The 144,179-nt window shown below is 42.7% G+C and overlaps 4 protein-coding genes across 5 annotated transcripts; 2 read left to right on the top strand and 2 right to left on the bottom strand.

Annotated features, from left to right (window-relative positions):
- Window positions 1-6,293: 6,293 nt before the first annotated feature.
- SGK1 (serum/glucocorticoid regulated kinase 1) lies at window positions 6,294-13,018 on the top strand. Of its 2 annotated transcripts, none has more exons than XM_032185045.1 (12): window positions 6,294-6,403; window positions 7,811-7,886; window positions 8,324-8,399; window positions 8,853-8,957; window positions 9,406-9,489; window positions 9,597-9,728; window positions 10,007-10,119; window positions 10,269-10,392; window positions 10,692-10,787; window positions 10,905-11,060; window positions 11,171-11,260; window positions 11,814-13,018. In XM_032185045.1, the coding sequence occupies exons 1-12, from the start codon at window positions 6,370-6,372 to the stop codon at window positions 11,979-11,981; spliced, it is 1,254 nt and encodes a 417-aa protein (XP_032040936.1). In that variant the 5' UTR covers window positions 6,294-6,369; the 3' UTR covers window positions 11,982-13,018. The 2 variants fall into 2 exon arrangements, with proteins under 2 accessions (XP_032040936.1, XP_032040935.1); XM_032185044.1 differs by lacking the exon at window positions 6,294-6,403 and adding an exon at window positions 7,538-7,681.
- Window positions 13,019-40,839: 27,821 nt separating this feature from the next.
- On the top strand, window positions 40,840-68,494 carry SLC2A12 (solute carrier family 2 member 12). Its single transcript, XM_032184862.1, has 5 exons — window positions 40,840-41,121; window positions 47,820-49,142; window positions 64,520-64,642; window positions 66,924-67,056; window positions 68,207-68,494. Exons 1-5 carry the CDS (start codon window positions 41,004-41,006, stop codon window positions 68,301-68,303), a joined length of 1,794 nt encoding a protein of 597 aa, XP_032040753.1. The 5' UTR covers window positions 40,840-41,003; the 3' UTR covers window positions 68,304-68,494.
- A 6,044-nt stretch (window positions 68,495-74,538) lies between these two features.
- TBPL1 (TATA-box binding protein like 1) lies at window positions 74,539-89,339 on the bottom strand. The gene is made up of 7 exons (XM_032185011.1): window positions 89,187-89,339; window positions 83,180-83,366; window positions 82,488-82,570; window positions 80,591-80,654; window positions 78,778-78,881; window positions 78,581-78,675; window positions 74,539-75,787 (listed from the first exon to the last, which is right to left on the bottom strand). The coding sequence occupies exons 2-7, from the start codon at window positions 83,312-83,314 to the stop codon at window positions 75,717-75,719; spliced, it is 552 nt and encodes a 183-aa protein (XP_032040902.1). The 5' UTR covers window positions 83,315-83,366; window positions 89,187-89,339; the 3' UTR covers window positions 74,539-75,716.
- Window positions 89,340-100,156: 10,817 nt separating this feature from the next.
- TCF21 (transcription factor 21) lies at window positions 100,157-102,097 on the bottom strand. Its single transcript, XM_032183661.1, has 2 exons — window positions 101,648-102,097; window positions 100,157-100,246 (listed from the first exon to the last, which is right to left on the bottom strand). Exons 1-2 carry the CDS (start codon window positions 102,095-102,097, stop codon window positions 100,157-100,159), a joined length of 540 nt encoding a protein of 179 aa, XP_032039552.1.
- Window positions 102,098-144,179: the final 42,082 nt, after the last annotated feature.

Here is a 144,179-nt window from a genome sequence, read left to right as displayed (position 1 = left end):
CATGCTGGCCAAGCAGGCTGGGACCTGGGCCTGCCTCCGGCTCCAGCTGTGCCAGCTGCAGAGACCATGCCCAGGTGCTCATCACCTGGCTGACTGATGCAGGCAGTGGGAGCTCCCTATGGAGACCTGCCAGCCGACCCACAGGCTGGTAACACCCACCCTGCAGGTGCTGACGAGCAGCTGCAGATGCGCTGGGGCGAGGAAGCCCTTGCTGAAGGCTGGAAAGGTCATGTACGCACAGCCTGTGGTCAGCTGCATGATTAGGCATGGGTGGGTGTCTGTGCTTGTCAAAACCTCCTGATGATTATCCTTGAACTGGATGAAAATGTTGAGATAGTCAAGCTTGCATTAAGAGAAAGAGACAAGAAACTTTAGAGGTAAAGTTGCTGGACCTGAGATATGTAGGAACAAATGCAAGCCCATGTTATGCAGAGAGCCAGGACATGTGTCCTAGTAGCTCCTTTTGGCCCTGAAGTCTAGTAAACTTATGGCCAAAACATTTGAGCTTGGTTGTCTGAAATTAAGCACTTATCAAAAAAAAAAAAAAAAAAGACAGCTTCTATCAAAGTAAACAAAGCCCATATCAAAGCTTCCCAAATTACTTTAGGGCTTAAGGTGTTAAAAAGATTTGGGTTAATTGGAGTACTACAAAGAGATTCACAGTGTAGTGAATGACTGCATAGGTTTGAAAATAGTATCTGGAAGTGAAAAAAAGAAATTCACGCTGCAGATGTTTGTGGCTGGTTCTTTCTGTATGTGCCTGTGAAACAGCTGTGGGACTTTTTTGTCTTACAGTAATATTCTCTGTGGTGATCCTGTGCTGTGGGAAAAGCACTTTCCTGGCATTTCTGAGACAGGTGATGTTCCCAGTTCCCAGTTAAATGCAGATACAGATATGGATCCTTCTCTTCCCCACAGATCTGGATTCAGGTCCTTTCCTGAATCATAAGAATAGTTTTTAGTTGTCAGTGTTTCTAAGTCCCACATATTTCTTTGTGGGCGGTTGTTGCTGTTGGGAAGGGGACCAGGGCTACAGTAATGCTGGATATCTAGGTGGGATCCACCAAGGTACAGCAGGTGCCTGCAGTGCCTGCTCTGGTTGAAAGTGATCTTGCGATCCTAAATTGTCTACTTACAATGCATGTAACAACTCACATGATGTTGGCAGATAAGGAATATATAGTTGGGAGATATGGAGTACACAATGCTGCAGAGCAATCACAGAATCACAGAATGGTTTAGGATGGAAGGGACCTCTGGAGATCATCTGTCCTAATCTTAATCCCCTTAATAGAGTGGGGGAAAGTTTACTCTGCATTTAATTTTCAGTTCTGCCGCAGACTTCCCGTGGATGAGACACATTGTCTACCCTGTGGTTTAATTCCCACTTGTATAAAATAGAAGTAATTCTTCTAGATCTCACTGAGATGCTATCAGGCACAGCACAAGGCAAGGTACATCAGATAATTTCAAGAAAGCTGGTATGTCTTGTCTGTCCAGCACAACACAGAACCACGCAGGGATACCAATGTGAAACCAAGACGTATAACTGATCCTTGAGGAGCACAATGGAGCATTATACTAATGTTACAAGTCTTCTTCCACGTCCATAGCTAGACTGAACTGAGGCATGCCAGGAATCTCTGCATACCATGTACAGTATTTAAACTTGCCCTAAGATTTTATCTTTTTATATAAACATATATAAATCAGGGAAAAAATGGCTAGAGTGTCAGCTCTCTCCAGGTATGTTGAAGACATGATCCTCTAAAGTAATTCCACATCTCTTATCTGTGAAGCTTCAGAAATAACAAAAATAATCACCTGAGATTCAAAAGAGCCGCTACCTATCTGTGGGTTTCAGGCCCCAATTCCTTCAACTACATATTAGGCACTGCCTGATTTAGGCCATAGATTCACCGAGTGGCCTCCGGGGTGCTTATTTCTCTCTTCTGACCAAGGTGGGTACCCTTGGTGACTATATGCCTACCACAAATGCCCAAACTTAAGAAGGGTAAATGTATAGAGTATGAATACAAAAATGCATATTTGGACCCTGCTTTGGACCACTTGCCTAGGGCAAAATTAACACTTCTCTCCTCACCCTCTAGGTTAGACTAATTATTCTACCCTGAGAAATAGGTAATAACCACACTGAAAACAACCAGATAACTAAATAGTAAATACATCCTAAAACTGGATGAATGTGTTCCCATTGCTGAAGATAAATCCCCACAAATAAAGCCTGGTTTAACATGCATGGTGAGCATCCTTCTGCCCAGAGAGCCTCCTGAAAGAAAACCTCATAGAAATAGTGAGGAATATTAAAGCAGTTGATGCGATGGCAAGAGACGGGGTGATGAGCCTGCCTTTAGCACACCTCTGTTTGCATATCCAATTCACCTCAGGGAATTTGCTGTTTTGAGTTAGCAGCCAACTGAACCTCTCTCTAGTAAAAAATCCTCAATTTGACTAATTTGCTCACTATTTATGGCATTTAGTACCTTAACTCAAGGTTGCTGCAGGGCTTACAGGCTTAAAGAGATCTTCCTTTTAAGATAACGAACTACAATGATGATGGGGGCTTTGTAAATACATAAAAGGCACTGCGATATCATGGTAGGAAACACCTTGTGGAACACTAGATGAAGCGATAGGGGAAAGACAGGTGATCTGATTGCTAGGTTAGATCAGTTATCATTTGTATTAGCACATATATTTAAGCAAGAGGTATAAGGAAAGTTGTTCAAGTTGTACTCTCAACAGAAAATGCCTAAATCCATCTCTGCTATTATCCTTCAACAGCTAAAGTTTTCAAGGGAAGTCCGAGTGCTAGAGTCAGCAGACAGTGCTTGTTACACTCTTCCTTCTGGAGCACATACCCACTGCTCACATTAGGCTGCCTTGTGGCCGAAGGAGAGCAGCAGAGAGACTTTACAGCATGATGAAGAATCATCTTTCTCACGAGCCCTTTTTATCATCTTGGCATCTGATGTTTTCACCTCATTTACCATACTAGCATTATTCGATTCTGATAAGACCAAACTCTACTCAGTCACAGTGCATTATTTTAAGTTCATAACAACAATAATGAATTCAAGTATCTGTCATCTAACCTGTTTTTATGAGGACCCTAAACTAGAGAGGCTGTTCAATAATGCAAGGATTTATATTATTTTTTTTTTTTTGATGGGGGGCACACTCAGAGCAAGACATGCAAATGCAGCATCATTTGCTCAAAGTTGCAGGGACAACTACGTTTGACTCAAGTCAGTGTGCTGGAGTTAAAATGGAAGTTAGAGCCATCACTTATCAGCTCTTTTAACTAGAGGTCAGTGCATCTAAAGGATGCTGTAATTTTCCACTGCTTTCTACAAGGACAGGAATTACTTTTTTTTTTTTTTTTCTCAGTACAGCCCTGCATCACTCTGTGATCCTGTGAGCGTAATCCCTTGGCACTAAAGCCTCTTATTGACGATGCAGTAAACCTGCTCTGTACACACCAGAAAAGTAAAATAAAAGATGTTCCAAATTTGTGTTTGGCAAAATAAGAGACTGAAATCAATTAGATGTTTCCAGATCAATAGGGGTTTCAGTCAATACCCTTCTGTCAGAACAACATCTAGCAGACCTGTTGACAGCACTCAAAATCTCATGATTTAAAATCTCTGTTTGGGTTGTTATTAAAGCTGTTATTCAGTCCTTATCTGTTTGCTGCTACTTGTAGAGACTGTTTGTGGGGACAGCCTGAAGGTCTTGACTGAAAGTTTTGGCTGTCGCACACGAAACTTAATTACAAGGTCAGAGGCAAGAACTTGTTTGTTGGGGATGTAGGGGAGGAAAATAAAAGCTTTCGAGATTTCGCTTCAGAGCAATCTCCTTTTGCATTTGGGGGCAGTGTCACTGTTGCAGTCCAAGGCTTGAATTCCATCTTTGTTTAATTAACCCGAACCCAAATATTGCTGAAAATATTTGCAGAATTTGGGGAAGCTTCCGTCCAGAGTCAGCCAAGCAATTCTAGGAATAGTTCAACCTGCCACATCCTAACATCTATATTCAGCAAGATAAGTAAGCAGGAATTCTTTCCTTTAGCACTGAATTCATTGCCAAAATGAAGTTCAGAAGCTATCTGAGAATCTAATTCCTCAAGGATGGAGGCACTGAAGGACATGCGTAAATCTTGCCCCGCAGCGGACAATGAGTACCAGTACAATGAGAATCAGAGGAAGAGAGCTCACAAATTATGATTACCATGCGGGCTGTGGGAGCCTTTGACCTTCCTGAAGGGCAAGAGGGGAAAGTTTCTATGCACCCAGCAAGCACTGCTAGGCGGGACTAACACCCATCCCCTGCAGATGAAGAATCCCCCCAAACTGCAAGCCTTCTTGAGGGAAACAAATTTCCATAGGCCAGCAGCTGCTGAAAGTGCTTCAAACAGCACAGGCCCACGCTGGTGATGTGCCTGTTTGTTGAAGATGAACTGAATCACATCCCTATAGGCTTTACACTGGACACATCCCTATAGGACCCTAAGGTTACTCATACCTGCCTCATACAGGCAAGCCAGCCCACTCTGCCCTTATGCCTGCATCACCTAAGGGTCTGTCAGTCTGTGTCTTTCTGCATTTCTCACCTCCCCACAGCAGGACCCTGGTCTGAATGCTGGCACGGTGAGGAGGCTGATGAGAGCCTGCTCACCTGGTGCTACTTTTACGTGGAGCCGAGCCATTTGGCAGCGTCACGCTTCATATTACATTACAAAATCCAATCGTCTCTCTCTCTTCTTTTCTTCTTGCCAGCAAGCAGCAGGTCCTGGGGCTTTGTGAGTTGGTTAAATTCTGTGAGCACAGACCCAGCACCATGCCACTCAGACAGGTAATATCAGAACGAATGCCTCAGCCCCGGGTCCATGTAGCTCAGCATACGGGGCTACCAGCACCAGCTAACAGTCCCCTGCTAAGGTTGACAGCAGGAACAGGCAACTGTTCAGTGATTCGCCCCCAAAACACCCTTGGCTTGCGGGCGTTCGTTCGCGGTTCAGGAACATTCTGGGTCAGGCACACTGCCTTTGTACTCCACTGCCCTCAAGTATTCTTTTGTCACTCATTCACCCAGCCATTACCCAACCCACCCACACCTCGGTGTGCGCACATCCTGCAGCGAGCTGTTCCGCAACTGTTCCTACTGCCGCTGTGGAGTCTCCATTTACTTTTGCGTTTTGCATGTCCACCTTTTACTTCATTCATTTTTCTTTGAAAAAGCATAACATTTTTATTTGAAAATTTTAGAAGCTCGGGACAATTTGTCAGAATTGTAATCTCGGGGAGAAACGTAATGGGAGTGAGAAATATTATTGCAGTTATTTTGGCTCTCCTCTTGCCTTTACTTATCAGCGACTATGCAAACTCCCGATGCAAACCCTTGCAGTTTGGCGACATTTGCACAATGCCCGACCCTTTTCCAGAACAGCCTGCCCTCGAGTAACGGGATGCCTCTTGGCCACCTTTCCTTTGCTTGAGCTCCGTCTTCCGTTCCAACTGGAGCCGTCACCGTCGGGAAAAGCTTTAAAACGCAATTTTGGGGGGCTTGCTAAGCGCATCCCGGGCTCCTGAGACCCGGCTTTGGGAGCTGACAACCTCCCACCGTACCGAGCCGCCGAGTACCCGCTGCGGAGGCGGACAAGTGCGTGTGTGTAGGGGGGGGGCGAACCGACTGCCGGACAGACGGCCGGACAGACGGCCGGACAGCGGTGTCCCGAGCCGGGCGGCGGCCGGGGGGGCGCCGCCGGGGCGCTGCCGGCGGAAGGCGCTGGGGGCCGTGCCCGGCCCGGCGCTATCCGGCCGGCGGGGAAGCGCTGCCGGCAGCCGCGGCTCGGCGCCCGGGGGCGGGAGCGGAGCCGGGGCCGCCTCCTCCGCCCGCCTTGGCTCGGGGCCCGGCCGGGGAAAGGAGGGGGAGAAGGGGACGGGGAAGGGGACGGGGACGGGGGAGGGGGGGGGTCCCGGTGCGCGGCGGCTCGCAGCGGGTGCGGGCAGCGCCTCCTGGCGCCGCCGCGGGGCCGGGGCGGGTGTCGGAGGGCAGGGCAGGGCCGGCCCCCCCGCGGCGGGGTGTGCGCGGCTGCCGCTGATGACAGTAATTTTGAGGGCGATGTTGCAACGGGGCAGAGTGTGCGGGGCGGCCCGTGCCCGCGTTTATAACGCTCCCGGAGCGCCCTCGGCACCGCGATCCTAAGCGGGGCAGCGGCAGCGGCGCCCGGCCCCTCCGCCCCCCCACCCCCTACCCCCGCCGCCTCCCCCTGCCCCCGGGCCGGGCACTTGGCCGGCCTCAGCCCGCCCCCGGCTGCTGAGCGCAGAGCACGGCCCCGCGGCGGAGATGAGGGGCAAGGAGGAGAAGTCGTCGCTCAAAGGTGATGATGGGGGGCACCGGGGGACACGGGGGAGGGGGGGGGCACCGACTGGGAGGGAGGAGGGGGCGTGAGGGACGCCGCGACCCGCGGCAGGTTGCGCGGGGCACCGGGGGCTGTGGCAGAGCCTGGGGTTTCTTTTTCTTTTCGCCTTTCTTTTCTCTTTTTTCTCTTTAATTTCTGCCTCCGCTGCTAGCGGCAGTTTTGGCGACAGGCGCGAGGAAAGCGACAAGTGGGAGCAGGCAGAGCCCCAGCAGCCGCTCCCCTCGCCCCTGCCCTCCCCGGCGCCGCTGCGCCCGCACTGGGGCGCCAGGGATCCCCCCCCCCCCTCCCCATCTCCCGGCGGGACCCCGACCCCTTTCCCTCCTTCTTCCCTCGGTGTAAGGCGCTTTTGGAGAGCTGCGCCCACCTCGCTGGGTGCCCCTGCTGCTGTCACCCCCCGAGGTGCGGCCGGCTGCCAAGGGATGCCGCCCAGCGGCCGGCTGGTGTTGGGCACGGGGGGGGCACGGCAGCGGTGCCCCACGCACCGTGATCCCGAGTGGTCGTGGATAGGGGAAGCAAAAGGGAAAGCAATTCCTCTCCCCCCCCCCCTTTTCTTTTTTTTTTTTCTCCCTTTTTTTTTTTTTTATTTTCTCCTTTTTTTTTTGACGTTTGCACTGGTGCACTTGTCATCTCCCCACCGCTTCCAGCAGCAGACCTCTCAGCCCTTTCCTCCCCCCGCCTCCAAGTTCAGGGAACCGGGACTTATTTATTTATTTTCCCTTACGTTTTCCCCTTTTTTGGCATTAAAAAAAAAAAAAAAGGAAAAAAAATTTTTTTTTTTTTTTGGTTCGCTTTTGTGCTTTTGTTTGTTTTCCTTTTCCCTTTCGGTAACGGCCCGGCCGGGATCAGGGCAGCGCACAGAAGGGACATTTGTTTGTTTTAATGCAAACCGGGCAGGAAATCTTGTTCTCCGGAGCGGGGAGCAGGGAGGGGGGGGAATCAGTCTCCCGGGGCCGGCAGCGGGGCGGCGCCGTTCATCCCCCCCCCCGACGGCCCCGGAGGCGGCCCCCGGGGGGGGGACGATCGGCGCCGCCCCTCTCCGGTCCCGCCCCGCTCCGCCGCCACTTAAGCGCTGTCGGGGGCCGCTCCGGGGCAGTGCGGTGCTGGTCGCAGTCGGCTCCTTTTCGCGGCATCTTTTTTCCCCTTCCAATCCCAGCGCAATGACAGTGAAGGCAGCCGAGGCGTCGGGTCCCACCTTGACCTACGCCAAGATGAGGGGCATGGTGGCCATCCTCATCGGTGAGGCGGGCAGCGGGGATGCTGTTGGGTGGTGTGCTTTTTTTTTTTTTTTTTAACAAGACAGGCAGATGGCTTCGCGATTTTTTTATTTTTTATTTTTTTTAACACTCCTGTCCTTTTATTTTATAGCTTTCATGAAGCAGAGAAGAATGGGGCTGAATGACTTCATTCAGAAGATAGCCACCAACTCCTATGCATGCAAACAGTAAGTATCAGACACTTCGGCCGGGTTTCAGTAATAAATACCATTACGTTTTATGAGACCGAGGGAAAAAAATTGTTTACTCTAATGCCTCTGGCATGACTGTTACTGAAGAGTTAATTGCTCTTCTTGAGGTATTATTACTCACCTTGCACCAGTTCTTCATGAGCTGGGTTTGGGCGAGATGAGTCGGATGGGATTTCTAGAGCCCTGTCCCTATTTTGATTTGTACTTACGGCACAAAGACATTTCTTCTTATGGCCGATTTTACTTTCTCTAGATGGATTTTATTTCTCAAGCCGAATAGGTTGTTTCAGTTGCTTTCTTTAACAGTCTAAGCCAAAACTGAACTCTCGCCAGCGCGGTACTTGCTTGCCCTCTGGCGGAAAAATCTGCCTGACACTTACGGTGACTGATTATGCATGCTTTTCTCCTTACAGCCCTGAAGTTCAGTCTATTCTGAAAATCTCCCAGCCTCAAGAGCCTGAACTTATGAACGCTAATCCTTCTCCTCCGGTAAGCAGATTTAATGCTCTGTGAAGCATTTTTAGAACATCAACTGAGCTGGTAATAGAAGCGTAGCAAAATTAGCATCACGAGTGTAACTTCAGTTTATAGCACTGATGTAGCTGGGAAAAAGAGTAATTAAGTTAGACTGAAACATTTTCCTAAAGTGGAGAAGAAGATTTTAAAAATAAAGCTTATTAGTTGAAACTTCACTGTGGAATGTAGCTAAGACCTCAAAGAATTCTTAAGTAAACCACTGCTGTTACACTTCTATTGCGTAGTACCAAATAGTTTAACTTAATGACAGATGTCTAGATTCCTTTCCTTTTAGTGATAAGGAGAGGGCTGATCCTTTCTTTTGTGATCACTTTATCTATACTTTAAAAAAAAGAGAAGCACTGTTGAGCCTCTCACCACCAAGCTGTTTTAATAAATGTGGTTTCTATGTGTTTATTTTTCTAGCCCAGTCCTTCGCAGCAGATCAATCTTGGTCCATCATCCAACCCACATGCCAAACCGTCAGACTTCCATTTCTTAAAAGTGATTGGAAAAGGCAGTTTTGGGAAGGTAAGCTCAACTTCTTTTTACTGTAATTGATTATTCTTCAGCTCTTTTATGTAATGTCTGAGGGTTGTGCCTATACCGGCTTTGGGGAAAGGTGGTCATTTAAAACAGACCCGGGCATGTGCTGCTGCCCTGTGCCTGGCCCACTGCTGAGCTGTGGGAAGCAGGAGCGGGGTGCTGCATTTAAAAGTCACAGAAGAGCAAGGGAGTGAGGAGGCAGGAGTGCTTTAGCTTGGGGGAATTACTCTTGGAAAGAACGCTAGCTGTAAAAGCTGGATTTGTTTATCTGTGGGAGTGGTGATAGCTTTAGGCATTGCCAGCAAAGAGCTTGCAAGGTGAACTGGAGGAGTGTAGGAGTGCTCAGCATTTATCAGAAAGCGTTGTTTCTCATTGCTTGCAATTTGTTCTGTATTTCAGTATTGCTCAGTTCTGGGAATTTGTTCTGTTTCAGGTTCTCCTTGCACGGCATAAGGCAGAAGAGCAGTTTTACGCTGTCAAAGTCCTGCAGAAAAAAGCAATCCTGAAAAAGAAGGAGGTAAGCTGCTTCTTAGTGATGCTGTTGTGATGTCAGTCAAATACATTTTTACTGCTATTGCTCAGCAAATCCTGTTGCTAAACATTGATGGTTTCTCATGTTTTCAGGAAAAGCACATTATGTCAGAACGCAATGTCCTGCTGAAAAATGTGAAACACCCCTTCCTAGTCGGACTTCACTTCTCCTTCCAAACTGCAGACAAATTGTATTTTGTCCTAGACTACATCAATGGTGGAGAGGTAAGCAGCAAGAAAATTAAATACCGTTTCCTATCATGTGACAGTGGTAGGGTAGGCTTTTACCCCTTCCTTTTAAATAAGAGTTCCAGGGGGAAAAGCCATGAGGGAAAAGTTACTAGAGTTAATGTTTCCAGCCTGCCAAGTTTTGAACTACCAAAGGATCGTTAGGCCATTTCCTGCCATTGTTCTCCCTAGCTATATATGTTGAGTCTAATTAAGTGCATTGTTAACAGGCTTTGGCGCCGTTTACAGAACTTTGTTCTTTCTGTCTCCTGCAGTTGTTCTACCATCTCCAGAGGGAGCGTTGCTTCCTGGAACCAAGAGCCCGATTTTATGCTGCTGAAATTGCCAGTGCATTGGGCTACCTGCACTCCCTGAACATAGTTTATCGGTAAGCAGCGTTGTTCTGCTTGTTAGACTAAAAAAAATACAGGTCCTGTGTTTAATAAGCATTAAAAAGTTTACCTCAGTATTAGCTCAAAATAGCTAAACAGTCTTCTTGCTCTAATGAGTGCTTTTGTTCTTTCATCTTTCCTACAGTGACTTGAAGCCAGAGAATATTCTGCTTGATTCTCAAGGGCACATTGTCTTGACGGACTTCGGACTCTGCAAAGAAAACATAGAGCACAACGGCACAACCTCCACCTTCTGCGGCACACCTGAGGTACGTCCAGTCCTCAGCCTGCAGTGAGAATTGACACTTCTTGTGCATTTTTACAGTGGGTTAGACAAGTGGGAGGCAGTATGGGTCTTGTAATATCAGGCTGTGGTGAGGACATGGGGGACACAGCTTGTTGATTAGGGAGAGAACGGCTTTTAAGCTGTCTCCCTGTTTATAAAGTACTTGCATCTTTCCAGTAGCTTAGATGTTGCTGGGATTCAGTAAGCTACTTTCACTCAACAGCAAGGGGGTTTCTTAACTGCAAGGATCGCTTTGGCTAACAAGGCTCTTTTCTTCCACAGTATCTTGCTCCTGAAGTTCTGCACAAGCAGCCCTATGACAGGACTGTGGACTGGTGGTGCCTTGGAGCAGTCTTGTATGAGATGCTTTATGGCCTGGTAAGTCCTTGGTGTCAGATCAAACGAGCTTGCTCTTGAGCTTTCCCTGTGCTCTCGGCACAGACTCGCATGTTGTCAGCCTCATTAACTTTGGTCTCTCCATTGCTGTTTCCACAGCCGCCCTTCTACAGCAGGAACACAGCAGAAATGTATGATAACATCTTGAACAAACCCTTGCAGCTGAAGCCAAATATTACCAACTCTGCTAGACATCTCCTGGAAGGCCTTCTGCAGAAGGATAGGACAAAGAGGCTTGGCGCCAAGGAGGACTTCGTAAGTGCCAAGTGGCCAGTTCTTCCCTGTGTGCAGCACAGGAAGATGACTAGGTCATATTACTTACATTAGCTGGGGTCTGAATTAATCTATTTTTCTCTCCCTAACAGATGGAGATTAAGAGTCACATCTTCTTCTCCCCAATTAACTGGGATGATCTCATTAATAAGAAGATTACTCCCCCTTTTAACCCAAATGTGGTACGTATCACTTCTAATTATAGAATGTATAAAGTGTCTTTGCTTCCTACATGTCTATGTGGGGCGCCCAGAAGCCAGAGGGAACTAATCAGGTAGCTGTGTTTGGGAAACACAGCTTTTCCTTTCCTTGTGGCTGTCTAGACAAGGTTAAAAATAAGCTGTAGCTGACTTTTTGCTGATGGACAGTCTAAATTTAGCTGGCTTTTTTTTTTTTTTTTTTTTTTTGGCCTCTGACAAATGATTCATTTGCGTGGCTATTTAAAAATAATCCCCCTTATCCCCATGTTACTAAAGGGTAAGGTAAGGTGCAGAAAGGAAGTAGCTTCACAAGCACAGAGTAACATTTGGCTTGTCAGATATTAGCATCTAAGAATAGGGTTGTGGTAGTTCTTCTACTGTCTGAGCACTTCTCCAGCTCAGTTTAATAACTTGTCCAGAGATGGTAGTCTCAGATTAAGGGTGCTTGTCCCATTCTGAATTGAACTGTGCACTTAGAGAAAATAGAAAGACTTGTTCTAAATGTTGTGCCTTTCCATTTCTCTCTTTTCAACAGAGTGGCCCCAGTGACCTGCGGCACTTCGATCCTGAGTTTACAGATGAGCCAGTCCCCAACTCCATCGGCCAGTCTCCAGACAGCATCCTCATCACCGCCAGTGTCAAAGAAGCTGCTGAGGCTTTTTTGGGCTTCTCGTATGCCCCACCCGTGGATTCTTTCTTATGAACATTTTTCTTTCTTTCCCTTTTTAATAATAATAATTATTATTTTTGGTTTTGTTTGGCCTGCTGGTGGAATTGCCAGTTGACCAGTCATCTTGAAACAGAATTTGCACATTTCCACCATGGCAGCTTTGCAGCCTTAATTTCAACTACACTGTTCGCTGGAAGCTTTTTTGAAGAGCACATCACTCTCTGAATGAGCGTTACAGGCTTTTCATTTCCATTCGTTCTTCCCCCAAAGTGGTGCTGTCTCCTTGGGAAAGAAAAATAAAAGTGACTGCTGCCATAGGCTGCTACAGCAGACTGTAGGAATAAGAACAAGCAGTTTTGAAATCATGCTCTGAAAAGCCTTGCCTGAAGATCTATCCGCACGTGATGAGGATTTTATGAAATGTGCCTTTTTCTGATGAGATCTTGTTAGCTCCAAAGCTTTCCCTGTTGCAGAGTGTGTTTCTTAGTTCATTTATGTGGGTTTACTATGTGAACAAATGGTATGCGTGTGGTCTGCGTACTACAGATGGACTTAGTGTAAAGCATCAATGTGACACTTGCAGGATACCACAATGTGGGGCATTGTTTGTTTCTTCCATATTTGGAAGATAAATTAAGTGTAATTTTGAAATTTTTTTTGTAAATCTATACAGTCAACTAAAATTATTGAAATGGGCTCACAATTACTTGTATCCAAATGCTTGAAGAAAGCATTGCTGCTATGAAAAGATTTCTATTTTTAGAAAGGGTTTTTATGGACCAAAATGCCCCAGCTGCAGTCAGTCAAAGCTGTTGGTTTCTTTTTTTCTTTTTCCTTTTTTTTCCCTTTCTTTTTGTTTAAAAGATGTCATCTGTAAAATGGGCATTATTTATGGTTTTGGGGGTTTTTCATTCCTAATTGTATGTATTGTAAAAAAGATCTGTACATTCAGTTGTAACTCTAGATGTATATTTAAACTTACAGACTTACTTGTAATGTATACTATCATTGTAATGTAATATAATTAACATGGTTATATGTATCATATTTTTTTGTGACCAAACCCATTGGTTTGCAGTAAAATCTTGAAAAATACATCCATGAAGTCTCATTTCTCTTTTAAAACAAAGGTTTTATCCCTAAAAAAAAAAAAAAATAGCTTCTTTAAACAAATAAAAATAAAAAAAAAAATCAGCTGCCAATTAGCAAGGATACCTGTATAACTTTGCTTAGGTGTGTGATGATTATTTTGTCAAGCTGCACATATACATGCTGTTTGCCAAAATACTTGTTTTCCAAATGTGGGTGGGTATACATCAGTTTGGGCTCCCTTGTGTGGGAGCATCATAGGTCCTCAAGGACTTTATCTACCTCTAGCAAAGTGATGGTACTGCTCCCTGATGTAGACAAAGCTTAACTACACTTAAAGAATTAACTCATTAGGACAGTTGTATAACAAAGACTTGAGCTATTTTACTACTATGCTGCAGACATGCTAAAAGTAGGTTTTTCTAAGGCTAGTGGAAGCTCCCTATTTGGGCATCTGTCTGGGAGCATTGAACATTGCTGCTATAACGTGTACAATGCACCCTGAAATCTGCCCTCCTACCCTATAGCAAGAGGGCAGATTTCACCAACTCATTAAATGCTTACTTGGATGGGGTATGCATTTTGTGAAAAAATGAGCTGTTAAATACAGGTTTTTATTACTGACTACAGCTGGGTGGATTGCAAGAGGGAGTTGCTGTCTTGTTTCAGTCAAGAATTAAGCTTCTGGGGTGATCCCATTCAATTTCTTTTTCTGCATGGTGATGGATGGTTTCCTTCTATTAGGGACTGCGTGCCTGCACCTTATTTACAGCTCCCATTGTCCGCTGGTTATTGCAGTTGGTGGTCTTAGCAATTTGGAGAATCAAAATGAGCAGTTGCTCAGAATAACCTGGACAGACTCTGCTGTAGCTCATGTCACTGCAATAATGGAAGTGTAAGCAAAGCTCTCATAGGGATGGTATTTCTGTTCATTATGTTTCTGAGATAAAAACATTCAGTAATTTTCCATCTTTTATTATCTGCTGGATGAAGGAACAACAACAACAACAAAGTGTTTTCACCTATAAATCGTGTCTCTGGGAAACTACTCTCACAGCTGAAAATGCTAAGTTATAGCAGCCAAGAAACCCGTCTCCTTTCAGATCATGTTAGGATATGAAAGAAATGTAGCTGCCTCCCCCTCAGACTTCAGCAACCTTCAAATTCATAAGTTCAGTAACTCTTTGAATAGCATGCTGACAGGCCTTGCAAAGTTTTCCACTGCTATAATGTGCCTGAAACATCTTTTGTGTTGATGCCTTCTGGGACAGAGGTGTTAAAATATAAAGTACTAATTTGCTTCTATAGAAAATGAAACTGCACTTGCTACGCCACACAGTTTTGTGATATGCATTATCTTTGCCTTACATTTCCCACTCATTAGCAAGGTGCTGCATGTAGATATGCAAACAGAAAAGTGCAGCCTTAACGTAACAAAATGTTAAATGCTTTCTACCAATTTTAATAAAAAACCACTGGAGGTATTAATAATGAAGAAACGTGGAACTTCAGTGACTCAGAGCTGTACCGTGAGTGCATTTTGTCTTTGCCAAGTACATAGTAAAATTTTAATGGGTTACTTTTAAAAAAACAATCAGTCTGATTGTAATTTTAACTGTTTTACTGTGCATAGGCTCATTATGTTGCTGCTGCTTTGTGCAAAAGTCTGCAACTGTTAGCAATGCATATTCAACACAACGCCTCCATTTTCAGTGTAGCAAAGGTGAATAATTTGCCTGTGTTTTTATATGCCTGGTGTTAACATACTACAGGCATGCCTAAAGGGAGACAGTCTGTGGTAGTCAGCTGTGCTATAACTGCCACTGGCTTGGGTAGCTTTAGGTAGCAGAACAGTTGACCCAATGAGCCTTAAATCAAACATTATATTGTATCCTGTCCAGTAAGTGCCATAGGGCCCTCTTACATTCCTTGGACGGAGTGTATTGATGGTACATACAAACATACACAAATTCAGACATTTCACATAGTTCATTCTGTATCACTTATCTTTATGCACCATAAGTCACATATCACTTCATGAACCTTAGGAAGTTAATTGAAGCTTCCTGGTGATTACGGTATACTTCTTATGCTCCATGTATAATCAAGAAAGTGTCAGGTACTTTCTGGAGGGTGGTGTCTACCTTAAGAGAGTCAGGCAGGAAATGCCATTTTCTCCTCCAAAAGGTTTTCACAATGTATTCTATGACCATCTTCCATACACTTCTCATAAAGAGTCTGCAGAAATTAATTAAGAAGAAAAAAGACTCTTCTAATGCTTTGCAAGTAGAGTGAAAAATTTCTACTGGCAGATACCAGAAAATAATAATAATAATAAATAAATAATAAAAAAAAGAGGGGACATGGCTCAGAAAAGAGCTTTGTGTGGTGGGTCTAATTAGGCATCTTACCTAGGGTACCTAAAATGAGGTGAGATGAATCCTGGCCCATCTGCACTCTTCTATGAAGTGAAATAAAATATTTAACATTACTCTCCTATTTTACTGTAGCTCTACAGATGTTCATGTGATACCATATGGCTATAGTTGTCCCTGGTAGATCTAGCAAAATGGCTTATAGTAATGATGGTTTCTGATACCTCCCACATTCACTGTTTCTGATGTCAAGACCAACATATAAAGACTGAGATAAAATTTTCCATGCTGGCTGGAACTGCCTCTGGAAAGTTTCTGTAAAAATGCTTCCAAAACTGCTTTCCAAAAATGAGAGTAAACAAAGAAAAAAAAAAAAAAAAAGTGTGTCCTTTGAAAAAGAAAACTTTAAACAGATAGTGCAGATACGTGCTGCATTTATTTTTTGAATCAGAGACAATCTGGCCAGCAGATTGCTTTATTGTCAGGTAAGGCATGAGATGAAAGTTTTCTTTGGGAGACTGAAGTTCATCAGTTTTTTCTGTAGAGGTATGGGTACTGCAATAATGTTGTATAACTGCTACACATTTCCATTTGGTCACCTGCAGTCATGACATAAATTTTACAACCTTCAGTGTTTGGGAGCCCTGAAGACCTCAGGGGTCTATTGTTTATTCAGGAGTTTCCTCCTACTCCCATGTGCCTGAATAATAATAAAGAAAGATAAAAAATAAAAAATAAAAAATAAAATAAAATAAATAAAGGTGTAGTCATGGGGGAAAGGGGACCTCTGTGCTTCCCTACAGATTTAGTATAGCATGAAGAGCCCGACTGTGAGCTCGCCTGGTGCTGTGCTGCCAATCTGATATCAGGACCATAGTCAGGGCTGAAGGCAGTCAATGTCCATGTCCTTGCGGTCCCTGGTCTTTGTACATGGTACCACTGACTGATAGCAGCGGCGGTGGCACTTTCCTGTGTGGCTTGCCTGGACCTGGCTGGGAAATCCCTTGAACCTTTTTCACTGCTTGTGCCAGTATTTGGTTCTGTGAGATCCTCAAACAATAGTTGCCCACAGCTGAAGGCCCCCCCTTCAGCCACGCTGCCCAGCTGGAGCCCTCTGCTCCCCGGCTTTACCCCCTTCCGGGTCCCATGGCAGCAGGTGTCCTGGCTCTCAAAGTCCACCTGGACCAAGAGTGACACCGTGTGGTCATGGCCGTGCAGCGCTCCCGAGGAGAAGGAAGCCTGAGCGACCATGAACACTCAATAGCAAAAGGGGCCTGTAGCTTCTGGAGATAGGAAATGGTGTCCTTCTACACCTGGGTTATCAATTGCTTTATCCTACTGTTAAGTAAGGCACAGGAGTGATCTCATAACTCCCGTTCCTGTTCCTCACAGGCTTCGCCTCCTGGTGACAGGTTGCTTCCTTTCTCCAAGCTATATAGGCCTCAGCCAGCCTCAACAAACTCTTCATTTGGTCAGATGCAGTCTCCTCTGCAAGATCCCTCTCTCTGGATCCACCAGCTTTTGAGATGCATCCCGCTGACACAAGAGTTTCCTCCATTTCATTAAACACAAGAGTTCCCTACATTTTAGTGTTTTGGTGCACAGACTGCCAACTGCTTACACAGCCAGTGTTCAGTCCTTCCCTGTCCTCTAGTGTATAGGCCTAAGCTGCAATGGGCAAGAGCAACATGCACCATGCCCATGGGCTCCTTCAGTAGCTCCTGATTTTGGAAGAACAAACAGTAAGAAAATGGGCTACAGCCTGGGCCAATTTGTTCGGTCAGGATCTGTTCACTGAATCAGCTTTCCCCACCATGCTGGAGGATGTGAGGCATGCAGTGGTTTGTGAAAGGTCCTTCATTTATGCAGAAAAGATATCCCACACTTCAGGCCATCTCTTATGAATGTAGTATGTGAAGCACACAAATAAGTGGTTTAAAGGATAAGGCTTAAGCCTTCTTAGACTTCATTCCTCTTTCAGTAATTGTAAACATCTCTCCCATTCTTTAGAGTCTGTCCTAATGCCTGTTCCCTGGTGGCTTGATACTGAGAATTTCTACACTGGTATTTTTTTAAGTTAGAAAACAAACTTCATTTTGGTATACTGAAGTAGAGATATAGTAGAGAGACCAAACAGGTTCAAAAATATATTGTAAGTCAATTATCATTTTTTTTGCTGTTCCCAGGGAAATCATTTCATTAATTCAGGTAAATGAAAACACCGCTCCAAAGACAGCTGTGCAGCTAGCCTCTCTCCAAATACAAAGCAAATACCATTCAGTGAAGTTTCCTGCTAAGAACCATGCTGTAGCAATTCAGCTATATATGCTCAATATAGCCTTTATGTGGATTTGAATGAAATTAATAGACGTCATATAACATACTGCAGTTTGTTGACTGAGCTGAGCTGATTGACTGAGCTGATTGACTGAGCTGAGGTACACCAAAATAAGAAATAGAGATGATGTGTGTGTATACAGGGGCCTAGCTTTTCTGAAGGCACAAAATAACGCATTGATTACTTTTAAGTGACAACCACACAACAACCTATAGGCAAGACGTCACTGGATTATGGTAAAGGGGGTCTCAGATGTGACTTTTATTTCCAGATTTGGGTCCAAATTTTCTTAGTGCTCCAGGCCACTTGGCTTCAGGATTGGGATCACACTACATATCCTAGGCTAGATGCCATTCTTAAACTCAAGATCCAGAGGGTGGTGGTGTAGGTACAAGCAATTTGTCCACCAAGGTGGACAAATAAAGTTGTAATTTATTGATGTATTTTCATAGTTTGGTTGTAAAGTTATAATTTACCAAGCTATTTTAAAAATATATGTGTAGACTTGGACAAAACCTTATTAAGAAACATTTCTGTTTGATAAGTAGTTATCCAACTATTATTTTATTCAACCCTGAATACAGAATATTATCTCACTGAGGCATTGAGCCACGCTTCAGTTAACAGTGTATGGCTACATTAATTAAATCATATCACTTTGTGAGTCAGACATGAGCCAGTTGCCCAGTCTCCCTTTACAGAGAGAAACAGGCAACCAGGGAGATCAACTGTTCTCTGACTTATAAATGCAGTCAGAGAAAACAGATAACCTTCCCCACCTCCCCAAATGATCATTCAGTATGTAAACACCTTGTTCAACATACATGTATATTTAGCGAGTCACATCTTAGGCACGTGGGACTGATATCAAAAGGATGTAGAACTAACTAGAAATGCTGCTCACTAGGCAGTTGAAGTATTTCACCTTTGCAGATGCAGATCCATCTTGCAAACAATTAAAACTTAAATAAATAAAATAAATGAAGAAAAATTAAGTAAATAAATAAATAAAATCTGTATTTGTTTCAACTATCACTGCAAGCTAGTAGAAGGCTTATCAGATGTGACTATTAATACACTTACAAAGCATGGATTTCAAAATTTTCATTTACAGATAACTAGTGATATATTACTCCTTATTTTGTGGTCACTAAAAAGAAATAGCAACAATTGAGAATAAGGAGAAAACAAGAACATGCATCCTATAAAACGAAAAGTGCTTGAGAACAAGAAATATGAAAAAATATATATATATAAATTTTAAATTTCTAAAGCACCTATAACCTTGGCTGCCTGCCTTGAAATATACATGATATATTAAAAAATAATAACATGACATTGCATCTCTTGGCATATTGCCATCATACAAAATATTGTGATAGATAATGGTGGAGACCTGGAACTAGATAAGGTGCTGGAAATAAATAAGATGCTGGGGCACTACATTAGGAAATCATTTGCAGCATTTTCCACAGAGAAGTAATTCTTGTATGAAATAATGTCAAAATCTGCATAGAGTTATACTAAGTCATGTAAATTTTTAAACCTCATCCTGGCACCCATTTATAGATGCACTATCCTATAGATGCCCAACTTTAAGAAGGGTCATAAGGAGGACCCAGGGAACTACAGGCCTGTAAGCCTGACCTTGGTGCTGGGGGAGATTATTGAACAGATCATCTCATGTGCAATCGCAAAACGTGTGCAAGACAACCAGGGAACCAGGGGATCAGGCCTAGCCAGCATGGGTTCATGAAAGGCAAGTCCTGCCTGACCAACCTCATCTCCTTCTATGACTGGGTGACCTGCCTGGTAGATGAGGGAAAGGCTGTTGATGTAGTCTACCTAGACTTCAGCAAGGCCTTTGACATGGTCTCCCACAGTATTCTCCTGGAGAAGCTGGCAGCCCATGGCTTGGACAGGTTCACTCTTTGCTGGATTAAAAATTGGCTGGATGGCCAGGCCCAGAGAGTGGTGGTGAACAGAGTGAAATCCAGCTGGCAACTGGTCACCAGTGGTGTTCCCCAGGCGTCAGTGTTGGGGCCCATGCTCTTTAATATCTTCATTGATGATTGGAATGAGGAAATTGAGTGCACCCTCAGTACGTTTGCAGATAACACCAAGTTGGGGACAATTGTCGATCTGCCAGAGGGTAGGAAGGCCCTGCAGAGGGACCTGGACAAGTTGGGTCAATGGGCAGAGGCCAATGGGATGAGGTGCAACATGGCTAAGTGTCAGGTCCTGCCCTTTGGTCACAACCCAATGCAATTCTACAGGCTTGGGGCAGAGTGGCTGGAAAGCTGTCCAGAGGAAAAGGATCTGGGAGTGTTGATCGATGCTTGCCTGCGCATGAGTCGGCAGCATGCCCAGGTGGCCAAGAAGGTCAACAGCATCCTGGCCTGTATCAGGAATAGTGCAGCCAGCATGACCAGGGGGGTGATCATCCCTCTGTACTCGGCTCTGGTGAGGCTGCACCTTGAGTGCTGTGTTCAGCCTTGGGCCCCTCACTACAAGAAGGACATCGAGGCCCTGGAGCATGTCCAGAGAAGGGCTACAAAGCTGATGAGGGGCTTGGAACACAAGTCCTATGAGGAGCATCTGAGGGAATTGGGATTGTTTAGTCTGGAGAAGAGGAGGCTCAGAGGAGACCTTATTGCTCTCTACAGCTACCTGAAAGGAAGGTGTGGGGAGCTGGGGGTCGGCCTCTGCTCACAGATAACTAGTGATGGGACTAGAGGGAATGGCCTCAAGTTGTACCAGGAGAGGTCAGGAGAGGTTGGAGATTAGGAGAAATTTCTTCTCAGAGAGAGCAGTCAGATATTGGGATGAGTTGCCCAGGGAGATGGTGGAGTCACTGTCCCTGAAGATGTTTAATAAAAGGTTGGACATGGCACTTAAGGACATGATTTAGTGGGCAATATTGGTGGTAGGGGGATAGTTGGACCAAATGATCTTGGAGGTCTTTTCCAACTTTAATGACTGTATGATTGCATGATTCAATGATTCTGGCATTTTTTCATACAACATAAGAGCACTGTTAGTGAAGCCAAACAGCTGACACAAATCAAACCAAACATTTGATGACGGTGTGTTACCATCTGGGTCAAAAAATAATTCACCAACTGTTCATAATAGAATGCTTTGGTTAATCACTGTGAGCCAGACTATAGAGGCTTCCAATATACCACACACACAGAGCAGTCACTCTGATACAGTAATTGTGATAGCTCTTGCTGATGCATTCAGATGAGCATTTTTTATATGATTCACTCTTCTCCTTCAGTTTGCTTCAGCTATGCAAGATGCATGGCAATGGATAGGCCAGACAGCTGTTGGTTTTCATGTCACCTTGGCTGGAGCTGCCTAATAAGAAACTGGTGACAGAGTTTGCAATTACTTTGCCTTAATAAGCCATTGCCCATCAGCTCAGCAGTGGTGACATACCCTCTATCCTTGCCAGAAGCTGCACAGTACAACTTACAGGTTTTGTGAGCAGTTCATTTAACTAAAATGAGGGTTACCATTCTCATGGTCGTGCCAAAGCCACTGATGGTCACTCAGTTGTGCTATAGAAAATTGATCCCTTTGAGCTAAATGACTGTAACTAAAGATTATAACTGGTGACCAGAGGCTGCAGGTGGCTGTTAGCTGTGGACAACTGGCCCATCCTTGATTTGCCTTTGTGTAACCCTGTGTACTGGAGCCCAGGGCTGTGGACCACAATAGCAGTGTTGCAGAACATTCTTGTGATGTTCACAAAATCTGCTCCATTTCTAAAAGGTTCCTGTGTTTGAGGTGTAGTGCTCACAAGAAGGTTCAGAGGGAAACGGTGCGATCTTCCAAATAAGCAGAAATCGAATCTAGATAATCTTAAGTATGTTCATGCATCATGGTTTTTCTTCTTCCCATTATGTAGTCAAGTCTGAAGTCACTTCAGAAATTTAGGAACGCTCAAAATAAGCATTTGAATGCACCTCCTGCATTTTAATATGATAAATTTAATTTGCTAAGATTATTTTGTGAATATTGTTAATTTTGAAGCAAGAAAAAAAAAAAAAAGAAAAAAAAAAAAGAGAGAGAGTGAGCTTGATTCTCCCCTCTCTCTGTCAGTTTGATTCTGGCACAGCAAGGTTGACTGTACTGAAACTAATCTGAGATTCTGCTGTGCAATTAAAAAAAAAAATTAGGCCTGCAACTCTTTTAATATTACATGCCAGTTGTTACGGTGAGAATAATTTTTGACAATATATGCTTACCTTTTTCTGCTGGGGGCAGTTTTATGTGACTAATGATAGTTTTCAATGAGACAAAACCTGAACATCTACAAACTGTGAGGAATTGTAAACAAACTATTTGTATCTATCCCCTGATATTTTATGAGTGCATAAGAACCAAGAAATAGATATTTTTCTCACATGTAGCCAAGTGTATATTCCCTATCCATTTCTTCACTTCACTTAAGCTCTTTCATCTGTTGCAGCAAATACACCTTTAGAGTACCATGTCATCTTGTAAGTTCTCTTCAAGTAAAAAAAAAAAAAAAAAAAAGTCTGCATAGGTCCCAGAATTGCCTTTCTGAAGAGGCCATTTAAAAATACAGATCAATACCTTACCCTGGATGAGACTTCAAGAACTCAATTTTCAGTGCTCTTGTACTGCTGGCACAGTGCTCATTGCTGATGGATGACACTTACGTATACTGTATTAGTCACCCAGGCACCTGCAGTACCCAAAGCCATTACACGTGGAGATAAAATACACATTGCTTATAGTTTAAAACCCAACAGCAATCTATGTAATCACATAATAAAAATAGGACCTATTTTACCTTTCTATTTATCCATCACTGAGCAGCATGCAATTCTATGATTCTATGAGATTGCAATTGCAATTTGGTTTCACAAAGATTACAACTACAAACCCATTGTCCCAGTTGCCCGTGACCCTCTCTATATAATCTGCTGTTTGTCACATCCCTGTCTCTGTGTCCCTCTCAGATTCAGACATGGATATTTTCTGTGGTGCCGGGAAATCTCATGTCTTCTCTTTTCCTACCATAGTGTCTTATACAAGGCACTGAAGTGTACTGCAAGCAGCTTTGTTTCTGATTCTTCTGATTCAGGTACTGCACTGATCATGGCACAGCAAGCCCTAACATCCTGCCCATTTTTTTTTTTTAATTGCAGACATTTCTAACAATATGCTATCAGATGTAAAAAGTAGGGACCCATACATCCCATATTAGCTTTCCTACATCCATCTTCTTTTTTTTTTTTTTTTATAGGAAAGCTTTTATCCTATCTGAAATTTGGATTTCACAGACTCACAAGATACACACTGCAGAATCATTATGTTCCACATTTGTCCTGGAGACTCTAAATCAAAACAGGAATTTATTCCTATTTGAAAGACTGCAAACTTTGTTTCAGTCATTCTTAAAATAGCCAGTTTTCAAAAAGGGTAAGATTGCCAAAAAAAAAAAAAAAAAAAAAAAAAAAAAAAAAAAAAACTTCAGTTTTTTATGTTCACATAAATTACAGTGACTCCACAGAGTCATCAGAGCTTACCTGGGTTCACATAGTTAAAACTGAAAGCAAAATTTGGCCATCATGGTTATTACTACTTAATAGGCGAGCCCTGCTAAAGAGCAAAATAGATTGACGGTAATCTCTTCCCACGATGCTGTCTGTTTTTGTTTTTAGCTCTAAGCACAATGCTTTCCATTATCCTTCCTAAATTTAGAATATCTGCCTTTACAGGTTCAGAGTCTCCTCTTACGTTTGCTGTAGATTGGGAGTCTTGCAACAGCCCTAAATACAGTGAGGCGCTAATGCTAAATTACTCAGTGGCTAAAGACAAAAATACATGGATTACATGATCAGGATATAAAAAGGATGTTAAGAATCTTGTGAGTGCAAATGTGGTGCTTCAAGAAGCTTAGCTGTCTACAGTGTGCTTTGGTTTTGATTTATTACCGTAAACTGCACTCAAAGGCAGCTGGAAAAGGACAGTTCCTGAACTGAAGAGTCACTTCAGAAGCTACCTGATTACATCAAATGCAAAGCTTGCTCCATCCTTGCTTTGCATATAGTTTCAGCTTGCAAATATATTTCAGTGAGGACTATAGTTTTTTTACACTATAAATTCTTCATCAGAAAAGAATTTTAAATCAATTTCTTTTAAATACAAATTTTATGATTAAATAAACTGTTAAATTATTAAATAAATTATATAAACTATTGAATTATATTAATTAAATACTGATTTTACCAAATCTAAGTCCATTAATGACATCTCCATAATGATTTATGTGATAATTTATGCTCATAGTAGAATAAAAGAGATTTTGTAGACACAAAACCAAACCAAACCAAAAAACAAAAACAAAAACAAGCAAGCAAGCAAACATCGAATGAACACCAAACACTGATTGCAGGTGCATCTTGAAATTAGCAGAGGTGTACTCTGGTATTTTCTCACTCTGAGCATAGTACTCTTGTCTTTTTACCTCAACCATGCTAGAGCTGCAGAACTGGACAGCTTTTCTTCACTCCAGGTAACTGATATAAGAAGCTCTTACCTTGTGGATTCATGCAAAGCCACATGACAGAACTACCAGCTATTAATTTAGGAGGAGGCATGGTATTACATTTTAGAAGTAAAAAATCCTATTTCCTAACCCCTAATTTGAGCCTGACCCTAGGAGGATGTGTACTCTGCAGCTGGAATGTGACTTTATGAGTGCACAGGCATCCTTGAGCTAGATTTAAGGTACCTGCAGGCCGCTCTCTCTGAAAAAGCTGATGGGAACATCCCCAGCCCTCCACAGGGGGCTGCTACCAGGCTGCATGGCTGGTCAAATACATGTTCTGTTTCTGAGCTGGGTTTGGCAATCTACACTAAATTTTGCTGCAGGAACATCACTAGCTTGATCAATGCTTATCCTAGTTAACTCTGACAGCAGCAGCAAGCAAGGCGTGACAGCCTGGCTTTCAGTCTAGGCTCAGCAAACCCCCAGGGGATGTGGGGTGCTCACTTCAGCAGTGAGCCTATGCAGAAACAACACACGTGAACAGTGTTCTTCACTACTTACTGCTTATATTCCAGCTCGCTAGATGAAGTATTGACCAAGTGCATTTCTCTGGCCTGTCATCATGCCTTCTGCTGGCAACAGACTTCTCACCTTCTTTACTAATTCACAAGAAAAATGGGTGCCAGGTCACACGCCACAGGCTATGTCTTCCTGCCAGGGGAGGATGGCATGGGTGTTTAGCTACGGCCACAGACTCTCTGCTCCTGGATCTCCCTTCTGTCTCTCCTGTTGATGACCTTAGAATTACTGTATTAAGGCAACAGTGAGTGATTGCTCCCTGCTCCCTGCTCACCCTCTCCATGACACTTGTGATTTATAGGCAAGCAGGTAAAGGTGAGCAAAAACAATTACCAAGAGGGTGAACATCCACAGTTTAGTGAACAGGCAATTTTTCTCCATCCCAGAGTCTTACTTAAGCCACGTACTTTTTTTTTTTTTTTTTTTTTTTTTTTTTTTTTTTTTTTTTTGCCTCTGAACAAGAGCAAAAATGATGCTGACAAGGACTGAGAGAACTGGAGGAGCACCATGCTCTTTAGCAGGTTCTTCCTAAACTACATAGACTTCATTGCAGTGATCCTGCTGCTGAGAGGTGCTAGCTGCCACGGATTAAAGGCAACTGATACGTGTCAAGTGCTGTGAAGAATAAAATTATTCACATATCCAGTGGCTTAGCTCTTCCTTTTGAAAATGTGGTGCATAGTGGAGCACTGGGAAGAGTCTGCTTCAATTTCTGTTTGAGCCATCCCAAATATGAGTGGCCCTGCTAAGCATGTGGGGGATTTTGCTGTCCCTGATGACTGAACCTATTTCTTACTACCAGAAATGTTTGGAAGTCTTGCAGCCACCTTCTCTAGCTCACTGCCATGTTCTCCTCCCAGTTGGACATTGCAAGGAGTGAGATTTGTTACTTTTTGGTTAACAGCTTATTCGGAGGCAATGTACTCAGCACATTTGGTGTGGCATCTTGACTCACTCGCTACCTGACACCTCTTGCTGCTCTCTTGCAGGAAGCTTAACTGCTCTGTAGCTACAGGGGCTGTAGTGGGCCCTCGTTTCGTGCAAGCAGACGGCCCCTTGTCTCCTAACCTCCTTGGTGGAGCACAGCCATAGAGTAGATGAAGTTGGGAATGTAGGTAGACCCCCCAAATAGACTGAAGAATAGAAAGAAACATGGAATTAGGGTTTTCAGTGAGTTGGGGGCAGAACATGGTGGAGGGAAAAATCTGGAAAGATGCCCGTGAACTCATTATATGGCTTATGCAAGCCATTGCTCATGTGCAAAGCTTGGAGCTGTACAAAGTTTGGCAGCTGCATTTACCGTTAGTATCAGGTGATTCATGAGCAATGCACGACTTTCTGGGAAGAGACACATTTTGTTTCCTGTTGCCTGGCCCCTGACCTGGTCCGGCAGCAAAGGTGGAGCTCCCCGCGGTGTGCTCGGGGCCGTGCAGCAGGCCTGCGGGCTATTGTGTGCCCTTATCTGCTGGAGCAGCAGGATGTGCGGTGGCCTTGCTCCCCTCTGGAAAAGCACGCAGAGGCCTGAAATTTCATTATTCGTGGAAAAATACAGCCTTCGAACAACTGAACCAATATACATAGCCTTTGGCTCTGAGTAATGGCCTAGTCCTATTATAGGATGAGGTGTCAAAGCAAGGCCGTGCCAAGACCTTGAGATAAGGGGTTTAATAAGGCTTGAACCTGACACCGTTGCGACACAGAGAGAGATAACTGCACAGTGCAGCCCCAGGGGACGAAATGTGGGCTGCAACATCGCTGTGGTGCTGCAGGAAGGGAGCTGGGGGAGGCCTCAGACTGCTGTAGGGGAAAGGCAGTTTTGGTGCTCCCTTTGGGATGCTCCTGTCACTAGATGTGCTGGAGACATGGAGCTGATTTAGCAGCAGCTGCTGCCATCCCTGGCTCTGATCGCCTGTGTATTGCATCACGTATCACAGTAAATTTGGTGTTAGCTAGCTGCAATGCCACCAGCAATTAGGATGTGACAACCAGTAGCTGAGAACAGCCTCCAAGCCGCAGTGAATGGGCACTACAGCGAAAGTGGTGCCTGACCGAGTGTGATCCTAAGGGTTTAAGCTGTTGCTGCAGTCACAGCCTGCATCCCCACGCTGCTGCCCTGAGGATACAGCAGAGGCACTGCAGGCAGGGGCATCTGCCAGCCTACCAAAAACTGTTACAGACAGAGAGGCTGTAGAACTAATCCCAAATCTGTGTTAATGGATCTTGCCACAAAACACCCTCTCTGGTCTTCATTTACTAAGCTGACGGCATGGGAGTAGGGGTGAAGAAACTAAATTCAAATCCTTATTTTGATTTGCTTTCATATTGGTGAATATTTCAGTTTTTAATTGTGGCCTAGCTACTTCAAAAGAAGTGCTCAGTGTACTCTTTTTGGTATGATCCAGCTCTCTTAAGTTATCCGTTATGGTGTGAACACTGTTACAGAATTAGAATCACAGAGTGGTTTGGCTTGGAAGGTACCTTAAAGACCATCCAGTCGCACCCCCCCTGCCATGGGCAGGGAAACCTCCCACCAGACCGGGTTGCCCAAAGCCCCATCCAGCCTGGCCTTGAACACCTCCAGGGATGGGGCATCCACAGCTTCTCTGGGCAACCTGTGTCAGTGCCTCACCACCCTCTAATCTAATATCTAATCTAATATCTAATATCTAATCTAATTGTCCTCTGTTTTAGTTACCCCTTGTCCTATCACCATACTCCCTGACCAAGAGTTCCTCACCACCTTTTCTGTAGGTACTGGAAAGCTGCTATGAGTTCTTCCTGGGGCCTTTTCTTCACCAGGCTAAATAACCCCAACTTTCTCAGCCTTAAAGTGATGAAGTAAAGCTTTTAGTAGTTTGGTATGACGTTATTCCAGAATGATTAGTTGCCCAAAGTTACCATACCGGTAAATCCTAAGTGAACTTGAAATGTAATTGTTCTGCTTTCCCACAGGAAAAAATATTGTGCTGGTGACATCTAGTGGAATAAAAATTGACATCTTTTGTTTTTGTAAGACAGACAATAAGACAAAAAAATCCCCATTAAAAACAATGGATTTTTTTTTTCTCTTTCAAACTGTATTAATCTGAACCCCATAAAAAGGAAATTTATTTTGTTTGTCTGTACTCAAGAAACCCAAACCAACACTGTGAAACCTCCTTCTGGGAGCTCATGGTCCCTGTGGATGCATGTAAGCATGAAGATTATGATATCATTATTAAGACAACGGAGGTACGTGACATTTATATAGCACATATAACCGTGAAGTGTGGATAAAAAGAAGGTATCTGTAGTGGATTAATCCCTTCAAATCATCTGAATCCCCGTGTTTGCCGTTGTTGTTCTTCCCTATGGCCAGAGGGTGGAGAACTCGGGGTTTCTCTCAGACAGGCCTTCAGCTGGGGCACATCAAGTGGCACTTTGTAGTAATACAGCTGCCCAGTTTTTAGTGCTAGGTGCTTTGCTTCCTGGATCTTGCCAGTTTACTAAGTTTAAACAGATTTGGTTGGGGAAAGAAAAACAAAAACAACAAAAAAAAGAAATCTGTCCTATGAGGACAGCTGCTATGAGTACCCACCCTGCAGTTAGCTGTAGGCAGGGTTTCTGGTGACTAAATACATAACAACCTGGTTAATATACTTAGCAGGAAAGACAGGGATTGGGGATTGCCTTTTTCCCTCCATTCATAAGTACACGAGGCAATCTCAGTGTAATTTGCCCATGGCTATAACAAATGTAATTGGGCTGTAACTGTACAGCTATGCCTTGTTTTTTTTTGAGGCCTTTTGAGCACTGACCTTCAGTCCCTGCTCTCTTTCCTTCTGGCTGAGCATCCTGTCCTAAGCTCCCTGGTAGCCTGCCCAGGTCTTTTTGATGTTTCCCAGACAGAGTGGCAGCCTGGTGCAGCACCCGACCTCTGCAGCCCCTGGCCTCTCTTTGTCATGGCTTTGAAAACCCTGCTCAGTCACAGTCCTTGTGAGCAGTAGGTCCACTGCATTTAAGATCTACTTGCAGCAAACCCCAGTGTAAATACCGTTCTCTCCATAAACACTGCTAGGAAAAAATCTGATTTTGCCACTGATAGAAAATGCATTTACTTGCAAAAGTATTACTGACACCTCCTCCTCCCCCATTCTGCTTCCTACCAATGGCTTGAAATTTAGCAAGGGTAACCTTTGTATCAAGAATGTATGTTTTCCTGTTCCTGCCAAAACCTGCCTAGGTTTGGTTAAATAAGGACTTCAGACATGCACAGGCATGCTAGAGCTTAAAAGCTGAAGTCTTTCAAGGTGCTGTCCTCAGCAAATGTATATGTCCTCCTTTCCCAGCTCCTGGTGTTTGGAGGCTGGACCTTGCCCTTGTCCCTCTTAGGAGGGGAGAGCTGCCCCTGTCCTGCAGCCCCACAGACAGGGCCAAAGAAATGTCACAGCCTGGAGGTAGCTCCAGCCCCACCCTGCAGCACAGAGTTGCAATGAGATGCTGGGGAAGTCACTTATGCCAGGCTTTCTGTGGGAGTTTGTAGGTTTGTAGATGTCTGGTTTCTTAAATGCACAGATAATAATTACAGTAGGAACTCTACTTGAACTCTACCAACAAATCATTGTCAAAATGGACAAAAATCTGCTGTTGCTTCCAAAATGTCTGTCCTGGGTCTGCTTCTCTTTTCTGCTTTTTGTTCCACCACTTATGTTATTAGGGATGTGCATATTACATTTGTGTGGGAGACGACAAACAACACGGCTGGGAGGGTAGCTGCAGGCATGTGGAAGGGCAGGAGAAAAGTTAATGTTGTGAGTTGAAAAGAAAGTGGGAAATAATTCAGTTAGGAAGACTGCAAAGGTTTACATTTAAGCAAGAATAATTGATTACAAATTTACAAAATGGGACCTGATGGGCTGGATAATAGTTCTGCAGATAAGGAACAAGGGGCAGTAGTGTACCCTAAGTTATTCATGAACACTAATGCTGGCACTGTTGTGAGTAGCACATCTGGGACATATAAACAGAAAAGCAACACAGAAGAGGCATGAAGAAATATTTCTGCCTTACTCAGCACCCCTGAGGCCCCAGCTAGTGTTTTGTGTCCAGCTCTGGGCAATGTTCCCCAAAGAGAAGTGTGAGCCAGCGAGGACTCCAGGGGCCAGCAGCAGATAGTCAGTGTCTTCGAAGAGCAGAGGAACAGGCAGTTCTTCGTGTCCCCTGGGGACAGAGAGATAAAAGATGGACTAGCCATAGTACAGAGGGTTTAGTCTAAATATCACTCTAACAAGGAGCATAATTAGGCACTGGAAATAACCTGCCTCAGTAGACTGTGAAATCTCTATTTTTAAGAACAGGTTAGACAGGAATGATTTAACTAGAGGGATATCCAGGGAAGGCTGATATAGCTGACCTTTTCTTAAGGCAGGAGGATGGACTAGATGGCCTACAGAGGATGCTGTCAGACTATTCTCTTCACTTTTCACAAGCTGAGATCCTGAAACTTATTTTCAGCTTTGTTCAAGACTCCCAAGTGCAAACAAAGTCAGTGGAAACTGCGTTTGCGTGTATTAAGACTTGTTTAATGCTAAATGACAAGGATAGACCTTAGGTTTCTCAGACTGGGCACTTGAATTTAAGGGATATTTTTGAACTCTAAATAATACATCTCAGTTCCCCAACTGTAACACAGAGATAACGCTATCAACACATCTTATTAGCATGCTTTGAAGATTGGTTAATTCAGGCTTTTGAATTTTTTACATATATTACTGTATCATCTAGGGTTTTATAGGAAAGAAGTTAACCATATCATCGTGATGGCTTATCTTAATTTACAAGCTTTGAACCACATACTGGAACAAAACAAATAAAATCAAAATACTGAATAACACTGTAGATTATAAGAGCAGCAGCAGGCTCAGTGGTTTTGCAGTCTGAGCTCTGATGTAACACAGACCACCAAACGATTATTAGCTAAATGTTATCTGCTCTATGTACTGAAAAAGGTGAGGGCGTGTGAAAGAAACTGTATGCAATAATGATATTAAACAATGCATTGTACATATACACAAAAGAGCTGAGTTACAGAGGCATGAATACTCTCTGTCCTTGGGTTTTCCCCACTTCTGCATAACTGCCTTTTACATGTATAATAGTCTTTCTAGGTGTCCTTGTGCATGAAATAAACCTACGCAGTACTCAAATGTAAAGAACATAAATATAAGATCCATTGAGAGGGACCTGTCTTGACATCAGGAGACTCAGCCTAAACAGATATTTGCTTCCTTCTCCTGCACAGCTGAAGGGGGCCAAAGAGGGGCACAACACAACTGTTGCTGAGGCAGCTGTAAGGTTGCTTCCCATGTTCCCCATCTCCCAAGGCAGGAGACAGGGTGCACAGGGCTGTGCAGCCTGGGCAGGAGCCATGTCCATGTCTGGGGCCACACCGAGATCTCTCCTTTCAGAACCTCACAGCAACCTACAGCTATCAAACCTCTGACCCACAGTTGCTCAGGGATGAAGCAGAGGGATGGAATGATGCAGGAGGTCTCTGAAAGCAGCCATGGAAAATATAAGAGCCTGTGCAGTCTCTTCAGCTAAAGTAAACCCTGGTAGATGGTTGATACCTACAAGCTCATGCATTGCACCTGGCCAGCTGCAGTTACCATGCAGTGCAAAACAGTACAGTGTAGCTCAACTGTTTTTTCTCCAAGAAACTGCCTCTGAATACGACTCACTTTATCTCACCAGTTATCTGAGACAAAGCCAGATCTGACAAAGACTTTAATGGTGAAGGTAGCTCTTGTCCTGAGCTCCCAATGCCTCTTAGCAGCTTAAGAGAGACACAGGTGGAAGATCAGCTCAGGGTGACACTGCTGAAGCTGTGTGCGTTGCTACAGCTGTAACACTGGCATGCGTGTCACTTGGTAGGGAGGATTTTGACTGAGTGAAGTGGTTTCAGGCTGATCTTAGGCCCTCCCTTCTTAGTGGCAAATTGATAAGTGGACTGTCATGAGAGTGCTACGAAGGTGTGATGCCTGAGCAGCTGAGCACTGTCCCTGGGGTACATGCCCAGCTGTGTCCCGTCCACATCAATGGTGCAAGGTCTGAACAGTTCTGAGTACCCTACAGCCATAATCCTGAAGAATTAAATCTCTTCTAGCTATAAATTTGCTTATCCTCAATTTTAATGTCATGTATATTCAACCTGAAGATGAAGTGTTAAATACTTCTTATGCCTTTTTGAAAGTCAAAATCGAAAGGCTGACCTAGAGAACATGGCTTATAAAAATGAAAATAAAAATAAAAATGCTGATTTCTTTATGTTCATATTCTCATTTTTTTGAGTTTCTAACAATGAAGCTGAACAAACACAGGCTCTCGAGATTTTACCACTGAAAGGAGGGGTTGCATAGATGTGATAATCATAAGACTCCAGGAATTAGGTGCTTTAACATGTTGCTTCTGATTTCAGTGGCATGTGTCCAACAGTTTTAGACCAGGCCTCTTTTAGAGCTTGCAAGGGGGCCAAAACCTACAATTACAACTACAGATATACATCTCTCAATATGTTGTTAGTCTCCAAAAACCCTAAACCACAGAGAGAGATGTTTAAAAGTCAGATGTCCTGCAGCTAAGTGGGGACTTTCTTCAGGAGCAAAATGAAGGTCTAAGTTTACCTCTTCCCTTCTGTAGCTGCTCTGCCTCTTGAGTGGACTGAGAGAGAAGGCAGAGAACTGAGAGACAGAAAGCTTGAGTATGTGAATGTGGGGGGCGTGAAGGGGTGTTCACTGAAGCACAACAGAAATTTCAGAGCTGTTCATCAGGAGAGGACAGACACCTTATGCAGAAAGATCAGGTGCAATTCAGGAGAATCACAGATGTTGAAGAAGAAACTTTTATTTCAGACAGTGGAGTGCACGTGTGCCTTTATCTAAGAAAGAAAAAGATTTGGAGAAAGAAGTAGAGCATGAGGGAAATGCTCAAAGCTCTTTGCATAGCAGGGGAGAATGTGAAGAAAAGAATGCCCAAACTCCTCACCAGCTTCCACAAAAATCAGTGAGATTGGTGTGATCTGCCTGTGATGAAGCTGGAAAAGGGGTCTCTGGTCAGGAAGGTCAGGAAGACCCTTTCAGGTTCCCTTGCTTTCATAGAGGCAGCTACAAGTTAACAGTCACCCTAGTGCTGTGCTGTTTTCTGTTTGCTTTTTGTGATGAGAAGTAACCTTCAGCTGAGTCAGGTAACCCCACCTATTGACTCCACACGCACAAAAGCTTTCTTGTGCCTTGCGTGGCTGCTGAAGGCACTGTGCATCTTGTGCAGGGCACATGCTGTACCGCTGACAGCATGCTGGCCGTTGCCAATGTGTATTTCTTCCATGGGATTTTAAACAATGGAACTCAGTGACTGATCTGAAACAGGGAGCTTTAAGCCAAATTTAGCAGCACAGAGTCTGAATCTGAATGAGAAGGAAGGGAGAGGGGTGTCTTTTGGATGAGGTTCCTCACAGGCCAGCAGCCCGAGACAAGGGGAAGCCAAATGGTTGCAACAAGACTTCTTCAGCCTGTGGAGTGTGGAGAGGTTGTGGTGCTGATGTCTCCTTTCACACAAGTCCTTTGGACCAGCAGCTGTGGTGCCTGCTGCCAGGCTCGTGGCGGGGAGGGAGCCAGCCCCAGCGCCTGGGGTGAAGGGACACCATTTGTAAAAGTCACGCTGGTAAAGCAAAGGGACAAATTACTGCGATATTCTCTGAAGAGATCTTGCACCCACTCTGGAGAACACTAAATCAGCTTCCCCAGAGGCGATACGTATCTGGGGTTTTTAGAAAAGCAAATAAAGCACAAGCTCCTGAGCAGCTGCCGCTGGCTGCCAGCCACAGCAGGCCACAACCAGCCCAGTGCTGCGGGAGGGCGGGCGGCAGGCAGCTGCTCACTGGGCCTGTGGGTGTCCGAGCAGGTTATGGGGCTGGGCAGCTGGCCCTCAATCCTCCTCACAGCGACTGAGAGGAATCTTCTGTTTCTTCTTCAAAGTGGGAAGCCAGCACACAGTATCTCCACTCCTCCCCAGCCCCTCCACCAGCCAAGTGCATACCAGGCACAGGGGCTGGACAGCTAGGGCAGGAAACCTTCCTGGTGCCACCTGCCAAAGCCCTGCTGGCCGGTTGTTTTCCCCCACCGGCACTAAAATACTGGATTTTGGTGGGTGCAAATGCAGAGGTGGATCCTGAGAGAGAAACCTTCAGGTCCTTCTCAGCAGCCTCTGTTTTGTTGTCTGGGCAGATACCAGAGCTGTTGCCCCATCTGTGGAGCTCTCAGTTTCTCCTGCTGTGGGTGGGGATGCTGAGAGCAGACCCCACAGCAACCTCCTTCAGCAGCGACATGTCCGTAAGAGCTGGCAAAACTATTTTTTATTATTGTGTGGTAAGGGAGATACCCTGGGAACTTGCATCCTCCAAAGCACTGACACCTTCTGGCAATGTCCTGGCAAAGTGTGTTGGAGGCTGGTCTTATTCCCCATCTGCCTACGATGGTCTGAGCATTTCGATGGGCTTTGGAAAGCTTTACCCTGACATTTGGTATTAATGAGCGCCTGTAAAACTCTTTCCAGGTTGCCAATTGTGGTTAAAAACCAGCAAGACATTGAAGCACAGCGTTAATAACATTTAGTTGTTTATTTTTGTAACAACAAGATTTTCAGGAGAAAATACAACACTTTCTTAGTGGAAATAATTAAAACCATGAAAATGACTGCATTTCCTGTGTGACTGACATATTCCATGTGGGAGAAAATGTTTCCCAGCAACAAAAAATACATTGTAGTGGCTCACATTTTTCTTAGCACTCCGCATCCCTTTCCTTAACCAGAACAACAGGCAAAGGGAACAACATGTTACACATTTTTAACAATTCATCACATAAGGAAGTAGCAACACCCTTTTCCCACAGAGCAGTGATGTAAAGGGCTTCCATTTTGGGGTACTTTGCTTTGAAATTCCTAAAAAGTGCCTGACTTCAGTCAGGAGGAGATGTTATCTTTCCAACACAGGCCCAATCCTTGCAATGGGGCTGCAGACAAGCAGGCACTGCACAAGGTGCGTCCTGGCCCTGGTCCTGGCCCTGGTCCTGGTTCTGGTCCTGGCCCTGGTCCTGGTCCTGGCCCTCATCCTGGTCCTGGCCCTGGTCTTCCCCTGTGCTATTTCTGAAATGCATCCCCTGAGGCCCGTCTGGAGTTCAGCCTCTGCCAAACAGGCAGCCGGCTGAAATCACCCTGAGCACGTGAAGCATTGTGCTGGGTGCTCATAAAGACATTTGAAAGGTAACTCTGATACATCTCTTCATCTCTTGCTGTTTCATCCTGCCTATTTTTTTCTCCTATGCTGATTCCAGAAGATTATATCAAAAGTAGACAAGAAAGGAATCAAGACGTTAAAATTTTCAGTTTAGATAGAGAAACTGCTTTGCCATTTCCCGCAAGGCAATGAACTGGATAACATTTTTTTCAAAACTTTCTGACATTCATTTATCATGACTTTATTTCAGATGGGCCACTTTCTTTCAAATGTGTAGAGCTTTATTTTTATGCTTTATTAAAAATTGGTACACGTGAAATATTTGAAGCACACAGGAAAGAACAGGGTGTGATGGCAAACTGCAGATGTTATTCAGCAACTGCTACATGTGGCTCTTTAGGTTACCCAGAAGTTACCAGACCTTTCCTTTTTCCTTGCATGTCAGGCTACACTGACATGAAAGTAAAAATATGAAGTAAAACACAGTTTTTATTTCATTTTCTCAGCTCATTTCTTTTTGTATTGTCCTTTCCAACCTCCCAGTCATAATTTCAGTTTAAGTTTTTGCCAAAACATAATTCTAAAAGTTGCTGGCCCTGGCCATGTTGCACTTCTAAAGAGCCTTTTTAAAGACAATGCTAACAGAAGAGCAGCAGGAATAAATAGTTGTGCAGTGAGTCAGGTGTTCTTCAGGCACTGGAGGGAGTTGTGAAGTGCAATAAGCTCTGGACTCTATTATTTGTGCTATCAAAAAGGGTCAAGAACTTTTCTGAAAGACTTCTGAAGTCAGATAAAAACACATTGGTATAAATCACCACCTCTCAAAGAGTAAGAACTAAACACAAAGAGAATGACTTGGTAAGTAAAACAGGACTCAAAATGAAGAAAACTTGTGTTCTCAGTTCTGAAATGAATTTGATTTACATCATCAGATTATTTATTTCATTTATTTACTTGGTACTATCTATATATTGATATATTTAGAGTTATTCATCTGCAAAATGAGGCAAATTACATAACCTAAGTACTGCATTTATGAAATTCATATTTATCAAAAGGTTTTTGCACAGCCAACTCTGAATTGCAATTCATTTACTGTATAACAGTAACAACAGTTTCTATATTCACAGCTCCTTAAGGATGGATCCTTTCATTTTCTGGAGATAGCTTTCTCTGTCTTTTTAATCAATTTTCCATTTTGCTGTGACTGGAATTTTGGCACATTTTCCCCCTTGCGTGTGGGTGTCAATGTGTCAACGCTAATGGGAAAGGCCACTAGTGCTTTTTTAGTTTGGCACTATTTTTCTGGAATAAATTATATATATATATATTTCTCTGTTTCCTTCTTTTCTGTCCATGCCTTTTTCCTCCTGTCTTCCTCTCAGCCTCCCTCATGTTGTCCCATGCTGGCTACCTTATGAAACTCATTTGCAAACAGATTCAGGAAGCTTAATTTCAGCTGATGTGTCAAGCAATGCTGCCCATAGTTTCACACCAAATCTTTATTTCCACATTTTAGAATAAATTAATTGGGAGAATTTCATTATCCTCTTTCCACGAGCCATAAAATCTACAGGGAAATAAGATTTCTTTATTCAGCCTTGCATAAAAATGGCCTGAGAAAATGGATTCAGAAAGCCCTTCAGATCCTGATACATTCCTATTGGTGTAATGCTGACTTTCCTGTCTCTCCACCATCCCAAATTTGAGATATTAAATCACTGGAAACACAGACATATACGAATCAGTACCAAAGAATTTAGAAAAAAATGTGCACCCCAGCCTCACAGATTTTCCAGGCAGATTATCCAGCAATTTAAACGGGAATGTTATCTTTTTTTTTTTTTTTTTCCAGCCTTATCGTGCTTCTACTTATAAACTCTCTAGTCAGTTTTGAAAGCAAAGAACTGAGAAAATGTCAGAAAGGTTGATTTCTTGCCAACTGCAATTGGACAAAACAGAGGAATCTCATGTCACTGTTACACTAATGGCTCGTCACCTGACCCTCTCCTGTTTTTGGCTGTTTTATCCTTTCCAACCTTCTTTCTCTGAACGGCATGACCCTCTGCCTAGCCTCAAATTGCACAGTTGTGGAACAGCTGCTTATACTGCTTAGAGTGTTGTTGTTTGCCTCTGCTGGTGTCTGGTATTTTTTTCTGGAGCGTTCCCCACTCCTGATGTCAGCAGGTCTCATTGCCCACACAGCAGGGAGAGGGACAGAGCGGTGTCAATGCTTTCCCACTTTGCAAATCCCCTGGCAGTGGCCATGCTGCCTTACTCTGTTTGTGGCTGTTGTACTGGACTTCTGTTTGGTTGTTGGCTTGTTCATTTCTGCTAGAAAACAGAGGGGCACAGGGCTTCAGGACGAGGACACTGGGGACTACCTGTGAGTGTTTCACCGTTGCTGTGTCTAATGAAATCCCTGTGCAGTTGCCTGGCCTTCCAGACTAGCACAAGCTATTTGCTTTCCTTCTGTCTGTTTTCACTGGCCACAACCAGCCTTTTTGCAGTCCTTTTTCTGGAACGCCAGTAAACATCAAAAACATTAATGCCTCAGCTTTCCAGCCACAACTGTGAAACCAGATGCCTGCACCTGCTGGGCTGTGACTCCTCACTATCAGCTGGCTACCAAGAACACCGCAAAAAATCCCTCCTGACAATTCCACGCCATCCAGCAGACCTTAGCATAAAATACTTCACATTTCAACTCTCTGGGTATGTTTTTTCCCTTACATGGGGAAGCGTTTATCATCCTAACACAGTGTGTTTGGCATTGGGTGCAGCTGAGGGAGCAGAGCAAAACCCAGGAGGCTCCTTGGTGTAGGGCCAGCGCAGCACTGCCATGGGCAGTCAGGCTTAAGCTGCTTGCAGAGTCCTCCACCTTTTCAGTGCTGCCAACACCCTCAATGCCTTCCTTCTTTTTTGTCTGGTCATTACGGATTATGGCCTGTGCCCTGTACTGGCTTCTTGACCACAAATGGGAGCTGGCTGCCTCCTGAAGTCACCACTGGAGCGAAGCTCTACCACTGCTGTGCGGCAGCTGGCACAAGCACTGTGAAATAAAGGGGAAGCTAGGCAGGGGAAATGGGCAAGGCTCAGCTTCTGAGGGGGATGAAGATAGCACCAAACTCCAGGCTGAAACACAGTTGAAAGAAATCCCACTGTTTGTCTAAAAGGAATTCACTGGTGTATTTACTTAATGTTCACTATTTAAAGTTTCCTCAGCTCAGGATGACAAGTATGCTTCTTGGTGACAGGAAGGATGCAGCACTTGATGCTTTTAAAAGCACTTGATAAGCTTTTAAGTTCTTCCAAAGTATATAGGTGCTAGCAGCCATACATAACCAGTATATTTATCTGGAGGACTACATTTAGAGGAGAGGTTTTGAACATTTAGAGGGCTGCAGTCACATTACACCTCTCACTTCTGTCAAAATTAGTAATAGCCTCTAGCTGTTGAAACTGATTCAGCTCACAGCTGAAGAACACTCTACAACTGTGAAGGGAGTGGAGACACATGCACAGGCAGTCTTGATACAGGTTTGCAAGACCATTTCTGGGTGGAATGAGGGGGAAGTGAGAGGACAGAGAGGCTGTAGTCCTTCACAAATGCGAGAAGGAGTGGTAGATACTTCTAGTCCTACAGATGCCATGCTGCAAACTCATCTTAATGATTTCACACAGTAGTCCCAATTTTCAGCAAAGCAGCCACCCATTAAGTGGATGGCAAAAAAAAAAAAAAATAATAGCAAAACTAAGGAGTCAGTTCTCAGATATCTGATTAGATGGGACATATTGTCTACATGAAAACTTCTGTAACTCCACAAGCACAAACTCAACATTTGAGAATACCTGAATAACCCCTGTGTTAAGACACCATGAGGTTGGGAACGTCTGTCATCAGTTCAGGCTGTTCAGGATGCCTCGCATCCCACCAGGCATTCCTCCCTTCATCCTGCCAGACCTCTAGGAGAGCCAGCGAGCTTCTCATCCCTGCTCTGTGAAGCTGAACCTGCCATTAAGCTCAACACTCAGCTGACCTCTCTTCTTCTCCTGGGTCCGCAGTAGGCAGTGAGAATCACGCACAGGACCAGTAAGTATCCACCTTGGAGAGCATCCTCCGAGGGCAAGCACCTGGACATGGCAGTTCTCTCACCTCTACAGGACCATTGCACATAAAGATACTTGGGAAGTGGGAACAACTGAGTAGATCTGGAGTTAACTGAGTTTCCAGAGAGGGGGTGCTTAAGCAGAACTGTGGGTTATATGAGGAGGCTGGTTACACATCGCGTTGTAACACAGGAATCCTGTCACAGCTGGGTTTAATCTTTGGAAATACTTCCTCTCCTTCTGCAGCCTAGACAGCCTTTCATTTACTCCCAAACATCATAATGCTTTCTTTAAAGTTGACAGTGTTTGTTTGCATGTAGCAGATGATGAAGCAACATCTCTCCGGAAGCGGCAAGAAATGGTTACCAGCCCGGCAAGCATCCCGTACCATCTGACGGGTATGTATTTTACATGGAAAATATGTCACACATGAGAGCAGAGCTAGCCTGACTCACTTACCCCTACACAAAAGGTGCTGCCAAACCCAAACCCGCTGGGACTGGTATTCCTGCAGCATGCCCACTGCTCCAGTGTCTGAAGCTGACAGGAACGTAGCTGTCAGATGGGGAAGTAGCAGCGTCTTTTGTCACATTTTCTTGTTAAGCAAACACTGATAAAGTGCACATCATGTCTGCTCTACTTCAGGAAAAAATGTTTAGGACTTCCTGGAAATATTGCAAAAGCTACCAACTTCCCACCTCCCATGCTATCAGCAGGCATGAGTGTATTAAAACAAAGCAACCAAACCAAACAGCAAATCGTGAAAGAAAGAGAACAAATAAGGAGCCTGCAGTGCTGCCAAATTATACAACAGTGATTCCCACTGGGATTAACTTGGACAATTCGCCTCACTGAGGCCAGTGGGTCTGCTGAGAGCACTCAAAGGCTCCTGCATCGGCTGCAGGAGCAGGAGCAGGGGTAGGAGCAGGATGGGGCAGGCAGCCCCTGTAGGCAGCTCTCTTGCGCCTTCTGTAGCCTTCCCTGCTGGTGTGGTCCACCCCTGGCCACTGCTTCCACTGCAGCTGTTAGGGATGGAGCAGCCTCCAGCAGCTCTCAAAACCAAGCCTTCAACTTTATATAACTGAGACAATCTCATTTTTTCCTGCAGATAGTTGTTACAGAAGAGAGCGTGGCTTGCCCTTGTGTTTGCTTGTAAAATAGTGTGCGCATCTATGCCATGAAAAACTCCTGGCTCCTAGCTACTTGGAGTGCAGAGGACCGAGACAGCTTTCATATTTCTCTGCTATTTCTCAGCACAACTTGCTTGTGACTCACGAGAATGAAGTGACGCTGCATGTGTGCGTTCAGTGCCCAAACTTTAGCTGACACGGCAAACACTCCAAAGCCTCCCACCCCGTGTACCTTCCCTACTAAAAAAGCATGTGTGAGCATTAGGGAGAGCAACAAGAGGGAGATCCCTGAAGCTCGTGGGTAAGGAATGTGCACCGAGCTGTGCCTGAACGTCTGATGTCTCCAACTATTTGTTAAAGGCAAGGGCAATACTTCCGACAGACGGCCCTCCCCTCGCCTGCAATAGGCTCCCAAGAATAGCAACAGCCTGTGTCACTGGAAAGGGCAAAGCCTTCTGAAATAGCAACAAAGTTGTTCACAAACCACTTTGCGGTTCGCATTTGGTTTCAGCCAGCTTCAGCAACTTGTTGCCATGAGGAAAATAAGCCGGGCTGCCCTGGCTGGCCGGGGCAGGAGGGCTGTGCTCTGAGGGACCTGTGGCCAAGGTGCGAAGCAGGGCGCTGGAGCGGCGATGGTACCCGGGCAGAGTGCAGAGGACCTGGGCCAGCAGTGCCAGAAGATGGGAGCAGGGGAGGATGAGGAGGGCGGCAGAGGCAGCAGGCGCCTCCGCCAGCTGCCGGCTGCAGCAGGTAAGGTGGTGGGGCCGGGGGCTGGGTGCTACCGAACAGCAGCGTGCAGCTGGTGTGGATGTGGGAAAACCACATAGCACGACGCGGGGACTGCGGGCATACACACTGCCTCGGTTTCCCACAGAGCGAGAGGGCAAATAGGGGAACGACGGCTTTAGTCTTGCATCAGGGCAGATGTGATACTTTTCCCTCAAGGCCCATCTTTCGTGCATGGGTTGTCTGTGGTGTAAATCCTTTCCTTCACGCAGATCAGCCACCTGAACAGAGAACCCGCCGCACCTGGGATAAGAGCAGTGCTCCAACCCTTGTGTGCTCGATTCAGCCCTAGGGACTGAAGTCCAAGGAGGCCATGTGAGCAGGGCACCTGCTCATGCTGGGGAAATTTTTGGGGTGGGGGCACAGGGACTCCCTGCTGTCTCTTCTACTCTAGCACTTCATGAGGGAGCAGGGTTTCTGTGCTGACACATGGAGAGATCAATGGCAGAATTTCTTGTGAAATGATTTTTGAGTGCTAAAGCTAGATTTCATATCTCTTCACTTTTGCTGTCACCCCCAGCCAGCGTTTTTAAGTTACAGTGCGGTTTTGCATCTCGGGTCCTTTCTACTGGCAATAAGATCAAATGAAAACGACACACAAATGTGACATTTCTCACCCACAAGATAGCTGTGCCCAAACAGGAAAGCGTTGTTGCAAGCCAGAAATTACTGTGATGTCCTGAGCAAGTTTTGTTCACGTAAAAATGAATGAACTGACTAACCAGTGCATGCTTAGATAGCACAGGCACAAATCCTTTGTCAGAGTGCAGTAACGATCAGTCCAGAAACATCTGCTGACACCTGGGAGCAGAGGAAGCAGAGGTTAATGAAGAACAGAAAGGCAGTTGGTGTGCAGACATATTTAACATTACCTAAGGGTATGGGGGAGCAGTGCAGATTGCTACAGGATGGCGTTATCAAAGGGAAACACGGCAGTTACAATAAACAGGCAGCAAAGCGACGGCTACGATTAGAAGAGTATGTGCAAGCTACACACTTGGCCTTACCCTCAGAAATTAAAGCGTAACCTGAGAAATGTGGTCACATTGCTAGGAATTAAGAGAAGTTGTTGATTCTTACTGCAAAATAACAAAACAAAGCCTAGAAACCATTTAATTTAATGAAGGGCCAGGCTGCCTGTTGACATAATGAAAATGCATGGCAGAGCGCTGAGAGGTGGAGAGATGGCCTGGCTGGCTCTGCCCAGGCTCTGCATTGCCCTATCTTTCCATCAATTCCAGGACATTTTTTTTCATGAAGTCTCAATATTACACGATGCATTAATCAGACTTATGGTACATAAAGTACACAATACCTCCCACCATTGCAGGAATTTAGATGCAGGAGAATGTGTGATACATTAGTTTCCTTCTGCCTTTTTTTCTAGCTCCGTTTACAAAATGTTTGCTTTGGGTTGGCCTTTCACACTTGGATGGCAGGAGTCATGTTTGTCAAAGAGCTATTCTGAAAATGGGATAATCATCTGTGTTGCAGATTCAAATCTATGCAGTGAACCCAACTTATCATTATTTTCTCACCTGTGCTTATTAACCAAGGATTGACAGAGCTTGATTTCACCTTCCAAATGTCTAAATATATCAAAGAATCCCTAAGGATTTAAAAAACATACTCTCTCTTCCTGAAAGACAATGTCTTTCCATTCCAACTTGAGACATTTCTCACCTCAAGTTACTCTGAAGTCAACAGAAGAAGGCACCATGTAGGAAGAGATTGTGAATTCCCCTCCTAGTAAAATAGATGCATTTGCACAGATTACATAAAGAAGTAATCTCCCCCTGCTCCAACTCAGTATGTTTTTCTATATACATCATGTTCTCTTGAAAGAAGGAAAGGGAAAACTGCACCAAAGAAACCTTAGTATCTGGACTGATGTGGAACATCATGCTGTCATGAGGATTTGAAAAGAGCAGACATCTCTCACAGCTCTTCTGCACATGAAAGGGGGAAAGAGCATTGTTTCCCAGCTTGAACTGCTTGCAAATCTTTCCTGGCACAGATCATTTATCCGTAATGCTCATGAAGCGCATGTGCAGACCAAGTATTTCACCTTCAGAAAGGCTGCATTTTCCCAAATATGTTCTTGAAAATAAATAGAAAAGAGCACACCCTTACTAGCTTGGCCCCATCCAGTCCCATCAGCAGTACACTGCTATACTGCAACTGCTCTTGCTCTCCTTTTCAGGAACAAAGAATAAACATTTCCAGCAAACGTTCTTGAAGATAAGTTTGTTTGCCAAGTCGTGCTGCTTTTGACCTGAGTAACAGTTATGAAAAACCATTTTGTTTACATGGAGAAACTAAATAATAGACTTTCCAATCACTTGTCACATACCAGCCATGCACTCGTCAGCCATGGGGTTTGTTGCAGGCAGAAGGAGAAATTTCTCTGGAAGCCATCATTAAAATAGTTTGTTCCCTTGGGTTGCACACTGCCATGTATTTTGCAGGCATCTCATAAAAATAAGAGGAATATACATTTTAAGAAACTTTTTTTTTTTTTTAAATGCATCTGAACTGCCAGCAACTTCATTAAAAACGACACTTAAAAGGACTGTGAGTACAACTACTGCAGTATGCTTTATCTTGAATTGTTAAAGCAAAACATGCTGAAGTCAAAGAGAACTTTGTCTGGAGGAAGACCACAAAGTAAAACTGAGCAGAGTTTTCAGGGCTTAACTTAGCAGGCAGTTTTGAGCAGGCAGGTCTTAGGTACACCAGTTACAGCAAAACCTCCTAGTGATATAAGACTGTTTCTCAGCAGAATAATGCCTGGGAATGACAAGTTGGCTGCTGAGTCTGTTTCTATCATTGCAGGAAGAAAATCTGTCTCCCTCTGTATTACAGCAGAACCTGCTTTCCACTCAGGGGTCCTCTTTAAATACAGCCCGCAGCTACTTCTATACCACTGTGGGCATGTGTCACCAGCAGACCAACAAGGGTACCAGCTGATCCAGTAAAATACAAACATGAAGACATCTGTCAAGGTGCTGCACTTGGAGATGCAAAAAGTATATATGTCCTTGAGTGCTACCCTAGCAAATTCCAGGTATCCAAGCTCCACCCCCAGCTTGTAGAGTCTCTCTGATTAAAAATAAATAATCTCCTCCATTGCATTGCTCTGAGGACCATGGGCTGGGGAGAGGAGAGTCTGGGTTATAAGGAACAGTGCTGGTGGCAGACTCCTTTAAGATATTTGAATTGCCACTGTCATTTTGAGTAAGAAACTGGAACCATACCAAACTGGCAGTTGCACATTTAAAAAATTAAAAGCTGTGCAGGACACAGAGCTCAGAGCAAAAATAGGAGACACAGCCCAGGCTGTGTCCTTAAGGTTTTTGTCCCATTGTTATTTAACATTTTTCTTAGTTACCTAGAGGATTTGAGGGTGATAAAGGTAATAGGTGATTAATAAATGAGATATATTACTGGTTGAATGAACTTAGGATGGCTTGTCCTGCAAGCAAATATCATGTCTGGGGTTCCTCTCAGCTAACTTTAGACATCTGCATCTGAGCAAGCAACACAGATTCCTTTTATAGTCAATGAAGAGAAATAGGCATCTGACCCATTTCAAATATCTAGAAGTACCTATTTTCTGCAAATGGTTACAGAAAAAATCTAGAGATGCTGCCTTTCTCTCAGTTAGGAAACTTGAACACGCCCTATGTGTTTTAACACAGCCAAACGCAAAGTAACTTTCATTCCTGGTTAGGATGTAAACGGTTAGGCCATATCCAAAGAAAACACACTGAGATCCTTGGAAAGAACTTGGTCATAGAAGAAATGGGTTGTCCTGGAGAGTAACTAGCTGAAAGTGAGCTCCTGTACACTGCTCTGACAATCATTTGATCGGTACTGAGCGAAATCTCCACCAGGAGCAGGACAAGAATCGAAAACTCCCATTTGGCACTGTGCAACCACTACAGCAGCACTGGATCCAGTTCCCAATTTATTAAAATTGATAATCTGGAGAGAGTTCAGAGAACAGAGCTTTGAATACTTAAGGGACTGGTAAACTTGTAAAGACTCACAGGCTAAGTAGTTTATCCAGGAGACATCTGTGCGATGACTTGATGACAGGATATAATTTTGTACTCAGTGAACAAAGTTACATGCAGGCAAATGGAGAGTGAGATCTGATGACTGGAAGTCAAGGCTGCAGAAATCAGGTTATGCAGAAATAAATTATAGATAATTTGAAATAAAAGCAATTAACCATTGTCACAATGTACGATTTAAAGTCATTGGTTTTCAACCACTAGCATTTTCTAAATCAAAGCTTAATATTTTTAATGACCTATTTCAAATAAAAATACATTTAAATGTGTCCAAAGGGTTATGTTGTGCTGTTCATGAGTATCAGACCAGATGACTACAATGGTCTCTTTTGGCTTCATAATATACAGATTAATCCAAAATCTTAGGTTAAATGTGTCAATGATGAAAATGCAGGGCTATCCAAGCAAGCACTGGTATCAACACTGAGCAGAAGTCTGGGCAGAACACTGTGATAAAAGTAATACAACAGTGTTGTATCATCATCTCTGATTTTTGGTCAGGGTTTATTGGAAGTGTACATTTTCCAGAGCTAGTAATGCACAGCAACCAGGCAAGTCAAAAATAGAAAGGGGAGGGAGAATTAGTTTTTGCAATGATAAAACAAATATTGCATGTGTACCTTGCCATAACCCATGTACTAACCTCTGTTTAAAACAAGTGCCATGCTCAGGCACATACACAACCATGTGTCTTTCACAGGTCTCTTGCCATCTGTGGCCTGCCTGCCAGCCTAGGGCAAGGGGCAGTGTGGGCTGATGCGTACTGGGGGTGCTCAATAACATGGGGCTGCTGCCTAGCTCAAAGAGAGCAAACCGAGGGCCAAGCAGGAGAGCTGATAGGCAATACCCGTCTTTAATGGGCTTACACATATCCTCTGACCCTGGAGGGATGGCTTATGCCCACACAGCTAAGCTCTGCTGCCTTCCGAAATAACCTGGCCTCCTGTGGGCTGGCTGCAGGGTGTGATGGTGGCCTTGTGCCACCAGCCAGGCCGTGTCCAGGAATTGTCAGCAGAGCGCGAGGTGGCACGGGGCAAAATCATGCCAGACACCATGCCAACAATGCAGTTGGATACATGGCTCCCTTCCAGGGTCGGGGCCTGGGCTCTGGCATTGTTTGTTTTAGTAGTACAGATATCCTGCTAGGCCGCTCTCTGCCTCCCCTTGACTGGTTTTCTTCAGAAATGCAATATCCTCTCTTAAATGGGACTGATCCTCGCCAATGTGCTCAAAAGTTACTGGCAAGGTACTTTCAGGCAGTCAGCATGATCAGAGAGCCTTAATGCCTTAGAAAAATAAACTGAAAATAAACAGTCTATGCTTAATTTTCTGTTGGGCTGTATACCACTTTCCAGCCAAGCTGGAAAATACTTGCTGCAGGAGAATTGACTGAAGTATGGACTCTGTTATGCTGCAAAAGCTACCTCTCTTCAGACACATGCTATCTCTCCAGCTAAGCAGGAAATCAGAAGTCAGTTTACTCTTCTCCTAGCTGTGTTGCAGCCAACATCATGGTGAGAGGAAAATCACACTGGGAGAATGAACAAGACCAACAATAACAAACTAAATATTCCTCAAAGTTTAGGGTGCAAAAGGCTTCACAGTTAGTAGAACAGGATCAGTTAAATCTATCTTGTAACAACAAACAATGTATCATAGTTGCATAAAATGAATTTATTTTAAAGTGGACGTTCAAAGGCATATAATCTCCATTTGGTTTAGGTTTTCACCATCTGTTTTTTATTCCTGACATTGTGGCTGACCTAAACTATGCAAAATATCTGATCCTGATATTCCAAAAAATCTGAGATTAGTGATGAGCAAAGCCCAGATAGTTCAGAAATTTGTACCTCAAAGATTTGTTTCCCTCAAATATCTTGGCTGTCTGGATCAGCCTGTTTGTCAGTGCATATGTTTTAATACGGCAAAGAAAAAGAAATCACTGGTACCAGCAGCCATCATGGCATCTTCAGATGAAGCAAAGTAAGTGGTGAGGGGTTATTATACTACTGATTGAAATCAAGGTTGAAGCAATTTGGCTGGAAAATTATTGCTTTCATTGCCCATAGTAGACTGGTTGGGTGGACAAGAGTCCCGCAACTCATTACATGAAAAACCCTGAGAATGCCTCAAGGTAAAAATTGCTTTCTTACCAGAAGGTTACACTGTCAATACTGCCTTTTGCAATAATATTCTGCAGTAAAAGATCTAATTATTTAGGGCCCAACCAAAATCCTATTGACTTTTGTTTAGGAAGATGAGGAAACTAAAAACATTAATTATTATGATATGCAATCACATGAACTAAACATTATATAAATGTATTTTTATATATAAATACTAATAATTATAATAATTATTAATATTACTAATACTAATATATATATATATATATGTATATATATATATACTCTTTTAAAAAACAGCATTGTATATAGCCACTGCTGCTGGGTTTGTATGTACCTAACTTCTGCCTAAAAGCAATGAAACATTTTTAGGGCTGGTATACCAAAAAACCTTATTACTGGTTGTCAGAATGTTGCAGAAATCATGCTATCAATTTCTTTTTCTCTCTTATTTCAGGCTGTGGAACATTTACATTTCTATCTTCTGCCATTGCTGCTGTAAGTGGACTTCTGATGGGTTATGAGTTAGGCCTTATCTCTGGAGCACTTCTTCAGATGAGCAGCATATTAGCACTCTCTTGCAAGGAGCAGGAAATTGTTGTAAGTTCCCTTCTTTTTGGCGCCTTATTTGCATCCCTTACGGGTGGATTCCTGATAGACAGATTTGGAAGGAGGTTTGCAATAATTATTGCATCTTCTTTACTTGTGTTGGGAAGTCTGATTTTACTACCCTATGAATCGTATGGGATACTTATTGTGGGACGGATTGCCATAGGTATTTCCATATCATTATCATCAATTGCGACATGTGTATATATTGCCGAGATTGCCCCACAGCACAGAAGAGGCCTTCTTGTATCATTGAATGAACTCATGATTGTGATAGGCATTCTCTTTGCCTATATTTCAAACTATGCATTTGCCAGCGTATCTCACGGCTGGAAGTATATGTTTGGCCTTGTGATTCCATTAGGTGCCTTGCAGGCTATTGCGATGTATTTTCTTCCTCCAAGTCCTCGGTTTCTTGTCATGAAAAATAATGATGAAGCCGCAAGAAAAATACTGGAGAGACTACGGGAAACTTCAGATGCTACTAAAGAACTCACTTTGATCAAGTCTTCCCTGAAAGACGAACATCAGTATAGTTTCTTGGACCTGTTTCGTTCAAAGAACAACATGAGGGCGCGAATGTTGGTGGGGCTCACACTAGTCTTTTTTGTGCAAACAACCGGGCAACCCAACATTTTATTCTATGCATCAACTGTTTTGAAGTCAGTTGGGTTCCAGAGCAATGAGGCCGCCAGTTTGGCTTCTACTGGAGTTGGAGTGGTTAAAGTGGTCAGCACAGTCCCAGCCACGTTTTTTGTGGATCAAGTTGGAAGTAAAACTTTTCTGTGTATTGGCTCTTCTGTTATGGCAGTATCATTGGTCACAATGGGCTTAGTGAACCACAACATACACGTGAACTTCACCAATGTCTGTAGAAGCCAGTCTCCAGAGGATTCCTACCTCCAGAGACCAGGAAACCTCACTGGTGTCACCAATGGGAGTCTCAAGGACCTCTTCTCTAGTATGGCTTCACCAGAAAGACTCTCCTTCGACACACAGAGAAACCCTGATGTTGCCAGGACAGGAGAACTGAACAGGACTACCCTGGCAGAAGGCAAAAGCATGATGGGATCTCACACAGAAAGTGGGGAGGTTCCCGTTGTCCTGAAATGGCTCTCACTGGCCAGCCTGCTTGTTTATGTTGCTGCCTTTTCCATAGGTCTTGGACCAAGTAAGTATTTCTTTTTTTTTTTTTTTTTTTCTAATTCTTTGTAATGATTTACTTAACAGTGAATTAAGTGCTGGGATGACAGTGTTTTCTGCTAATACGCATCGGCATTATCACAGTCTGTCCTGGTGAGCCCAAGGTGTACTTTTTGGGAAGAGGTCCTGCCCATTTAAGGTCAATGGTCTTATCTCCCTTCAGTTCAGTGAAATTAACTGTTCACCTCCAGTGAAGTCAGAAACTGGTGTGAGCTTTGTCCAGCAAAGTTACAGGGCTCCTGCGTATTTTTCCTCTTCATGTTCTGTAGTGTTGTTACACAGGGAAGGTGAAGATGTAGGCATTTGCTGCTGCTAACCCATAAATCCAAGATTATGATGAGCTCTTGACCTCTGCATGATAAAACACCATTAAATCCACAGAATGGCAGCGTGCCTGAGTCCTGTTGAGGATCTGGCCCCCTGACTGTATAACAGCCTTCAGATACAGTTAGGGAATATAAAGCATCATAGTTCATGAGCAAACTTAAGTATCGTCATCATCATCACTACCTGTGCTTCTATGAAATGGAAGAACATGAAGGAGAGTCGCTGTGCAATGGAGGCACTGTTGCAGCTGCTGTCACACTTGTCGAGGAGACACTTCTCCTGAGGAGAACATTTCTGCCGTTCCCGGGCACTAGGAACTAAATCCCTTCATTTTGTTTTGTCTTGTTTTGCTTTAATAGGACTTGCATATTAATTTACTTTGAAGGGGTTGATTTTTTAAGCCACATTGCAAAAAGCACCTGCACAGAGTCCATTATTTATTAACTGACTTCATGTGCTCTTGTGCCCTGGCTCAAACTTGACTTGCAAACACACTGTACTCCTGCTGCACTATTATGATAAAAAGCTTCCACAAGAATAAAGCCCAACAATTGCACTAACAGCAACTCTCCCCTGCAGTATTTATTTTAAACATTGCTCACTGGGAGAGCTGCGTGAGATAAACATCCATTGCCAGGGCAGCAAGCTCGGCTGTGTTATTGCAGCATTGTTTCCTCCCTTGCAGACCATCTTGGGGCTAGATTCGGCTTTCAGTGACACAAGTCCAAAACTAGGGGTGCAGCCCTGAAAAGAAAATATTACATTAGCTTTTCCTTGGGTGTTTCAAAAGCACAGTTAATGACCCTCAGGGCAGGAGCACTGCTTCAGGTTTGGACTGAAGTTTTGGGCTCTTGCTGAAATCAGCTTTCCTGTTGACCTGGCCGTAAATGTGCTCCTGGTCATTTGGGCAGGCCCGATGTGACGCTAGTGATAACAATGCCTGCTTCCTTGGGGGCTATGGAAACCAAGGTGTGTGCCATGCTAATCTGAGAAGTCTTTGAGGCCCGTGTTTGTTCTCTGAAATCTTTCTTGACTGAGAGCACAAGTCAAGAAAGTCTCAAATGGCAAATGGGGAAAAACAGGCACCATCTCGGCTGCAGCTTGTTAAAATCATGTGCAATTAAGCCATGGTGCATCTGCATAGGAAGTGAAGGCCGGGGCCAGGAGAAATACAGGTATTTCAAAACACAAACACACACTTGCAAGACAATTCCCTAAATTTAAAAATACAGTATTCATTTAAAACTGGCAATGCATAGAAAACACGAGGTTAAGAAAATCAAGAAGTTGTTGGAATATGCAAAGGATCTCTTGTGGTTGGACAGTCTGGGTTGGGAAGGAGGTTTTGGTTTGTTTCTCATATTCAGCCTTCAACATCTGTTGCTTGGAGTCCAAATCCTTGAATGTATTTTAAAAGCTTAGATTTCTTATCCTCAGTGTGCCTTTCTTAGTGTAAAGAATAAGTGGGCCCCTTCGCCTATATAAAGTAAACAGTTTTAACATGTTTATGTTATTCATCTCTAAATCTGGTCTGTGGTCTGGACCAGACCAGTTGCCATTGTCTGCTCTGCAGAGAGACGAGGCATCGGGGTTACAGCGCTGCTTCCAGCGCTCACCGCCCACCACGGCCAGGCAGTGCCTGGGGACAGAAGCACTGAAACCAAGCACAGTTGTATTTTCAGTGCTCATGTCTCCTGCTCTGCACTACATCTGCCTGTTCTGCTGGCTCAGGTGGCAGCAGTGTTGGGGATGTGTCTGTTTGTGATCTAAAGGTCCCATCAGGCTCTTCTGGACAAACTGCAGAGAGGTTCTTGTTCTTCCCCTCTTCTCCGCTGGGCCACTTTTGGAACAAATTCAGCCACTTTATTTTGAGTCCTTCCTGTCTGATGTTTTGCAGGGATAAAGGAGAGCCTGTGCAGCACCATTAGGTAAATGGCACACTCTTCATAGGGCAGAGCTTGCAATCTGAGCTCTTTTTATAAATTATTTTTTTCCTTTTATTTTCTTTCCTTTTTTGGGGGGGGATTCTAGCCAAAGAGCTAGTTGCAATCCAGATTTGCACAGCTGGCATTCGTAAATGTTGCATTTTTCCATGATTCCTCCTTTGCTTCCAAATTACATTAAGTAGATAGATTTTTTAATGAACCAAAGATATGCTAAATATATTTATTGCCATTTATCAAAGCACTCATGCAGCAAGCTGATGAGTGCTCAAAAACAGGCCATGAGCAATAAAAGCCATTTCTGCATTACAAAAGAATTCACAGGCAGGTGAGCATCTGTTTAGTTACTTTTTTGATTCAGGGGTGCTCTGTGTTTATATCAGCAACCCCTAGGCAAGATAAAAGGAGCATTTCTGTTGCTCTGTTATGGATTAATTATGTTTGATGAAATGTGATCCAACTGCTTGTTCGCACTCAATTTCACGCCATCATAAGGACGTTTTGTAGGTGCAACAAATGAGTATTGCATCATGCTCCAGAACAGCACATGCTGTTTCTCCAGTGGTGTTTGCAGGAGCACCTCCAGGCAGCTACTAGCACAGGGGACTCAGTTGACACACATCTTTGTCTTGAGTTACCTTTGCTTTATATCAGAAAAGTGACACGAGGATGAATTTTTCTCAGTAGGGAAAGATATCTGTGGAGCCCATGAGAAATCTCAATCTGGCTGCTACGTGGAGGGCGAGGAACACAATGAGGGCTCTGTGCTGCATCCAGTGAGTGTTTGCAAAGAGGCTTGCTGGGGCCACAAGAAGTCTCAGCCTCACAGAAACAGCCTTGCCATGCCTTGCACAGGGAGCAGTGAGTGCAGGCAAATGGCATGAGTGCAGTGTGGAAGTAGATCACCAATGCGTCACTGAAGCTAGGTGTGGCCCTGAAAATTTGTTTAACATAAAGAAAACACAGAGAAATTCTTCTAGTCAGGGCCGGGCCCACATATAACCATTCACTAAATGGCACAGAATTAACTGAAATAGTTGCAGAGCATCTCATTTGCAGGTTCTCTGTTCAAAACACTTGGGGGGAGGGCAAAAATAGGGGTCCTTTCTTATAAAGAAGTGTCACCTCCTTCATGGATCACCACTGTATGGTGGAACATACCAAAATGCAGAAACCAGGAGAGCCAAACTCCTGGAGTATCAGACTTATTTTCCAAAATAAGGCTGTAAATGTGGGACTCTTGGAGTCAGATGGAGCATATGCAAGAGAGTTTTCTTGCTTAAGAACTGTAGGGCACCTTCAGCCTTTCCGAAACAGAGCAGGTGGCCAGAACCCTGATGCTTCCCTCAGTGACTCAATGAAAATTCAGATTTGGGTGTCAGATGATCTGCTCCTTTTGCATCATTAGGATCAAAAGCTAAATATCACTCATGCATGGACAACTTGCTTCCATGTTTTCCTATATATCCATGGAGGTCTTTGCAAGCATAAGCCCAGGGTTTTGGCACTGGGTGACCTCACCAATAAGCTGGTGAAAGAGAGATGTAGCGCATTAATACAGGAATGCAGTGTGCTCTGGAACTAATCCTCTCCATCCAACAAATATCAGAGGGGCTCCAACAAGTCCAAGGCCTGGAAGGAACTCACTCAGCACTAACACAGACTGGACCCAAAGGGCATTTGTTTCTCAGGCTTGAATTTGTTCTAGCAGAAAAAATATAAGAGCAAAACAGGACCTCCCAGTGGTTTCTTTACAAATCTCAGGTATCTCTTCACATATAACACAGGAGTCCTGCATGCAGTTCAAGGGAAGAGATCCATGCAGATCACAGGGATTTTTTTTTTACCATGGAATGGGGAACACTTATTGAGAGAGGGATGTTGAATGCATGCATCTGGATTGAGTCTATGGCATTGGTGCCTTGTTCAAAAGAGCTTTTTCTTCCTCCTCTGTCAGTCCTTAGAACACATTTCTGTACAACTGCAAAGTTGTTTAGGCAGCTGGCCAACAAATGTCAGGATAATCTGCTGGTGCAAATTGCATCAGCTCCGCTGACATCCCTGACGTTCATGCTGAGAGTGCGGAAATCAGTGAAAGTACTTTACACGTAGGACTGAGGGGCATTTTTTTTTGACAGAAGCCATCCTCAAAACCTGCATGAAGTCCATAGGTATTTATCCCTTTGTGGACCCATGGCAGAAAATGATGTGTTACTGCATGTCCCTGAGCAGCAGGCAGCTTTGTGCAGCTCTCTGTAACCAGAGGCTGAACTCTCAGAGCAGTTCTCTTGGAGGCCATCACAGGATCCTCTTCTGGGAGACTTCTCAGAGCTGCTGGGATGCCCTGACCCTGAACACTGAAAGACCACCCAGCACACACAGAGCTGTGGATGCCACACTCCCAGCAGGGATCAGTGCCTGCATCTGGAGGAATGGGGCTTGGCATAAAAAAAAAATGACACATATATCCATCTAGATAGACATAAAATCTAAATATATATATGTAGTTTTGTGATGGACAAATAAATGCATAATGGGCTCATGGGGGAGGATTTAGAACTTAAGGAAACCTTGCTTTTCTGCATCTCTCTTATAGTCCCATCAAAGCACAGCTCCTGTAAGTACGTGCTAGTAGGACTAGCACTACTATGGTATTGATTAAGACCTGTTAAAGAGTGGAATAAGTTAAATCTGAGATGTGTGGGACCAGAGTTTGAGCACCCATGTGATCCTAGGGCGGGGAAAGATGGCAAGCCACCAAGATGCCCTTGGGTTCCTAGTTTAACACTAATGAAATTTCTCCCATAGGAGAGACTGTGATTTCATGTCCCCTGGCGTGTGCCCCTCGCTAAGAGGGAGCAGTGACCACGCTTTCTGGCAAGCCCTGCTGAGATGCACCATCTCATTGCAGTGGCAGCTCTCTGTGTGGGGCTGTCAGCCCCATGAGGAACCAAATTCACATGGGGACAGCAGTGAAGACAAGCCCCCATTGAGGACAAATCATAGAAGCAAATATTTACTGATTAAATCCTAATTCGGATCGACAGATGCCTGTTCCTAGTTTAAATCTGGGCAGATTTGATGTACTGAGTATATCGGAGTTAAATTTATATCAGCTTGAATGGATGCTTTAAAACTGAGCTAATTTTTACCTAAAATGGAACATATGTTTCAACACGCTTAGACTTACACATTTAACCAATGTGAGAGACAGGCTCCTCAGAAAATCAACAGAAGGAAATATTCTCCCCACTTATGGGGGCTTTCAGAGCCCTGCTATCTGACCTGCCATTTGGAGCAGCCCTCCTTTCCTCAGTGGATACTGAGGGGGCTTAGGGCGATCAGGAAGCTAAATTAGAATTTGCGATGGCTTTCCCATGTGAAAACTGCCTGTTGTGTCTATATTTTGTTGTGAGTTGTTGACGTCATCCAAATGCAAAATTTTATACCTGTGTTGGGGACAGTAGGGAAGGTGGAAGAATGATGAAAATTCAAGGGTTTGCAAGAAAAGTGAAATCTGTGGAGGTGATGAAGGAACCAAGTCCCTTTTTCAACCTATCACTCTCCTAATGCAATCTTATGTGGCAGTCTTTCTTTATGCATTTTATCAGATTAAGCAAGCCAAAACACAGACCTGGAACATTTTCTGAAAGCCCAGAGAATCATGCTGAAAGCAAACATAGTCCACTGGACTTTGCCACTGTGATTCATAGATTAATTGGCTACCTGAGGTAAAGAATGATTCATTAGCATGGTTAAATGCAGAACATTTTCTATGTCTTTCTCTTCAGTCACTAAATGCATCTGTAAGAAACCTAGAAAAAGCTGGTTTCACATATGACACTGAACAGCCCAGGTACTTGATCCCAGAGGTCATATCTCCTGTCACCCATTTGAGCCAGACCACATAGGACTGTTTTTTCTCTGCAACAAAATGCTCCTGGACCTACTCTTGGTCATCAAATGCCCTACCAGAAACTGGAAAACCTTATGGGAAAGAGAACTGTCAGTATGGAAATTCTGTCAGTGGATTTAGTTTTTTGTCCTTCTGCTTTCTAAGCCATATGGCCTTACACTAACATGGAAAGCACTGGTAAAAGATAGGGACGACTAGAATTCACATCAATATTTCTGCCATTAGAACAATATTTCAGGCTTCTACAAAACATGTGGTTATTGTATTAGTTTATAGTGCACATAAATTTGATGTTAACAGGCATTCATGCTCGGCAATGCCTTGCATGACAGTTGTTTGCAATGCTTTATTTTCGAGCTTCTACAGTTTGCAGAGCAGCTCTGGCCTGGCCTTAAATTTCGTATAAATGAGCAGCATCAATTTTATACTGTTCTGTGGTTTACTCTGGAAAAGGAGATAGTGGTGGGGATTAAATTAAGTGCTCAAAATACACAAGTGCTTAAATGCTTTCTTGGATCTGAACCAGAAAAATAAGCCTGGGAAATGGGCATGTTTCACTGCAAATCACTACAGAAAGTCTTATTTTTGCTAATTAAAAATGATCTTGGATTCTTTATTTTAAGACAAGACTCCTAGTACTTTGCGTTTGTGCTGAATCATCACTGGATGCATGCATACATGTGGTTTGAATATGACACTTCTGGCATTTATCTGGCTCATTATTCCCGGGCTATTCAAATGGTGCCTTGTGTGGCCTTTATTTCACACACTGTCTGCACTAAGCTGCAGCAGAAAGACAAGGCACAACAAAATGAAGAATAAAGAAAGGATTGTGAATTGTCCACTCGTCCTATCGCCTTGTCCTGGACAAGGTTTATCTGGAGCCACTTGTTAGCAAGTCACTTCACTCAGGAATCAGTTTGTGTTTTCATGGTATGATTAGTAGAAGTGAAACGCGACCCAGTTTAAGATATTTTTGGATAGTTGGATGCTGAGTGGTAGGATTTCAACTTGTAGGAGATGTCCTCTAAAGTATCAGCCAAATAGGTTACTCTTATCTAACTTGATAGGATCTACAGATTTGGGAGGCTTTTTTAAGTGTAAAAAATAAGACAAAGATGTTTTTGCAGTGATGAGACATGGAAATGCCAGCAAGAGTTTTCTCCCTAATTATTTCAGAGCTCCATTTTGCAAGAAGCAGAGTAGCCTTGTTCAACACCGAGACTTCCTATGCCTCCGTAATGACAGGGCTCCAACCTGCCCGTGCTGAGCACAAAATCTGGCCCTGGGAGGACTATCTGGAAAGGTGGATGGCTCCCTGGCTTTTGGCATACTCTGCCGGACTTAAACAGTGATTGGAGCCAATATTCTGATCTTGGTGCTCTGATTATACAGATACATCTCTGCTAATGGCTGTATGCTAATAAGCCTATTGACACAAAGGAACTACTTGACTTAAGAGGAGTGGCTTCAGTGCTTAAAATTAGCTATACTTATGAAATACCTTTTCAATTCAGATTAGTTAGTAGCTTCTGGCTAAAATGAAGTGCTCTACTTCAAGAAGACCCACTTTAAAAAATCACATAATGAGTATTGTTGTGATACTAACCAGTAATTGAACCTAACAATCCCTGTTTGTTCCACAGGGGCATTTTCTTCAGCAAAGTGGTTCATTGTCAAGTGGATCTCGCATACCATCTTGTATTTGCTTTCATATGCTAATCGAGGCTGCCTATCATGAGCCGAATTTGCCCTTCTCATGTTGTAGGTCAAGTGTTACATTTAAGCATTCGGTAAATAATAGTGGCCTTTGATAATCATATCAAAGATAATGAAGGATTTTATAGTAATTTTCCTTGAGCATGTTCTTGCAGGGAAGAGCACTGTGACAATGAGATCTGTGAAAAAGTTTATAGGACATATGTCGAGTTTCATAACACCAGCTTACTTTTGGAGAGAGGGCTTGGAGGAATTTTTTTTAGAGGAAACCTGATTTTTGACCAGCTTCATGCAAAAACTAGAACTGTTAGAGGACTTCAAGTGCAAAGACAGCATTTCATTTCACTTGTAGAGATCATCAAACTAAAACAAGCCTTTTAAAGTATCAATATATATATATATATTGGAAAGTTAAAAACATGCAATCATGTAGCTTACTGGCACTGCTGGGGAAGGTGGAGATTGGCAGCCAAAGTGCGGAGGGGTTGGCCAGGTAGGAAAGTCATTGCATGAAGTTAGGTGATGTTTTTTTGCTTAGGCACTTGAGTTCCCCGTGTCACACTGAGCGCTGGGAGGAAAACCAGGAAGATTTTCTTAGAGAGAAGGGGGACACAAAGAGGCACCCATTTTCTGTTGCCTTCAAAAATCAACTCCAAGCATAGAAAATTGTGCTCTTATGAATGAAGTTGAACTGAAAGACACCTTGTGGTGGGTGGGTGAAACCACCTCCTTGCCACCTCCTGCCAGCACAAACCAAAGCAAAGCTTGAGCAGCAGCGAACAGTGAGGGACTTAAATGGATCTAAAAAAAATGGATGACAGCAGTCCTCTCACTAAATAAATTGCTGTTTTACAAGGCTATTTACCCTTTCCAGTTGGAACTTTCTGGAGTATGTGCACAAATCTCTATTTTGCAAGAGTAAAGGCTTACATTGCCCCTAGTTTCAGTGTCCCAACAACTCTTTTCTGTTGTGCACCCCCTCGAGGCCCCACATGGGCCCTTGATACTGGAAAAACAGGTTCATTTACCCCACTCCAAATGAGTAGTTTCTCATCTCCATACTTTTTAGAAGTGAAACATGTTATAATCAGAACTAATTCATGCACGATTTCCTCGTGGATTAGAGCCTCTGGCTTCCGCAGTCATTCCTCGGCAAATGCCTGAGAGGATTATCCTAGATTCAATATTCTGAACAAATAAACACCTACAAACAGCAATACACACTGCAGATTTTAATTAAAAGGCCATTTTGAATGACAATATGTGATTTATGTAGTCAAGCATGTTCTCCCTTGAAGGCCTGTTTTCATTTTTCCCTTTTTCTCTCTCTTCTTTCCCTTCTGCTTGCCCTGAAAGTTGTTCTGTCTTGATGGATGAGTGCCTACACAACAGCGGATGAGAGACAGAGACAGTGGCTGTGAAATCCATTTGCAAACAGAATTGTCATCTTGTGTATCAGTTTAAATCAGCTTCTGTTAGGGGACCTGAAAAGAGGTGAAGATTAATATATTATTATCTATCTACACTAATGATGAGTCCTTCTGATATTGCTTCTGATATATTTGCTGCTGAGTGCTGTTGTTGGGCAAGATGGACCCCAAATCACCTTCACTAAGACAATTCTGTTACTCCTACATCTTTATACTTCTCTCAGTTCTTGCCCAGCAATCATTCATGTGGGAATCACCGATACAAGAAAACTTCTTGTTCGTGTCCATTCTTTCAACATGAAAGTAGGTGGACAGTAATTGAAGGTCACTGCAAATAGACTTAAGAATATATTGAACTATTGAAAAAGAGGTTTTGGGGGAAGGATGCCTGGGGAAAATCAGAAATGATGCACATCTCACTGCCCTCCTCTTCAAATGGCCCAGACAAGAGTGGAAGGAGGCAGTGCATTGGTCTCACAAATGAGGCCTCTTCCCCCAAAACCTTCCTGTGGCTTGAACACGAACTGGAGGAGTCATAAGTGAAGGGTGAATTCCCTGTCCTGCCGTGAGGCTTCTTAGAAGAGGCACATGCAAGTGTTCGGCCTGACTGCTAGTGATGCAAATAGTTTGAACTGTGGATAACTATTTTTATGTACTTTACTGCATCCTTGGAGATAAAAGGATGAAATCCCACTTGTCTTAACATGTGTTACTTCAGGGAGTCAGCCTAAAGGGTTAACCATTAGAAACAAAAATGTAGTATACCAGAAGAAAAAAAACCTTAAGCATTGCCACACCACATCAGCTCCTTTTGGATCATCCGTGGTGTCAGGCATCTTGCAACCAGAGTTGTAAAGCTGCTCAGAGAGGAGCAATAATCAAACTTTCAAGCACCTCAAAAGCCATAGGGTGAGGTACTTGTTGTCAGATAGAGCCAGAGGCATGAGGTCAGCTGAGGCTTCTGCCGAGTCCCTTATCTCTCAGCAGTAGAAGCCTTGAGCTCCTTTTCATGTGCACACACACGACCTGAGATCTGACTTAACCCTCTGCAAGCAAGCAAACCCTCTGCTGGCCACTCACCTGCTCTCCGAAGTAATGCAGGCTTGCATTCTCTCCATATCCATCAGTTACTAACTTTGAGCAGCCACTTCACTCTCACATCTCTCTGGCAGTGCCAGGGAGACAAATGGCTTTTATTAAATGGAGGCATTGATTTTTATGGCCGGTTGGGATTGTTTTCTTTGGCCTCTGGCAAAAAAACTGTGGGCAGAATTTCAGTCCAGAAACCAAGTACTTGAAAAATCCAGTGTGTGTGTGCAATAAGCCTGGAAAAAAAACGTGGCCTCGGTGAAGCCATGTCCTTTGCATTCCTTCTTCTTGTGGCAGCTTTGCAGTTGCTTGCTTGCATCCTTTCTCAGGTTTATTAATTTGTTATGTGTTCTTAGAGGATCTGCCTGCATTGCTGGTGGGATAATCCCTTCCTCGTCTTCCCTTGGACCTCTTGTTGCTAACAACCCAGTCCTCTCCTTTCGAAGACTTACATACTACGTACTTTTACCTACTTCTTTCCTAAGCCATAAACCCACTTAATCTCTTCCCAGAGTTTGTACCTCAGCAACTTGAATTCTTTCAACTATTCTAACAGCAGCTTCTAAATCTCACCACAAGGAACTTGCTCTCACACAATACAGGAAAGGAAAAAAATGCTGAGCAGCAAATGAATAGCAAGAGAATCTAATATTTCATTAATGAGAGCTGCTGAGCAGCTTCCAATTTGCTTCTGCCTCCTGGCAGGAATGAGGTCAAAACAAGGACATTTTTCATTCATGTACCTTACTTGAATGTTGAGTACCCTCAAGCTCACAGTATTTCTCAGATGTTCTCAGATGTTTCTGCTTCTGTGATATGTCTGTGATTTATTGTTATTATTGTTATTGTTATTATTGTTATTGTTATTATTATTATTATTATTATTATTATTATTATTATTATTATTATTATTATTATTATTATTATTTTATTTACTGCATAGATAGAATAAAGAAGAGATCACACGAGGGTTTGAGGTACCTCTTTCCTTAAGACCCAAATATAAAGCTCATTAAATTGCCCATTTTGGCTCAAAGAAAAAGGCCACCCAATCTGTTACCCTGTCTCCAACAGTAGCCAGTAGCAGATGTTGAGAGAAAAGACATGAGGGAAAGCACATGTTGCATGCACAGCGTGTCCTTCTGGCTAGTTAACGGACTTCAAGAAAAATGTTGAGATTTTTTTCTATTGTTGTTTAATAGTCCTTGATGGATCCTTTTCCACACATACAGAGAAATAATGTTTTAACATCCAACGTTTCATCATTTTATCTCATTACTGCTTTTCACATCTGAAGCATCCTGTGAAGGTGAGCTCTAGAGTTGAAATATGCATTGGCTGAAGAAGTACATCCTCCCATCTAACAAATGTCCCTGCTCAAACCACTTAGCTTCTCTTGGTTTGTGTCTTGTTAAATGCAATGAATCACTCAGTTGCTGATTCATTGAATTTTTTAACTGTGCTGTGCTATTTCTTTTATTTGGTTGTATATATCTATTAAGCTTCTAATCAGGTAACTTAAGCATTCTCCATACTGTCACTACAGCAGTTACCCTTACTGTCCTGTTAATTTACTTACAGAGATCATGCTGATTCTAATACCGTTCCCTTTTTGAAACAAAATATTATGGTAGAGTCTTTGATCTTCCATTCCTACAACAATACTGGATTTGAAATGGTATAGTCAATATTCATAGAATTATAGAATCACAGAATGGTTTGGGCTGGAAGGGACCTTAAAGACTATCTAGTTCCAGGGACACCTCCCACCAGACCAGGTTGCCCAAAGCCCCATCCAGCCTGGCCTTGAACACCTCCAGGGATGGGGCATCCACAGCTTCTCTGAGCAGCCTGTGCCAGTGACTCACCACCCTCAGAGTAAAGAATTTCTTCTTCATATCTAATCTAAATCTACCCTCTTTCAGTTTAAAGCCATTGCTGGTTGTCCTATCACTATATTCCCTGAAACAGAGTCCCTCCCCAGCTTTCCTGAAGGCCCCCCTTAAGTATTGGAGAGCAATATTACAGAGCATCTTTGGGAGAGTTACATCTTGAACTACTTCGGCTCCTTATTCCTTTAGTGTCCCCTTGACTTTGTTTAGAGGTGAATGTCACTCTCCTGGCCAAGTGTTTGTTGGTATACCTGAATCCTCTGCTCTTCCTTATCTGGGCAAGGTATTTCAGTGCATCGAGTTTCTGTAATACTTACTCAAACAGTTGACCACTTTCTGATCTAGAGCAAAATTTTCTTTCAATTAACTACATCTGTGTATGCAGTGGGTGGCTTTTCTTCTCCAGATTTTGCCATAATAAAAGATGGTTCAGCTGTACAATTTCTCTTAACTGCTGTCAACACACGATTCCCTACACATCAGTAAGGGTGAGTGCTACCTGCAGCCACTGCCCGAACAGATCCAGTGGGTGTTGAAATTAGCACAGGGTCTGATGCTGAGCCCTTAGCCTCATTTCTTACCCCCACCTGAATTGGAAGGCACCAGCTCTTCCCCCATGCATTCCATGAACAGCAGCCAAGGGCTGCCAAAGCAGACACCGTAAACTATCGCGTGTGTGCAGTGTGGCTGCTCCTGCAGTGCTTCTGCAATAATATTAGATTACACAGCAGACAGAGAGGCGGTTGCAGTGGTGGCAGGACATTATTTGGACCCTGTTTTCAAGGTTGGGCTGTTTTCCCCTGTAAAATGTAGCTGCTTAGGTTGGTGGAGGTGGAGCACCTAGTTCTCCTTGCAGTGACTTTGGGAGCATGCAGGTTAAATTTCCGCAGGACAGCGTGCACAGGGTAGCAGCAGTCATTGTGAATGGGAGCCTGAGCCTAGTTCCTGGCTTCCCAAGAGAAAGCCACATCCCTTCTGTACCTACAGCAGCTGCTGCTTTTTGGCAATGGTACAGATAATAAAAACAATCCCAGAGAGGTGCTAAAAGCAAAGAATCGATCGTTATCACTGCCTCAGCTTGGGAAAAGGGATAAACATAATGTAATAAGTGTCAGATTTCTACAACTGCTATTTCTTTGGGGGGAAAAATCCTTTCCACTCTTAGCCAGGCAAGCAGAGGTCAGGGGCATGCCAGAGGAAGCAGATACCATTAGCAGACATAAAGAACAGACCTGGTACGTTGGCGAGGTCTGTCTGGACTACATAGCTGGTTGAAATAATAGCAGCTAAACACTACTCTGGCTGATGCAGATGCTCAAGTATTTGGGTTTGTTAACAGGAAAACACTGTGTTTCAACCTCTTAGACAAATCAGATTTATCCTGAAAGGGCCAGTCTGTCCTTGCAAAAGTGTGTGGTATTGGAGATGTTGCAGTGTCATATATTTCAGCCACATGCTGTCCCCAGGAACAGGACTAGCTGGCCTGACACTGAAGAATACCTCCTGAAGCCAGTTTTACTTCTTCTTTTCTTTTTCTTTTACTTTCCTTTTTCCATCCTGTGTAGAGACAACACAGAATATGTCTAAAGCATTTATTTAGTGGAAAGTCTGCCTTGTTAGCAGCAAGTGTATTAAATTTGCTGTGATCCAAGTCAGATAAAAAGAGACCTCTCTACAGCTATTTGTGTGTGATGACTGCGTGCCACTGGGCTATGTGCAACAGCATCAGGCTGGCACGCACTGCGGTCTTGACTCTCACTCCTACTTCTGGACTAACATCACCACATTGCCAGGTCTCCCAGTGTGGGAGGGAACCTCATTATAAAGAAAAAAAGAGGAAACAAAAACAACAAAGAAAGAAACAAAGAAACAAAAACCCTGGGTCAGCTCCAAAAACTATTGTTGAATTTGAGTCTGTGGTGCAAAGAGATCTAGAGCTGAGATTGCTTGAATCTGCTCTGTTGACTCAAGAGCAGTCAAGTGGATTTTTTTTTTTTTTCTCCCATTTCAGTCAGTCCTTTATAGTCTCCTTCCACAGGATTTTTTCTTTCTTACCCTCACCAGTACAGTCACACAGGAACCCTATATGCCCCCGAAGGGATAATGCAACATGACAGATGGCCATACAGGGTCCAGTTTTACAGTGTAACTTCACTGCCCAGTGCACGCGTCCTGAGGAACCTCCCATCTGTTATCTTGCATGAACACTTATCTTGCTGAAACAGTATCACACAGGACTGATCTATAATGCCCAAGGGCCTGAAGACGCAGTTCATCCACATGCACTTCTTTGCTAATGTGCTGGTTGTCTGCTAGCCCACGACCTCTCCACAGAGCAACTTCTTGCTAATTAATTGTGTTTATGAATTAGAGGAGATGTGTTGGTTGGTTTCTTTGTCCTAATAACCAGGAATAGTGTAGAAATGTGGGGTCTTTTTTTTTTTTTTTTCTTGCTCTTGTTGTCAAGGTGGCTACCCAGCCAGTTCTACGTGACCAAATTTGCTTTTGTGGACTAGAAACACCAGCACTGAGGTCACCTGTGGTGTGGTGTGACATGAAGGAGCCAAAACTCAAGACCTCTGTCTTCATTTATCCCTCAGAGATCCCATTAATATGTAGCAGAGAGCTGGAACAGCAGACATGCCTTGGCACGGTGGGTTGATTTATAAGGTGGCATAAACAGCCAGCACTGCTCAGAGGCCCAGGAGTACTTTGGTTTGCTGCCTCAGCCCCATCAGCATTATGTCACTGGAGAGTTATTCAGCTGGCACTCCCTTTCATCTGCAGATGTGCTGTCAAGGCTCACCTCCCGCAGGCCTTTCACATTTCCCGGGTTAGGTCCGTGCTGGAAGGGGACGATCGATGTCCTGGTGCTGGCACTGCTCAGGGTGGGCCTCAGGGGGCTGGGCCCACTCACACTTCCCCAAAACCGCCTTATCCTGCCAGGCAGCTCCATCTGAACCCACCTGAATGTACAGCAAGGAAAGCCATCCTTTTCAAGATATTTTATACTTTTTCTTCCATTTCAGTGTCTTGGCTGGTCCTGAGTGAAATTTTCCCTGGCGGGATCAGAGGACGGGCCATGGCTTTGACATCCAGCATGAACTGGGGAATAAACCTCCTCATCTCCTTGACGTTTTTGACTGTCACTGGTAAGATTTCTCTGTGTCCTCCTGAGCTCACATTCTCTTCATGTCCATGACAAATCTCCCCTATGCAAACAGCACTGCTAAAATTGCAGCCACGGTGTCCCAGGGGCTACATGCAGAGACCCGCTCAGGTGCCATTTGTTGGTATCACTTCACTGCCTCCTCTACACCTTACCGAGTCTGTGCTACCAATTCTGCCTCTCCCGTGGACCCTACAGCAGTGCAGTCGTGATTAGTGGAAGCCCCTTCTCCCCTTCACCCCCCTGTGGTGTGTGTGGCTAGACTGGCAAGCAGCTCTGGACTGCTTGGCTTCCTTATACCTTGTGTGCTTGCCATGCATCTGTGCCAGGGCTTCTAAGGGTGCAGGGAGAGGAAGGGATCATGACAGGGACTAATGCTGTCAGAGCACCTGGAGGATCAGCCCTGTGGGCTGGGAACCCCAACATTTAAAAACAACATTTCATTACTAAATTGAAAATACACAATATTTAGGATTTAGTCCTGCTCCTTCTGAAGTCAGTGGAAGTTCTGCCGGTTCAGATCCATCACAGCTTTTTGGATCAGAGTTTTGTTCCCCGCCCCCCCCCCCCCCCCCCCCGGGGGAAAGGTAAAAATGTTTGGTGTTTTAATTTGAGAAAGCAGACTACCATGGAATAATTTATAAACTAAAGATAAACAGGGAAAAAGGTTAAATGCCAGCTTTGAAATTCATTGATTGGCAAATAGTGTTTTCTAGTTTTGCAAATTTCGGTTTTCAATGTAACTCTGAAGAAAATGTGATGAAAGTCAAAATAGATAAGGGCACTGAATTTCCAGGTTTTCTTTAGCTCTGTGTTACTCAGCAACAGAGGCAGAGGCAGACAAGCAATTGTTATCAGACCCACAAGGTGATTTCACCCTGGTATGTATATTTTGCAATGGATTATTTAATACTGTGATCTATGACTAAAATAGGCTTCATATTGGCATTTTTTGAGAGAAAGATAATTTCTTTCTTGATAAAAATTAGGACAAAATATGCCAGGTCAAATTCACCGTGTCTACTCTAGTAATTTAGCTAGATCCATGGTCCCCCTCAGAAGCAAATATTTCAGCTGTCCCCACTCCCCACACTTTGGTTTGCATCGCAGAGCAGCCCTGAACTGCTTTTGGACAAAATCAAGCTGGAAAATGAACCGTGAATGCTCTCCAGTTGCCAACACTTGTTCAGTCCTTGGGTCAGACCAGAGCTAAGGAAACATCCCCAGAAAAAAGACAGTGCACACCTGGTGTCCTTAGCATCAGCTGTTTGACCTGAAGGTCCCCTCCTGTCATGCAGCACTGCTTGTTAATGTACACCTAGCTGTTGCTCTGGTCTCAGTTACAATGAATGTAAATCTACAGTAACTCCGCTGGCTTAGCTGGATCTAATCTGGATTTATGAAAGTGTAACTTCAAGCTAATATAAGTTCCTAGTCTGTAGCAGAAAGGCAGAATTGGAAATTCTGTCTTCAAGCAAATTTAGGTGGTAGTTATTGTGGTCAGCAGGTACACGATGTGGAAGACACTGACTAGAAGAGCAGCTTCAGCTGCATTTTTTAGCGCATGGCACAACTGGAGAATGTCTCAATTTTCTGGCTTAGTGTTAGCAGGGGAGAAAACTAAGGGAGCTGCAGCAGCCTACACACACTGGACTGTCCAAGTACATGACAGTGGCAACCAAGTCCATCCCTTCAGGCTGAGGACGTCTGCTCCCATAGACCCAAAAACCCATGAGTCCTTGGCTGGCCCCATTAGGTGTTAAGTCTTCGGCCACAAAGCCGAAGAACCCACTGATGCAGAACCCACTGCTTGCAGTGGAAATCCTGGGAACTGACAGGCCTGGAGGATTAACTGGAGACAACTGCTGCAGTGTGAAAAAATGCTCTTTTTGCTCCATGAAAGAATTTGCAACAAAACCAGACACGGGTGGAATTTCAAGGCGCTTGTGACCCCTGGTGCCCTCACATGAAACAGCAACAATGGCTGCTCAGTTTTCATCCAAAGTGACAGCAAACAAAATAAATCAATGGGTTTATGCTAAATGGGTCAGTGTGGGCTCCTCAGTTTTCTTTCATAAGGACTATTAGAAAAAGCAAAAGAATTTTTCTTTTTCAAATTATACCCTGGCACAAATAAAAGGGACAAGAGAGGGCCCAACTTCTTTCTAACTTCCCCTGTGATTTAGGGGCTGTGTCCTAAACAATTATGGCAGCAGGAAAAAAAAATAATTGAAAATTAAATATTTTTTTTTCTTCCTTTATAGAGCTTATTGGCTTGTCCTGGGTGTGTTTCATTTACACAGTAATGAGCCTAGCATCCCTGGCTTTTGTTATTGTGTTTATACCAGAGACAAAAGGATGCTCTTTGGAGCAAATATCCATGGAACTGGCTAAAGAGTAAGTACCAAGCATGTCTGTGTCCTTGTGGTGTCAGGGAGACAAAGCCTCTCAGTGCTGTGCACTAACAGGAAAACAAGTTAGTATTTTGGGTAAAATCACGTTCTCCCAAGGCTCAAGCTTACACACGCTGATCTCTGTGGCCAAACATTTTACTGTTACTGAAGGACCAACCCCAAAGTGATGGTGGTTTCCAGCATCACTACTGAGTGCTTGAATCCACAGCACGTTTGCTGACTGGCATTCCTAGAGGGAAGGGGATGCTGCTCTCCTCTTTGGGCTGTGTGTCTCAGCTTGTGGGCAGGAAAAGGGAAGGAGAGAGACCGTATGTCCAGTACTTCAAGACACCATGTGAGTTTTGACAGCTTTTTTAGATGGGGAGTTTTTTGTGTGTTTACTGAGCCCTGTGGCTCTGGACAGTAAGAGTCCTTCCTGCGTGTTTTGTGTCCCCACCTCTCCAAATGAAAAGGGTACCAGCAGTGAGAGGGTGGTGGCGATGGGTGCCGGGTGCCTCTCCGCACGACCCACTCTGGCTATTTTTGTGTGACCTGACTCCACTCGTTTATGTTCAACAGCAGCAGCACTCACCACCTCCAAATGCAGGTGTCACCAACCCTAAATTAACCAGCAATTTTTATTATCTGTGTGGTGCTGCCCTCATCCTTTCCAGTTGCTTTTAACCATTAAAATACATTAAGACAAGATGACACATCCCTGCTGTTTAAAACGCAGCACTCTCCTATACGCCCTGCTTTTTTGGACTAGCCTCAGAAGTCTCCAGCACAAAAAGCTAGAGAAACTACAAGTTAAAAACATTGATGGGGGGGCCGGCCCGGCTCCTCAGGGAACCCCCCCATACCCCAGGGCCGCCCCCCCGAAGCAGGCCCGAAGCCGGGGCCTTTCCTGGCCGGGCCTCCCGGCGGCGTCGCCCCGGGGCCGGAGCGAAGGCGGCAGCGCCGCCTGGCGGGCGGGGGCCCGGAGCCAGGGCCTGGGGGCCGTGGCTGCTGTGGGGTTTTGTTGTGGGGTTTTGTGGGCTTTGGAGGGCTGCTGTCCTGACCGACAGCCGAGCCCGAGGCGGTGGGCGAACGCTCTGCCCCCTGCACTAAGTGTTAATTTGTAATTTGTCTCGAGTTTTCCTTTTCTTCTCCAGGAAATACGCGAAGACCCCGCTGTGCTGGGTGGGCCAGCGCAGGGAGAAGCTGGTGCCGGTGGAAGTTGCCAAGGGAGAGAAAGAGCAGTTCTACTAGGCTGGGGCAGCCAGGGCGGCCCTCAACAAAAGACTGATCCCAGACAAAAAAAAAAAATAATAAATGCTGACACTATGATGGGGTACATGGTATCTTCGCTATATGCAGGATAATCTCTTTCATTTCTTAGTAAAGCTTCTGTCGGTGGCAGTTTACAGCCAACATTAAAGATTGTTGTAGTTTATAACACAGCAGAATGTCGGGCTCTGTCTGTTTTGAACCAGAATCCCTCCCTTGAGGTTCCTCACCCCTGGCACACAGCAGGTGAACAGAAACCAGAATGCTGTGCACAATTCTTGTTGTCTGTACTCAGCAAGAGCTTGGAGGTGCAAAGAGCTGCTGAGATGCCACGGAGAAGGAAGAGCCTGTCTGTCTTTCAGGAGGAGGCTGCCAAAGACTGGTCAGTTTAGCCTAAAGAAAAAGGGGCTGAAAAAGGTTAACAGCTCTGTGCATACATGAAGGAAGTCAACACCGTGGAGCAGAAATGGACAGCTGTGGAGTGTAAAGGGTGATGGCAGTGCAGAACAACTGGGTATGGACAGTTTATGAATGAATTTGGGCTTGAGCTTAGCAGGACTTGAAAAAGAATCTTAATCATCAGAACCCAGTGACAATATAGCGTATAAGAGGAATTTGAGTTTCCTGGGATGTTTACGGCCAGGACTTAGTGACTTCAGGAATACTCCTCAGAAACCAAACAGTCAAACTGTTTAAATGTGAGGGAATGTGAATCATCAGCTATTCTAGGTTGAGGTTGGCCCTACAGAAGCTGAGATGGGATTTCTTTGGCTTCCAGCCCCACGAAAGTTGGAAGCTGGAGAGGCCAGGGTTGATGCCAAAAGTTTTTTATTTATCAACACAGGGCACACTAGACTTTGACTTTCAGTTCATAAAGTGAGAATTGTGTGGTTCAGAGCAGTGCAAAGGGATTTCTGAAACTGTCATTGCTGAGAAACATAACTTACATCACTTTATTTCTCGGTTATTGCTCAGCAAATATACCCTGAATTACACAACCATCAAAAACTTGTATGTTTTTGTTTTTTTTTTTTTCCTAAAAGGTTAATAAATTGTGGGAGAATGACCAGTATATAAATATTTATTAGCAGATAAATAAATGGCCCAAGAACCTGCAGAAACTTTGAAAGCATGCTGTCTCTGTAGCCACACAGCAGCATTTCTTCCAGTGTTTAATTGAGGAATCCAGACTGACACAGTCAGCTGGAGTGCGGATACTACTTTGGACTGAGCACATGATCCCACTTTATTTGCTGTCTCATAGCATTAAAACCACCTGACTGAGTCCTGCACCAAAGGAACTTACTGATCTAAGTAAAGTTTTACTACTGACCAGATTGGATTATCTCCTGACATTGTCACCCTTCTAGACACTGACTGTAAATTTAGAGGAGCACATTTATTTGTACAACGAGCTTGTGGTCAAAATCTGGAAAGAAACTATTGAAGGCAAGGACAAGATTTACTAGAAATCATGGGAAATTTAGCAACCTTGGCACGGCAGACACCTTCAGCTACCTCCTGGCTGAATTTGTGCCACAACTTTCCAACATCATAAGCTTTTAGGGAACCAGTATCAAATGTTCAGTACTTTTGGTATAAAGATCAGGCAAATGGTCATCACAAGGCAGGATTTTAAACTAAGCAGACCCCATGCCATCTAAAGGAAGAAAAACTCTGGAAGAAGATCCTCCGCCTAATTGCTAGGTGACTGGTTGGATTATGGCTGCCTTATTTTTTCTATCATGATCCAAGAGCTACCAGTCCTCACAACATCCTCATGGGTGCCACAAGACCAGGCTGCTTTCAGGAATGTGTACAATAGCACATAAGGCTCAGCAAGATACAGATCAGGGCATATACAACATATCAAACATTAAGTAAGATCTTCTGATAAGGTACATGCAAGTCCTGTTGATACAGCCTGTAAGAAGCAAAGAGAGCCCAAGCGCACGCAGGCCACTTGAACAGTGGGGCTGTGCACCTGAGCTGCAGGTGACTCAGACTGAAGACCCCATCAGAGAACCTTTTTTCCAGACCTCATGGTAAAATCTTATAGCATTGCAGGGAGAGCTGGGTTTGGAGCCATGGATGAGGAAGGCATAGCTCCCAGAAGATGGGAGGGTTTTAGAAATGCAAGAGGAGGTGAAGTCAAAAATGGACTCTGGCAGTGGAGGGAATGGGGCAGCTGAAGAATTTAAGTTTAGATGCGTTATGCACGGAAGGCTGATTATTATTTTTAACATTAAATTTTCACACGTCTTGGAGGCATGATGAATTCAAGAATCAGAAAGTAGACAAAACGTACACAGGTTTTTTTGTCATTGTTTTTGGAATGCTCACACTTTGGGGAGCAGCTCACAATGTGATATTCAACCTGAATTTCTTTTTTAGGCCTAAGTGAAGAATAGTTTTGAAAAATATCAATGCCTTATTGCTACAAAACAAAACAACACAAAAAAACAACCAAACCAATGCATTCTATTTCAATTATTGAAACAGAAAGAATAATAAAATATGGGATATGCTGTTGGTGCTATGCAGTGCCAAATGTATGTGTGTCAAGCCTAGTAAGCACTAGAAAAAAAACACCAGAAGATCTTAAAGATGTTCTCAAGCACCAGCAAAGGGCAGCTGCAGGTTGGGCCTGCTAATGCTGTAAAGCTTTTTTCTTAGATCAACTGACATTTTCTTTTTATAAATTCTACAAGTTCCACTATCGGCCCTAAACACTTAGTCATCTTGTCAAAAAACAACGTATGAACCCACAATTTTCTGAGTTCTGTGTGTTAGCACCTTCCTCAGTTCTTCAGCACTGCTGTCTACAGAAACCTCTCCACCTGCTGGTGGATGCTTTTCAGTATCAAGCACTAAATCAGCATCACAAGAAACCTTCAAGTGACTGCAGGTCTTTCAAATAAGCTGCTCATTTATCAACATCATTCCCATACTAACAAGTGCCCGAGATCAAATCAAGGAATAAAATGTATTTTTAGTGACTGCATATTGCAGGAAATTTTCATTTCCTGGTCTGTGGATTTACCGTGATTGCCAACATGTCCAACAGCACCTCATTTGCTCTGGTTGGTGCTGTTTTCTGCCAGCTGTCTCTAGATAGCGTACTTTTGCATATGTAATCCAAGCCCATACTGGTTTATAATTTCTATTACATCATGCTGAGGGAAATGGGCTTCTGTTAAATGCTGCTCAGCACCACAGCACCCAAAATAAATCTCTGCTGTAATAAATTCTGTAAGTGTTCTCACGAAAATAACTCAGAAATTGTCTCTTTGGGTTCATAGTGAGCTTTTCTGAGCTTTCCCCATGCCCAACTACTTAGTGCAGAAGTAAATAAGTAAAAAATCTCATCTTTCTGAAGAAGGCATATTTCCAAGACTGGTTTAACTGCAGAGACCCTAACACCTTCAGGTATCTCCAAAAAGCAATGATGCTGAAGTCAAGGGCTTTTTAATTCGTTATGGTTCTAGTCTTAATTATAGTTCTATAGACAACGTGGCCCTAATTGTACTGCTCTTTTATAACAGAGCCTGCCCATCCGATGGCACAGAGCTAGCAGTCACAATCCCATTGGCTCTTAAAATACAAGGGAAAAAGAGATCTCACAAATCACACCCCTGGATCTCTGAAGCATTACCCCCAAATTTGTCCCAGATCTAAAATTAATCACTATCTTCAATAACGGGCTGGATTAGAGAACAGAACATGCTTATTAAATTTGCAGGCAATATTAAAGGGAGAGAGACTGAGTTAGAATTCAGAGCTTAGTAAATTACTGAGAAGGGTCTGAAAAAAGTAGAATATAATTCTGGAAGGGTAAATGCAAATTTCTCTGGTTATGCTGCCTAATTGCAAGTCAGAGGATGATAAAAGGGACCTAGAAACTGCAGGAAAAAAAAGATCTAGTGGCTATGACAACTCACAAGCCAGCAATGAGTCAGTTCTCATTCTACTGCAAAAACGAGTCCTCAGTAGGTTGTATAAATAGAACGGGCTGTTCTCTCGAAGGAATGTGAAATCAGCTTCTTATGGCACTGCTGGTGCCACAGCTGAGCACCGTGCCGAGGTCTGCGTGTGATCCAAGTGGGGAACCCAGGAGCAAATGGGGCAGAGCTCTGGAAAACGAGGCCAGTGAGGAAGAGCTGTTTGATTGACAGGTATGTTTAATCCAAGTGTGAAGAGAGGCACTGGGGGTGCATGTGTACAGAAACCAGCAGCAGCAAGGCTTATTGCAGCTCGAGCCTGGGACCTACTGTTTTACAGCAGTGATGGGAATACAGCCACATCCCTGAGTATAAGTACAAAGCATACACCACCAACCTCATCATCAGAGGTTTTAAAGCGTGTTTGTCAAATATAGTTTGAGGATCCCTTGGAGCTAGGAACATACATTTTGAGAAATCTTTTATTTGATATTATTATTTTTCTCACTACTACCTGTCTGCAAGTTCGGTAGTATGCTTGTTTGCTCCCTTATTGATTGTTACAAAGGTCTCAAACAGAACTAAAGTTAGTATTGATCTAAGAAACACTTCAAAAGAAACAGTTCAGAATAGAATAGTTCAGCTGGAAGACCACCTAAAAAGACTTTCATGTTCAACTGCCTGACTACTTCAGGGCTAACCAGAAGCTGAAGCATATTATCGAGGCCGTAATTCCAAATGCCTCTTGAACACTGACAGGCACGGGGCATCAACCACCTCCCTAGGAAGCCTGTTCCAGTATGTGAGCACCTCACGGTAAAGACATTTTCCCTCAGGCCCAGTCTGACCCTCCCCTGGCACAGCTCTGTGCTGTCCCCACACACCCTGACACCGGTGACCATGGAGCAGAGACCAGCACCTGCCCTGTGCCTCCCCTCCTCAGGAAGCTGCAAAGCCACGAGGTCGCCTCCTGGCCTCCTCTTCTCCAGAGCAGGCAAATCCAGTGCCCTCAGGCTCTCCTCACAGGACATGCCTCCCAGTCCTGTAACCAGCTTTGTTGCCCTCCCCTGAATGCTTTCAAGGGCCTGAAGGTCCTTTTTGATATTGTGGAGCCCAGAACTGCTCACTATAGTGCACGTGAGGCCACACAACCGCTGAATGTAGCGGGACAATGACCTCTTTTGACTGGCTGGCTGTGCTTAATGCACCCCAAAATGCCATTTGGCTGCCTCACATTGAACCTGCTGTCAACCAGCACCCCCAGGTCCCTTTCTACTGAGCTGCTGCCCAGCCACTCCCAGTCTGTGCATGTGTGTAGTATTATCCTGCACCTGGACCAGAACATCACGCATGGGCCATACAGGGTTTGAACTACAACTGTGGCAGTATTAGCACCATGCCCTAACCAACTGAGCTAACCAGCCTTCTTGAATGTTAATACATTGGTTTATTACTTTTTCTTTTTTAAATGAGACAGATTTAACACCCCATGATTGTGCTAATAAGAGAACAAAATGTTCCTCCTTCTTCATATAAATTTAGGAGATACACATGCTTCATAAAATCTCAATGGTAGCATTCAACATTTTGTGATTTGATCCAAAAGAGGAAGAGTAAAGCCTTATCTAATATACCTACAATTATAATGGCCAAATTCTCATCAGTTTAGGACTACACTTCATCACTGGAAAACCCATTACAATTTTGTTCAATTTTCAAATACCTTCTTCTTTTCTCAAACTGTAATAATACAACATTAACATTCCCTAATGGGGATTTGTCCATTTAATGGGGATTTGCCCATTGGTGTGATGTTTCACAAAATCTTCATTAGTGTCAGGAGTGCTATGGTGCCTTTATGTGCTCTTTATCATAAGTTTAATGACTGCCAGACTCTACTTGTTTCATAGTTACAAGTACTCTTTTCCTACCTTCACGCATCTAAGAAAGGGTTTTATTAATGTATCACTGCTTGCAGCAGGTTGCTCTTTCCTTTTGTTCTGAAGGGCATTTCCTAAACTATTCCTTCCTTTCCATAATTTCTGCATGGAGATGCTGCAGATGGCCCCAACTTCTACACCATCCCTCAGACAGCTCGTATACATTATGCTAGGCATTTGCTTTTTCAGGATATTCTTCCACTTTTCTTCCACAACTGGTGACTTCAAGTATAGAAACAGCTCACGGTTCAGTTTTCAGTACCCACCAAGACTGTATATTACTTACAGCACACAATAGTGTCACATTTGTCTTCAGTCAGGGAAAAAAGACATACATACATTTATACATATATTTATTGTAACTTTTTAAAAGTAGCATTTGCAGTTACTTTTAAGCATTCACCTCTCTTCTGCTTCAAATGTGCACTTACTGAGAGAAACATCTACTGGCTTTCAAGTCCAAGATTAATACCAATAATAATACATGCCAGAATCAAGCTTCATTGCTTGTCGGCAGCTCCTGTCATGAAAACATTATACAGTAACGAGAGTGTAGAAAAGGCCTGCGTTAATCATTCAGCAAGAGGCTGGGACTGGATTAGCATGACCATACCATCTTCCGGAGTTGAAGCGTAACAACACTTTCCCAAATACCGAAGCTCACATAGTAATTTGTTTCCTTTTGCATCCAGCAGGTGGACAAGGCAGTTAATTTTTCTATAGTAGCTTCTTTAGTTGGTAAGATTTCCTCATCATCTACAGGAAAATAGTTGTTGTAGACCTTTATATTTAGAAATGTCTTCTTTAAACAGCAAGAAAATACTTGAAATCTGGCATGTAGTTAAGAGAACTGGGAACAAACCAAATTTCATCCTCGGATAAACATACGTAACTACTATAGATTTCAATCTAACCCACACACAAAATTTTACACATACTACAAATAGAAACAGAAGGTAATCAGCAAAAGACTATTCCTACATCGTTTCAAATTAATTTGCAACTATACAATTTTAATGTAATAGAAAAAGGGAAAGGAATATAACAGAACAGGTATGAAGAGAAATATTTTCCAAACTTTTATTTGTGCACATTCATCAGGTGAAAAAGATAACTTTTACAGCTTCTTTGGTGCCCAATATTCAGCATACAAAAATGTAAAAGACTATTCACAAATAAAACACAAGCTCAAACTAAAAAAAATGTTTTAAAGGTAGTGCACATCGTGACAGCTTTGCTTATGAATACACAGAAATTACTGCAAAAATAAATAGAATGTCTTTTTAAAAGCAGCAATTTCATATCTTGTAAACTTCTGTTTTTACAATACAGCACTGTTAAGAGTAAAATCCAAAAGGACTGGAGTTTATACTGTGGCCATGAACAAGTAAAAGAGTCTGTATTCCTCTGCTATAGTTGGTCCAGTTTTCCTTTTTGCTTTTAGTCCAATGTGCAGCAGTCTTTTAAAGGTGCTTGGTTAGGAAACCTAACCATCAAGTGGTGAATTATAAAATTTATTTCCTGCTTTCAAACACGAATGGGTAAATCTGCTCCACAGCACTGGCAACAGCCTTTACGTTTGGCCCTGTGAAGTATTAAAAAAAAAAAAAAAAAAGAAAAAAGGAAAAACAGGAAAAAACAATAGGAAGAGAAAAATCAGGCCATCAGAAATTAAAACAACAACAGTATCTTCAAAACAACCTTAATATTTATGGCTGCTGTAACTTTATTCTGTAGACAAGAATAACTTCTCCCCATTTCTCCCAATTGAAGAAAGTGTTCCTCTTACCACTGTAACTTACAAGAAAAAAAAACTCTAGCATGGAATCTGCAAGATATTCTACGCTGATTAATGCCTAAATTGCAAATAAATACTATCATTTCCTAACAATTTCCATACTTCACAATTTACTGGTTTAAACAGTTAGCCTAGAGAAGATCGCAGAAGCTAAGAGGCAGAGGTAAAAGAAGTATTTTTACTTATCATTCTCTTCTAGGAATTTGTACTACCCAAATCTGTACTACCTGGCCACATTTATCTCTTTTAAATAGCCACCACATAAAATATTGCTAAATAATGCTGGATTTAACCTAAGTATGTTCCAAGCAAATTTTATATTTGAAAATTATAGACTATTACTTTTCAGTCTAGATTTTGCAAATAGCTCCCTCCAGCCATTGATCTCAGGACAGCATCTGCAAGCTAGGGAATGGTTATTGTCTCAGAATGAGGCACCTGAAGGTTATCTAACATAATTTATGAACATTTGGGAAGAGGAAGAATGAGCTAGCAGTGCTTTCTAATGGTTCTAGACCATTTCCTGCAATGAACAACTGAGGCTGCAAATGAATGAGCAATACTATGCCAGAAGAAACTATCCTGGATACAAGTTTGGTGATGTAGATAAATGAAGCCAACAATTTCTCATGTGATTTGATGATACAAACTTTTTTTTTTTAAACTCACTTTGGACTTCAAAGATTCCTTTCAAGTACAGAGAACTGTTAAAAATGGCTCCCCATTTGGCTCCCTCTACTTATAAATAACCTATGTCTTATCTATGCATGTAATTCTAGACATATTAATTTACGAGCTCAGTCAGAATGAAAATGGATTAGGATTATTCTTGCATTTTCCAACTTAGCTGAGTTAATCACTCACGCAAGCAAGCCTGATGGAAGATACTCTGCCTAGAACATCCTTTGCCTTGTAGGCAATTTCTTTGCTTTCCTTCAATTTGTCTTCTATGGTAGAAATGCAAGTTCAAGAGAAAGCCTTCAGAAAGCAGGAGTACGAGTAGACAAAACTTGTAACAAGTAACACTGAAGAGTAGTGTTGAAGATATGTAAAAACTGGAACATCATTGCAGGGAGTATAAAATAAAAACTAATAATAATAATCCTCCTCACTGCTCATTTTGAAGGAAGAAAAATTAATAGAACTTTTTTCCCTATTAACTATCAGTTCTTTTATCAGTCATAAAATCATAGAATTATCCAGGTTGGAAAAGACCTCTAAGATCATCTAGTCCAACCTTTAACCTAGTACTAAAATCCACCACTAAACCACGCTAGCAAGTTCTACATCTACACATTTCTTTAAGCCCTCCAGGGATGGTGGCTCAACCACTTCCCTGGGCAGCCTATTCTAATGCCTCACAACTCTTGCAGTAAAGAAATTTCTACCAATATGCAACCAAAACTTCCCCCGGCACAATTTGAGGCTATTTCCCCTTGTCTTATCACTTGGTGCTTGGGAGAAGAGTCCAATCCCCATCTCGCTATAGCTTCACTTCATAGAGTGTGATAAGGTCTCCCCTGAACCTCCTTTTCTTTAGGGGAAACAACACAAGTTCTTCAGCCGCTCCTCATAAAACTTGTTTTCTAGACCCTGCAACAGCTTTGCTGCCCTTCCCTGGAGACGCTCCAGCACCTTGATGTCTAGCCCTAAATTTCCAGATTACTAAGTCTAATAGAGTTTGTCTTCTTAAAAAAAAATAAAAAAATATCCTGATATATTATGATAGGTATTTGCTTAAAAAAAATAAAAAAAATGTAAAGATAAATACCCCTACATGTGACTAGTGTATGAATATATAATACCAGTAGTTGAACTCTACCAATGACAAGACCAGCTGAAGTGATAACAAATGATATTTCCTGGTTCTGTACGATTATAACAGGTATTCCTCACATCTGACTTTTCACATCTGTGGTAGACACTGCACAAGTAAATATAGCAAAGAATGGAAAATGAAAATTAGAGAAAGAAGGAAGAAAAAAATGGCAGTAGCATCTCTAAGACCCAAAACTATCATGTTTCTGATTACTTGAGAAAAGTCACTAATTCCTATAACCCAAGTAGTGGTTCCCCCCCAGATGAGCTTTAACAGAAGCGAGCACAGGTCTGAAGAATTGCAAATATTGGTCAACTTCAGTTACGACAAAATACTACGCCTTCTCACATGTTTCCACAGATCTCAAGCTTGGAAATATGCATTTATGAAAATGCTGTTGATGCTACATGCAGTGCAATCCACATCTTTACAGAGATTAAAAAAAGGGTAAAAAGTAAAACATTTAAATAAACAATATCTGCATTCTCAAATTCTATCTCACTTTTTCTTTTTTTTTTTTTTAAAAAAAAGGAAAAAACGGACCATGTCCACTAAAAGTAATTTTTAAGTCTACCAGTAATAACTCTTTCTCTAACTTGTCTGGCCATTTCACTCAAAATGAAACTAAGTACAAGCACTGGGAAACGAGATCCCTTTGGCATATCTTTTGACTGTTTTGAATATCTTCTTTTCCTAAACTGACTAGCCCTAAAGTTAAATATTCCCAACAAGTTAAATATTTATTTATGACATCAAAATACCTGTAACTGTGATACTGCCTGTTGAAAAAATCTGTAAGGTAGCTCTGAGAGTTTTTATTCTGTAGCACACGGCAGGATGAAGTTCTGGTTCGTAACTAGAAGACAAAAGAACAGGTAAGAGGTCTGGAACTGAAACAGAAAAGCTTAAGAAATATACAAAGACTACATTTAAAAAAAAAAAAAAAAATCTACCATACCTCGCATGAGGTCTGTTATTCTTCGTAAATTCTGGCAATCTTATCTCAAAGGGCATGTTGCACACTGCTAAAACATTCACAACTTTAAAATCTGTGAAAATTACCTTTTCAAAAGAGAAGAAAAGAATGTCATTAGAAACTCAGCTCAGAGAAGCAGAGATATATGGGTTGAAAAAAAAAAAACTCAGAAGAATACTAGTTGAGTATTTTAATGTTATTTCACAACTAAAACCTTGTGATTGATGCATTTCTAATAGTCTAAAGGTATTTAATAGACTCAAGTCACTAATTTTATCCTTCCACAGTACAGTACCCATTGAACTAGATTATTTCACATTTGTACTATGTGCTTATCGTACAATTTACTTTAAAAATTGAGACACAGGAATAACCCATTGTTATACTAAAACACAACCAAATTGAAAACAAACTAAATTAAGTAGTTCATGGGCCATCAAAATTAACAAAGAAAAACTTTAATTCTTACATGAATCCTATGCAATTTGGAAAAGTGTCTTTAATGCCTTGGTGCTATACACCATTTTTATCAAAGCTAAGAATAAGATAGAAGATAAAAACTGTTGTTTCAAGTGTCCAGTATGGCAAGCTATTTTTCCAGTCTTTTGCTTTCTGAATCCTACCTCAAAATACTGGCTTTTAGTTATTCTCAGACCACAGCCATTTTATATGACAGTAAAATAGTCAACAGACAACTCCAAAACAAACAAATGCACTGTTAAGAAGTCAGTGTTAGCAAACTCACCGAAGAAAATTTTGTTCATTTTCTGGAATAGACAAAACTGAAAATTTCTCAGCCAAAACATTTAAAAAAAAGTATGCAAGTGGAAGCAACAAATCCTTATTTTCAATTATTATTTTAATTATTATTTTAATCCTCAAAGCATATTCCACCTAAACGGCTCACTTCATAATAAAACAGTGCATCTACCCTGGAGGCGCCGTTCATCTCTCAGTGATTCAATGCTTCATTCCAACTTTAAGAGCCTGGGTCTAATGTATACATTCTTAGCAATAAAATTCCCTAACTTTTGCTTGGGTCTAATGCAACATTAATGGGATAGCCTGTCACAGCTGCCTTTATGCAGTATAATCAAATTTAGATTCTTCCTGCCAAAGGACAGCAACTGTGCCTGTTGGTAATTGTCTGTTGGTAAATTTAAATTGTGGGTAAACAGCACAACTGATTGTCAGAAAGTTTAAAAATTACACATTTTAGTACTCACATTCAGAACTGTTACTAAAAAGATCAAGTGGTGTTTTTGACTGGTAATGTTGACCCAAACCCACAAAAGAGGAGTTTCATACCCTATTTTTTTTTTTTAAAACTATTTCCAACTGTGCAACCTCACAGCACAGCAGCACTTCCCCCCCTCAATTAACAAGGTTCAAACTTGCCCTAAACAAGAGAGACATGTGTTTGTTATTCCACCATAAATGAGCGAAAATTGTGTTTAAATGACAGTTTGGTTTACACCCTTCAGCACTTCTTTCAAATAAATCTTTCAAGGTATTTTTCTACCCATGAAATATTTGCGGGTGGCTCGTTTAGTAAGTTTTGTTGTTCATTAGGAAGGGAAAAAGCACAATTCTGAGCCACCAAATGAAACCCAAATCCACAAAATAAGACATTTCTTTGACTAGCATCTGGAAAACTTATGCTGATACAAAAGGGGCATCTGAATGAAAACATGCTGATTGCTAAATGGTTATGCTTCCTCACTTTTGTAATATTTTGAAAAAAATGAGTACCATCATTGCTTAAGCAACATAAGTCCTTTTTCATTAGAATTACCTGAAAACCTAGTTTCTGTAGACTACGAGCTAATCGTCTGGCACCAAATTTAGCTTCTTCTTCACTGCAAAGACAAGAATCTAGCATTAACAAAAGTATAGCATATGCTCATGTGCACACATACTATAGTAAATAGTTCATTCTGTAGTCTGAGTACTATGTAATGCATGAACTGTGACCACATGGACAGCCTTAATTTTACGCAGCTGTACCTATTATATTCTATCTTCACTGTCTAGATATTCAAATACAGTCTTTTATACCCTATTTGAAGAATATTTTGGCACTCAGCTCTAGCTTAAGACAGTAGGAGCTGCAGTGGGAACCATATTTTGATTGTATATGATATTAAATACTCTTAAGAGACAAATATGGTAGTTTGAAGTTGGCCATCCTGAACTGGTGGTTACTTTTCATCCTGTTCTCCTTTACAGCGAGCTTGTTAGCTTCCCTGGAGGTTTAGAGAAGAAAGTGATGTTTATGAATATTAATACTAGTATAAAGCACCAAATAAAAGTTTAGGGAAAAAGCTCACTGTACAGTGCAGGGCCACAGAAGAAAAAATAAATCTATCGTTTAAATGCCAGCACCGACAAATCACCTTCTATTTTGAGACAGGTATCATATACAGAAAGTATGCAAATTTACCACTGTACCTTACCCTTACCCCACAATGTGGACATAACTTACAGGAATTCAGCCATTAGCAATTTCGCAAATTCATGTGTATATGAACTAAGAATTTGCTCTTTCTATTCCCTCAACAGTGTTTAACTTGATTAAATTTAGGTGAGTTTTCATGTAGTAATAAGAGAAACATCCCTCAAAAAAGGTCATCCCTGCCCAAGTTGTAATTCTGGCTTAAAAAAAAAAATAAATCTAATTCTCAGAGACTTTTCAAATCACAGAATGGTTGTGGTTGGAAGGGACCTCTGGAGACCATCTAGTCCAACCCCCCTGCCAAGCATGGTCACCTAGCCCACATTGCACAGGATGACATCCAAGTGGGTTTGGAATATCTCCAGAGAAGGACACTCCACAGCCTCTCTGTGCAACCTGTGCCAGTGCCCTGTCACCTTCCCAGTAAAGAAGTGTTTCCTCATACTCAGCTGAACTGAGCTGAGACCTGTGTCTCAGTTTGTGCCCATTGCCTCTTGTCCTGTCACTAGGCATCACTGAAAAATCTAGGCCCATCCTTTTGACGCCCTCCCTTCAGATATTTATAGACATTGATGAGATTCCCCTCTCAGCCTTTTCTTCTCCAGCCCAACTCTCTCAGCCTGTCCTCATATGACAGATGCTCCAGTCCCCTCATCACCTCAGTAGCCCTCCTCTGGACTCGCACCAATAGCTCCATGTCCCTCTTGTACTGGGGAGCCCAGAACTGGACACAGTACTCCAGGTGAGGCCTCACCAGGGCTGAATAGAGGGGTATGATCACCTCCCTCAAAATTCTGACAACAATATTTCTACCACACCCCAGGATACCGTTGGCCTTCTTGGCCACAAGGGCATATTGCTGGCCCATGGTTAACCTGTTGTCCACCAGGACTCCCAGGTCCTCCTTCTCAGAGCTGCTCTCCAGCAGGTCAGCCCCCATTCTGTACTCGTTATTTCAGAAAAGAAATCTTTGAATTTTCTTCATAAATTAGTTTTTTCTGCTGTTCTCCCAGAATGCTGAAATGATGTTGCTCAAGATTTCAATTCAGTCAAAGGCAGACAATTTGCAGAGAAAATTTCCACTCAAATACTTAGCTTGGCAAGGATCTAAGTGTGATATAACATGGAGGAATCTTAAGAGCAGCAAGCACTGCCTCTTGCTACCTTCCTCATTTATAACATTATGTTTTAAAATACACATGCATTTCAACCAGAGAAAAGATCTCTATGGACTTACCTTGTGGCTCCTGTGCAAATAACTTTTCCTGAGGACCAAATTGTGGCCGTAATCCTAGGTTTCCTAAGCTTCATTAATACTTTCTAAAAAGGAAAATGAAAGTGGAAGAATTGGGAATTGGTGTTAGTTCAATTTCAAAATTGAAAAAAAAATAAATCAAGTATTATGCAAATATTTCTTTACTTTTGGTAAGTCTTGAAAAGTTCCTTCATCTCTTTCAGCAACTACAAAATAAGCTCCTGAGAAGAGCTAAACAGAAGTGAACTATCTTAACCAGTGATTCAGTGTTCACATAACAAATGAAATGAAGGTATTTTCCCTTGAATAAAAAGGTGAAAGCCACAGCATCATGCTGATTTTTTATTCTCTCTCCCCTGTTGACTCCTCATTGATATATTTTTCTGAAAAAAAAAACATGAAGTTTTAGTGGGGCAGAACAGACCCTGAGGTGTAAGAGGTCTCACTGCATACCTTACACTTACTATTCACCTCACTAGTTGAACAGACCCTAGTCTGTTAGATCCCTGAAGTCTTTTGAGACAGTATTTAGCCCTCCTCCCCTTACTGTAGGCTTAGTGTATGACAGACTCAATGCCTATCAGGACAGAAATATAGAAATAAAACTTTGCTATCCACCACACATGGATATCAAGATGTAAAAACAGATAACTGAGGTATGTTAAATCTCTTACCCCAACATCACGCTTGTATATGACATTTGCTCCCTCTAATGCAATCTTCCTCAAGTTTAAATGACATCTTGTTCTAAAAACACACACTACATTTGTGATTAAAATGTCCAATGCAACATCACTGTCCGCATCCATTGGGGTGATTTACAACTCAGTTCTCCCACCAGCTCACCATGAAGATCACATCCTGAGAACAAAAATGATAAAGTTAAACATTCCAGTAGAAAGCTGCCTATTAACACTGCTCTTGTATACATCCGTCCCTTAAATGAGACAAGAAGCAGAAGTGACTACACTCTGACTCATTTAAGTTAACTGCGTGTGGGGAGGGGGGGCGGTGTCTACATCCTGTATGCTATAAAATAGGAGGCTACTTGTTTGAAGCCATGTTGCCAGACTTAACAGACATCAAGTGTATATATATGTGTATATATATATTATTTTTAAGCCTGCTGGCTAAATATGTTACAGCTCTTACCAACTATATCAGAATGCTGTGAAATTTACTAAGACTTTTTCCATAGCTCCAAAGGCTAACCTTTCCTCAGCTCATTTGAGGATGTCATCAGACACCTCAGGAAAACACATGTCTCTCACTTTTTAAATAGGCAATTCTAAAATGTAATAATTTGTGTTGAAATGGATGAGTCTGCCGAATAAGTCAAAAGCCTACTAGGAGGCTACACAAACTGCAGGCTGTAGACAGCCTGCCACCACAGAGTACCGCATCTTCACCCAGCGTTTGTGGCTGAACTCTCCGACCAGAACACCACAGCATGAACTAGACAAAAATCACACGTTTCTGAGGAACAGCGTGACTTCCTACGAAGGCACAGGATGGCCACTCCATGCACACCCAGCAAAGCTAAGGAACCACTAAGCCTGCCTGTGCACGCTACGGGTGATGTCCCCACCAACACCGCGCCAGGGGGAGCAGGGCATTGAGCCAGGGAGCTGGGCTACTGCCCGCAGCCCACCCCGTGACTGGCTGGTAGCCATTCTGCACGCACACCAAAGCCAAGACACCTGACACTGCAAATGAATCCCAAATGAGGTATTTGTGGAAAGGAAGGAGGGAAAAAAAAAAAAAAAAAAAGGACAAAAACATTGATATAGAGGGAAAACAACTTGTATCAAAATACTGCAATTTATTAAGGAGTTTTTCTTTCTAGAAGAACATAAAAATCATAGCTGTCTTCCAGGAGAACTAATTTAAGCAGAGAATAGCCTAAGAGACAGAGGCAATAATATCTCAGACTGCTTTTGATCCATTCATCTAAAATTTTAGCAATATTTCATCCCAAATGAATCCCAACAGAAAGCAAAGACCAAAACTGAAGAAAAATAGTCAGATATATGAAATGCTCTACGTGGTCAATGCCATGGCAGAAGCAGGAGACTACGCATCAAGAACACATGACGTATTTACAGTGTTATAAATATTTTGGTCTCACGTATCAGAAAACTGCAAGACAAAAATTAACAATGTTATTATCAATATTTACATCTGACTACGACTTCCTAAACATCACACCATAGTTTCTCATCAAGAACGCACTCAAGGTGCGTCTTTGACTACAACTGATTGTCACTAGGGAAGTAATAAACTACAGTGCAGATGTACATAATGTACTTGATCAACTGCTGTGACGGCTGCCTATTCTACCGCGCAGCTGGCTCCCGGCTAAAAGAATTATTCTGTAATTGCTGGCTTGTCCAATATAAGAAAAGGAAAAGCAGGTGACAACACAGAAAAGAGACGAAGAAACATCAAGAGAAAACTGGAAAGCCAAAGGCAACATGGGGAGGTGTAGGGGGAGAGCAAGCAGAGAAGAGAACAAACAGTAACTAATTAGTATTCCCAGATGTCTCTCTTTTTTTAATTCATAATTATATGAATCCTATGAAGCTACAAATGACTCGTTCCATCTGGTTTTGATGGACTACTACAGATTGGGTTAGCAATTTACGGCACCGGCTCCAAAGATAGCACATTTGCAGATTCTGAATGGCACGCAGGCAGGGCCGGCACGGAGAACAGAGCTGGAACCCGCAGCATCCGGAGCGAGGCATTTGTTTTCCACCCTGGCTCTCGCCGAGTTCACTTACTGGAACCCGGGAAGTAACGCCATGCAAGAGAACAGGACACCTCCAGCGGGCTGCCTCTCCCTCACTGCACCAAGTTTCTGCTGGCATACTCAGTCTCGACATTGTGAAAGAGTAATGCCGTCATGCACAAGAGCCTTGAAAAGTTCCTAGCTGCTAAGGAAACTATAATACTGTCTGAGAATATCCCCACAAAGCATCAACAGCTCGTCTTAAACAGATCCCGGGAGAAAAGTCACTTGCTCATTCAGGACAAGAGAAAAAGCCATTGAGATGAAAATTACGATTTAAAAGGAAAAGATCTATCATCAAAGGGGAATTTATAGAAGAAAACCCCAGAATGTTAAAATGCTGCGGAGTTGTCTGGATGTTTTCAGCAATTATGGTGCATCTCGGTTAGCAGTACAATTTACACGTGTAGATTTTAATGGGAGAAAAGTTACACAATGCTACAATAATGAATCCCCATTTTTATCATCTATGTTCTAAAAGTTCAAGACAACAGATAAATATAAAGAGCTCCTCATTATACTTATACTTGAGCCATAGCTCATATTCTAGACTGTGGTTCACGACATTCAGCTAAAAAGTGACATAATTTGTCATAGAAGCAGTACCCGAGTACAGTGCAAAAATTAAGAATTCTGTCTTTATTCTACTATAATGTCATTTGATCTAATTAGATCACACTTCTCTGTTAAACATTTCAATCAAATACTGAACATTTCAAGTATCCATTCTTAAGTTTTTCTCATTTGTATTGAGAAGACTCCTTATTTACTGCTGATAAATACGACCCACGTTCTTTGAGAACCCAAGCACCCAAAGTTTCAGATGCAATGTGCCCATTCTCTTTTAGCACAAAAATACAATGCTAACTTATTTCAAGGCATGGTTTGGAACTATTGTGCAAAACAAAATGGTTCTAGACTTGGATGCTTCTGCCCAACATCAAGCATAACCTGCTATGAGCTGTGCCTTTGGTGTTCATTCTGATGTCTCATGCTGCACTGACAACAAAGAAGAACTTCTACTGAAAAGATGTGCTGCTACTTCTCTTCAGGAAGTCTCAAAGAAATCGAAATTCATAGAAGCCACTTCAACACAAAATCGATTAAAAAATGGTAATACTTGTAACAAAGAAAAACATCTAAAGAACATGTTTATACAAAAAATGTAGCAATGTTCATTGCAAATAACAGCTTCATTCTTTCTTTATTTCCCTCCGGTAGCATGCCCTGGTGGAACATAGCAGCCCTATGCGACACCTTGACGCTCCTCCTTCCCAGCCTTCCCTACTGTATCCCTCATGGGGAGCCCTGACCCATTCTGTTATTTCCGAAAAGCTAAATTACTCTCTGCTTCCTATCTGCAAAACGGGGAAAATAACGTTCCTGTGCTTTTACACAGACGCTTTGATACCAAGCAACAGCATGACATACGTGCCTGTTACTGTTCCATATTTATGCAGTTACACTTGCAGAACCGAGGGACTGAGTAGAAACCAAACATCTGGTTCTTTCCCGTTCCGGATTTGCAAATTCCTAAGCTGATTTTACTGAGCTCAACTTGTGTTGATTAATTTTGCCCAAAGTTCTCTCATTTGAACCTTAGAATTTTGGCAGCCTAAATCTCATTTCTGAAAGTATGTTTTGCCAGTTATTGCTGATTCACTAACAGACTAAAACAAATATTAAAATCATTTACTTTTCTATACACGCAGTTCTTCTTTTGCATTGTGCATTTTGTTCAGCTTTCCCCAGAGCAAGAAACTTGTTAATTTCGATTTCAAGTTCTCTTGCACCAATAGAACACAATCAACCCCAATAGAGGAAAAGGCAAAAGGCATCTTTGTCAAAGTTTTTAGTATTCTATTTCACTAAGGAAATTATAAAGGGTTGTCCTCTCTTTTATATGTAGATGCTAGGGATACTCCTGACGTATTGACACTAAGAAAAAAAAAAGAAAAAAAAAAAAGAGGTAAAGCCTGGTAACGAACGTAAAAATAACAAAACCAAAAGCCAACCTCAAGGACATTTGACTTTGAAAAGTAGCACATTCTCCACTGAAACAAGAGAGGCTTCCCACTTCAGAGTAAGAAGTACACCCATGGAAGGAGCAAGCACTGTTCTTAAACAAAGCATTACCCATACATCCCCAGTTAGGACCAAGGCCATACTATTTTCAAAACTACATAAACAGGCACAAAGAAACACACCCTGCACTGAAATCTTACAGTCTAAAAAAAAGCCAGCTTGCTCTGTCCTCAAAAAATTGCAAACCAACCCAACCACACCAACATCATCAAAGAGTGAGAAAAGGCACCTAGGATGGGGAAACAAAGAATTATTTTAAGCTTTTGGCTACTTTTGAGCTGAGAAACCCAGAGCTCTGAAGGTAGATGGCAGGTATCTAATAATAGTCATGTTAATGTCGGAACAGCTTAATAAACACCTTTTTCACCATCAGCACAAGTATAAGCAACTTGTACTGGTTATTTTTAACCCTGCTCCCAAGCAGGTTGCCAACTGACGCCACAAACTGTTCCAACAGCCCAACTGTCAGGAGGGCTGTACTACTGCAACAGTCGGCATTCACCAAACTAAGCGCCCACAAAGCATTTCTGACGAGGTTAACAGAAACCTGCAGGTGAGAACAGAGAATACAAAAAAGATAAAACCCACTGGGAATCAGGAGAGGGTAAATTCCATCCTCCTACTGAATGCATTAAAAAAAAAAAAAAGAAGTGTTCAAGTCATTGGAAATAGGTCCCTGGAGGCGAGTTCTACTTGAATTCCTGGACAGGACACAGTCACAGTGGTAGGCTGATGACTCCTAAGAAGCGATGGTAATGTTGCCACTGTTGTTTGTCTAGGAAATCCTCCAACTCACAAAGCTTTCTAAGTTTTGGACACTGGACTAGAGGTGTACGCTTTCATTTTATTGTCTCCACTGGCAACTTCAATAGTCCCAAAAGCAAGAGGCTAGTTGGAAATCAATATGCTCACCTCTTGAGGTCATATGACCGCAACCAACAGAACCGTAACAAGTACAGTTTGGAGAAAATTTCCAAATATGTGTAAAAACGGTTACAGAGAACAGTTACCCAAGCAGAACAATGAAAATAACGATTCTATCAGCTCCTCCTGCAGTAAGTAGGGCACAAATGCCCAACCCCGCTGTCCAGCCTCTTGGATAAGACTGGAGAGTCCCTGTAGACTTGGACTCCTCCAGCACAAACCCGGCTGCAGGAATAAAGCCAAAGAGCTTTCAGAACACGAGCAGGAAGCCCGTTTTCAGATGGCAACTCAAAACCAGGCTGTTTCCCCCAGACTGATCTCATCAAAAACAACATATTTGCAACCGAAGCGCGAACGAGCAGCACCCAGCTTACCACCACCCCTCCCTGGCGACCCCGAGCCATAACCCGAAGCCACGCGCTGCAAGCAATCCCCTCGCCACCCACGACGGGCAGAAAATCGCCGTTAGCTCGGCTGGAAGCCCAAAAACAGAGGCCGGGCGGCTCAACCCGCTAAAAAAAAAAAAAAAAAAAAAAAAAAAAAAAGCGACAACAACCACTAAAACCCGGCCGCATTGCTCCGCAGCAGGTGTGCCCCACGCCCGCCTCCATCCATGACCCCCCCACCCCGTCCCCGTAGCCCTCACAGCCCGACCCCGGCCCGGCGCAGACAAAGCGCGGCCACAAGGCCCCGCCGCCGCCCGGCCCCGCACAGGCCCGGCAGCGGCAGGAGGGGACCCCGGGCCTCTTGGGGGGGGGGGCGCTCGGGCCCCTCACTCCCCAAAAAAAGAAGGAAGAGGAGGAGGATGAGGAGGAAGGCCGCAGCCCCCCCCCCCCAGCGGTGGGGCGGGGCGGGGGAGGCTGTATCGGCGCGGCCGTTACCGTGCGCGCGGCGGGCGGGCGGCGTGGCGGAGGCGCGGTTGCTGGGAGAGCCGGCGCTGGCGCCCGGCGGCGCTCCCGGTCCGGCTGCTGGGCCCAGCCCCCGCCGCCAGCACCATCCCCCGGCGCCGCGGGCATAGACGCGCCGCCGGCTACAGCGGCCGCCGGAAGTGGCGGGACGGGAGGGGAGGGGAGGGGAGGGGAGGAAGGGGGCCGCGCTGCGCCGCACTTCCGCTTTACGCTCTGATGGGGGGGGGGGGGGGGGGGGGGAAGAGGGGGCGTCGCCTTGGCGCCTGTCGGCGCTGTCGCGATAGCAGCCCTGCTGGGTGGGTGGGTGGGTGGGCCGCTACCAGGTCCCGTGGTGCAGCGGGGGGTGAATAACGAAATAAAGTTGTGTGGTGCTATGCAGGCGTCGGTGTCTGTGTGAGGGAGGTTGGGCGTGGGGCTCTGAGGGTCGGCGCTGTCGCGACACGGCGCCCGTCCGTGCCGGCTTCCCGTGTAACAGAACGACGTTAATTAGGATACAGGAGCGAACCTTAATTAGCGCAGAGGGGACAGCACCAAGCCTGAGTTTTGCAGCCCTTGTGGAACGCGCGTGCTCCCCCTGCCACCCTAATCTGAGCCTCGCAACGCCTGAGTTGTTCCCCGTCACCAATTTTCCTCATTTTCCCCCCGAACCGGCGGGGAGGACATTCCCTACAGGCCGGTTTCGCTTCCCAGCTGCCAGGCTGGGCCGTGCGGCAGCGCTGCCACCCCGTGGCTGGTCACGGTTTCAGCCGGCTGCAGGGAAAACGAGGGGTTCTGGCTTCGGAGCCCCTGACCGCATTTTTCCCGAATTCTCACTGAACTGCTGTTTTTTTAGCATAAGTGTCCGCATAAATTCAACGCAAAACGTCTCCTAGCAAACACACATCCATTACATACCTCTGCCAAGCTGCCCTTTTCAGGATGTAACATTTCTAGCACGTGTTCTGCAGAAATAACACAGTCACCACTGGACATTAGGAATTATTTTTTTTTTTTACTGATGAAGTAACGAACCCTTACCATGTCACACTTTCAGTTGCTTTTTCAGCTTGAGCTTTCCCAGTTTGGACAAGGACATGCCTAAGATTGCATCTCCAAATATTTATTTGGAAAATATGCAAACTTATGCAAATAGTTGTGACCGTATCAACGTGGAATGCAAATAAGGTGGTTGGCCACCCACCCAATTTTGCATGTAAGTTCATCAGTTGTGTTGCAATTTTATTCCACACCTATGCAGTTGTGAAGCTGGTTGTCTTTAGCTGTCCCACGCTCGGTAAGTGCGATCTCAGTCCATTTCACCGTTACCTTGTGCATGTGAAGTTCTCCCCCTCCTGGTCTCCGTCGCTCTATGTAGTTCTCTTGTCTTGTAGCATCCTCCACGAGTGTGAATGAGATGCTAGGAACTTCCCACCAGCAGAAACTGTGTCCTTATCTTTCTCTTGCTGCTGCATACTCACTGACATTGCACAAGGAATAGCACAGAGGCCATTTCTGCCGCTTCCTTACTATGCAATTTTTCATTTTTCTATGTCCTTGGTCTCTCAGCCCATTATTTGGAAAGCAGAGAGGAAATGGAGGTGCAAGGACACCGTTTATTCTGCTTGAACATTCTGTGGTGTGGAATTGTGAGCTGTTTGGAGTATCGATACTGACACGGTTAAAGTAAAGATAACCAAACTTTAGAATACTGCACATATTTTTGTTCTGTAATTACAGCACTGGGGGTGAACAAAGATGCAATTTCATATTGTTGTTAGATCTAACTGCAGCTGTCTGTCAGAAAAAAAAAATAAATAAAATGAAGCAAATGCTTGGTTATCTGGATTTTTTGTATTTTGCAGGATCTATTTTCAGTCAGGTAAGGTAGAGTGCAAGGCAGACTGTGGGAAAGTGTAGGGTGGAAGAAGAAAGCTGGATGGCCCCTGGAGGCATCCCACAGTGAACTGAGAGTGCTATACAGCTGAACCTTCAGGACTGTGAGCTCTGTGCAGAAGACTGTATTCAAGTGTTTGTGTTTGAAGAGGAGAAATCTAGGAGCAATAGGTATCTTGCATACACAGGAGTGACATTTCATGGAAAGACCGTCATCTACATGCATGTGATATTACTGGTTAATTATGAGAAATCTGCCAAGTTGGCGGCCAGCAGGAAATGGGCTTAAACCTGTGGCAAGAGATCAGTCAGAGAGGGAATCCTTTGCTCCAGGGCTTAGTTTATCAGATGAAATTATAAACTCAAGTGTGCTTTCTCACACTTCTCTGGTGATGTGGCCCATGCACAATAAGATAGCTCACGCTAGTAGTGTACTCTGTTAAACTGTACTTCCCTGGTATAAGTGGCACTGAAACCAACTTCACAATATTCAAATGTTCTCTTTAATTTTATAATACATATGCTTACATATATATGTATAAACACATAAAATATTTTCGTGATTGTATTTATTTTATATGAAAAATATATAATGTTTGTATATATAGTGTAATATAGTTATATAATACAAGAATATGAAGAAAATGGCAGTGAAGTAGTCAAAAACAAAAGCGAAGTGATCACAATTAAGCTTTTCTTTAGTAAACTTCACAACAATAAAATACATCTCTGTCATAGATGAAAGGTATTTACAGTGTATGCTTACCAACCCCTGTTAGCAATAATAGAGAGACATGGTGAAAGTAGTAGAATTAGAAGAACAGCACAGTGTTGCCCATATTTAGGTCCTGTGAGACTGCGAGCGCCTCTTAGGAGGAAGAGCATGTGCTCCTTCCTGCTGTTGTATGATTGTGAACCCTCCTCTGAGCTGTTATACAAAGTTTCTTTTTGTATTCCTCAGCATCTGTTTCTACCGTTAGTTAATTGGGATTATCAGGAATGACGATTAATTTTCTTTGCAAGCAGATGGCAACATGCAGCCCCCAGGAGTCAGGCTCACAGAAAACACAAATATTTCACCCAGAATGTGATTTCTCCTCTGTGAGGGCTGGCAATGCTAGGAGACCAAATGCAAAGGACTGTCACACATTTTTGACTCAACCTGGAGCATTATTTTGTATTGACAGTGCTTAAAGCATCCTTCTCTGTGTTGTTTACCAAAATGTTCTTAAGCTCCGGAGGCAGAACTCAGGGATGAACAAGGCACTACAGCTCTTGGTGGGTGTGAGGGAGAGCATGGAGCAAAGTTTAAAGGAAGATGGGAAGGTTGTCTCCTCAGCAGCCTCACTGTCCCAACATGTGTAGCTAGAGTCAAGCAATCTGGGAGCATTGGTCTCCACAGGCCCTGCCAACTTGCTTCCTACCCCGGTAGAAGGATGTTAAGCATGCTCAGAGCACACCTTCTGACTGTTTTAAGCCTTTTGTCTTGAAAATAGGGGAATATCTCAGCTCTAGGTACTGACATGAGGTAAAAATGGAGCTGTTTGGCAATGGCAAGAAGAGGTGCTCTGAGGGCATATATCATATTTTGGTGCCAGGGAACATACGACTCAGGTGGAAAGGGTACTGGAGAGCTTAGTAAAGTTGAGCAACAAATGAACAAGAGGTTTCAATGTTATAATTTTGGATATAATTTTGCTTACAGCTCACGTTTCATCCTTTCTTAAACTTGGCCTCTTTCTTCTGGTAACCTCTAGTCTTAATATATCAGGTACCAGACATAAATAGCAAGGAGGGTCCTCCCTAAGAATTTCTGGCCCATACAAGAAGATAGAAGGTTGACCTAGAAAACAAGTGAGAAGAGTATGGGGCTAGGGTGAGACAAAGGCATCAAGGACCTTTATTGCTCTAGATTTTAAGGGTACAATGACATAGATAAATAAGAGTCAGGGCATGTGGCTGTTTTTTTTTTTTTTTTGTTTTTTTTTTTTAAGTGCTTCATTGTTAACATGGTCCTCGGCATGCTTTTGGCCTTCTAACTTTCTCCCAGAAAGTGTCCAAGTACTGTTTGGGAATAGCATGTGCTAGTCCAACAGGGACTGTTCTCACCTTTTGCCAAGAGTGGAATAAAACTTTGGTATATGTGGATGTGACCGCTGCTACACCACTGGTTTTCAGAGTTGGAGAATGGCTTGTAGCCTGTTTTACTTGCTAGTATAGATCCCCAGTATGTATGGATAGTATAACCTAAGAGAAGGTCTCCTTCCATAAGCCTTTCCCAATCCTATCTTTATGTTGACTTCAAAGAACAAAGATATCTGGTCACTTCAGAGTTCTTAAGAGAATAGCTTTTAAGTTTGTACACCAAAAGAGCTGGCCCTAAGCCTATACCAAGCTTACGTGTCACCTTCATCCAGCCTCATCTCCTCCATGCCTCTTGTTTTCCCCCCATCTGTAAAACAATGGTGACCTGCTACAGAAAACAAAGCAAAACAAAACATCAAAACATCAAAACAACATCAAAAAACAACCAACTAAACAACCAAACAACCAAAAAAAAAAAAAAAAAAACAACCAAAAAAAAAAAACCAAACGTCGTCATGAGGTGGTGACAAATGCTCAGAGGTAGCTGTCGTTTTCTGTTTAATTTCTGCATTGACTCTGATGTGCCAGAGGTACAAAAGTCCATATGTAAGAAGAAAAGGACATCTTATCAGTGAGGAAAAACTATTCCCTTTCTGGTCAGCTTGGCCATCAAAAGGCATCACACGAAACAGGATGTTGAAGCAAGAGGCCACTCTGTCACTTGGGTTGCTTGTCACACACGATGGTCTTTGCCTCATCTCTGTTGGGGGAGGGCTGTGCCGCTGCAGCAGTCCGGGAAGCCATCCAGTGGGACAGCTATCTGTGCATGCATCCCTGGGAACACTCATTGCCTGTGCCCACTCCTCCTCCCCGCCTGCTGCAGCGCGGGATTTCGCAGATGTTCCTCCCAGGGCAGGCAGCTGCAGTTCTCAGACTCCCTGTTTCCATCTCCCCGGTGGTCCGGCCCCACCCGGCCATGATGGAGCTGCTGATAGTTCCTCCCCTCCCAGGCCCTTCCTCTTCCAAGGACTGAGCAGCAGTCAGAGGAAGAGGGGTTATTCTGTGCCTTTCCCCCGCATCTACTGGCCGCACAGCTATTAGAGGTTTCTCCTGCAGCAATCCATGCCCTTCCCTTTCTTTCCCTCGTGTTCCTGATCCCTGTTTCTCAAACAGTGTGTAAACAACTGAGAGAAAACTTGAGTGTGCAGATAATCCATATTTACAGTCAGATATGGTCTTTCTGTTTACATAGCAGCTGGGGATGTAAATAATGGTTGTTTTTTTTCTCATTGCTTAAGGAAAATGGCCTCTTAGGCTGTAAAGGGAAGGAATGGTTTGCATTGTTTTTTATTCGCCTGCTTTTGTTACGATATTTGTTTTCCTTGCAAGGAGGTTTGGATCTCTCCACTCCCTGTGTGAGGACTGTGCGGCTTTGTACACACATGCGCATAGGCTTGGAAACGCATTTTGTCTGTTTACAAGTTTTAGTTTAAGGGCAAAACCCTGAAGCAAGAAAATGCGTCATTTCAGGACTCTTGTGACCCCAGGGTATGTCCACGCCACGGTTGGGAAATGCGATGACTGCATGCCTAGGCCTACTCAAAGTCGTTTTTATATATCAAGATCAGATACACCAGTGTCCAAAGTGAACTGAAGAAAAAGCAGTTCCTTGCAGAACTTTCCTGGTTTTGGAGTCTGCTGTGGTGGTTTCACCTGCTAGGCAGCTAAACTCCACCACAAATTGGTCTCTTACTCCCCCTCCACTATGGAAGAGGGGGAGAAAATACGATGGAAAAGGGCTCACAGGTTGAGATAAGGACAGGGAGACATGGACAAAACAGTCTCGGCATAGGGAGATTAATATAATTTATTGGCTATTACTAACAGACTAGAGCAGTGAGAAGTTAAAAGCAAACTAAAAACACCTCTCCACCACCACCCACCCCCACGCCCCGACCACCCTCTTTTATGTTCTCCCCCTGAGAGACACAGGGGAACAGGCAATGGGGGCTGCGGTCAGTCCCTGAGGCTCTTCTCCACCACTTCTTCATGGTCACTCTGTGCCCCTGCTCCCCATGGGGTCCCTCCCATGGATGCCGTCCTTCCCGAACTGAGCCTACGGGTGCTGCCCACAGGCAGCAGCTCTTCAAGCACTGCTCCCACACAGCTCCATACCACGGGGGCCATTCCCCAGGAGCAAACTGCTCCAGCATAGATCCCCCACGGGTGGCAGCTCCCCCCAGACCCCTGCTCCTGCGTGGGCTCCTCTCCTCGGGCTGCAGCTCCGGCCCGGGGCCTGCTCCTGCGGGGGCTCTCCATGGGCTGCAGCCTCCTCCAGGCCACATCCACCTGCTCCACTGGGGGCTCCTTCACAGGCCACAGGGGAACTTCTGTCCTGGAACCTTGATGTGGTCGAAGGTTAACTTCATCCCAGCAAGACCCAGTACATCTGCTGACAGCAGTCCTCACTAATGTAATTTTTTTCCTCCGTCAATTCTGAAGCATACTTTTGAGTCTGACATATGACATCTTATGGTTACAGGAAGTCACTAAGCCACAGCACAGCAGTAGCTTTGCAGCAGGAGGTACATAAAAGCCAGTATCACTGGTCGTGCCACTTACCATCCGTAAGGCAGGCTGGGCTGTACAGTGCAAAGCATTCCATGGCCAAATAGTGAGCATCGAGTCATGTTTGTCGAGGGTCTTGACTGGGCAGCAGAGTGACAAGAATAGTCAGTGCCACCCATGCTAGCAGTGGACAGGGACATTGGATTACTGGTTGTTTGGAGAAATACTGGATGTGGACCTTTCTGTGAGTGTATGTATGTAGAAATTTAGAAATTACAGAATGTTCTGCTCTTTGCTGGCACAAATTTCAGTTTCTCTGAAATGCCTTTTGAAAACGTGTCCCTTTTGGGAGGCTATGCATGATGATCTACATTCAGATATCCAGACAGAAATTAGAAATACCCTTCCTTTTTATCACATTATACCTTCCTCTTGTACACCAGAAAAATGTAAGTTTTGTTCTGTACCCTGCTTACTACCTGCAATTAACTAATGTCTTTTGCATATTTTTAATACATGTAGTAATGAATAACAATGACGATAGTGTTTCAGGAAAGATTGCCTTTTGGGGAAAAAAAAAAAAAAAGAAAGAAAGAAAGAAAAAAAAAAGATTCATTTACAGGGAAGCATATTTTTCCAGGCAGGTGTGGAATTACCAATACAAATTTTAATCCAGGATTAAAACTAACTTTGAAGAAACCACACAGATTTTCTATGTCTTTTAGCTTCTGAGGTGTACTTGGAATTTGGACCTGCTTCCTAGGAGGCACCACGAGGAGTCGGCTCTCTAGCATATGTTCTCTGTGGACCTTGCAGCTTGGGGCACAACCATCACCGTGGCCTTGCTGACCTTCCCTGGACAGCAAGGTGAAGCACAAGGGGATGCAGAGTGGCTTTCTCACCATGACAGTGTTTTAGACTGACAGATTTCTATCACAGTGAGAGGAGCAGATAAGCCTAAAATGTAGCCTAAAATAAGCCTAAATTTCTGCAAGGCATTGAAAAAATAAAATAAAATAAAATGTATTTTCTGCAAGGGATGGAAAAAATGCTTGTTCTTAAAGACTGTGTAGACTGTGGAAAGTGCTGGTGGGCAGTACAACATGAGCACCCAGCCCAGGAGTCCAAGCTCTGGGTGCAGCTGTGTGAATAAATGATTTTTCTAGTTTCTCACTGAACTGAAAAATGGGTGTGAAGATGTTGGATGGAACTAGTTTTCCTTAAAAAATATATATAAAATAAAATAAAAAAAATAATAGTATTAAAAATCAGACAGGACTAAACTATTTTTAAACAATTCTTATCTTAAAACACATGGATGCATAAGCAGTACTGTCTGATCATCTGTGCACTTCTGTTGGATTATGGAAGCAGGACTCGACTCTTACAGTTGCCTCTCTGTTGTGGTTGCTCTTGTACCTGACAGCGGTTGAGTTCATGTTAAAGCCTTTCCTTTAGTTGCAGAATTTAAAGATTTTTTTTTTTTCTCTTCTCTACTTGGCTGTCCGTTTTCACACACACACAAAATAATACCATAGCAATTTAGTTATCTTTGAGACCTCTGTCAAATTCAGTTGAATTTAGGCAATGAGTTCAAACATTATTAGGAGGGAATGTATACAGACACTCACACAGCTGCGTGTACATCCATGTCGATACGGAAAGATAAATCAAGTCAGCTTTGTTTCCACATGGAAAAAGGGCATAAATAATATTTCAGTAAATATTAAAATGCATCACATTGTACAGAAAAGTAAGCAAACAAAATATATGTTTTTTTAATCGTTAACATCAATATTTAAACCCTTTCTCTTTCTTCCTTTAACACGTTCGTGGGTTCCTTTCATAATCATCAAGTGCTTCAGTCAAACTAGATGTGTATTTTTTCCTTTTTTTTCTTTTCTTTTTTGCAAATATATATATATATATATTCTGTAAAATCACACTCAGCAACAGGGAAGAATGGTGAATGGTTTCACTCATCACTCTCCTGATCTGCAGGGTAGGACTCTTAACTCAGCTAAGAAACGGAGGCTGAATGAAGCCGATACATGCGGCTGTGTCCTAACACAAATTCTAGAGAAGGTCAGTGAACCAAGGGCTGCCATCCACATACACACCTCTGAAAAATATGCTTGTTGTCCTGAAAATGGATGTAAAGCCATTAAGTGTTTTACAGTCGGAGTAAAAACATTATTTACCTTTCTGCGTGTTGTCGGTCGCTTTTGTTTGTTGTTTGCTGCCTTTTTGGTTGTTGCTGCACTGCTGTTCAGAGGCAAGGACTGAGGAAGGTGGAGGATGCTTAAGGAATATTTTAGTCCTCAGCAGGGACTAAATCCAGAATGCTGGATAAAGTGAATAGTGGCAAGAGAAATAACCGTCTGCAACCTTCTCTTACCGTTCCACTTGCACTGCAGCTTTTGGTACGTGGTTACAGCTGTGTTTTCCTCACATTGTACCGGGGACTATTTTCTCCCTTCTCTCTCTCCATGCTGCATTTTAGGTGGCAAATGTTAAGTGAACGTGGCTAGATCAAAGGGGCGGGGAGGATGCCGAGTGCAGTTAGTGGTTAGTGCATAGCAAAGCAGGGTGGCAAAGCAGTTTGCGAGAAAATTTACAGTTTAACTCCTAATTTTATGCATGTCCCAGATCCCTCTCAACTTCCGCTTCTATGAGATAAACAGCACCTTGCTATGAGTCTGGAGCAGGCAATAGTATGGATTTAAGTCGAGATTTGGAATGGTTGCATTTAATGGTTAATTTCAATTCAGTGGTTAACCTCGGTGGTGAAAACAGCATTTGGGCATTTGCTGCATCACTCATTTCCCCTTAGCTTAAGGTCAGAGGGCTCCGCTCTATCTCCCTGTAGGAGAACAGCAGTTCCCCCGGAATTTGCCAATGTTTGTGGCAAAGAGACGGGCCCTTTCAGCTTTGCTTGCCGTTGCTGGTCCCTTCAGCAAGAGCCGTGGCCGTGCGAGGAGCTGTGAGAAAGGGAAAAGAAGCTGTCCACCCTCCTGCCCCCCGGCCGGGGGCCAGGGCCGCGATGCTCACCCGCTCCCGGCCCCGCTCGCAGTCAGCCCACCGGGGGACCCCGCCGCTGATTTCGGGGCGCCCGGAGGATGCTTTGCCCGGCCCCGCTATCGCGGGGGGTGAGCGATGTCGCGACAGGGCCGCCCGAACCCCGCGGTCCCTCCGCCCGCGAGCAGCCGGGTATCAAACGGAACCGAGGGCCGACGCTGAAAGAGCAAGTGAAGCGGAAATTTAAAGCCCCTCTGCTAATAATAACAGTATAAATAACCGAAGACATCTTGTAAACAGTGCGGTCATAACCCTGAAACATTAAACAGCCCGGTGGGATCTGGCGCATCAGCTGCCGACGGTCGCTGCCGGTGCAGGGGGAGCGCCGGGCGCTCCTGTTTATCTCAGCCTAATCTCCCGCAGGCGCCCCGATCGATCGGGGGGAGATGTTTAAAGTACAAATTCCCGGAGCCCTCGGCCGGGGCCCAAACCTCCGCCCCGCGGGGCTCCGGCAGCTCCGTCCCCGCCGGGCCACCGCGGCACAGCCGGGCCCCGGCCGCCGCCGCCGCTCCCGCCCCGCGATAACGCCCCGAGATAGCGATAACGCCCCGCGATAACGCCCCGAGATAGCGATATCGCCCCGGGCCGGCTGAAACTTGCGGCTCCACGGCCACAAAGCTGGAGAGGGGGGGACCCCTCCGTGTCCCCCTCTCCCGTCGCTGCTCTCCCTCTTCCGCTGAACCCGGAGCCGCCCCCTCCCCGAGGGATTGGGTCCAAATCTCTCGCAGTGAGAAAACGCCCCCCCGACCCCCATCCCCGCCTTGCTCCCCCTTTCCCCCCCCTCCCCAAAGTCCGGGGGTGGTTCCCCCCGCGTCGCCCCCCGCCAGCGCCGCTCGCCCCGCTGCGACCGGAGTCGGAAACGAAAATTAGAGCGCTCCGCGTTCAATGGAAAGGAAGGTTTATTCACGGAAACAGAGCAAAAACCTGCTTGGAGAAAATATATCTATATATCTTTAGGGTGAATTACTCCATAGAGATGACTGTCAAAGTCAGTTTTTTTTTTTTCTTTTTTTTTTTTTTTTCTCTAGGCATCTACATATTTCACAGGTCTCAGACAAAAGATACGCGCGTGGTAGGTTTTGTTTGATCTCTGTCTTTTTTTTTTTTTCTCTAGTAGCGCTTGAACCAGCAAGGCTCTCGGTGCGGGACACTCGACTGTACACGCATTCAATAAAGTTAAATAGAGTCGGGATCTCTCTCTCGGGGCGGACGGAGTCTCTGCTAGGGCGCCCGTGGTGGCCGGCGCCGCGCCGAGGGGGCGAGCGGCTCTCCCCGGGGCTCTGCCCGGGGCCGGGGGCGGCGGCGGGGCCCTGCCCGCGCCGGGCCGGTGCTGCCGGGGCTCAGGATGCCGTCGGGCCGCACAAGCGGTTTGTGTTCACCACTTCTTTCAGGTCACTCTCGGGTTTGCCGGCTACCATAAAAGGCCAGGTCTGTAGCCAGGAAAAGACACGGGTGGCAAGGGGGTTACACGCACGTCGCCGCGCTCCGTTCGCCCCACGGGCGGCTCTGCAGGGCGCCCTTCCCGACGGCTTCGGTCACGACCCCTTCCTCCTCCTCCCGCAGCTGCCCGGCCGGCTCTCCCCGCGGGATCGGAGCCGCCCCGGGGGCTGCAAATGCCTGCCCGCGGCCCCCTGGCCGGCCTGGGGAAGGGCAGCGCCGTGCTCCGGTCGGGGCCGGCGGGGGAGGGCCCTCGGGGTGCCGGCTTTTCCCACGAGAGACGCCCCGTGCACTTTTCCCCCGTGGGAAATGCCGGCACCCCGAGCAGTCCGTCCCCCCCCCCCACCCCGCCGGCCCTCTCTGTCCTCCCACGGCCGCAGAGGCAAGGTTTTGTGTGCCTGTGTGCGGAGGGGACGAATATCTGGGTTGGGCGTCTGGTTTATGTTGTACTCCTGTTGTTCTGCGAGTTTTGCTTTTAGCTACAAAATAATCTCCCCAGCCCTTATCAAGATGACACCGCCGGTAATTTGCTTCCTCCGCCCCGAGTCCAGAGCTCAAAAGGCAGAGCCAGATCTTGGTGAAACGTCCCCAGATCCCTTACGTGATCCCCTTATCATTAGGCACGGGCAATGCAAACGCTATATGGGATCAAACCTGCCCCCGGTTTGCACCCGATGCACGTATTTTTACAGCTGGAAACTGGGTGTTTCTGGTGGGGAGACCCCGGGCTGCTCGGGAGGGCTTTCTGCTGCTGGTGGGAGCCACAGGAAGGATGGCCACGCAGCCCCCACCCCCGGCGGTCTGCAGTGTTTCTGATTTTTCCTCTGTGAGTTTACATGGATAGGGGCGATGTCCTGGACCCAGCAAATCTGAGCGGCCGGGTACAAAGCTCCAAGAGTTCTGTCTTTAAAAAGCTGGGGCTGGAGGATGATTATGGCAGGAAATATCGTAATAGAGAGGAGAGGTTGAGAATAAATCCAGGGCCCTTCCTGGGCTTGGGCCCTTCCAAACGCATACCTTTCTCTACCCAAATTCTCACACCCTCCCACCTGAAGGTAGGGAGCTTCCGTCAACCTGCCGAGCTCTTTCAGGCATTTTTGGCACAGCAAAACTGCCCCAAATATCTGTGGCCACCCCTGGAGGGGACTGCAAGGAGCAGCGGATGGGGCCCAGGACGCTCAGCTCCCGGGGCGCCAGGAGGGGGGGCAGCTGGGAGCTTGTCCCCTCACTCCGGAAGCCTTTGTCACCCCACGGGCTGGCACCGGACCCTCTGTGAGGAAGGAGTACGTGGAGTTTTCTCCCCGCACATGCCCCATCCCAGCTCCTTACCCGCTTCTCCCCATCCACACACACACACACACACAAGTGCCTGGCCTCAGCGGGCCGTGACTTACCAGGTTGACCGGGTGGATGTAGCCATTTTCGTACTTGTCGTTGGCCAGGATCTGTCTCAGGTGAGCGATGTAGCTGGAGGCCAACCTCAAGGTGTCCAGTTTGGAAAGCTTGGTGTCTGGGGGCACCCAGGGCAGGGTGGTCTTAAGCCTGGAGAAGGCTTTGCTAAGGACCCTCATCCTCGCCCTCTCCCTGGCGTTGGCAGCGTTTCTCTGGACCTGCTTTCCCTCCTGGCTCACTCCATTTAAAGGGCTCTTCTTGGGGGGAGCTTTTTTCCTCTTGCCCGCAGCCCCTCTCCCCTTCTGAGGGGAGCCATTCTCGCCATTGGATCCCTCCTCGTTGCTCTCGTTGGATGCCCCGAACTCTTTGTTAGTATCCATTTTCAGGCCATCGCACTCCAGCATCTCCACCTCCTGAAGATCTTCCACATCACTGAGGGACCCAGTGGACATGGTCTGGAAGGTGCCAAAGGACCGGCGGGAAAGGGGGCGGGGGGCAGGAAGGGCAGCTCCTCAAAGTTACTTGGAGGCGGTGGAGGAGAGAAGGGGCGCCCGTGCTTTCCTCCCCTTCTCTCCCCCCCAGCACTGAGGCGCAATAGCGGTCCAGAGAGGATCTCCGCCCTCCCGCCCCCCAATCCCGCTTCGCCCGTGTTTGAGGGAGGGAGGGAGCGTGTGTGAGAGGCAGAGAGAGAGAGAGAGAGAAAGCCGAGGAATTTAGTGAGGACACTAGTAATTTATCTGGGGGATAGGAGAGGCGGATCCAGCCCAGGGGAGGGGCCCTGCCCGCTGAGCACACCACATCCCCAATCACAGACCTTAGCACAGGACAGGGAGTGAGGTATCCCAGCAAGCGCTTGCCGAGAGCTCGGGACTGGGATTCAAAGCTTCGCCACTGGAGCAAAGCAACTCTCTCTCTCTCCCCTCCCTGTCTTTCTATCCTCCCCCTTCCTCCTCCTCTTCTCCTTCCCCACTTCCCTCTCCAGCCAGGGCTGCTCTCCCCCTCCCTGCCTCCTCGATGACCCAGGCGGCTGGTGTCACGGTTCTTGACGAAAGCCAAAATGGGTCATGAGCTGAGAGAGCGGCAGATCCACCAGCGAAAGCCTTCCAGGGAGCTTTGCAATGCGTGCCGTCTAAACGCTGTCCTGTAACCTAATCTGAGGGAGATTTGTGGATGATTACATTGGAGAGTGCATCCTGTCCAGCTACTAGTGTATTCCAGGAAAGGAGCGCTCGGACCTCGCCATCACAGCCCGGGCTCTGGAGGCAGGAGGAGCTGCTTCCTTCCAGGATTCCCGCATGGTCTCCGGGGCACCCTGGTCCCCTCTTGCTGCCTGAGCTCCTTGGGTGAGCCAGGTGCTGGAGATCTCTCCAAGATGGGAAGAGCACTGTGAGGGTGCCGAGGCCAGCAGGGCCATGGGCACTGTAGGGGAGGGAGGAGGTGGAGAAGGGCTCCTGGAAGGTAGCAGTTGTGTCCGACACCCACTTTTCCTCAGAGTTTTGTTGCAGAGCAGATGCTGGAATCTCTCTCTGTTATGTGTGGGGAGGGTTTTATCTGCTGCTCAGTGCATCCTTAAACATCAGGGAGTTTTGCCTGAGTAAACAGGCGAGATAAGGCCCCAGCTGTGGGGACTGAGCCAGTGAGTGCGTTAGGCCTTGCTCTGCATCCATGGAAGTTGAAGAGAAGATTTACCACGAGTGTGAATGAGCACATCACTGTGCAGCTTGAATGAATAGCCAGCTGTATGCTGCAGTTGTGATCGCTACATACATACACATGCAGCCTCTGCAGAGCAGGCTTTCTAAAGCATTTAGGCATGGCCTAGCTCTTCTTCCACTCTGTGTGCACCTTGGTAAAATTTTCCCCTAACCCGGCCATGGTCCCCCAAAGGGGCCAGTGAAGTGTGAACCTTCTCCCATCTCTCCTCCCTTCGTCACGTACCTCCCAAGGACTCCCAGATCCTGTAGCAGCCAGGGCTTTCAATGCAGGGGGCTGCAGAGCTGGGCTGGACCCGCACGTGGGACTTTGCTGGACAAATGTCCACCATGACCAGTCTCATTGCAGGGAAAACCCCAATTATTCAGCTGCTGACCTGAGGATTCACAAAGGTCTGGACAAAAATGTACAGCCCGTGATGTCACGGTGGCACACAGTGGCTCTGGAGTTAATCCAAGGTCACTGAGGCTACAGGAAGGTCCCTTAATAATCTGTGGGAACATTGCATTGGTTTTTCTGCAGGCACTAAACAAAAACAACCAAGCAAACAAAAATTGTTGGGAGCCAAAGTAGTCTGGCTGTTAAATGCTATACTCTCCTCATATTAAAGTTTCGGTAGGAGGCAGAGTGTTGTGTTTGATGACTAGAAAGCAAGCCTTTTCTATCTATTTATCTGTCTTGGTTCTTTGGCTCAAGTCAGCCAGAAGGAAAAGAACAGATCTAAACTTTAAACCAGTTCTATACCGTTTGGCTGGAAGATAACACCTTCTCACTCACGATAGGATAAGTACATTAAGATATCATATCTCTGAGTCCTGGGCCCTTGGGAATTCACTAACCTCTAACGTCATGTTATGCTAACTGTGACCTGTTTGTGTTTTCTCTGTGTATAAACTAAACAGATAGTCAGCATATCAGTCCTAATTAATGATTTTTTTTTTTTTTTAATTTAATTTCTTTTTTTTGTTTGTTTTCATTTTTCCTTTACAATGTCCTTGTTTCAGATCCAAACTATTACTAATCTCCAGTGTGGAGATTTATGAGCCTCCTTATTTTCTATGCCTGATTGTTGTTTGTGCAGGTGGAGATTTAAATGGCTGCATCCACTGCAGAGATTTATAGTCCGAGTGATTGATGTTAGAAATGAACTAGAGGACTCTTATTGGAGCAAGGATGACTGAAAACCAAGTTGAAGTTGCCTGTGTCTTTAAGCATGAATGACCAGAACACAAATAATCAGGGAACACAAAACCCCCTTAAAATTTTAGCATCAGAAGCTTGCAGAACAACAAAATAAAACAAACAAACAAACAAAATGTATATACTCATATAATTTATATCATTTATTTTTAACTTTAATTTAGTAATTTCTGATTTTATTTATTTATTTATTTATTTATTTGCTATGGAAAGCAGAAGGGATTACCTGTCTTTTTAAAAGTGCCTTTAGTATGCAGCTTCATATACATTCTGAAAAAAAAAAAAGTATGCATACATGTCTGTTACAATCCTCTATAGATGCCACACATTTGCAGCTTTTACTGACTTATATACATTTTGAGTTGTTAGTGCTGGTAAAATTGGTCTGATACAGACCACACATTTTCGTGAAGACACAAAAGATTTTTTTTTTTTGAGATTATAATGTGTGTGGGATATATACGCACATGCAAACAGTATATTGTATTTTGATTCCTTTACACATGCAGGCTATTACAGTTCTTTTAATAACATGGTTGTCCCCTTTTCCCCCTCCAATGGAGATAGCTATGGGCAGACCTCAACGACAGAACTGTATCCTCTAATCTCCAGGTAACTCTTCTTTCCTAACTCATTACATGAGTTATTCCTCTCTTTTTTTCAACCTTCCTCCTCCTTATGTCTTTCTTGGCCAACCCAGGGCTTGCACCCCAAATCTGGCTCCTCGCTTTTATCTCTTTCCCCTCTCTTTACATGCCCTACCTAGTCTTCCTGGCTCTTGCTCTGAATTGTAGCCCGAGTCTGGGGGAGAGACCAACTGAATACTTTGCAGAGGATAAAGTTGTGATGGCTGCAACCATCCTAACAATGGTGTGGCCACTTCTTCAGTTAAGTGACTGGGACAACGGACTGCCACAGGGCTAAGGGGACTGTCTGTGAAAGATGTGAGCAGCTCAAGTCCTTTTGGCCTTTCCAATACATTCACTTCTTCAGTCATGTTTTAAGAAGAAAGTCAAAATACTGTCATGGGGAACTTCAGTACAAATCTGTGATTTTCTCTTGTAAATTACTATAATCTGTGTTTCTCTAGAAATGCTGAAAATTACATCTCTTCTTTACTTGTAATTGAGACCAACAAAGCCATTAGGATCAGGCTGGCTGGGGGCAGACATGCTTGGTATGGAGCTGAAAGTGTTCAAGGCCAGGTTGGATGGGGCTTTGGGCAACCTGATCTCTTGGAGGGTGTCTCTGCCCATGGCCTGGGGGTTGGAATTAAATGGTCTTTAAGGTCCCTTTCAACCCAAACCATTCCATGATTCCATGATTCCATGATTCTATGAATCATGTTCAGTTAGGTTTGAGAATAGTCAGGAAGCTACATGTAAACAGATGCAATATTTAAATTTTTACAAAACTGTGGTTACACTCAGATTTCTTCCGCCCTCTCTTGGTCTCACCTGGAAACTAAAAAGGTGGAGAGAAATCAGAAACACACTTTTACATACCTTAAGTGAAACAATACATGTGTATGACATTAAAGAAAAAATAACAAAACAAAACACTGCAGCTGGAACACTTTATGACTGAAAGTCATAAAGGAACAGATTTAAAACTACTTTAATTATCCTAAGACACAAGCATGTGGTATTTTTTCTATAGGATTCTGTCTTCCCCGTTGTGGAGGATAGATAATGCTGGGAAATTGAATAAAGGTTGTTTGTAGAAATGGAGTGGCTTTATCAGAAGGCTCAGGGCAATGAAATCTTCCCACAGTTCCTTCTTAGTGCTGTGTATCTGTTTCTGGTCACAGTTTTGGTTTGACAGGTAAAAGACGTTGTGATAAATAACAAAAAGCAATACACAAAGAGAATAAATAATGCCACTTTCAAGATGGTGAAAAGGCTGTCCCAGAGAACTGTCCCAAGAGGCATGTATCTGATACCAGTGTGACTACCCCTCCCTAAGAAATTCCAGTTTTTTGCTCCAAAGCTCAGAGAAGTTAGAGCTCCTTGAGAAACTCTTTTCTAGAAGGGTTTACCATGGAGGGAAAAAACAAACCAAACTAAAACAAGAAAGACAACCTAAACTACAAATCAAAGCCAAGTATTTCCTTCTCTTTCTATTTAGAAATATTTGAAGATTTCACCGCTACCTATAATAGAAAATCTCAGTCTGACTGATTACACATTAGAAAATGTAAAAGGAAATAAATTTCAGTATCGAGAAAATTTATGTAGAAAGGTATACAGGAAACATATTTCCATTTCATTTGATTTCTTAAATCTTGAAATATCACAAAACCCAAAAGACTGAAGCTCTGGGAAGTTGAGCTTTTGTTTATTTGTTTGTTTTCATGAATATTCAAAAATATGTTATGAAACTCAAAATACATAATCCCATATATTATGTTGTAATCCTTTCTGGCACATTGATGACAAAATCTCTGACTTATTTAACAAGTACTCTTGTCTACAGCAGGGAATACCTGTACACGTATTAAATGTATGATTTCTACCACCCTGACTTACACTACATAGTACTTCTTCCTGTAGCTTTGTTAAAATCAGCAGGGCATACTCACAGAGCAAAGCAGACTGTATGGAAAGAATGGCAGCTGCCATCATAGAAACCAAGCCACGATTAGATGTTCTAATGCCTAAGAGAGATGATGACAGAAAGGCCATTGTCCTCACTATGTAGGATGTATCAAATCACTGTGGGACTCACTTCCCACTTCTATGCCAGGTGAGGGTTTCTGGTACTGTAGCTGTGTTACGAATGTCCTGCCAAGTATCTATCAGTTCAAAGCTGAGAATAACAGAAATCAGAAGCAAGTAAGATGTACAAGTTACCAAAGCAGAAACAAGACAGCAAATCCCCGAGATGAGCACTGAGCCCAAACTTTCAATCAACTTTTCACAGACTTGTAAGTGAACCTCCATTTTGTGCATGCTTGTAAGAAGTAAGTCTAAAAGGCTGTCATATTTGTTTTATGATGCACATTTATTCATATACAAAAGGAAAATCACAAACTCTTCCATCTCTCCTGCAGGGACTATCAGTATTCACTGCTTCCAGGATGTATCTCTGAAATATTACTCGATAGTTGACATTGTAAACTGCTGACTCTTTTATGAAGTGGTCAAAAGAGAAATATGCAAAAAAGCCAATATATCTTATGCAAAATTATCATTGTAGGATTAAAGTGCAGACATAACTGTTTTATTTTGAATATTTCTTTCTATGATGTTTCTTTATTGGCTAATCCTTTGCATTTTTGTGGTTTAAAAACATGATGAAATTTGTTGATAGGAAATGAGTTCCCTTTTGCCCTCCAATCATTAGCACATTGGAGAAAGTTTTGGAAAATAAAAGTTTTTTTCTTCAGAGGAAAATTTGGAAAAGAAGAACACTTTGTAGGGGAGTGGCAGGAAGAATGTCAACTATTCTGGTGAGCTTTTATTACTCATATGGTTTGTGGCACAATTAGGCATGTGTGTGGACACAGATTTTCTGAAATTCCTGTCCACTTAGAGTGCTCACAGCTCCTGGAAGTCAGGTACCCATAGAATCCACGATTAAATGCAGTAGGTCAGCCTATGCCCTCTGTTTCCATCCAAATGAAACATCACATGCTGGGACCATGGCTCTTTGTGGGCTGCTTTATGCTATTGCAGTTGGCCGCAATTTGTGCAGTTGGACTCCCTACACTCCATCTGTCACAGGGAGTTTGTTTTTTTACCACCTCTGATAGGGGGCCACATTAACCTTCAAATACACATGCCTGACTGCAGTAACATCAAAAGGAGTGGCCATACATAGCTGAAAAAAATATTTGGGTCAAAAATACTGATATAATAAAATAGCAACCTAGTAATATTCAATTGCCCACATGTATGATTGCATCTATGGCTTCACCCAACACAGTAGTTAGATGAAGACAGCGTGTTGTGGCTGAATCTTAAATGAGAACATTAGCTGGCAAGGCAAACAAGAAAGCAGATTATACATCCTAGTCAAGTGACATAGAAAGACCACAGTCACTGTGCCTTTCTTTTGACTCTGACAGGCCTTATACATGCCTCACACACATTGACTCTCAAAGCTCCTGGAACATCCCCAAAGTGGGGTCATGGCATTTTGCCACAATGTAGTCCTTTGGTTTTATGGTACGTATTGTAGACGAAGAGCTATAACACATATAGAAATGGTGTTGTTTTAGAAAGTGGTATTGCAAAATCACATAATAAAAGTCTATTTAAGTAATTTGGAGGAAATAAATAGCTTTAAAAATGAACCACAGGAAGAGCATAAAAAGAAGACCATAAATGTGGGTTGCAGTAGAGTTTCACGAGAAAGGACTAAAGAACTGAAATTGCAGAAGTGAGGGGAGAAAAAGGGCCTAAGCACAGATGGTGAATGCAGTCTGGCTCTCTTTTTCCCTCCCTGCTCTCTTTATCCCTGTTCGTGCAGATCTGGGGTGATGATCAGATTGCCTGGTGTTTGGTTCCTAGCCAGGGATTATGGCTAGCCCAGAGGAAAGAGAAACAGAGAGATGGTCATCAGATCTTCTGCTAGCCAGGGCCTGCAGGCCCTGCATGCTTTTGCAGTTCAGTGAGGGAAAATAGAAAACATCATTTAGTAGCTGCCCTGAGTCCATCCAAAGATGACACAAGCAGAAAGGCCAAGTTTTTCAAAACTGCTGGCAAGATAAGATCTCTGCTCCAAGTGACCAACCATTAAAGTGTCTTCTTTTTAGAAAGTATGGTGTAGGACCCAGGTATGTATCTGCTTGTGTTTTAAGATCTGATGATACGATGCCTAAGGATAGTGTGAGAAGAGGGTTGCTTTTCAGAGCTTCCTGATTTAAAACTGTTGAGGGAGTTTCATTTTTTATGCCTAATTTTAATTTCCATATAATTTCAGCTTGTTTTACTCTGTACAGTAGTTACCAGCCAACCTTTGCATGTTGCACCAAAAAAAGATCTTTCTTTGTCATGCAGGCTATTTGGGTTGCATAGCAAATTTCCCAAACACCATATACCATACCATTTACCATATGCCTAAATTAGGTGGAAAAATATTGTGATCTGTCCTCTGTAAGGACTGAACAAAGGTGTACTTGTGATCATTCTGAGCCGCATTGACTGGAATTTCCACAAAGTGTAAAAAATGACATAAATACCTGACATAGCACCCACGAGTTTTCTCTCAACATTGCGAGAAAATTTTCTCTCTCAACAGTTCTGTCAGAAAGGATTTGCACATAGGCAAAACTCTCCCTGCAGAGCTTCTCAGCTGATCTATTTGTGCCCAAGGACCCCAGGGAGACTCACAATACAAATTTCCAGAGGCCACAGTTGTACACTGGATGTCTGGGGCCTGCTTGGGCTTCCCAGTACCAAAGCCATGCTCAGTCCTGAAGAACAAGAACTTCCTGATGAAGCTTCTATGAACTTCCTGGTGCAGCATCCATAGCAATGCACCACATCACCTTTCTTTTTATCCTCTCCCCATGTCTTGACTCACTGTATTCTTCCATGTCTTCTCACTAGCCTGTAGCCAGTTTTTTTTTTTTTTTTTTTTTTTTTGGGAGGCAGACCCTGGGAATTCCTGTTTGCAGGTGTCAGCGGAATTAGTCAGGTAACTAGTGGCTCAGCATAATTGTAACATGGCCATTCTGCTACAGTTTATGGTGCAAATTAATGAGGTGAAGTGCAAATGGGCCTAATTTAAAGACTCTTCTTTGATTAAGGTTCTAGCCAGAGTCCTGGGGTATGTAGGTTAATTATCTGCTATATCACAGACTTTCTAGGTGACCACAAAAGAGGAATCCTTTGTGCTCCAGTTCCTCAGTGGTAAAAAGGGATGAGAACACTTCCCCACTCTACAGAAACATTATGAGGGGCTTAGACACTATGGTAATGGATACTGAGGGTAGCTAAGATAAATAACCTGATAGTTAGTTGCAAGAAAATGATTGATGTTAGAATACTACAAATATGTTGAAAGCCTAAAATATCTTTGTGATGTCTCCTCATTTCTTGAAATGCCAATTAACATTTTTCACTCAGATACCTGGTGTTTACATTGGCGCATTTTTATGCTCACGTGTCTTACAAAATGGATACTCGCCTGACTTTGATTTTGGATGAAAGCACTCGTTCCTCAATCTTGTATTAATTTTGAAAGATAGAAAAGTTGCTTTTATAGGAACAAAAACAATGAATTTTGATCATGCTAGTGATGAGTGACAAGCTGAAAGTTTAATAAACAGACCAAGAGTACCATCATTGGTAACACTATAGCACAAGTAGCAAATCACCATTGACTAAATTATTCTGAAGTCCCCAAGCTCTCTGTGAAGAAAAATAAAGTGTTACTTCAGTTTCCTGTAATCCTTCCTCAGTAAAAACACAGGATTCCCTTAGGAGAGTTAAAATCCATTACGAGGTTTCTTTATGCCTTTTTGGAACTCTAATTGTCTCCTCCATGAAGGGTCTTACTTCCTTGAACAAATAGCTAACACAGACTCTCAGGGTGAAAGGGGGCTCTGAAGAAGTCAGCTTTTGGGCTCATCTTCTTCCAGCATCCTCTTTTTGGGTTCTCCTGCTCCACTTCACCATTTTCTGAAGGCTCCCTCAGTACTTTTCAGTAGCAGAGTATACATGGTTACTACCCTTGACCCATCAGAGAAGCCTAGCTGTTTCTTTTTACCCAAGGTGCTTCTTTTTCCTATAGACATATCTTTCAACCACTTTTGTTTTCCACCTTTGCATGCTACCCTTCCTCCTTTGAGTCTGCTTGTCTCTTAGTGGATTTGTTTCTCAGTGATTTAAATACTGGATTTAACTCAAGTTGTCAAAGAAACTTCTCAATAATATTCTCCTTTTTTCCCCAACAAAATGGTAAAAGCACACATTTGTAAATCCATAAGCAGCATCTTATCTGAGCTCCTCAGTACACAAAAATGGATGCAATTTTTTGTGAGTAGGTAAAGGTATTTATGAGCACAATTGTTGAGACAGGGCTAAAAAAAGGAGGTCCTTTGGTATTAAACTTCCTTTAACGTAAGTGGCATGTGATGATTTATGTGCTGAATATATCAACTGTAACAACAGCCAAGTAGATTCTCTGTAGATCTGTCCCTTCCAATTCTGAACAATCTCTTTTTACAGAAAAATTGTAAAATACATATCTGGCTACTTGAAACTTTGCTTTCCTTCTAAGAAATAGATGAGGAAAGCCAAACAGCTCCAGGATATACAGCCCTATACAAGGTGTTAGAGAGGGGGAGGGTGGTTCCATGATGAATGACCAGTCGTTCAATTGTTTTCTTTCTTGCAGAAATCAGAGACAGAGTACAGTTTATCTTACCCTGACTTTTAGCAAGACAGATTGGCAGGCGAAACCCCCAGGTTGAAGTCATCCAACCACCAAGTAGGGCAGAGAGACCAGTGCTGTTACCCTGCCGGGACTCACCCCCACCCCCAGTGCATTTGAGAAGTCTATGGTGTTCCTTTCTGGGGTTGCAACATGAACTTTAGCTTCTTTCACACCATTTTTATGCTGAACACAACCTGAAATGATTCATTTGGGGCCTGACTCCTCCACTGCTAGACAAGCTGAGAGCAGCCTGTACCCAAGGATCCCTTGCAAAGTCACTGGAGTAGAAGTCCCCCGCTCTTTGTTTTACCCCCCTCATACTTTCTTTCATCTGTCTCTGAACTTGGTTTTGTCTACTTTCAAAATGTCAGGCCTGAGCTGCTATACTAGCATGATTTGCTGCATGGGTGTAAGCAGGGAGGAGAATAATGTGCCAAGAGGATAAAAATCCTGAGTAACTGCAAGCTAAGTCCAAGGCAGGCTGTCATCAACCCAGGTTTTTGCTGCATTTACCTTCAGTAGTATTTTTCTCATCACCTCCATCCAGTCATTTGGATAAATTCTTCTGGATATAGCATCCTGTATTTATTCCATCTAAATCTGAGAGGCAACATAGATCTTAAGTGGCCTTAATCATGCTCTGAATGTGCGTGTTTCTCCGTGACAGGTATGAATGGATCAGAAGCTGAAGTCAGCAGCACTGAAACAGGGCCAAAGAGCACATTATTGAACAGTTTGATAAAATTCAGAGAAGCACAAAAGGCATGATAGACACAAAGAGTTAAAAGGGAAAGATGGATGCACTTGCAGTATCTATTACTTACAAGTGACCGTAATGTGTTTATACAGCTCTCAGTGGATAATTAAAGGTAAGAACTGACACTAGACACTGCTCCACCTTACACACTGCAGCGTGGGGAAAGTCACATGAGTGGTATAGTAAGAAAACAGCAGCAGATTCCCTCCTCCTTGTCTTGCCATGCTCAGTCTGTTCTCATTTGCAGTTACAGGTATGCCTGTCTGCTCTGCATTGCTGGAAGTGAGTTAGAATATACTGATAATATTAGGGTCCAAATGATCCTACAGCATTGTATGCAAGTATTTTATACATTCTGACAGCAGTGGAACAAAAAACTTTGTCAGGCTCCAGTTCAGCAGGACATATCCTCAGCAGCATAAACCTATCCCATGAGTTCTCCATTACCTGCTTATTCCTATAGCTATTGACTATACTTTCAGATCAAGAGTAGATTTAAGTCCTTGTCTAAGCCATGGGTGACCAGATGAGCTTCTGGGTGGGTAAAGAAGTCATGGCAACAATGTGATTTCTGTGCATGTTTTTGATCAGGGGGAGTGATTACCTGTTCTCTAGCCATGTGAAGGGTCAAAGAAGACCATCCTCCCTCTGGACTGCCCAGAACAGTCAGCCAATTTGTCAAGAATCCCCTAGGATAAATAGCTGTCTCCAGAGACCTTTATAGTGACAAATCCAAATAAATCAGAGTCACTTTTACTGAGCACTTCAGCAGACAGCTCAGATTTAATGAATCAGCCTTCAGACCCCCAAGGAAGATTTTCTTTCCCAAGCCTAAGGGGAACAAATACATGTCAAAATTTTCTTTCAGGGTAAAACTCTATCAATCCAGCCTGTGATATTTTGTGATTGCAGTTACCACTAACAGTATTTTCAAGAGCACTGGGAATGAAGCAAACAGCTCTCAGGATCAACAGTATGATCTGTGTGCCCAGTACAGATGAAAGGAGGTTGCTATGGTCAGATAATTTTCCTCATCAGCGATTGGGGATGGAGTTTACATTCCTTTATTAGTGCCCTTCTGCACTTTTGGCTGGAACTTCTTGCCAACACACACACATGCTCACACAGAGACATGTGCACATGAGAGGAAGAGACAGAGAGAGAAAACAACCCTAAAACTCACCAGCACCAAGAGTCATCCCACAGATAAAACCTTGTAGGGTAGTCACTGTGGGTCATTCAAACAGTTTTAAGGCTTAACATCTTGATCCCCTCTAAAAACTTCCCTCTCCATTTCCTTCCCCCCTTTGGGATCCATCCAGATGCCTACTCAAATACCTGCTGGCGCCAGAGGAAATTCTCCTGTAATGGATACCCTGCGATGTAAAACCAATATTTTGTTTCCAGGGTCATCCCTTTCACACCCCCACAGATCCTCTTGCTTCACCAACCTGCCTCTTGGTCAAGCCAAAACATGAGAAATTGTGGATCTGAAGGGTGAGATTTCAGAACAGTTTAATAGGCTTGGTGATTGCTAACCCACACATTTCCTCAGCTTCCTCCTCCCATTGTGGTAGCCTCAGCCAATAATTTATGTCAGGTTAACAGGCTGCTGGGCAGATACCTCCACTCATAGTTCAGCAAAGAGTGAGAATGACAGCAATAAAGCCAGCCCCAAAATGCTTGTGATGATCAGGTTGGTGATACCTCTTCAGAAAGGCTAGTGTGTAGTATAAAGTTATGAACCCTTTTTCTGTAGTAAGACGTAACTCAGTGGGTCAGGATCCCAGGTAAAACGATTACTTAAAAAGCATGTGCAAACACAAAGACAGAAACATTTCATTTGTGTTGATGTCTTGTTGCTTGTTTAGGGAATCATGTTCACAATAAGAAGTGAATCAGTGCTTGAAATTTGGCCACAAAATTCTTGATTAAGTGTTTTACCCCATACTATCTTTTATTTTGATTTGGGCTCTCTGGATGTTCATATGCTTGCCATAATAATACACCAATTGTTTTATAGTATTGCACTGCAATACTATTAAATTTGTTAAAGATTGTATGGGATACGTTAAAAGGAATTCTTAAGAACAAACTGTAAATAATCTTTTTTTTTGGTAAGTGATATTTTTAGGTGCTTATTTCTTCATGTTGCCTTAAAATGCATAACATGGGCAAAATGTTCAGCATAATAATTGAAAAGATAAGATTATTCACTTATATAAAGCAGTAAATATATTTCACTTACATAAAACAGTATAAAATCCTACCTTTTATTTAAATTAACAAAGCTAAGTGGAAGAATAGGACAATAAGGACTCATTTCAGGGTTCTGTAATTAGATTACAGCCAAATTATATTTAAGAAACTTTGTCTTTTTAAATCTTCCTCATGAAGGAAACAAATAGAATTACTGACTTTTTTTCTCCATTTATACCCTTAAATAAAAAATAATGTATTGAGAATGTCAAGAAACAAATATTCTCTTGTCAAGGACTGAAAAAAAGGAACCCATGAAATAATTTTTTACAAAATGGCTGCAAGTAAGACTTTGTTATGGAGCTTGAAATTTATTACAGTAGAAATTTGTCATCCAAAATCCTGCAGAATATGATAGAATGATTGTTCACTTCTTAAAAAAGTCTCTTCCATTCTGACATAATATATTGCATAAAGTGCAGGAGAACAAGAGTAAAAATGTGTTTTTTTAATGATTAGGGACTGATCTTGTTCCAATTGAGTCAATGGCAAAACTCCATGGAATTGAGCTGAAAATATGGGTATAGATAAGATGTTGTTTACTGCGCTCTTGCTTTTTTCTGAGAGCAAAATGTAAATGAAATATTTTCTTTGCACAAATTAGATTATCCCAAGTCATCTTGCTGACTCCTACTTAAAACAGACCATGGGGATCTCTCTATGTTCTTCAGGAGTTGCAAGCCCATAAATCCATGCAGACTTGAGGACACTTTTGCCACTGTGTGAACTGGCTGTTACACAAAAGAGGAATTAACACACTCATAGATCAAGAGATCATGAGATTTTGCTTGAATATAAGAATTAATGTAACGTTAGTAAGTTTCTTCACCCCTCTTTCAGCTCCAATTACAATTAAAAACAAAACAAAACAAAACAACAACAACAACAACAACAACACAATACAAAAAGTACCTTGGGGCGGAGTCTTGCCTGGTTTTGTAAACCAAGCAAGAAGTGTATTAGCCATGAACTGGGGGGAGAAGAAGGTTTTCCTCTATGTCTCATGGCCATATTTGAACTAGAAAATCAACAAGTGGATTGGCCCTGGACAAACAAACAAACAACATAAAAGAAATTAGCACCCTTAAGCTAGATTCCACCATCACCAGCCAAGTAACACATGTAGAGACAGATATAGATTGTGACAGTGGTGGAAATTATTCCTTCCAAGGAATTAAGTAGGAGAAGAAAAAACACCATATCTTGGTAAGTCCTTGATTTTCCCAAAATATGTTTTAGGGAGGTAAGCTCCCAGTTTGCCATGTTTCAGACCTCAGACTCAACCAACCACTTGTTGAGATGAAAAAAGGAAATTGCCAACAGAGCTCTCATTTTTGTTAACAAAACTTTTGGATGACAAACAATGTGATAAACTCCACTTAATTGCTTCAGTGGCACAAAACATTAGACAGCTTGTAGAATGCCTTACCAGCAGACATAGAGTTGCATGAAAAAAATAATTACCTCTGAAACAGGAGGTAGGGAACACTGCTGTAACAGCTGTATAGCAACATTATTAGGAAGTGTGAAGGAGTAGAAGGGAGTTGTTTACGATAACCTGACCAAATGATTCTTAAGTTGTTGTCCATACAGTTAATCAGCTCATCAGGTAAAATGTGCAAGGCAAAGGGAATCAATACAATCGACCCCTTCCTTCTCTGGCCCATCCTAGTGGTGATAGAGCATAACAGCGTTGGTTTTGACATTATTAGGTTATCCTGAAAATAAATCACTTTTGAAAAGGTGAATAATTGGACAGAGCTTAGTGCTGACAAGCAAAAGGTTGGGGGTGGGGAGAACAGCAGTGAAAGAGAGAGGGAAGGGGGGTTGCAGTGTTGGAGATGAAAATCCATTTCAGAAGGCCACCGGCACGTGGGGAGCTCTAAGTCTCATTCTGGTCTGTACTCTAGCAAATGAGTGCAGTTTTTAGTCTGATAAATATCAAACTGCATTTATGGTTTCTGAAACTATTTTTGATCTAGCAGAGAACTGAGACATACCTTGTCATGTAATCTAAACCGTGAAAGGTATACTCCTGCCCAATAAAATTAAAAGGTAATAAATTTTGTTCCTATAAAAAGAAATCCCCACTTTTCCCAGCATTTAGCTAATCTGTGGAGCTCACTGCTATGAACAGTCATCAAGATAATATATTGTGGCTGGACTCTTAAAAGAGCTAGATAATTTTATGACCATCAGCAACATCTGTAACTATGCAAACGAAGACCATGATAATGGTAATCCAACCTCATATTTTGCAGCACAGGATAAAGCCCCTTTGGGACACAGGAAAGACTTTCTGCACTGGATAACTGAGTAGTTATCTGGTGGGTGTTTTTAATCCTTCTTCTAACACCTGAGAGACAGGGCACCATTCGGCACAGGGTACCAGGCTATTTGCTTGTATCTACTCCCCCAAAGACTGTGACATTATTTCAAGGGTTTGATGTGAACTGGAACTTCATGAGGAGATGTTTGAAGGTTTGGTGTCAATAGTGGACTGTAATTTGTCATTTTTGTAATAAAAATGGAATGAAGTCGATCTACTATTCCAGGAAAATTTTCTGAGTATGTGTTATGGTTCTGGCAATGGGTTGGCACTGAAGCAATATAGGTTAAAATCCTAATATCTAGACATTTGCAATGTGATCAGGAGTAAATCATGCACAGCTGCACTACACATAAGCTTTTAATTGCAAAATGAGTATAAAAATATGTTTTCTTTGATCTGGTGTCTTTCTGTCCTGTCTATTCCATCTTAGCTTGTCTAGGTGAAGACTGTCATAATATTTTTATTTCTGACAAAAATACACAGCTTACATCCTGAATTTCTTTGGGGTTTGCTCATGCAAAACTGTTGCAATCACAGGTTTAATTTTGATCTGTACAAGACTTTGAGATGTAGGGCCAGCCTGTTAGATTTTAGCACCAATCTACCAAATGTCTTCACTGATCAAGGAAGATGCTCCACTTGGAGGTCAAAATAGTGAAAATTATCCTGAAGCTGTGGTTCTGAGTGGTGTAAAATTCTATCTTTCTTCCTTCTCCCTCTTATCTTCTAGCAGGTACTTAAGAGACATTCAGAAATCAAAGGGTCTTCCAAGGGTTTTCCTCCCAAACACCCCCATAATTGTCCCACCAGGCCTTGAAAGAAAAGCAGAAAGCTGGGTGGAGGTCTGAGACAGGACTTCACCTCCAGAGGTGCTAGCACTTCTCACGCCAATCCCCCTACCCCCTGAAAGGTGCAGGGCATGCCCCTGCTTCAGGCTTGGAGGGGTGGAAAGGTGTTTAAAAAAAGCTTCTTTCTGCAAGTTCATCACTGTGCCTGTTGGTGGTCTGGAGATGGAGATGTAAAGGACAGAATAACAGGGGTTGTCTGGGAGCTGAATGAAACATTCACATCTTCTCCCAGCTTTTCTAATGTTTGAAAGCAAGTCTTTCTCATTCAAAGGATGCGTGTTAGGGAATTTATGACAGGAAAACATCAACAAATTACACAGGCCATGAGCAATCAGCTTTTAAGGTTCTGCAAAAATCTAAACTGAGTCCTTCTCTGAGGGAACTTTTATAAAGGACCACATTTTGCAACCCCGGATGTGGTTCCACGTGACAAGCCCTGTGGTGGTGGACCCACTTGAAGAGATCATCACCACCCTCTTTGCCTTCCCATCTCCTTCCCCCGCTCCTCCCTGCAGTGCCAGAGTTCACTGTCTGCTCGATGATTCAACTGTTTGGGTGGCTGTGCTCCGAACCAGATTTGTCATAATGACTGCTTTCAAAACAATGAAGAAAGATTTCTCTTTTCATGACTTTTTTTTTTTTTTTTTTTTTTTTTTTTTTTTAAATCTGATCATTCCCCAGATCTGGTTTGGAGTTCAGCCATCCAAACCACTGAATTGGCATGTCTGACGGGAGGTAAGCCCTGTCAAGCAAGGAAGGAATCCCTTAACACTTCTCTGCTTTTAAAGAATTCATGCCCTGGAAAAACACCCTCCTGTTAGATAAGGGGCAGCAGAGAAAAGCCACCATCCACGAAAAGAGGAGGGATATTTCAGGCCACACTGCTATTCTAATAGACCTATTCAAATTCATTATCACTGCATGATACAATCAACCCTATATAGTTATCAGGATTTGGGGCTGTTTTCTTTTTCTGCCACTGACAAATAGGCCAAAGTAAACCAGATCACTGATAAGACAGACCCCTGGGAAGACTTTCTGACACACTTGATGCATGGATGGGGCTTTTTGTTCATCACTCAGATGATTTTGTCTTGCAGCATCTGTTTATTTTCCCTCTTCTTTCATTGCCCAAGTTTGAAAGCAGCCTGAAATAGAATAGGATTTATGCTACAATCTGCAAGCCCTGAACTTTTTATTTAGGAGACTCAAAGACTATAAGGCTGAGAGAGGCCTTTGGTATCATTTTGTCTGACCTCTGCTACAACCCAGGCCATTAGCTTTCTCTGACTTAATTCTTGTTTGGTCTATCCACTGGAAAAACATCCAGTCTCGATTTAAGAATTGCGAGTCATGAAGAGAATTCATCACAACTCTCTATGAACTGTTCTTATGGTCAGTTACCCCATCTGTTAAAAAATTTCCATCATCCTTTAGTTTAGATTTGCTGAGTTTCAGTTCCCAGCCATTGGCTCTTGTCTTTGTTGCACCTTTGTAACCCTAGATTTCCATCAAGATTCACATCAGAGAATGTGGCTGTAATTAGGCACATATATATCACTTAGAGATGTTTCCAGTCAGCTTGCCTCCTGAGCAGAAATGTTTTTGTTTGTTTGTTTTTGAGAAATGATAACATGCTATCATTCCAAACACAACTGTTTACATTTCCTATCATTTGAATTGCAGGCATATGATTTTCCAATACCTGTTGAAATATAACTCCTGCCTTTAAGGATCACTGAATATATATATATAAGAAATGTCCTGCTACCCAGAAGTGCAAAGGGCCCATATTTACCATTGATGCCACCTGAATTAAACCAAAATACTTTATTTGTAAAGAGAATTCAACAAGTATGAGAGGTGAAAGATGTATTGAGGTATCATCTGAGGTGTTACTAATTTACAAATTGCAGTAGATAAAGGGGCTTGAGAGGGTTTTTATGATATTACAAGATGTCTCTGAAGTGATGACCACTTTCATGAGGATGCTCTATCAAACACCCTGTCCAGATTCGGGGAAGCATGAAAAGATGGCAGCACTGAATTGGAGTGATAAGCACAGACAAATGTCCCTAGGCTGACCGAACCACATTAACTTCAGATAATACTTTCTGTTTCATTTGATCACATATAGCATTTTCATTACCTAGTTACTGTTATGCTCCATGGCATCCGCTCCTCAGGTATGGGTTTGGCTATTGTCAGCACCTATTACACCCTCTATCCTGAGCCTTGTCTCCTTTGACCATAAATACAGTCCTTCCCCCCCCCCCCCCCTCCCCCCCCCCCCCCCGATATGTGGGCAATCTGGGATTTATCTAGTCCACCACTACCTGATGACTAAGATGGCGAATCTCCTCTGTGGCTTCTTACATTCTGTCCTCAGCTCAGGTGAAGGGAAGACCAGAAGGTTTTGAACCTGGCTTGTGTCATTCTTACAGCAGAAACTGAATTTGCACTGGAATCAGTTTCCTGGATATTTCTTGAGATTTAGTTCTTTAGGAGGTTTTGGATGGGAAGATCTTGATGAATGAAAAGAAAGAGGAAATAAAAGTTCAAAGACTAGGAGAGAGGACAACAGAACCACAGTTTCAAAGCATGTGTGCTTGATTTATGAACCAGTTTCTGCTATTGGCTCTGGTGCATCTTCTACAGGGAGAAGAAGATCTGGAAATCCAAGATGAGTATTCAAAAGACAGTGTAAGAGCAGCGATAATGAGAAGATCACATAAACAGTGAAATAAAACTTCATAACTCTTTACAGCATACCTCTTCTCCTGATCTGTTTTCCTAATTCATGAAAGTCATGACCTTGTAAGGGCCACAGCATGGACACAATTGCAAACAGAGATTGCCTTGGCTGGTAGACCTCAGGGGACCCAGTGAGCAGGGTGGATAGGAAGGTTCATGACATATGGAGCAGTAGCATTTAGACCTCTTCTTCCTCCTGCATGTCCTAAGGTATGCTTTCCACATTGTTGTCATGCATTGCTTAGTTCTGCTAGATCGGGAAGAACATTTAAATAACATGCAAATTTAAATTTAGCTAATTTGGGATGAAACTCTAGATGTTCCAACTAATGGTGCTAGATCACTCAATGAGGAGTGATCAACTACATTGCCATCCACGTGACAGAGATGCAAGGACACCATATTTGTAAAGTCACAATGGGATGGTTCTGTTTAAACTTTTGTCAGTCACATTGATGCACTAGTAATTAATACTACATGTGAATGAACAATAATAATTATTATGCTCTGCAGTTAGAAGTTCCAGTGTTTTTTGTTTATTTAATAATTTTCTGGAATAGTTCACAGACATTGGCTCCTGTTGTCCAAATATTTCATTTAGATTCATCTTTATAGCTGTTCTGAAATGTAACTGGTCATCTGGCCGAAACCAGAAGGCAGCCAATTAAATTCACAGGAAAACATTAATCTGAGCCGAAGAATTCACAGCACATGTGTGCAATCATTCCTCCTTGTACACATCCATTCTGTTCTGCCCCTGCTCCTTTTCCTCCACCTCCCAACCTCACTTCTTGTTTCACGAATTGAAGGAGAATGTGCCAACTCTAACAGCACTGTCCAAGGGAGAGGAAAATTAACACCAGCTTTGCTTTTGTGCATTCAGGACCCGGTCCAAGAAGGCCACTAGAGTGAATGTGAGTTTTTCTCCAGCTTTTACCAGGCCTGGGATCTGGCCCAAGTGTTGTATTTCTAACACATATCAGTGCAGAGTGTGAGGATGGAGGAGGCAGGAGACAGGCTTCTGGGTGGCAATGAATGAATGCTTTGAAAGGGAGGAATGAAGTGAAGAGGGAGGGCTTGCAGGAACTGGAAAGGAGGACAGTGAAAGTTAGGAAGCTGGCAGCAGGAGCAGAGGTCTAGGACCATGAGGACATGCTCTCTCTTGGGCTAGCCTCCCTATCCTCTGCTGCCAGTAAACATCTGTTAAAACCCACAGGAAATGTGTGTTTCTTGTCTCCCTTTCACTGTTGGTTCATTCTGCAAAAAGTATCTCAGCTCTGCTGCAAACTTCAGCCAGGGAGAGATGTGCTGTGGCTGCAAGGGGGTCATGTTCTTCCAGCAAGCCAAGCTGGGGTCACCCTGTTTCCACCTCCTGGCATTTCAGGACAAAAAGGAGGCGATTTTTTTCCAAGGAAGGGATTGCATGAAAAACCAGACTTATTTTAAAAGGGTATCCTGGTGACAAATTCGGGCATTTTCCAGCTGGGAAATACTAGAAAGGATGTTGTTTGCGCTCTCATATTGGAAGACAGTAGTAAAGCAGAAACTAGTATATGAGTGGTAAGTAAGGTGGGGATATATCAGGGGTAATTTCATGGTTAAAGTTCTTATTTAATATTCATGGCAAAAAATGATTCCACCCATTGCCTGTGCCACAACGCTGCTAATTAATGCTGGGTCCTAGGTTTCCAAAATTATTTGATTTGAGCTTAAAAGGTATTATAAAAGTGTTCCACACATAGGAGAATCAGATCCTGACTGCTGCAAGACCTGCAACTTTCTGGGCATTCAGTTTCTCGTCTTAAACTGTGAATAGTTATATTGCAGTCTTATGGGTGACAGGTTTCATGGGACGACATTTCAGCCTCTCTTGGCGTTAGAAATGATCTGCGTATGCAAGGACAGCTGAGTGTAATAAAGTGCATAGATTTACATATATCCGTGTATATATATGTATACATGCATGTATGCTTATGCCATATATAACATACATACACTAAATCATAAACTATACTATCCCATCCATAAAAGTCTGTGTGAAAAAAGGGATTTTGTCATAATAATACCGTGATTGCATTTGGCACATTTCGATACCCTTATTGATGGACACAAGGAAATTAGATTGAACAGGGAAATGTATTACAATCTCAACACCAGAGGGAGCCCATCTGGGATGTCATCCACTTAACAGCAAAGGCAGTAGACTTTATTCTGAGTACATCCTCCAAATATTTCTTTTTAATCCGTGTCATGTATTTGTGTGTACGTGCGCACACTCACACTGAGCTTGTATCAATCACCACAGATCCACACCACTCACATGCATGTGTGTATGTGTGTGTGTAACCAAAGTTGTGTGATGTAGTATGCTTTATGCTTTTTGTTTTGATTTTGTTATTTAATTCATAATTCAGTTGAGATCTGAGATACAAATGCTAAGTAGTTTTTTGGCTTGATGTCATACAAAGTTTTAACACAATGCTTTTCCTTATGGCCTCCCGCCAATGTGTATGCCTTGCACGTCATTTGTGGATGCTCTCAGGAAAGAATGTGCAAAATTGCATTTATTTTTTGGCATTATGGTTGTATGAAAGCTACTTTAATGTTCATTCTAGGCCAGCAATTCAAGAAAAAAAAAAAAAAAAAGTAATACTACTTGAATTTTATAAACAAGAGTTTAAACAGGGCTGTTTTATGTTATTGTTACTTACATTTTACAATGAAGAGGCAACATACTGGTCATCAGAAGTCAAACTCAACTTTTGCTTTCTCACAAATATGTAAGTTACACATATGCTGAAAGCTTTTTTCACTGTTGAACCCAACTGCTTCTGAGAACAGAAACGTAAAATGCAGTAAAGTACTGTATGCAACTCTCAGTTAGTTAGAAGTTTTGCCGTTGGTTTCAGAAGAAATAGGATGAAGTACAAGTGTGAAAGACTATATGTTGGGCAAAAATTACCTAGACTGTAAGTAAATGTTTAGGGGCATTGGCTTAGTTTTAACTTTGCAGATGTGAAATGCCTGTCAGTAGCAGCTTTCCGCCTGATGTTCTTTGTAGTATTACATGAAAAATATGGTTCTAGCAACCACTCTTTCTACATAAATAATTGAGTGTTCTAGTAGTTCAAAAGGAAGATGGATGGAAGCATAAATGCCTTGGCTGTGTTGATTCATTTCAAGATCTGACAATTAGTGTTTGGGAGTTAGATGTGGACCTCAGTCTGGATATACCTTCTCCATTGCAGAAACCTCCCTCAAAGGCCACAGCAGCAGCTGACTTGTTCCTGCATTTCTTGTTCCTGTCATGACTGGTAGCATAAAGAATGCAATCATTGCTGAGAAACATCACTGCAGATGCTAGTGATAGGTGAAATTTTGGGATAAGTTTGATAACTAAAAGGTATAAAAATTCAAAAACTTGGTCCTCACAGCTTTGTCCTGGCAAACTCTTGTCTAAAAGGAAAAGAGAAAAAAGTGTCCAGGATCTTTGGGTTAAAGCTCTATAATGCATCTCTATTTACAACCCAAAGGGATCAGCACCTTCTCATCTTTGGGTTTTGGCTGGCGCAAAGGAACATTGCTGTAAAAAACAACAACAAAAAAGCAAAGAGAGGCTGCCCTAGTTTATAGCTGTCTGCAGGCTTCTTTGCAACTTGAAAGCAGGCAGGGCTCATAGCTTTCCTACATGCATTTCTTCTTCTTTCCAATCCATCCCTTGTTAGAAACCAAGGCTTAAAGGAAAGAAAGGGGATGGCTTGAGGTGATCCCAGTCACAGTTAGTTCATTCTCCTCCCAAGTAGCCTAAAGAATCCACACCACAAATGAAGGCTAATAACAATATCAGTTTTGTCTGGTGACATTGATATGATGAATACCTGCAAAAATTGCAATAAATATTGAGGTCTGAGAAATACATTGAGTGGTATATGAAATGAGGTGTCCTTTGAAAACAGGGAATGACAGAAAGCACTGAGGTAGAGTGGACCATTGTCCTGGAGAAGAACAGATGATGTGCTAGGATGTCTATTAATCTTTACCTCTATCAATAGGCATTTATTCAATTGGTTTGGAAGTGATTTTTAAATGTGAATATAATTAATTATATCAGAAGAGTGAAGGAGGTAAGCAAGCATTTTGCTTAAGTACAGCCTAGTACTAGTGATTATAAGATTGGATAGCTGTGCTAACTTGAGATTTTAAGCTACAAACACTGAGTTTAGATTTTCCTGTAAACAGAAGAAAATTTCAGCTCGAGTAATGTCAGGTATACATAAAGTCAGAGGAAAATATCTTTGGTTATACCAGTTGAAGAAATGATTGGAATATTTTTGTGTAGTATGGAAAGGACCAAGATTTTTTTATTTTTTTTTTTAATCTAAAAACATTCCTGCATCTGGTAACTTTAGTTTTCATTACTTCAAGTGAGGTATTTTCAATAATAGTTGAAAGTGAAGATTCATGCTAAAAGAAATCTTATGGGAATGTTTGTTATTGTCTCATTTTCTAAGTACTTATAATCAAAAGGATTTGGAGTCAAATGAAAAGCTTTGGGTGCTTCTTCTGAATTTCCAAGCTGGATATGCATGTCATTTTAAATAATATTATTACTTTGATCTTCTTAATGTTTGATAGTTTTACAGTTTTTTAGCTTCCTGTCCACCAGACTTCTTTCTTAAGTGGCTATTGCTGCTTTCTGTGTAGCTTTACACTAGGTTCTTTGAGCAAACAGTTTAAAATCTCTCTAATCAATACAATGTTAAAGATTTTGCAGTCTTTCAAGAAAAGGAGAGACTTTTACTAAGAGAAAAACCACCAACAACAAATAAACAACAACAACAAAAAACACCATCACTGATGGTTTTTAAGAACCCATTGAACAAGCAGGAGCCAGTAGTGCCACCTGTATTTAGGCAGGGAAGTGTTGCAGGCAATCTCTGGAGATCCCTTTGATTCTTTAAATACTTTCAATTGCTTTAAAATATAAATAAAAAGTTACAGCCCATTAATTAATTAATTTATAAGTATTTTTTTTTTTTTAAACAGACATCATTTCTAGAATTCAGTAGGATAGCTAAAAATTTGTTTGGATGCACATCATGTTGCTACATTGCATGTGTTTGTTTGTTTTAAATAACTGCCGAAGAAAATCTTTCCCTTGGTATTTTTGTTTAATGATGTTGACACCCCCATTAAGTCCTTTGTTATTGTGCCAAAGGATCAACCTTTGGTAATCAAACACAAAGCAGCAGAGGTTTTGTTTTCACTCAGTCTTTACTGTTCTTTACCAGGTGTTTGCAAGTTGGACAGTACAGGAAGGCAGGCCAAGAAGGCCTAAAAGCCTCTCAATTCTGGATACAGAAACAGCAATGAAACACAACCTGAGAGATTGTTATGTGCTGTAATAACAGTTAAGCACATAAACAGCCTTCCAGGCTTCTTGTACGAGAGTTCAGGTCATACTGAATCAAGAGCAGGCCAGCAAGAGAGGATGCACTAGCCATTAGCAAAAAAGGGAGTTAACAAGTGATGAAGTCAGGAATGTGCTGATGTCTCTAAGTGGAATGAGGGGGATAAAGTGTGGGAAGCCACAGCTTCGCAGAGATGAAGCCACTGTTGAGTTAATTAATTGGGGTGGGATGTCTGCACACTGAGGGGAGGAAGGGAGCTTCATTTGGTATGTGTCTGAGTTTTAAGCAGCAGTTACAAGGGATTGTGGAGCTTGGGGAAGGACAGAAGAAGTGTCGGGCACAGCTCACGCTGGCAAGGAGCCAAATAAACTTGTCAGATATTTGTGAAAATAGGCTGCAGCTGCTAAGGCTGGAAGAGCTTCACTGTGCAAGCAGCACGCTGGGCCTGAGTGAGACCCTGAGCTGGCTGCCTCCTGGCCTGACATGTCAGATGGGATGCCTTCTGAGGAGAAGCCACGTGCCTGTTCCAATGTGCTTGCAGAGTTAGAATATGCCTCTTCCCTCCACCTTTTGGCTGTGCCCCAACATCCAAGTAAGCAGTTTCTGTCTAAAGACAAAGCAAAGGAGTTAACTGCGATGAGCCCTAATATCAAGGAGTAGAGCTGACTGCTTTGTTTGACCAAAAAGTAGTGGATGCTTGCCTTGCACACAAGTGTAGTGTTGAAAGGCTTTGAATGTTCTTTCAGTCTTATACTCTTTCTCCTTCCTCCTCTTCCCTTTCTCTCCTAAACCTTCAGAAACTTTGCACTGATAATCTATAAACTTTATCCCAGAGCTTAATTTTAGTGATATTCCTAGTAAGTTTTTGGGAAAAGAAAAGAGTATTTTCAAAACTGATTTATCCAGAAATCTGACTACCTATCTATATATATAGATATATATTTAAAAATAAATCTGTCCATAGAATTACTTGGATTAACAGTCTTAAATGTATATCGTATCATTCACCTCAATATTGTATTGTAGTTTATTTTATTGTAGCGTACTGGAATGTTGGGAAGGAAGGGATGATCTGGGGAGACAAGAAAGTCATGAAGATATTTTTTTTTCTTGTGGTCTGCTTTAATAATATCTGGAAAACAAAATAATTATAGATGACATGACTTTGACTTTTAAAAATTTTATATTGATTTTTTTTTTTTTTTTTAGCTATTAATGTCCAATCTTTAACATTTTTAGATGGAAATATTATTTTGGAGAAGTTCCAATATGTTTTCCTGGTCTCAGGTAAGCGCCACTAAAGCACAAGTTTTAACCTTCCTTCTATCAAAAAATATCTGTTGATTTTCAAGAGAAATAAGAAAGTGAAGGGTGTTAGGCTGTTTTTGCTTTTTCACTCACTAGTTTAGTCCAAGATATTAAAGTAAAGTGGCATCAAGGTTCTAAAAACAGGTATCTGTATGCAACATTCATTTTGTGCAAGTCTGGATGTGCTTTCATAGGTGGCTCTGCTCATCCTAAGGGTTCACATCTCTTGATTGCCCCTGTGAGCAGTTTGATAGATACTCACCCTGTAGAAAAAGAACAAAGTGAACTGAAGGCAAAGGAAAGGAATATTTTCCCATTTTTAAAATACGAAGTAAGCACAAAGTAAGTCAAAGGGAGGGTTGAATTCTGCTGTTATTCAGTGGTCACATATTGCAGCTATTTATGAACATTTTACAAAACCCTAAGTATATATCAGGAACTTTACAGACTGTGGAGATGAGTCCTGACATTGGACCCTCAGCTGGGATACATCAGAATACCTGATTTACACCAGCTTACTTTTGGATGAGACTCAGATGTTTCACCTCAAACCTTTGTCTGGCCCTGAGAGCTACTTTGTACATTTATAAACTTATCTAAATGTGACTAATGACATTTCCACATGTCCATCATCGTATGCGTTCCTTCTCTCTTTCAAACCTGCTCAAGGTGGAGGAGGGGAAAATATAGGAGAAAGGCTGCCTGCCTTTTTTGTCTAATCTGCAGAGGGGCACAGTCAGGAGAATGTGGCTAAACTTCTCTGACCTTCTTCAGAATGGAAAATAAAAGAGGATCTGGATGCAGGAGCATCTGCATTCACTTTTCCTTTTCCTTTTTCCTTTTCGTTTTCCTTTTCGTTTTATCCTTGAACTGAAGGACTGATGTTTTTATCTCCATTTTCCCCTCCACTCCATCATGCAAAGAGTTATTCCAAAATCACTTGGCAACCATGAGACAAGCTATTTCCTAACCCTCAAAATAACTCTTGTTTTGAATAGTTCCCAACTACTTAAAAATGCGTCCACATGTATGTATGTTTTGCATGGGAAAGAAAACTTATAACAGAAATAAATACTCACAGTTAATATCTACTAAAATCCTGTTGCAACCATTATTATTATTTAATTTGGACTGGTTCTGTGTAGAGCCCTAAGCATTAATCAACATTTAATTGTGATATAAACTGTACAAGCACTAAAGAAACGGGCAGTCCTAATCCCATATTTTTGCCATGTAGGCAGAAAGGGTTAGTTTTGTAGACCCCAAGTTCAAGCAGGGAAGGGAATATTTTTCCTTGCTAAAGTTTGAAAAAGCCTTTTAAACACTTCTGGCTGTGTTCATGTGTAGTCACATGAACAGATACACCAAGGTTGACCTATACCATACAAAATAAAATTATGGGGATACAAGTTGTCCAGTTTGTCTTGGCAACCTTGCTTCACTAAGTAATGAAGGGGCAGTGTATATTGTTGTGCAATTCTGGAGATACTGACTGGTATTCTTTATCTTCTCTTGGACTACCTGAGCCCAGTCTTGATGTGATGTTTCTTCCAGGCGTTGGTCAATAATTATCTAGTAATTTCATTTATTCTACAGTCATACCTTATCCTTGCCATTTTCATGAAAAGGGAGACAACTTTGGTACTCGTCTCTGAAAAATTATCAGAGGCATTACAGCAGAAGAAATGACACTGGTAAAGCAGACCCTGGAAAAGAAAAAACATCTGTACTTTGCAAGAACAGCCTCAATTTCCAATTGAGGCTCATGTTTTTGAATCCATACATATGTTTTCTTGTCTTTTCTGATGAACAAGAATTACGGAGAACCCCACCTATGCTTCCATAAAATGCCTCCCCTCTTCAGAGCAATAAGTGAAGGAGAGAAAATCATTGGTAGGAAACGATGATGTGATAAAAAGCTGCTGAAATTTCACATTTCGCAACTAATTACTATTTATTTCTCCTTAACCTGGCTCCTTCTACTTAAAGACAGTCCGAGGACTCCAAATCTTTTCTCTCTTTCCAAGTGGAGCTGTGGAAAGCTGTTGTTGTTCTCCTTGTTAATGTCTGAGTCCTAGCACCCTTTTTTGAATCCTGAAGAATTTCAAGAACTCCACACTGTTCAAGGAGAAAGGGACTTCTGCATGTTTTAGGGTGTCCTTACAGGCACATTTGAAAATTAGCCTTATTATTGAGTTCAGCAGAGATCCAGCCTATAGATAATTAGTTTCTCTTTATCTGCTTCCATTCAAATGACAAATAAAAGTACTTGTGTTATGCAACTGTTTTCTAATGATTTGCTAAGGTTATTTCAAGTTAAAACACAATGTAAGGTAGAGTTAACTAAGTAAAATAACAGGCCAGGAAAAGCAGTATGTGATAAGCACGTATTTTACTGTGATGCATCAATGGAAAGGAAAAGTTGAACCATTTGATCTTTGGAGGTCTGTTCCAACCTGAACTGTCTCATCCTGTCAGATTGTCTCCAAAATATAATGCCCATTTAATGATTTTTTTTTCAATAGTTCTCAGAAGCCAGCACCTCTACTTGCCCTTGCCTTTCCCTTGTTTTCCAGCACTGTAAGTACAGCAGCAAACCCACTCCCCTGTCTGGACATAACTTGGGCAAGGATTGGATACTTAAGGAAGATAACAGATTTGATGAAGAAATTCAGAAACACAAAACTGACAAATGAAATAAACAAGTTTATCGTATTTCCTGCATAAGAGCATAAAAAAGAAAGTTTAAAAGGAAACAACTTTCAAGCAACAGAACATGTAAAAACATGTGATTTAAATTAGTTTACTAAGTAAGATTTAAATATAGGCTTTTATGTTGGCTGGATGATATCTACCCAGTCCTTTAAAGATTCTGGACCATTTTCTTCAATGACAGAAATGATTTAACTTTATTAAAAACTTTATAATGTTAGTTAAACAAACTGAAATATGACAAAAGAGATAAAAAGAACAAAAAGAAAACCCCCAGAACTTAAATCCATCAACAGCCAGCAAAGAAGCTTCAGACTATCACTCAGTCTAATCCATTAAAACTAACATCAAAATAAGTGAGAAATTAAGCAATACAGCTATCAAACCAAGACTAGGCCAATTATCAGTCTCCCTTCTTTGAACTCAGTTCTGGTTATGATGATTTTGCCTTCTGGAACTGCATCAAGCAGTGGTATTACATGACAGACACCAAGAGAAAACTCTTGATGAGCAGAATTCGCTTTCATTTCCCAGAAGCAGTAATTTCAAAACCCCATAGACTACAAATACAAGACATAAAAGAGGCCCTTTTTCAGTCCATCTTAGATTGTGAAGTATAGAGGAACTTAGCATGCATCTTTTCCTATTCCAGCTACATTAAGGGAAATGGGGTCTGCCCTTGCTGTCCCCCAGCTGCTCATAACAACTCTTCTACTAGAAAGAATGCTTTTTTCAGAACTTCTCGTGACCCATCTTATGTGACCACTTCCCATGAAATAGGCTAACTTAACAATGATGCATATTTGAAACTACTAATTTTATTTTGGCTGTCCTAACCAGTTCTGGGTTAGGAGACTTCACTGTACAGCTTGCACCCTCCTATGTAGGACTGAGCATTGTTAGTGAGTTGATGGCAAAGATGTGAGACTAGGTTGGAACTGCCATCTCTGTAGGGAACAGCTGAAACTGTTCTGAAGCTGAACGTTGACTAACTGCAATATTATCTGTTTTGATGAGGATTTTGACTGACCCTGATACAGACCTGCAAAAATTTCACAACAAAACTTTAACAATTTAAAAAGACTGGGAGACTTCCCAGCTAGAGATAAATCAATAGCTAAAAGAAATCCAGAAGGCAAAACAAGAAGGAAGGAAAAATATGCAGTTCATGAACTCTGTCTTTCACAGTAGTTGAGATTCTTTTAAAATGTATCTTGGGCAAAAAAGTGACAATGCTGGCAAGTGCTTTCTGCTGTTGGGCCTACTACAAGTGAAGAGAGATTGGGCAGCTGTTGACACAGTCCTTTTAGTGATACTTTGAACTTCTTTTCCCCAGGATGTCTGTGAAGAGACTGGGTGACAGCAGTGTTCCTTGGCTAAGGGTCTTCTTGGCCTTGTCCTTTGTCTCTTACAAAGAAGCCCTCGGTCTGCTTGGCCAGAAGTTCCTGCAGACCTATGGACAAATCTGTTCCAGTGGGACAATGTGGGAACTATGTAACTTTACCTAGTCAGGTTCAAATAAGATTTCTTTGGTTATTGCCTATTTTGGGCAAATTCCTACTGAATCAAAACTTAGGAAGATTTTCTCCTTTTATAGCTGAGCATATATATCTGTGATCTTTCCCTCCAAATAGTAAAAATGTAGTCACTGAACACCCCCGTTCCTGAAGGAGCCAAGAAGGTTTAATCTGAGTGACAAGGTCCAGGGATGATAGTACGATGCCAGGTTATGTAAGGTCCAACTCACATATCCAATTAAATAGAGGGCTTTTGTCAACAGCTGACCATTTAAGGTTCATTTATCAGCAAAGATAAAAGTTAGCAAACCAGAGAGCTGACAATCATCTTTCCATTTGGAACACAGCAATGCATCAGGCAGCTGATCTTCTGGAGTCTCCCTCAGTACAGAAAGGCTACTTTAAAATTTCTAAGACGAAATGCAGTTGAGAACAAATTTATCTCACCCTGGTGTATTATTGCTCTCACCATTTGTAATGTTCATTTCCTCTCCTGGAATCCTGATGTGCAGCAGCAGGTTATACAGTCCTGGCTTCTGTGAACCCATTGGCTTCACTTAGGATACACATCTTCATTTTCAACAATGTTGTCATGTTCCTTCCTAATCCAGGCCACTGTGTCTGCTTATTAACTAATAGGAGGTATTTCCTCAGGACAGTTCTTGTCTTCATTAGTATGTTTGCTGGTTTATCTCAGACCTGCCAAAATAAAGAATGCATAATAAATTTCAAAATAAAAGCCCTGGATTTTTTAAAACTTCCTCCTTGTAATGAAGAAGTAATGGCTATGTTCTTGACCTCTTATATTCTCTTTTGGAGGCACAGTTTGAACATGCCAAGAACTGGAACCAAAGCAGTCATTAACTAAGTAAGATTTAGTAACTTTAGCCCTTAAATGAGCTCAAAATATAACTTGCACTTTTGCCCCTCTTGTATCTGTCTTCCCCTCCAGGTGCCACACTTCTGTTTTGTGCCCAACAACTGAATGGGTCAGGCCAAAATTTAGCCCTTACTGGCAGTAATCTCAATAAAGGGTTCAGTGCAAAGACTCACATAGATAAAACAACAGGCAGCTTTTCATTTTTTGAATACTAAAGCTGGTGTGGTCACACTGTATAATAAAAAAGCAATGTTGAAATAAACTAAAGATGTCAATGAGAAAACTATGATAGTAACTGGGACATAAGGGGTTTTAAAGTGAAAATGTTAAAATAAGCTGTGACAGCTCAGCCCTGTAGCCTTTTTCTAAAAGGTGCTCATCTCACAGCCAACGGAAATGTTACCTGATTAAAGACTACACACTCATGTATGACATCAGTGGAGTTTTTGATATTTATAGTCCTGTAAATTATGGATATGCAGCCATCTATCTTTCCTGGAACAAATTCAAACCTGGCGTAAACTCTGCTAGACTTGCAGCTGGGTAGACTTGGCCCTTTTTCTCTTATACAGATCCTTCTCCAGAAAAGCACTTAACTCTTAAGAACAAGAATAATCTGATTAATTTTACTGGAACCTGCACATTTGAATTTAGGTGTGTATTAGACTTAAAGTGCCCCTTACAGGGATATGATCACTCAGTTTACTCTTAGTGATAATTAAAAATATAATTGTTCCTAATTGCATGTGAAACTTTCAGCTTTGAATGCAACCATTTTGTTTCTGTTTCACTCCGATACTAGCACAAAAAAGCAGCTAGATGTCTCACTAGAACAAACTGTGAAAAACTTTTCCCTTCCCAATCAAGATCGGTTAGAGGCTTTTGGTTACTAGCTATATATATATTTTTCCAATTCACAGCTTCAAGCTTCAGAATACTTCACAAAAATGTCACAGGGAGTGCCAGTTCTACAGGGTCAAAAATAAATGGTGCTGTCCCACTTCCATGTAGGTTTTTTTGAAAAAAAAAAAAAAAACCACAACCAACCAACCAACCAAAAAAAAAAAACCAACAAAAAACAGCACGTGGAAAAATCCCCTATTAACATTCACATTAGCCAGACTGAAATAATTTGGATTGTTTGACTTCTTCAGTCCATTTTGTACAGCATGTAACACAAGTAAGTGAAAATCTCTCTGAAAGGAGAGCAGTTACTGTTTTATGTGAAGTTCCATGCACTCACGATTGTTCTCAGAAATCTTTTTCAAAAGACCACTGGAGTTTTCCATCTTTCCATTGACTTCAACCAGTATTGCATCAGGTTTTAAACAATGGATGCAATTATGTCACTTCTTTACAAGTTAGGCAGCTTGCTCTTATTGACCTTTAAAAAATAAATATATGGGCATTAAACAACCTCATCCTAGAGTGTTGTGCTTCAGAATGGTTAATGAATAAAGAGCTTATCAGAATCTTTGTAACATATTAGAAACATTCTCCAGAATACCTATAAAATTAATTAGAGACTAATGACCTACACTGAAGCCTGATAAGATGCTAGCTCAGGGGAAAGTTGAGAAAAACACAATCCATCAGAGTCATGGAATTCAAGGGTTTGGAGAAGAAGTGCACTAAGCATATAGATAGACAGCATGACAGCATTTCTAAAAAAAATAAAAATATAGAAAGAGTGAAAGGAAAAATAGGTTTTCTCACAGAGAATAGAAAATGTCTTAGAATTTTTAATGCTGCATATATTCAAGATGAGAGCTTCAGCATAAAATTGTAGAGCCCATAGGCTATATCTATATTCCTAAGTAAAAGAGGATCAAGAATCAAAGTGGCACTCACTGACTTATGTCTGCCCTGCAAAGGGCTTACTTGGTCTGGAGTAGTCTAACCACACCTACACAACATTACTGTTGAGTTTTCTATGTGTTCCCTATGGCCATGGATGTATATGTTTATAATTTCAGGTGTCTGAAACATTCTGATGCTGATGATTCTTTAGACAATAAATGTGGGGGAAGGTGTGGTATATTTTGAGGCATTTAGGAGTGGTCCCTGGAGTGAATAGCTGACACAACTATACCAGGGCACAATCCTTTATAGAGCTTGCTAAAACCTAAATGAGGGGTTAGGCAAGGAATTAAGCAATGTGGATGATCAGGGGCCACTGCCTACCCACTGTTCCTACTGGTAGTTTAGTTTATAATCATAGAATCATTAAGGTTGGAAAAGACCTGTCTACGCATTCTTTCCAAGTCCACTAATAGCTGGGTGCCTGCAGTAAACTGCAAGCATAAATCTGTAACTGAGTAAATAAGAAAGACACCCCACCTCCACTTTTTTTTTTTTTTATTTATTTTATTTATTTATTTTTATATTTTTTTTTAATTTTAGCATAATTATGCTACTGTAAAAAGGAAGCATGTACGTTCATCAGCTGGTGTGGATGCAACTGAAATTGCACTGGTAGATATGACTGCAGCCTTTCTGTGCAGAATATATTAGGTGTGGAAATAAACCTTAGGCAGAGGGTCAAAATTCAGACTACATAACCCAAAAAGCTTCCTTAAAATAAGGGAATGGGGTGGTTCATTGGTCTTAGGCTGGTCCAGTTTAAAAAATTCATTACTTCTTTATGGAGCCAATATGGGAAGAAAGATTTATTAGCATTGATAATAGAAGTGTATGTCTGGAAGCAGACAGAAATGACAGGAATGAGTCCTGGGGGACCTCACTGTGACCTTTCCGTACATGAAGGGGACTTATGAAAAAGATGGGGAGCAACTCTTTGCTCAATTGAATAATGACAAGATGAGGGGGAATGGTTTTAAGCTAAAAGAAGGGGGATTTATATTGAAGGTTAGGAGGAAATTCTTCACTCAGAGGGTAGTGAGGCACTGGCACAGGTTGCCAGAGAAGCTGTGGATGTCCCATCCCTGGAGGTGTTCAAAATCTGGTTAGATCTGAGCAAACTGACATTGGTTATTTGGGAGCAGAGACGAGCACCTCCCTCTGCTCTTCCCCTCCTCAGGAGGTTGCAGAGAGAAATGAAGTCCCCTCTGAGCCTCCTCTTCTCCAGACTAGAGGACCCAAGTGCCCTCAGGCTCTCCTCACAGGACATGCCTTCTGGCCCTGTAACCAGCTTTGATGCCCACCTCTGAATGCTTTCAAGGACCTTAACAGCCATTTTTTATATTGTGGAGCCCAGAACTACTCACTATATTGCAGGTGAGGCCGCACCACTGCTGAATATAGTGGGACCTATATTTGACTGTCTGGCTGTGCTGTGCTTAATGCAACTCAAAATGCCATTTGGCTGCCAGGGCCCACTGCTGGCTTATGTTGAGCCTGATGTTAACCAGCATCCCCAGGTCCCTTTCTGCTGAACAGCTGCCCAGCCACTCATCTCCCAGCCTGTGCCTGTGCCCATGCCCAGAGTTGCTCTGTCCAGGGTGCAACATCCAGCATGTTCCTTTTATGAACTGCATGCCTCTGATAATTGCCCAAAGCTCCAGTCTGTCTACATGTGTTTGCAAGGCCTCTCATCCCTTTGGGGAATCAACAGAACCTCCCCATTTAGTATCATCAGCAAACTTGCTAAGGATGCATTCCAATCCCTCATCCAGATCATTGATAAAAAAGTTAAACAAGTCTGGCCCTAGAGCTGAGTCCTGGGGAACAACACTGGTGACCATTCCCAGCCAGATGTAGCCACATTCATTATGACACTTTGAGTGTTACCATTGGGCCAGTTCATCACCCAGCATAATGTGAACCTGTTTATCTCATAGTTGGACAACTAGTCCAGAAGGATGCTGTGAGGGACAATATCAAAAACCTTGATAAAATTCAAAAAAAATTATGCCCACTGCCTTCCCTTCATCCTCTAAGTGGGTGATCTTACCAGAGATCAAATTACTAAGGCAGGACCTTCCCTTGATGAAACCATAATTACTTTGTCAAATTTATCTTTGTACGGTTTTTGTTGTAGTTTTTGCTACTAATGAAAACTATTTTTACTGCAAGCTATCCCTATAATTGTGATTTTGGTAACAAAGCCAAACTTCATGATACAACTACCACAAACACAAGGTTGGCACCATTAAGAAGTGATGAAGTTAGACAGAACTGTGAAACAGATGCAGTTTTAAAGCCAAGTGTGGGGCATGATTTCAAAACACTGAAAATAAACAAACCCTCAACTAATAAAGCTGTCTATAACACCCATTTCCTCTTGGTATTTCCTGTTTCTAGCAGTAATGCTGGCTGGGCATAGAATGACTTCTTTCTGAGATTTGTGTCCCTTAGTCACATTGCTATTGTCAGTCCAACTGATCAAATTTTATTTTTGAGTTTTATTCTGTCACATTTTCTTTGTAGAGAGTGAGCAAACTCTTCAGGTAGGTAGGAGGGGAGCTGCTTTTCCTAATTTATGGAGTAAAAGTTTTGGTTTGCTTGTTTTGCTTTGTTTTCCTACATAGAACTTTTTCCCCAGAAAACACCAATTTTGAGGAGCAGCCATCTGCTGCTAAAGCAGAAAGGGTGATTACCAGAGCATGCAAATGAGAATACCCTGAAGGTGCTGTGACAGTAAGAGAATTCAGGTTGGTATAACAGAGACTCTGGTTGCACATACACGAAACCAAAATGGGAGAAAGCAACAGTCCTCTTCTGCAAAGGTCTCAGTATAGGTTTTATGCTGTCCTCTAATACTCTTTAGAAACTGAATCCCTATATACCTGAACATAATGGGAGTTCATTTACTTTTGCAAGTTGGGTTTTTATTTTTCCCTTCTCTGTCACAAATGCATTCAATAAATGAAAGGGCACACTCACACTGCCAATTTTCACAGTTATGATTAAATCTTCACACAGCCTCCAGCACAGATCCAGGACCCATTTCCTAGGACATGAAGCAAACAATGTTTGCTCTAGTGCATTGCAAATATAAGTAGTTAATGCACAAAAGCATTGACTTTGAGTTTTGACTGAATTTTGACCTTTTTCTCCACAAACAAATATACATAGCATAGTGCAGGAACTACCAGTAAGTACAGAGGTGCCTTTGATGAGACTTGTTATGCAGACGAAATTTCTTAAGGGAAAGTAATATGTGAATAAGAATTCCTGACAGCCAGCATTTGAAAAGGTGATTGATTTTTGTCATATGCTATTTCACCTATTTCATCAGCTTGAGAAAAGCTATTTGGCCAAATTCATATTTCTAATATAAATTCCAGCTACCATATTAGGAAAGATATTGGGTCATTGATTAATTGATTTTATATTCCTTAGACTGCTCTGAGGAAAAGGTTTTGGTTTGGAAGATATGTATTCTGATGCTGAAAGAAACAAAATGCATAAGTTCCAGTTTCTAACTGTCTGCTTCTTATTTTGGCATAAAATAATACTAAGAAAAAGACTATGCACTGGCCAAACCATGTGATTATCTTTCTTAAGCTGAAATAAGTTCCTTGTGTAAATTCCCATCTGCTAAAGCAAATGGTAAAAATCTTTTGATTAGAAGAGAGCCAAAATTCACTCCTGACCTTTTTAGATGATTATTGCTATAAATAGATTAAATGTGACCTTTTTCATGTTTTAATTGTCAGGATATTGAGACTGCAGTTTTGGAATCTGCTCTGTGTCCGGATGCCTGGAAAAGTCTGAATCCTGCTAAAGCTTCACAGTCCCAAGCATGTAGATAGCAAAGGGCCAGGACTCAAGCCCCTGGGTTCAATTTGCGTAGCAGCTTCTCCCACACGCAGCTGCTCTGACACCAGCAGTAAGGGTTGCAAAACCTCACCCAAATGAGATTTCTGGCTATTTTGTGGGAGTTAATTAATTCTATCCTCTGATTTCTTTCACTGGTTTCAATTTTCAACAGTTACTATTTTGTGCTTTTTGCTCCAAAAAATCTGTGTTCTGGAAATTCTGTTTATATTTGAACTCTTTCAGAGAACAGCCAGAACCCTCGATGCTTGCTTCTTCCATGCAACAACTGGGTACAATGACTGCACAGCAGTGCAGTCTGCTTCCAGGTTGAGGGTGTAATGATGAAATATGCTTTGCTAGAAGATGCCCTCTCCCCGGCACCTCTGGTATTCATTCAGAATGTCAGAAAAATTCAAACTGCTTTCAAACCCACTTTACTCTCACTTACTGGACCAGCCTCCTCAGAACTTGTGCAGATAGTCTGTGAGCATGGTTTTGTTAAGGATACTTGAGAACCAAACCCCTAGGAGAGACAGGGTCAACTTTTGGCCAGTTGCTGAAGACTACTGAGTACTTTTTGAGGCATGCTTACACCAGGTACTGCAGATCCTCCATCTGGATACAAAGGAATTGTTACGTTACCTGGAGCAGTGCAACTCCATATAATTAGACTAGGTGGGGTTCCTGGAGACTCAGTTTACCCACAGTGATCTAATGAGGTTTAAATGGTGTGGCTGTACAGATTGCAGTTCTGGAACTAGTACAGTCAGCTCTGCAGGCATCTCTGTATTGACTGCACAGTGTTGATAGCCCCTTAATTGTTTCTTTTATTAAATATAAAAATAATTATAAACAGTAAAGGGATACTTTTATAAGTGAGAAATTCAACAGTGTCAAAAGTAGAGTCAGATGAGTCACTGAGTACTGGTACATATGTACATCACTCCCTGTGACCTGCTGCTCCTGCAGCATGGATGCTTGGGGCAGCCTATCACAAGTGTGTGCTTAACACTAAGAAACAGAGAAATCTGTATTGCAGATTGTTTTGATGCTTGTTGCAAGAGCTGCAACATAATAGCATAATGCAAGAACTTTCCTTCTCATTTGTGCTCTCTAAACAGACTTTTCCTTGTCTCCATCCCTTGCAAGGTACCACCTTTCCTGAACTTAACATCACATCCTGTCAATTGAAAACTTACTGGTAAGACCAGCTGAACAGTTCACAAGTCAGAAAAATGTCAGCATCTTGGTCTAAAGATTTTTCAGTAACCCATTCTTGGGGGCAACTGCAAGCATACGACTGCCAGCAGAGATTTAACTGAGGTCCTAGCCACGTTAAAGGTTTCTGGCTCTTCTCTTCAGTAGGTTGTGAACTATCATCTCCTTCTGTCACATATACTCACCTGCATTTACATTTGGGTACAACACAGGCTAGTATACCAATGGAAGTCACTTCAAATTAAGACTCTCAGTCTTTTCTGGCTCTATAGTATAAGTTCCAATGTAAAATGTACAGAACACCCACGTAACCCATGGCTTTTAGATCTCAAAGTAAATGTTTTCACATAATCATGGATTGCATCCAAGCAAATGTCTGTAAGATGACATTTCTGGAAGCTTTTGCATCTTTACATTATATTTAGTTTACACAATATACTGTACAACTGGAAAAAATGGCCATATGAGCCAGACCAACATTTGACCTCTCGTAGAGTGCCTTTGAGAACAGGCTATTTCTCTACCCTCCTCTATGCTAACACCTTTTACATCAGACAATTTCCAAATCAGGAATTTCTTTGAAGTTTCTGGTCTTTCTTCCATAGTTTACTTTTCAAAACATCACAAGGCCAGTGGAATTTTTGTATTCATGTGCTGGGGGCCCCCATGCAACTGAGCCTGGATCAGAGTTTCTCTCTTCTTTATATCCACCTTATTTCTCTCTCTCTGATGCAGTCCTGTTTCAGTCTGAGTCACTGGGAGACCCTAGAGTTTCTGTATGGAGTTGAAGCCTGGACATCCTGGCCCTCACGTCATGCAGCTGTCCCTAAGGGACGGTCCACCGTATTTCTCAACAGAGCTCACCACAGCCATCTTGCTGAAGCACCTTCAGTGTAAAGAGAAAGGGGCTGCTTGTCCCTCTGAAGGCCCCCAATTCTGCATGAAAGTGATCCAAAAATGTTTAGGGGAAGGGAACCAACACATTCTTGCTGGAAATGTATCAAAGGGCAAAATCCAGCACCTTATATCATCTGGCTTACTAATACTACATGCTGTTTCCAGGTCTTCTGTCAAAATAGGCGGTGAGCTGTTTTGTTTGTGGGAACTGCTATGAAGAGTGTATGACAGGAGAAAATAATTTCTTTTTGACTGCCTCTGTCTATCCTGTGGAGTCTGATCCAAAGCCCACTGCAGACATGGGCAGAGCTGCCAGAGGGACTTGAATGTTTTTGGATCATGTTCAGCATATTTACACATCAAAAAAAAAAAAAAAGAAAAGAAAAAAAAAAAAAAGAATTTTTATTTCACTAGTCTTATAGAAATTGCTATGATGCCATCTGGGAACACAGAGAGGGAATGTCTGTTTTCTGAGTATAAGTGAAGAGGTTTTGTTTGCTTGTTTGTTTTAGGATACTATGAAATCCAAAGATGCGGAAAGAGCCAGTTTTCTCTCTGCTCAGATATCTGAAAGCACAGCTTATCTTTGGTTTTGAGCTTTTATCTTTTGCTTTTCATTTTCCCCGCTATATTTCTCAAATATATTGTTTTGCCAGTGTAATCAGAGAAACAGAGCAGAGATCTTTGTCATTTACAGCTTTTTTTTTTTTTTTTTTTTTTTTTTTTTTTTTTTTCCCCACACACATTACTACCCAGCTTGCACAAAAAGACAAGATGTCTGTTTGAATGGCAACTATGATTTGTTTCGCTTGAAGGAAGAAAAACAAGAAGTAGGAAAACATGAATGGGACAGCAAGTGGCAGATATGAGAATGCAAGTGACACAGAGTAAAAACAAAACAAAACACCTAATGCAACAAGTAAAGTTGTTAACTTTTTAAGAAATAAATTCATTATAGTACTACCCAGAATAAAATGGTGAGTACTGAATCCAGAATAAGGTCATCTTCACTTAGTTTCTCCATCAGATCTTCACATATCCTCCCTTTGCTCGTACCTGCAAAATGATACTTTTTGAAATGAACACTACCTTTTGGTATTAATCCTTGTTTTGTCCATACCTGTTCATTGCCAAACTCAGCCATGCTTCACAGGGTGGCTGTGAAAAATATCCCAAGAACCAAGGGATTTTGTCCACATCCTCACCTGAAACACACCAGCAGATTTCCCAAACACAGCTGATTCAGATGTGTAATTCTGATCACATGCTCCGATATTTATGCTTCAATTATGAACTTAGGACAGGAATGGCTTGCTGAAGATTTGTGCTTCGAACAGCAAAGAAGCATAGTCTGGATGCTAGATGCATCCAGGCCTAACCTGGTCTAATACTAGATTGTGAGTGTAGAAATCTGACCCACTTTTGCGGTTAAGTAAATTTGCACTGATGGAGTAAACAGAACTAAAATACTCCCTTCTTTCTCCAGCAGGACAAACCATGTGAAGGCAACAATGGTGCTGCTTCTGTACGTGCTCCAGCTGCGCAGATAGAGAAGATCCAGGAGTGGCTGAGAGAACAAAGGTTTGTGTTGTGAAGTGGGCTCTCACGTGGGTTCTTTGATGTCCCACCAGAGCCAAGGTCAAGAGTCAGCCTTGTCCTCAGGAACAGTATAAATGCTTTTTTTTTTTTTTCTCTATCTAGACTCCTATTTTCATGAAACATGTTTTTATTTGAATTTTTTAATCTGTGTGACTGCTGTTCTACAGTCAATTTTGGTTACAATTGAACAAGATGATCAACAGCTAAGGGCAAGAGGGTAGCAGAGGCACACACACACATATGTACATACACAGAAAAGCTGCATGTGGTATGATGTTGTAAGCCTCTTCATAAAGACTGACAAAAAAATGGCCTTTGCTGCCGAAGATTAGAGATCTAGCATCTCACACAGCAAAAGGCTTACTCTAGCAAGGAAGCTAGAGTATAACAGTAATTATTCTCTGTTTCTTCACCAATTAATGCATAAATTAAAAAACCTGTTTGAAAATTTTAAAAAGCAAATCTAGCAAGTCTTTCAAAAAGAACACCACAGAATATAGTGTTTGTGACACTAGTCTCAGTCAAGACAGAGCTTTTAATAAAATGAAGTATTTATAAACTGCCATATAAACTGATAAGTCTATATGATTTTATGCACCATAATTGCTCTTTGTGACATCCTAGGGAACACAGAAGGGAACATGAAGTTTCCCATCAAGCTATTTGTCAGTGTAAGTGAACATTTAACAGAAAAATAAAATAATTAATAACCTTTAAAACAAGCTTAAAAACTTGAAAGTAATGGGTGCGTTTAAAAACTTCAGGAGTGGGTTCTTTATGGGAACTCAGAATGAAAAAAATGTTTGGAGTAAAGTCAAAATGTTATGAGCAGTGCTCTGCAGTAATGACACATATCAGCAGTATTTGTAACCAGAAGAACAATGTGATAAATTTTAATCGCAAGGGACTGGGCTTTGTGGGAAGTGCCTAATACACAGACATCCTTTATAGGTTTCCAGTTATGACCTATGTCTAAAAGACATTTTAATGATAACTAAAGAAAGTAGATGGATTGTCTTCCCAGAGTGTTGAAGGTCCTGCTTGTTGTCATCCGCAGCTTCTATAAAGACCAGAGATTTTCAAAGGTACTCTTCTGTCCTGCTATCAGCACGCAATACCGCAAGGATGGGACTATCTAAGATAAAACATGCCAGAGACATGTACTCCTCAGGATTTCCTGTGGGAGTCTGACCGAAAGAAGGCAATATTAATAAATATAAATTCTGGAACATTATTATCACCAGAACCGTGTCATGCAGTTTACCCTTGAATTCTTATAACCTCTCCAGTTTCTCAGGCAGTTCAAACATTTAACTGCAACTGGTAAGAGTGTTAGACCTCCCCACTGGGACAATTGTTTTCAATTACATTAAAGGCTCAAAGACTTTGATAGACATGCCAAAGCAAGGAGTTTAGCTTGCTGAATGTTTTAACTCTTTGAACTGATGTGGGATCTGGGAGTCCCCTTGCTCTTGGCCCTTAAAAATTCTTAAAAACTAGATGCAATCTGGAAGCAGATTACTGCCAGAAATATGTAATGGTCCTCCCTTTGAGGATGCTGTTGCCTTTTTTATTTTCACTTTCTTGGAAGTGGTGGTCAGAGGGAGCACAACGAACACATTGTTTTTCCTGAGCAGGATGAACTAGGCTGGAGAGAAAAGTCCCAGTCAACTACAAACTTCATCAAATACTTAAGGTGAATTCACCTATTTTTTTTAGCTCTTCAGAGCTGTCTTTAATTTCTGTGCTCCTCATTAGGGGCATTTCTTGGCAGAGAAATGAAAATGCCAGTGCTTGGCAGTTGAAATGCTGTTCCTAGAAGGACAGAGAAACAGGGAGTAAAATAATTAAAATAAAATAATAATAATTTAAAAATGCTGATCTTCCAGGATTCTTTGGCCAAAGCCTGTCATACCATATGATGTAGCATATAATATCATTCTGCCTGTGGGAACTTATAGGATGCTGTCTCTTCAAGGTTTGTTTTTTTCTGAAATTGCTCTAAGTACTTCACTTTAC

The sequence above is a fragment of the Aythya fuligula genome, chromosome 3 (assembly GCF_009819795.1).
Source record: "Aythya fuligula isolate bAytFul2 chromosome 3, bAytFul2.pri, whole genome shotgun sequence".
NCBI lineage: Eukaryota > Metazoa > Chordata > Aves > Anseriformes > Anatidae > Aythya > Aythya fuligula.
The sequence above is the reverse complement of the archived record's forward strand: the minus strand, read 5'-3'. Positions and strand labels throughout refer to the sequence as shown.

Excerpts from the sequence above, each read along its gene's own strand:
- SGK1 (XM_032185044.1), top strand. The coding sequence starts at position 7,603 with ATGACAGTGAAGGCAGCCGAGGCGTCGGGTCCCACCTTGACCTACGCC. Across the intron at positions 9,490-9,596 it reads CAATCCTGAAAAAGAAGGAG|GAAAAGCACATTATGTCAGA; the intron begins GTAAGCTGCTTC and ends TCATGTTTTCAG. Across the intron at positions 10,788-10,904 it reads ATGAGATGCTTTATGGCCTG|CCGCCCTTCTACAGCAGGAA; the intron begins GTAAGTCCTTGG and ends CTGTTTCCACAG.
- SLC2A12 (XM_032184862.1), top strand. The coding sequence starts at position 41,004 with ATGGTACCCGGGCAGAGTGCAGAGGACCTGGGCCAGCAGTGCCAGAAG. Across the intron at positions 41,122-47,819 it reads CCAGCTGCCGGCTGCAGCAG|GCTGTGGAACATTTACATTT; the intron begins GTAAGGTGGTGG and ends CTCTTATTTCAG. Across the intron at positions 67,057-68,206 it reads TCCATGGAACTGGCTAAAGA|GAAATACGCGAAGACCCCGC; the intron begins GTAAGTACCAAG and ends TTTCTTCTCCAG.
- TBPL1 (XM_032185011.1), bottom strand. The coding sequence starts at position 83,314 with ATGGATGCGGACAGTGATGTTGCATTGGACATTTTAATCACAAATGTA. Across the intron at positions 80,655-82,487 it reads ATTTGCACAGGAGCCACAAG|TGAAGAAGAAGCTAAATTTG; the intron begins GTAAGTCCATAG and ends TTGTCTTTGCAG. Across the intron at positions 78,676-78,777 it reads AATAACAGACCTCATGCGAG|TTACGAACCAGAACTTCATC; the intron begins GTATGGTAGATT and ends TTTGTCTTCTAG.
- TCF21 (XM_032183661.1), bottom strand. The coding sequence starts at position 102,097 with ATGTCCACTGGGTCCCTCAGTGATGTGGAAGATCTTCAGGAGGTGGAG. Across the intron at positions 100,247-101,647 it reads ACATCCACCCGGTCAACCTG|ACCTGGCCTTTTATGGTAGC; the intron begins GTAAGTCACGGC and ends TCCTGGCTACAG.